We start from the raw sequence: 121,896 nt of genomic DNA on the forward strand, positions 1-121,896 counted from the left end.
TTTCTTCACTGATTGAAATTTATTACAAATACAGATATTCACTGCTTACGTGCCGACGGCATAGTTGAAACAAAAACACAGAACCAAAAGTGCTTTTATTAGTTATTAGAACGAAAGAGCAACACGTAACACATCACATAATCTTACCGCAAATCATTTATCCTAAACCAGGTATAAAACTCCTTGCATATTTGAAGATACTTTTTCACAAGAATTACACAATACTAAGGATTAGATGTCAGTACCAAGGTGCTTCAAACCAAAAGTACAAGTGCTTTCAGACTGATCTGAACTGAAACTAGATATCTGAATTTGTTCTCACTATCATTACTCCAAGCGTTATTTGCCAGAGCACTTTGGTTTTATTTTATTGTTGTTGTTATTGTTGTTTGTTTTGTGGTGCTTTTTTTTTTTTTTTTGAACACCAAAATCCCCCAAATGCTTTTAAATAAAGCATTAAAGCTGTTAGGCACTAAGTTCAAGATACAAACGAATGCCTCTGCCAAAAAGAAATGTAAGGACTGACAAATTTACCTCTAGTCCCACAGCTCTTGAGATTTCTTCCCAGGGATATACCAAAACTAGTTCATGTAGTCACATGGATCCTCATTTGTGAAATACAGCCTTTCGAAAAAGAACAAGTATGACTGAAGAACTTGTGTTCAGGCAGCCTGGGAGAAGGCATATGGGTCTCAATTGCAACTTCTATCTGAACTTATGCTCAGAGTCATTCAGAATGAAGTAGTTTTCAAAACGCTACCACAAGTTTGTGGCTACACAGAAGAGGCAACGTAACCATAAAAAATAAAAATAAAATTAAAAGGGAGACCACCAATCTGTATACACAAATGTTTACAGTGATTCACCATCCAGAAAAACAGGTCTCCATCATCTCTTCCAAACCTCACTCCCTGACTTGTAGCAGCATAACCAGCTTCTACACCTGTGCTTGGTTGCCACAATGACTATCACAGGTCTGAAAAAGGATATTTTGCTGGGTATCTGTGTATTTCATCATCGATCATCACTGCAGTTGTACTTCAAGCAGCATTTTTTTCCAAAAGGTTAATTGTCAAGGTAGGGGAACATGCTTTCTGTCTTCCCTACTTAGCTCCTTCTCCCCCACCCCCTTATTTTTTTCAGTTACTGGTTTTGCAGAGTCTCAAGCGTGACCAGCTACAGCTGAAGTATGACCCAGTTATGGCAAACACAGGCTTTAACTTAGATCAATACAGATTACACATCAAGACAATGAGAGTTAGAAGAATTGCAATTAATGTTGCAAATTCGCATGCACTGCATGGAAATTTAGGACAGTGTATCAGTAGGAGACAAACATGCCTCCTCCTCTTCTAGCAGTACAACCTTCCGCCTGGAGAGAGACATCACAGACTTTATGAGAGTTAAGGAAATTCTAACAAAAATGCGCAAGGCAAGAAAAGCAAATGGGATTACAATCTGCATAAGATGGAAAATTTCTGTGCTAAATTCACTTAACAAGCACGTTAGAAAGAAGGCCCCTAGGCTTACGCAAGGGTAGAGAGCCAGCTTGGCAAACATGAAGGCATGCTCCTTGCCACCATACCTAGCAAAAGGATGCAACGTTTCCCTTTCATGCAGGAGGGCTGTAGTCCATATTGCAAACTGAAATATGCTGGCAAAGAAAGTAATAACACAGCTGACCTGAATGGCTTCTATTTCATTGTGAGACTTCTCTGCAAATTCACTGGTCAGCTGGTAAGCCAGTGGAAGCCCGCCAATGAATGCCAATGAAAGTATATTAAGCAGTCCCATTAATCGGGTAGCTTTTGTTACATATAGGAAAAGTGAGTGATGGACAAACCACAGGAGACCAATTGTTACAAATGAGCCAAAGTAGGCAAGGTAGTTTGGCCCATATTCACTTAAAGCTTCAAGAAGGCTGCCATGAAACTTCTCTCTCACTTCTCTTGGATCGGGGACATTGTCTTCACTGTGGAGAGAAAACTCACTTTACTTTGCATGTTAGTTTTATAAAAACACTCCTGGGGCAACAGTTAAGTATTTTGTTTTAATCTGGGTGTGTAGGAAAGAACAGGCATCCACTCTGTAGTTCTCTAGTTTGTACCTCAAAAGAAGCATTTCAAATAAAAGTTCAGGAATTAAATTAAATCTGAAAGGAAACACAAAAGAAAATTGGCTTTCCTTCAGGTTAATTTAATAAAGCTGCCACAGGGACCAAACAGCTTTTGTTGGTAAAAGGCTTTTATCTGAAAACACATCTAAACATAAAGGAAACTTTGTCCTTCAAGACTCTCCAACCCAATATACGTTAAACAGACTAATGATTAGTACTTCTGAAATGTGCTAAAAATATCTTCCATTTGTGCTCTGTAACTTTCCAAAATATCACACTTGAGATAACCACTACAGGCTTTAGAAGTAAAAAGCAATGTTTGGTTAGCTTTATTTCCTCAGATATTACATATAGACATGAATTGGCATTATAGTTAACACTAATTGTCAGAGGCAACACAAAATCTTACCATATGTCCAAAATGAGCAAGGTTGCTACAATGGCATAGACTCCATCGCTGAATGCTTCTACCCGTTCCTTACTCAGAGGCTCACTAAGGTAAAAACTAAAGGTTTCTAAGCTATGGTATTCCTCTTCTTCATTTCTCTGACCTGGAAAACAAACCTGGATGTATACTAATGAAAGACAAAAATCAGACAGTACAAAGCAAGGTACTTAAAGCATTAAAAAACAAAAACAACAACAACAACAAAAAACCTACTGTGATCTCCCTTTTTCTTTCTCTCCACCCCTCAAAATCTTTCCGTAGAAAGAAGGGTGCTATCCACCCACACATGTCACTCATTCCACTTTTTTTCCTGCAGCCGTGGCTCCCCCTGAAGTTCATGTTGCTTCCCTACAGGACAAGGACAACAGAGACAAAAAATCCCTGTCCTTTAAACCGTGTAGCAGACCATCTCCACCAAATGAACACGGGCCCAAAGCTCTAATTGAACAAAATATTTGAGCTAAACAAATCAGATGCTGTGCCAGGAGGGCACAGGACGGCTTCCCCAGGAAGCCTTAATAACTGTGGGTCCCCAAAGACACTATGGAGAACTTATACTGCACAGGAAGAAAAACCTCACTGCAGAACCGGGGCTGCATTGGCACATGAAATCACCTGCTTTAAAATAAATCCAGCCTTTCGCCGGAAGATGGGGCTCTGGAGCTTTTAAGGAAAACATCAAACTCATCCCTAAAGACTGAGCTTTGAATTGCCCAGCTAGCCAAGCTGCACCACCTCAGGAGTATAGATTTGATGAAGAAAAAGCCTGCAGTTTCCAGAATTAAAGAGAGAAACTCAATTAAAAAGCAAGTGTAAACACATCTCAATCAATATAACAGTAAATTACGTTAGCCATCTGACAGGGTTAGACAAATACAGCCTTGACCTGGCTGTGAACAGCAGTGTGCCCAGTGCAGCAGGCACAGCGAAATATCTCTGCCCATTTTTTCTCTGGATCTGAGACTCTGGCTTCAGCTGTTTCAAAGCATTTCTACCTGTCTAATCCTGCTTCTGCATGGCAGAATCAAATAGGTTCCTATTCGTAGCAAACAAAGATAGACTTGTCCTGGGCTAAAATGGAGCAGCAGAGGCACAAAGGTGTTACTCTGCTGACTCACCTATGCAGTGCTTATTCCAAAGACATACATCTGTTTGGTATTTTTCTGCTCAGTTAATATTACTCTCAAAGGGGGGCAGTGCCTCTTTTGGCTAAATAGCTTGCATGGTAACATCTCCTCTTTTATTTTGGCACCGGCAACATCTCTCCTCAGTAGAGTCTCAGCAGAGCTGAATAGCAGAAGTGGCTGTTGGCACGGTTATGCAATGGTCAGTGTTGACAGAAAGGGGGCGGAAGGAACCTCAGCAAGGAGCATGAGGGAAGGCAGCATGGATTTAGGCTGCCTTTAGCCATCTGTGAATTTAAACCACAGCAGTTAGGTACGTAAGGCATAATGCACTGAACAGTTACTTACACTAGATGTGCTTCAATTACATATCTGCTTGTTACAGACTCTCAAACATGCTGCTGATTGCTGGTTTGAGAATGTGGGACCATAGAGTACTGCTGGGAAATGATACAGGTACAGAGCTTGCTTTCTATATTTTTCTGTCCTCATTCTCCTTTTTTAGAAGGGAAGAAGGATTGCCTGCAGCCATCACTCAGCAAAAAACAGAGAGGTTTTGCTTTCAGAAACAACTTAGTAATGCATACCTTACATATACATGTATCTATTAGTAAATTAAAGGGAAAGCAGGGGGCTACGGAGAAACTGGAAGCAAAGCAATTAAACACCAAATCACTGTACACCAAGAGTGAAATTGGAAGTAGAGTTGAAATTACTTCATTCCGTGCTATCTGGATAACATGTTGACAACCTAATAACATATCTGAACATACTCCCTAGAAATGCTCTTACTCACCCAAAATCTTGGTTTTACACCACGTAATGAATCGAGACAGATGTGGAAAAATGATTACAAGCCCGAGAAGTACGTAAGACTATGGAGAAAAAAATAAACAGAGGTTAAATTTAGTTATCAAAATGTAAATTTCTTTCTAAGTTTAACATTAAACTGTTATTCTCAACCTTTAGGTATAATCACATTGAGAAAAAAAATCTTGATTTTATGACATGGAAATGACTCACCTGAAATCAACATGCACCTCTTGAATATTACATGTGCATCTTAATGCTTTTTGATAGCTAGTTTAGTTTTGATAGCTAGTTTAGTGCCAGCTATGAATACTTAATTAAAACAGGAAGAGAAATAATCCTGCTAACAAATGCAGTAACGATTTCTCGGGAGTTTGGAGAACCGTTGCATATTTCTAATACTATCTGTCACTTGCCACTCAACCTGAAATGTCAAGTTTGCCAGCTAAAACTCCTAAGCACCCCTGCATTGTGCTGGCAAGTTATTTGGATAACAATGTAATAACGTGATCAGGAAAGGCTGTAGACAACAAAACCAGAAAACAAACAAGAAAAGCACAAAATACTTTCTTTGGTTGAATCACAATTTTAATTCCAGCAGGCTGCACAAAAAATGTATTGAAATAAGGTGATGGAGGGTGGTGGCAAGGAAGAAGATATAAAGGTTTCTTAAGCTAAAGCAAAGAAACAGCCGTGAGGGATACTCTCAAGGACAGAGCTCTTCGCAGATTTTGACCAGCATTCTGTAAGAACTTCATAAAATTCTTTGAATCTCTGCTGGTTCCTTTATGTCTCTGATGAAGGCAGAAGCTCTGCTAAGCATCTCTGTGAAGAGTCATTATTACAAAAACACCCCATCTCTCTCAAATTTGAATACATTTATTTCAACAAGTTCCCTAAAAAAAGACCATGATTTAAGTGTCTGTGTCCTGAACTTTACATGCTTTTTGAAGTGTGTAACTGTCTCTGTCCCATTGTGCCAGCTGTACTTAGGGGGGAATTTGCATATGCTGCATGTCTCTGTGTACTACTTCTGTCCAAAATACAGCTCAGTGGGTCACAACTGGTTCACAGACTGCCCAAGTCTAAACACAAGTGCAACCTGTAGATTAATTTGACTGATGCTAATTAAAAAAAAATAAAAATACTAGTGAACTAGAGAGAGAAGGAAGTAACAGGGAAGACTGAGATGAGGAGAATATTTTGTTAAAATTGGATATTTTCATGCTTGGACTCATAATTGGCCCTTTTATCAATAGTAACCAAAATTTTGTGGTAAAAACATTGATTATTTTCCATGGTTATTAATATGTAGATGCAACCTTACCACTTAATAAAGGTGGCCGAGGCTGCCATAAGTGCAGGCTTTAGTGAAAAACATTTGTTTTGAGATGCAGGTTGGCTAACTGGTCTATTTATTCAATTCCTTCTTGCACCTTGCGAGTACAACAATTATATTCACCTATCTTCAGTTGTGCAGTGTGATGTTTATTTCATGTAACCTTTCACATTATCTCACTGACTTACGGTAAGCAAAATGCTAAGTTACTGTTTAGATCTGCTTCTGAAGATCAATTAAGGGAATCATTACAAAAACCAAGGCTAAGCAAGTAAAGCAAATACTGTAGCAGAATATTCTTTGAAAACCCATGCAAAATTCATAGATTAAACAAAATTGGCCTGTATGAATTGAAAACATCCAATGCAAAATAGCAACCATGATTACATCACCATAAAACCAGCAACTGAGAAAGTCTGCATATTTAACGTGGACACCATTATTTTAACACAGGCACAAACACAGATAATACATACTGCTGTACCCAAGTACTCTGTTAACTGGGAGAACTTACCAAAGGAATAAAGAAAAAGGAAAAGACGGCTGCTAAAAAACATAAAATCGGTCCTCTTAGGATAATCTTCAAGATATGACGCTTATAGAAATTCTGATTTTCAGACACTTGTATCTGTTGATTCAGTAAGTGTGGGTGATAGAATCCATACAGTACTATCACAGCCTGCAAGGAGAAGAGCGTTACTGAAGGTAATACACACAAGTAAACACAGCATTTCAGCACTATAACTGCAAAATTATAAATAAACAAATATACTTACAAATTCCAGAACACATTCAACCTTATTTTTCACTCCCACATGGAGGACCTGTCTTAGAAACTCTGCGATTTCACACTTTTCTGTGTATCAGGATTTTAGTTTCCTCTGCAGAGCATGACATGACCATGGATCTTACATGAAGAAGGCAGGCCTCCACAGCAAGGAACAGAAAGTGACAAGGCACTGTTCCAGGCAAAAAACAGTGCCGTGCTATGTACTTAACACTGAGTCAGAAAGCCTCTCTCTGTTCACTCAGCCACTGCTGTGTGGCTCAGTGGGAACTTAGGCAGGCAAGGTCAACTACTATTTCATCAATATTTAAATTTAAAGAATTTAAAAAAAAAATTAAAGAGAGGGAAGAAATTCTGTTGGTCAGCTGATTTAGCTGCATATATCGGTTTCACAGGACAGTGTCAATCATCTCATTGGCACGTGTTTTCTCACAGCAACAGGCGCAGCTTTGAAAAATACTGCTATACAAAAGAAAAAGACACTTAGCAATTTATATCCACAGTTAATAAACCTAATTTTAGTTCTGCCCAATAGAATCTAGGCTCTAAAAGTGAAAATGTAAGGGGATAGCTCTAATACCTGTATAAGGCCAATGACAACAGCGCAGACACTGAACAGGAATATTCCAAAAGGTACTCCTGGAAAGGAGGCCATTAAGGAAAACTAGAAAAAATGCAACCAGATCAAACATTTAGTTTGGAAGCAACGTAGGAACAACAACAGAGAAAAAGGAGTATTCTTCATTCGATACTGAAACTTTAAAGCATAAACACTTGGCTTTCTGATATAATTCCACTAAATGCAGTTTCTAGCCACAAGCAAATGCAAGCATCCCAACAGAGGGTATCTGGATAGACGGCTTTGCTCATATGCTGATACTGCTAAAATTCACCCCCTCTAATGCTATGTCTTCTTAATAACTACAGGCTGATTTGCAGCTGAGCATGAAGTTTAACATTTTCAGTAGATGAGATGTTCATAACTGAATATTCTTGATATTAAGATACCTTCTTGAACATTTTAATTTCTCTACCTCCATGGCTGCTTGTTGTATCAACTTCTGCAGCTTCATTAGGTGAGACAAAAAAAAAAAAAGAAAAAAAAAGAAGCGGGCAGTAAAAGTGTGTATTAGGGAAACACAGCTAACTTTACAAAAATTATTTCAGCTTGGAGGCAAAGGAAGAAGTAGGTGCTCTTGCTGACAAAGGCCCTTTTGCTGACCACAGCTTTATTCTTTGCAGATTAATACATAACACAGATATATCCATGGAGAAACAAATTACTAGATCATCAAATCTGCATATTTAAAAAGTAGATACTTTTTGCTAGAACCACCACTGCTGAATAAGCCACAAATGATACCAAAAACTCTCTCCAGGTTACAAGAGTAAAATACTCTGCTATCTAAAGAGGAGTTTGAAATACAGATATAGTTCCCTTAGAAAATTCAAAATTCTCATCAGTGAACTTTGACATTCAATTCATCTGCTTCTTTTAAATAAAACCTGGGATACTATGGCTTTCCATGGTTATAATTTATCTTACACATTACCCATTTTCTGCCAGGCCTACATATGACATGCAGGAGATGAAGAATTTTCAGAAAATTCTTCCATATTTTTTTTTGATGAATTTTAAGAAATTAAGGATTAATGCACTAATTGTAAAATTAACTGCTAGAATGGATTCAGGGTTTACACTATAATAATAGTCTCCTGGCTTTCGGAATACTTTGGTATAACCTCTCCAAATAAGGAAAAAACCGTAACATAAATATATGTCAACATTTAGAAAAGTACTTACAGTGTATGGCAAGAAAGTTATGATCATCATACAAGCCTAAAGAAAAGAAAAAAAGTGTACTGAAACACTAGGTGAACTACAAGCAAGCAATAGCATCATTTAAGATGTAGCCAGAGAATGTAACACAAACAACTCAAATGCAAGTGTTGCATCTTGAGAAGAAAACATTTCTGAAGTGGCTGAGCTATGACTGAAAGATACAGCCAGTTCTGTACACACCTTCAAGGTTTGCTATGCAAACTGTACACACTTGTTTTAGAAAATTCTACAGTTTTCTTTACAGTGCCACAGATAAAAGTCTTCCTTATGGCTCCTAACAGACTTCTCACTGGACTAGCAATGCCAAAAATAGAAGCGCCTCCTTAGGATGTGTGATTTCCCTTGACAAAGCCATTAATTTCTGATCATAAATTTTTCAAATATTAGCTAAGGAAGGACAAACAAACAAACCTAAAACAGGCAGAAAAGATGATCAGACAGGGGGAGCACCTCTCCTGTGAAGAAAGGCTGAGGGAGCTGGGGCTGTCCAGGCTGAAGAAGAGAAGGCTCCAGGGAGACCTCCTTGTGGCCTTTCAAAACTTAAAGGGGTCTTATAAAAAGGATGGAGAGGGACTCCACTCAAATAGATAATAACAGGACAAGGGGGAATGGTCTTAAAACTAAGAGGACAGATTTAGATTAGACATTAGGAAGAAATTCTTCACTGTAAGGGGCCATGAGTCTGGCACAGGCTGCCCAGAGAAGCTGTGGATGCCCCACCCCTGGAGGTGCTCAAGGCCAGGCTGGATGGGGCCTTGGCCAGCCTGATCTAGTGGGTGGCATCACTGCCTATGGCAGGGTGCTGAAGTTGGATGATCTTTAAGGTCTCCTCCAATCCAAGCCATTCGATGTTTCTATGAAATGCATAGTTTTGAAAGCTAAATTACAGAAGAATTATATGCCTTAAACAACTCTTCTTACATGAATTCTTGTAGTTTTCTCACAGAATTTAAACTCAGTATTTTTTAGTCACAAAAGTTAAACAAACTGTGTAATTGTACATTGTCGAGAGAACCGAATTTTAAGCAATATAGTAAAAATACAAAGCTTTATCTGAAAGCAAAAATACACTTTCCATTGCAGCATCCCATTACAACTAACTGTAACCAAGATATTACAAGGTAGCTCATTAAAAAATACACACCCAAATAAAGGAAGAATTTTTAACAGATAAGGTTTACGAAAGAGTGAATCTCAAAACACTGCACCAGAGACTGGTCTCTCAGACGTAGTTTTTTTTAAGATTGTGTTTCAAATAAGCTTCACAATGAATTTCTGGGTAACTCAAACACAGAAATGGCTGAAACCTTAACTCAAACTCAAACCCATAGCTATCATTTTTGCCACAAAAGACATAAAATGTCATTTTCTCAAGTCTGGAGGAAAAAAGTCACATAGACCAGGAAAGTCAAAAGCTTTGTGCTTAGGTACCTCTTGAGTTCCCTAAGATGAACTTCCACCTAACCTCGTGCAGATCTTCTTTTGGTGTACAATGCAAGTTAAAAGCAAGTTAGTTATCAAACATGTGCTTTGGCGAAGAGGAATTAAAGCTCTCTGTACCTTATGGGCTTTGAAATTTGGTGGAATTGATTTAAATTAGAAACATTCTGTTGTATGTATACAGTCTAAAGAAAAAGTGACCTACAGTTGGTAGCTAATCACAGGTATGTTGGGTAAGACTCACCAGATTTAGAAGCGCAAGGACGTCATCTATAAGTTCTATCACCTGAAACAACCTGTCAAGGCAAGTTAAGATACCATGAATAAGCCAGCTCCCGAAATATGTTACAACACTGCATACAAATTATGCATTTATTGTATTATAGGGGAACCTGATTTCCCTTGCTCCAGAATTTAGGCAAGCAGTCCAAGTGCTACCAAAACATAAACTCAAACATGGAAGTCACTTGTTAGAAAAAAAAAATGAAAAGCTAGATATGAACAGTCAAGTCCAATCAATGGAAAAGTTGTTAAGAACCCCATTTCTATTTGAAGGACAAGTGGCATAAGACGTATCAAACTGACCTCTTATTTTTATTTTTTATTTTTTTGGCTCTATCCTTCCTCTGCACTTGTAATTGTATCTTTACTGTGAGGTAAATTTAACTGTTGTTAAGAGCCAATTCATGTGTGAAAAAGGAATCAAGATGGCCATTCTGACACATCAAGTAAGGCGCCAAAATCCTAACAATGCAGAGAGCTACAAATGGGTATCACACCTTGGAAAATGGAACACAGGAGGTAATCACAGGTTGCGCCTCTGACAGAATAGGATCAATCCACTTACTTAGAGGAAAAACAGTGGTAATATTTGCTAACGTGATAAATTAAAAAAGCACTGCCATGATTGCTTACAGTGTCCCATCGTTGGAAGTATTCAAGGCCAGGCTGGATGGGGCTTTGAGCAACCTGGTCCAGTGGGAGGTGGCCCTTCCCAATAGGATGGTGGGGGAATTCGATGATCTGTAAGGTCCCTTCCAACCCAAACCATTCTATGGCCCTGTGATTCCAATACTGTAGAGAGTAAAGTTTAGAGCTGCCTTGATTTTTAGCTTGACTGAGAGGATTTTAATAATACCATAGAGATAACATTTATTCAGGCCATGTTTCCTTTAAAACTATCCTATCTATTTATTCACAGCTTTCTAATATACGCTGACTTAGAAATTAATAACACTCAATTACATTTCATGTTTTCCTTAATTTTTAAGAGGCTGTTGCTTTACCCAGAAAGAAGTACACCAAAGACCGACTGTCATATTTCAGCTCACCTGTTAACACTGCAAGGTGTTCACTAGAGGTAAGCATATCAAGTTTGAAAAACAAAATGTTGCTTTGGACTATAGCTGTTTGCTATCTAATTATTGTAAATACTTGGATGTATTACCAAGAATCCAGGCTATTAGGGAAAAAAAAAGACAAATTAGAATTGCCTCCATACAACTGATCTCTAAAGAAAGCAAAGTTACTTTATTTTTTAGTGACTTCATTAGAACACAATCCAAACTGTCTTTAAATGAATGGATTTGGAAAGAGGACCAGCTTACCTTGTTCTTAAGAATAAAAACCCTCAAAATACTATGGCAGAAGAAAAAAAAAATGCTTGCTGCCCTACCCCCACAAAACACCTGCATATTAATTTCCTTTTGACTACTAAGGTACGTGTAAGCAGCAAAGTGGCAATGTCCACAGCTGTGGAAAATGCAGCATCTGCAACATCACAACTAGTTTTGCAAGAAGCACTGCTGAGGACTGAAAAAGACAAGTTTTAGGCCAGCAGTCCTATCTGGATTCCTCTATTTGTGCATCACACAACTTAAAATGTCATGCTTTTTCAGCATACTTTTACGTTTAATTCCATCAAGAATATTAAGTGAAATGAAGAGTAACTCTGAATTTAAGGACATATAATACTTCTTTTTCTTTGTATCACAGTTTCTATAGTGTAGAAACACATTAAGTCACTGATTAGGATAGCACTTCTTACAGTGTATTTTCATAATTACTATCCAACAACAAAAAGTCCAGAAACATATCAGCAACATAGGAACGTATCAGACAGAAGGTGATCTTCTGCCCTTTTAAACAACAGCTTTCCTTTGACTCTGTAGTGGAGTTAAACATTTTTGCTTGTTCCTACCTTACATGAGCTGCCCATGCCACTGTGACTATTAAGAATGTCATCAAGTAGACTGCAATTTTTGTTAGAAGAAGTTGCTGAACGCTTTCACCTAGTTTCTGAAACAAAATAAAAAGTGTCACCCAGACAGAAAGAAAAAATAGTTATTTTCTGAAAGTACTAGCATTACTTACAAGTGGGAATGACATGCAGTCATACAGAGTATTTTTTTGAAAACGCTTGCCAGTAATGCAGTTTTCCTCCAATAGTCTTTTTTTTTTTTTTTTACCATCATGCAGACAAACTGTATTAGACACTGATAAGTATACTGAAATGTGTAGTTAATGGACTATGATATTCCAACACAACTCTTCAACCTGTAAAATTTGGGCTTTCCAGACCTCAGTTCACCCTTTGATTCATTCATGCACTCTCACATTGCTGTTACTGTGATAATGCATTTTAGGAGAAGGGCTGGCTACAAAACATCCCTATTATTTCCTTAACAGTGACTTCTGAAGTAAAAGCATCCTACGGATTTTCATATGATGATTATTCACAATGAGGCAGGGAAGAGCTCAACCACATCAGTTCTGCACATACCACCACAACATCAGAATAGATTACACAGACTGATGCAGTGTATTTGCTGGATCATACCCGAGTTTCCTAAACTGAGGCAAAACGTTCAACATTGAGTCTAGCTCTGTTTTTAAGAGCGGATAAACAAACTGTGATTAAAAAAGTTGTGAATCTCCTCAAGAGACTACACTGCATTGCCCAACACTCCTGCTTCATTCTGATTTAATTTTCTGTAGTCCCTTTTTATTATTATTATTATTATTATTATGATTACAGTTGTGATTAAACTGGTCTTAAAGCCAGCACTACATTAAGTGGCTTCTCTAACAGATGATATATTACAAATAAGAGCTGATTTTTATTTATTTATTTTTTTTTTTTTCTGGAAGATGCTTTGGTTTGACAGGTAATTTATCTTCATACAAAAGTATGAAATCTATGTATAATAAAAGTATAAAATGTATGTATAATAAAAGTATAAAATCTATGATGTGTATACATATACATTTCATTCAGGTTTTATGTCATTACTCCTGTAGATTACACGGATCTTCAGTATTTAAAATTTTTCACCTTGAGTTCAACAGCTCCTCCTCCTAGAGGAAATTTCTTGTTAGATATAACGTTATTTAGCTTTCTTTGTGAAGTTTGGAGCTTGAACTGAAGTGGGATGTTAAATCAGGACGTCACATGCATGTCCAAAGATACCAGAAACAACAACAACAGAACAAGAACAGGAGAGATACCTGATCGGGGTGTATTTTTGTGTGGGCCACAGGCAGAATCTGAAAGAAGAAAGCCCAATTAGTACACACGCAGCTCATTTCCTCGCTCGGAGCCTGAATGAAGCCCTACACAACTCCAGACGGCTGCAGATAGATACTCGCGCAGTCCCGGCTCCCTGCTCCCCGCACCCCCCCGGTCCCTACAAACCCGGGCAGCCCGGGGCTCACCATCACGGTGGCGATGATGGAGAGCAGCGCGTCGCTGTAGGCCAGCAGCCGGTGCGAGGTCTGCGTGCTGCTGCCCAGCTCCAGCTCCAGCGCCCGGCCGTGCAAAGCCTCCCCCGGCACGGCTCCGGGGACGGGGCCCGGCGTGGCGGCCCGCGGAGCCGACATGGCCCCGCCGGCAGCCGGCGCCTCCCGCGGGGCGGTGGCGGGGCCCGGCCGGGAAGCGGGCCCGAGAGACGCCGGCCCCGCCGGGCAGGAGAGCAGCGGAGCGGCCCCGGGGCACGCGGCGGGAGGCGGCTTCCGACCGTGGCCCTGCCCCGCCGCTCGCCGCCGCACCGGCACCGCCACCGCTGCGGGAGCTGCGTGTGCCCAGCCCCGGGCGGAGCGGGATGAGGGGAGGCCTCATGGCGGCCTGCAGCTCCCTCACGAGGGGAGTGGAGGGGCAGGCGCTGAGCTCTGCTCTCTGGGGACAGCGACAGGACCTGAGCGAACGGCATGGAGCTGGGACAGGGGAGGGTCAGGCTGGGGGTTAGGGAAAGGGTCTGCACCCAGAGGGGGGTCGGGCACTGGGACAGGCTGCCCAGGGCAGTGGGCAGAGCACCGAGCCTGCTGGAACTCCAGAAGCATTTGGACAATGCTCTCAGACACATGGTCTGATTTTTTGGAAATACGAATTAAGAATGATTTTGCTTAGGTCTGGGAGTGTCAGTGAGAGTATCTTGAAGTTGGTGCCTGGTACAGGTGACTTGAGTTGGCTCTTTACATCTAATGTGTATACACCAAAAATGACACTTCACAGAGGCTGCGATGTTCAGAATTTCTCAGTTTTGTTAATACATCATATTTTAAAATCTGTATGTGAATTCCAAAGTAGCTTTTTTCTTTTTTTTCTTTTTTTCTTAATTACTATTTTTGTTTTATTACTGGCCCAACCAGCCTTGCCACTTCAAATCATTTGCTTTATGTACTTTGTTCTCTCCTTTGCAGCTGCAACTAGAGGCTTTTGGTTTACGTTCATGTTTTTATCTTGTTGGCATTTAGTTCATACCACAATGACAGTCCATCTGGAATATATATAATTTATAAGCCTACATATAGGCGTATGGTTTCAGTGAAGTTGTGCTCCAGCTGATGTGATTCAAACACTGTTGCAAAGTGTTTTTACTACACAGAACTACTTTCATTGTTAGTCTTTTCTTGTAACTGAACGGGAATATTCCCGAATTTGTGAAAGATTTTAGTCTGGCAGTATCTTAGTCATCATCATCATATTATTATTTTCCCCAGTTCCTAGAAGAGGTATTCTCTACATAGTGGGTTTCATGTAAGACCTCTTAGAGAAGAAGCCAAGAACTCAAATTGCTTGCCCACACTGCTGGGGTGAAAATGTTCTAGGTTTGGAGAAATTCAAATCTGAGAATACACTGAGAGCGTGGTTTAATTCTTAAACATCTGACTGTGCTTACGGACTGGAATTAGATATCCAAGATGGTCTAGACTGAAAAAAAAAAAAATCAAAATATAAGATTTTGCACTCTAGCAGTAGAAGGTGCTGCTTGCAGTAATCAGTAATTGATTTGCCTCAGTTCCTCTATCAGCTGAAGCAAAAAGTACAGAGGCTAGATCAGAAATAAGTTGCTGAGCATATACCACATTGGAATGAATTTGTAATAGACTTCTTGAAAGGAATATTTCAGCAGGTATGCCAGAAATGCTGTGGAAATCTCTGAAGTTCATAAATAGGAGTTGGAAATTAGAGAGTAAGATCCAGGCAATAGTTGCAAGAACTTGTGGAAGTCAGTCAGTTGTGCCTCAGACTCTGCTGGGGTGTTTCTACACCTGGTGGAAGTTTGCTTTTAAATGAATTGGGGTCTGCAGTGAGGGGGGTAGATGTTATAGACCTATCTGGGTTCCACCACTGGTCAGCCTGAGACAGCAAAACATAGTCTTCCAGGAGAGAAGAATGTGAAAAGAAATGAGAATCTTGTCTGCACGCAGAAGCAAGAAACAGCAGAGGAGAGAGCTGCAAAGTTGCAAGGTGTCACCCGGAAAAGGGTAGGAGCTACGCAGCTTTGTAACGTGTATGGGGAGACTTGTGAGGAACTGAAACAGGCTAGCAATGGAGCTTAGCAGAGAGAGGCCTGGGAAATCACCTCAGAAATTTTTGTGGAGTGCCAGCAACAATCCAGAGAGCAGATCCTGAGTAAATTTGCCAGTTAGGACAGCATTTGTTCTGCAGAAATTTCCTGAGGCAGGTATGTAAACTGCGATTGATACCCCCCTGTCCCCAACCCCCTGTAATATGGTTAGCAGAACCAACAGTAAGGTGAAGAGCCGTAACACATCAGTCAGCTGGTCATGTATTGCCCCCCACTGCCCTTCTCTGTCCCCCGTTCCTGGCACCAGGGTGTGTTGACAGCCACTAGCAGGCAAGCCTCCTGCTGGCGGTGTGATTAAGCCCTTCAGCGTTATCAAAGCCTGGGTGCTGGGCCACCAACACGTGGTGACACCCATCATGGAACAGGGACGCCTAACAGCACGTGAGATATTGCCTATAAAATCAAGCAGCAGTAAGCCCTCACTGGGGCTTAGACTGGAACTGCTGCTGGACAGCAAAACCTTTGATCCCCATGAGGCCAGGGACACCCCCACCATCATCTTCTTCCTCTGAGGACTGAGTGAGTGACTCATGTTCTTTTAGGTGAAGTCTGAATGTGGAGTATGATTGCTGTATTATATGCTGATTATTAAGAATTTGACATATGATCTGCAGAGGATCCAGGTGGCTGAAAAGTCCACATAACTAAGAATTTTATATAATAAGATATCTGTATTAATTATTAAGCATTCTACATTAACTGTAAGCTAAATGCTAGAAATTTTACATAGGAATGAGATATGCTGACTGCTAAAGTTTTTATGTAATAATAAAGCTATAATTCTAACCAGAACCCTATGGCTATTCTTCATTCTGCCAAGGATACCCAGAAGAACCTTCCTGTCCCCTGTAGCCTCAGGTGACGTTCATTTCAGGCTGACCTGAATGGTCTAAGCTGCAGTATGTGTTGTTAAAACTGAACAAAGTGACCAAGATGTAAGAACTACGTGAGCTGTGAGATCTCTGAAAGCTGCGTTTTTTTTTATAAGCCAGTTGAACTGAAGTGTTGTATTGACAATGAAAGGAAATAGCAGAACTGTGGCAAAAATAAGCTTGTAAAACAACAAGGGGGAAGCCTTTGGCTGAAATACCAAAATGGTGTGCCAAATACAAGCAGGATATGTGTGGACTTCAGTTGGGATTGGTACAGTTTTATGGCTCAAATAGCGATTTATTTTTGAGATCATGGGCTACAGAGCAATAGTGGAAGTGATTACATCTTTGGAAGGTCTTCCGGGTCATCTCTCCATTTTCCATAACAGCTGTTTGCATCTAGTGACACCAACAGTGTTTTTTACACTTGGTCAAGAAGCAAGTGAGGCAAGTGAGGCAAAGGAAAACATGACTGTTAGAGAAGCAGTTCACATTGTTATAGAAAATTCACCAGTGATAGATGAATATAAGCCTGTTCCAGCATTTTGTAACCCTCACTGTAAAGCAGTTCTTACGCATGTTTGTGTGGAATTTCCTGTGTTCCCGTTTTTGGCCATTGCCCCTTGTCCTATTGCTGCACAGCACTGCAAAGAGCCTGGCCCCCTCTATTTGCCTCCCACACTTCAGATATTTATAAACATGGATCAGTTCACCCCTCAGTCTTCTCCAGGCTGAACAGACCCGGGTCTCTCAGCCTTTCTTCATGGGGAAGATGCTCCAGGCCCCGTATCATCTTCGTGGCTCTCCTCTGGACTCTCTCCAGGAGATCCCTGTCTTTTTTGTACCGGGGAGCCCAGAACTGGACACAGTACTCTAGGTGAGGCCTGACCGGGGCAGAGTAGAGGGGCAGGATCACCTCCCTTGACCTGCTGGCCATGCTCTTTTTAATGTACCCCAGGATCCCATTGGACTTCTTGGCCACAAAGGCTCACTGCTGGCTCAAGGCCAACCCGTCGTCCACCATCCCCAGGTCCTTCTCTGCAGAGCTCCTCTGCAGCAGGTCAGCTGCAGGAGGAGACTGAAATTGTTCATGTGAACATTTTTAGGTGCTTTGTACAACGTGTTTTGCAGAACTTGAGCTCAGGGTATTGCACAGAAGTGATATCCTTCCAAGAACACATATCTCTGTGACTAGTTTATTTTTGAGAGGTATTATAACGAACTTTTTGAAACTAAAGAGTCAACAAAATAAAACAAGTGAGTTAATGGACTTCAAAGGGCATTTCTGATAATCATTAACTGCGGTGTAAAGTCTTTATTGTTCTCCTTCACACACATGAGCAATCGTCTGAGAACAGGTGCTCTTTAGTGTTACATGCTGAAAACTCTTGCCCCTAGGATTAATAATGAAAAAAAAAAAAAAGGCAAAACTGAAATGGGTGCACGTGGTCTTTTGCCTCCTCCTCTTCATGTGGTTTTCATTACATTGTCAGTAAATAACTGCAGTTATTTCTGGAAAACTAGTACACACTTTCACGATGTAAATGTATTGCAACAAGAAATACAAGCTTACAGTGAGGTAAAGTATGTGGGGAAAAAAAAAACCCACATGCTGTTGGCTTTGGCTCATTTGTCTAAGTGTTTTATGTTCATTACTGCTTTTATTACCACATATATCACATAAATGGGAAGATGTGTCCTGAAATGAGACACGCTCTTATCAGTGAAGCCTTTGCAGAATGAACAGACACCCCTCACAAGACATTTATTGGTGGCCTAGTGAGTGATGTCTTCTGTTCATGATGGCCAATAAGGTGTTCGGTTGTAGCTCTCCACCTGTGTCTCAGTACCCCTCTTGTTGCTGTATAACATGCTTAGGTCATGGAGCAAGACTTTTGGAAACGGCTGCTGATTTAGTGAAGCTGAGCTGAACATGGTATATTGCAGCAGTGGAGAACTGCAGTGGGAACAGGGGGTTTTTAAGACCAGACACACCTGCTGTTTCCTAAGTAGCTTTGTGACACTGTGTTGTACTTCACTATTCCAATGTGCAATTGCAATGTATTCCAAAAAATGCTAAAATAAAACAAGCTTCCAAAGGGGCGGAGCTTGCTTGCTTTTTTTAGATATCTTGAATCCAGCTGTTCCCTAGTGTATCTCTTCATCAAGGCAAACAGTAGGAGAAAAGGATTCTGTAAAATGAACTGAGAAAGCCTGACAATACACAAGTTTACTATTTTTTGAGCAAGGGCATAGCCTTTAGTCTCAGAATTCAAGGTAATTTATAACGAACCCACTGCCTTTACTACTGGCTCTACAGACCATGCTGTTGGTTGTTATATATAAGTAGCTCTTCACTGAGCCACTGAAAAAAAAAAGCAGTATTTGAGAAGAAGACCACAGCTTATCACCTGGAGCTGTTGTAAACATATCTTCTTGTATAAAAAAGAGATAAATTTCTGCACAGTTCATCACTGAAGCTAAGTACAGTGTATGGGTATTATGCCTAAGATAAAACTTCATTTGCCCTTACAAATTCAGATAAAATCTCCGTGTTTTTTACTATCTTGAAATGCTTTTTACTTAGCACTTAGAAGCAAGTAAGAATGGAGGCTTGGGGAAGTGTGCAAAAGTATTAAACTCTGGCTTAACTTACATTTAACTCACATTTAACTTAATGATAACACTTCTACAGACTTTAACAGGACCAAGGTTAATCAAACACAAAAGTCTTATGAAAGATTTTTCTGTAGCAATGCTTTTTAAGATCCACAAAGATCAGCCTTAATCTTTTGAGGAACAAACATGCGGAAGCAATTACGTCGGCTGTTTGCATAGATACATTAACCTTTCCACCTCACGTTCTGTCTGTGCTTGTTCTGTAGCTGCTTTGGGTCTTTCTTATTTGCAGGCTCGCTAAAAATACTAAGACATGTCAAGTCATACCTCAAAAAAAGAAAAGCGATTTCTTTTTACCTCAGAATCTGTTGCTGAAGGACATTCTGGTAAGTCAAAATACTGACTGAAACTTTGCTTTTATTAATACTTGCACTGAAGAATGCTATTTGATGGGAGTTTAATCATATCTTCCCTCATGGAGAAAAAAAAAAAAGAAAAAAAAAAGAACCAATTAATTACTTTGATTAGACTTCAGATTAATGTTTTTGTTTGCTTGGCAAGAATTTGTTTTATTTGTTTAGTATGCAACATAGTCTGGCATGAAGGGCTTTAAACTTTTGCTTGAGAGGAAGAAGTTTGGAGACATCTTCTACAACTAGACTTAGAGCTATCACATATACAGTGCATTGATTGCTTTTATAATTCTGCAATGAAAAAAAAATATGTTTTTTTACATAGGTGATCATTTGTCTCAATTTCTGAAACTTTTGGAATACTGAGCTTTGATTTTCTTGAGAGCTGCATTCCAGATACTAAATATAGCTGTTTTGCCACGTTGCTCTCCCTAATGCAAGTTTACATATGCTATAGGTGGTACAAAACTAGTTTATTTTCCAGGGTCTGGGACTGAAAGACAATGCTTCAGCTCTAATTGCTGTTCATTAAAATCAGTTATTTTCCACACAACATTGTTTAGACAGATGCGCATCTAGAAGATATGTTAGCTTGTGGAGTAGAGGAAGTTTGGACCTTCAACATAAATACTAGTGATTTAAATTTGCAGTAAAGGTAGCAACAGTTCCTTTTATTTTAACCTTCAGATGGATCATTTTAATTCTAAGGCTAAAATTAACATTACTTCTTTCCATATTAAAATAAAAGACAAAAAGCCTAATAGTAAGAAAATAAGGCTGATGTCAAACACTAAACTTTTTGCAGCTGAGTTTTTGTTGTGTATCTGTGTTCTCAGGACTGCAGTTTGCTATGTGGGAATGGCGTAGTGTGAGACCAGTTATAGTGTCACATCTGTCTGCCCAGCCCCTAGTGAATAGCCCAAGAGCTGCAAAACCACTGCAGCATGTAGTGTGTCACATCTAGAACCGCTGCAAAACACTTATTTGCTTTTAAACACTATGCTGTATGTTGTAATGGGGCAAATAGCTGAAGGCAATAAAACTTATCAGTTGTTCCAGGTTATGCCATTTCTGCTTGAGCATCAGATTCTGTGGCATAAACCTATTTTGCAACTTTCAGGGCTCAGTTTGACTCAGGGCAGTTGGCATGTTTGCCATCTAATAAACTTTGAGCTTGGCATTACTGAATTTACACTGGATTTTAAATACAATTTCTGGGTCTGAAATTATGACCACATGATGTTTCTGTCTTTCATCTTATGTCCTTGTGTCATCAAACTGTGGTCAGTTTTTAATCAGTGGTGGTACAATATAACTTATATAACCAACCATGTTTGTGATCCTGTAAGTAAATGCTCTAGCAAGAAATTTCAGTAAGGTAAGAGGACAAAGATCACACCCATCTGCAAAAGGGGCCCCACAGAGGATCTAGGAAACTACAGGGCCATTAGTCTTACTTCAAACCCTGAGAAGGTAATGGAACAAGTCCACTTAGAAATGATTATAAGCCAAATGAAATAGGTGACTGGGAGGATCCAACACAACATCATTACTTGGAGTATCATCCTTGACAAACTGGCAAGATATAGATGGGACATGTGATCTGAGAGATGGAAATTGGCTAGCAGACCACACTCAGAGGGTGGTGATTGATGCCTTTTATGCAGCCTGGCAGCCCTTCACAAGTAGGGTCTGCCAGGGGTCGATGATGGGCCTCATGCTGTTCAATACCTTCACAAATGATCTGGACAATGACATTGAAAGCCCCCTCATAAGTTTGCTGCTGACACTAATCTGGGTGGTGAGGTGGACATGTTGCAAGGGAGAGCCATTTTACATGGATATGGACAGGATGGAAGAGTTGCCAAGCGAGAACTGGATGTAGTTTAATAAGGACAAGCACAAGGTCCTGTGTCTGGGAGGACATGACCGAAGAGCCCAGTACAGGCTAGGAACTGTGCTTTGCTTTTAGCCTCGTTCTAATTTGTGTTTGAGGTAATATTGATGGCACAAAGATCCACCTGTTCAAAGTTACAGGCTAGCATGGTTCACATTTCCTTTCTCTTAAAGTATGTTGGAAGTTGTACCATTCTGTTAGGAGAATCGAAATAGCACTTTTTGCATATCTGTGGGAAAGCTGAACACACTGCAAGTCTCTTTTCAGAGAAAATTTGAAAAGTACATATTTGTTATTTGGCAGATTGACAGGTATTAAACTTGTCTCTGAAGTAATTTAAATGACCTAAATTGTAAGTTTAAAATCGATGGGCCACTAGGCCTAGCTGTTAGCGCTGTCATGGAAATTGAATGTGCAGCCTGCTCTGTCAACAAACACAAACCTGTGAGGAGTACAGGAAACCTCTGGGATGTGGGAGGCCAGAGGAGGTGTCACCACCAGAGCTGCTGCTGGACAGGGGATTGTGCACATGGGGGCAGGAGCAGGGCTGAAACATCCTGGGTGCAAGTCAGCCTACAGTGCCATGGCGGTGTGGCCTTCAGGGCCTGCAGCTGGTGGGAGGCGCCTTCACGTGGGCTGCTTGGCCATTTGGCCAGTTTTTGTCACTTTGGCCAAATTTTTGGCCAAACTCTGGCTCAATGGGTGTTACCAGCTCTGGCCTGTGAAATCCCAATTTAAATTCCTGAATGAAAAGTAATTGTCCTAATGTGCATAAGCTACAGTGATTAACTGAGTTAATAGTTTCCTTTAACAGGTGTTGTGTTCACCTCACTTTAAAGGTGAAATGTCAGGTTTCTGAATGGTTCAAATGTGGTTTCTCACTCATGAATGTCCTATGAGGACACTTGGGCTGTCCAGTCTGGAGAAGAGGAAGACAAGGGGCGATCTGGTGGCTCTCTGCAGCTCCCTGAGGAGGAGGAGCGCAGAGGGAGGTGCAGGTCTCTGCTTCCTGGTCACCCATGTCAGGACAGGAGGGAACGGCATGGAGCTGTGCCAGGGAAGTTCAGACTGGGCATTAGGAAGAAATTCTGTACCATGAGGGTGGGCAAACACTGGAACAAGCTTCCTAGGGAGGTGGTTGGAGCCCCCATGCCTGTTGGTGTTCAAGAATAAAATATCCTTAATTATATCCATTAACTTTTGGTTAGCTCTGAAGTGACCTTGAAAGGTCCCTTCTGAATGAACCCTTCATCATTCCTGGTGATGGTCCCTTCCATCACTCTATACTACTCTGCAGTTCTCATATTAACTTCACTTTAAGCCTTAAACTTTGCATTGAATTACAGATATTTGGGGGCATAGAATAACTGTTATTTTATAATTTCATTCTTATATGCTTTCTTTCAAAGAAGATTAAAAGTAAATAAGTTGTTTAAGGTGAACATTCAGTTACACTCCTCCTTCATTAACTTCATCTTTGGGCTCTCTAGTTTACCTGCATATGTAATGATATTCCCACAGGAGAGCAACAATAACATAGATAATTACATAGATAATTATGTAAACTTGCAAACAATAAAGACACCTGGTTTATGGATTCAGACAGTGCTGTAGATCTAGCTGCGTAGTTGTATGGCTGAATGTATTTACGATTTTTTTTGTTGTAATGATGGTGGGTACACTCTTTGCTGGGTTAAAAGCTGGCAGGATGGCAGGACCCAGAGAGTAGTGGTGAGGAGAGTGAAGTCCAGCTGGTGACTGGTTATGAGTGGTGTTCCCCAGGGGTCGGTGCTAGAGCCCATCCTCTTTAACACCTTTATTGATTATTTGGATGAGGGAATTGAGTGCACCCTCACTAAGTTTGCAGACGACACCAAGTTGGGGGGGAAGTATTGATATGCTGGAGGGCAGGAAGGCCCTGCAGGGGGACCTGGACAGGATGGGTGGATGGGCAGAGGCCAGTGGGATGAGGTTCAACATGGCTAAGAGCTGGGTCCTGCACTTTGGCCACAACAACCCCATGCAGCGCCCCAGGCTTGGGGCAGAGTGGCTGGAAAGCTGTGCAGAGAAAAAGGATCTGGGGGAGCTGGTTGATGCTTGCCTGAACATCAGCCAGCAGCGTGCCCAGGTGGCCAAGAAGACCACTGGCATCCTGGCTTGTGGCAGGAACAGTGCAGCCAGCAGGAGCAGGGAGGTGATCATCCCCCTGTGCTCTGCTCTGGTGAGGCCGCACCTCAAGTACTGTGTTCAGTTTTGGGCCCCTCACTACAAGAAGGACATCGAGGCCCTGGAGCGTGTCCAGAGCAGGGCTGCAAAGCTGGTGAGGGGCCTGGAGCGCAAGTCCTGTGAGGAGCAGCTGAGGGAGCTGGGGGTGTTTAGTCTGGAGAAGAGGAGGCTCAGGGCAGACCTGCGCAATAAAATGCAGAAAGAGCAATAAAGAGGGTAGGAATGCAAACCCCTCACAGAAAGAGCTTGTCTTAAATACATGCTCAGAACATGCTTCTTACAACTCTTCTCCTAAAAATAGTATTTCTGGATGCATTTGCAGGTCTTTCTCTTTGTCCCTGACCCACTAGGCTGCTCGTCCTTGCAGACCATAGTAATATGTTTGTTAGATTTGACTTGAGGAGCGTTGTGAACACAGGTTAAGACATGTTCAGAATTTAAGTTATTAAAATAGCCTCTTGGCAGATGTTCTATAAACAGAAGTCTCTTGGCCACTGGAAATAAAATTTTACTACGATTTTCACTTTTCAGTTTTTATCACAAAAATAAATGTTATGTGTTTCTTTTTTTTTTTTTTCTTTTAGACAAGATGTGTGATCAGATAAGTGATGCTGTTCTAGATGCTCATCTCAGTATTGATCCAGATGCCAAGGTTGCCTGTGGTAAGTTCAAAGCAGATAGAAAAACAGATTAATGAAGCACAACAAGTAATCTCCGTTGATAAAACATCCTGTGCTCCAAAATTCTTGCAGTAGTTGGCTGGCAGTCAACACTTCAATAGTCAGTCAAGAGGCCAGTTCTTGTGTGCTGACTCGGAGGAGAAGGGAAGACAGGAAAAAGACTGTAGAACATGAACAGAAAAAAAAAAAAAAAAAGAAAAAAAAAAAAAAGGAAACACACAGTGTTTCAGTACAAATTAAAGATGGTGAAATGCAGAAAACAGGTCAGGAGAATACTATTGGTATGGAGAATTCTCCATTGGTGTAGGTCTCAAAAGTGTAGTTGTCAGGGCTAATGATAATGAGCAATCTAGGAAAAAAAAAAAAAAGAGAGAGAGAACAGAGGAAACGTATATGTCAGGACACATTTTCTGGTATAGTGAGTAAAATGTATTAATAAAACTAAAATCCTTGAGTGCTAAATATATATTTGCTGTGCCTTTACAGAACCAGTTCATTTGTATGTGATTCTGATCAAAATGGAGGCTAAGAACTTACTGTTCTTAGGATTGGGATGAACACAGAATGGGAATGTTTCTAAGGGCCTTTGAGAGCAAAGCCATTTCTTTCATAGAATAAGTGATACAGGCCATAGTTGGAGCAACAGCATCTTGGGAGTACCATGATCTAATGTGTCAGTTGGTCTAAGAAATCTCTTTTGATCCTTGAGGCACAGATGTAAGCAATGAGAAGAGGTAGGGGGAGGGTTTACTGTTTACATTAGACTTGGTGAAGCATGTATTTCAGTATTGCAGGCAGTTATGCTTCTAAAAGCTGGAGCTGGTAACAGAAACACTGTAAAAATGACAAGGACTAAAAATGGGTCACAAGAGATGTGAGAAACAAGATCAGCTGGTCTTATCAAAAAGAAGACTGAAGTGTGACATGATTACATAGGTAAATCCCTGATGCCTGTGATCTGTTGGGGGGGGGGGTAAGAGAAAAAAATTAGAAAAATATTAAAACTGCTGGCTAGAGTCAGAAAACTGGAGTATAGCATTAATGTATAAGTCTGGAAAAGATAATTGGTTGACCAGATGCAGTTTGCTTTTTAAAAAAATAAAAAGTAAAAAATAGTTGCTTAGAGAAGAGAAAGCAGTTTCTGGGTAAAACTTAGAATTTCTATTTAATCGGTCAGGCCTACCCTCAAAGTTTCTGAAAGAAAAATAAAAGCATTATGCAAGTACTAAGTCACTGTAACACCACATTTTTATGTAACTATGAAATGTAATTTATGGAGATGTTGAAACTAGGTTCTATCTACCAATATAAAAAACTATATGAAGTTCTCTGAATTTTATTTGCTGCTTGGGCTTGTATGATCAGTGAGTTTTGCATATGAAGTTCTTAATTATTACACTGGCAAGTGCCACTTGGTGGTCTGTCTATGTGCTGCTGACATAAGATATAGCAGTAAAGTCAAGCAGGAGAATACTGTGTGCAAGTAACATAAAGCCGAAGGCAAAATCAGTATTCTACTTCCTCTCTGGTTAAGTGCAAGCCAAATGCTTTCTTGGGAATAAGAGATCCTTCCCAGTGTGTTCAGCAAATCAAAGTCAAGAGAAAAAATTAGCTAACCATAAACCATGACAGTATAAAAATGAACTGGAAATTTCTACCTTGTAGTGGAGTATTCTTCTGGGAAGTGGTGTATTCTTTTGGGAAGGCTTAAACGTTTAAGAAATTAATCCCCCCATGAAAAGCCCCAAACCTTGTAAGTTAACTTTCTCTCGAGTAGAACAAATGGGGGTGTTGTTAGGTCTCAGTTATGTGTTGCAGCTGTAGTGCAGCTCCTGAGCCATGCTTTCTTTTGGTTGCATTAAATTTCAATCAGGATGGGAAGTGGTCATAGGTAGCGAGATGAATCATTCTTCTCCTCATACTAAAAGAAGTGTCTTTGTGCCATGAAGTCTTGCGTCACTGTCAAAGCTTTGTGTGGTTGTTACTGGCCTGGGAATGTTTCTAGGGACTGTTGATAATGACTGGAGCCTTATTTTGCTGTTTCTCCAAGCCCTGGTTCTGTAACTTTGCGTTCTTCTGGAAAGACTTTCCCTGCTGGTAGGGACCACACAGGAAATGCTGCAAGTCATTCTGCTCCTCTTTGTGCCTGGAATATAAGGTCTCTTCTGCCAGTACAGGAATCACAGTATGATACCTGCCTCACACACTTAGGTGGTCTGCTACAGTCAGGCAGGCAGGAAGAAGATCACAGGTCAGTAGGGCAGGAGCACAGGGCTGAGTGTGAAACTAATGTTATCAGGATACCTTGTGCTGTAGCGGTATCGCTGCTTGGGTTTGATGTGCTCTGTACGTTTAGGGCTACTGTGCTATTATGGACTCTCACTGAAGACCACCATGCTGTGTTCACAGCATAATTCAGAGATACAATGTGAGTTGGTATATAGCCCAGTAGTTCAGTATAGACTAATTCCTCTTGCAAACAGAAAAAAAGGTTGCCCTGCACTGTTTTTAACAGATTATCTAAGCTAAACTAGCAAGTGAAGCAAGCTTAATTATCTTTATGTGATACTGCAGTCCATACCTCTACAATCTTATAGCATATTCCTGCCTGTAATACTTAACCTTGAAAACAAAATTATTCAGATTAGATGATGAAGAGATGGTAAAAGTGATGGATGAAATTCAGCCTAGGTCTATGTAAGGGGAAAGAGAGCACACTTAACCCCAAATATTAAAGGCTAGGTTCATTGCAAGCACACAGAAGTTGTACAATTACACGGGGGTTGTCACAGACACACATTTCTGTGGAAAGAGTCAGTTCTCAGTAGCTGTAAAAGCCCATGCTGAGGGTTAGGGATTGCACTGAAGCTAATGGACAGTGGAACCGAGAACATTGTTAAGCCAGTATGTAAATTCGGGGTTGCCTGTTGTGAATGCTGTGTGCAGTCTGTTCCTCTTATCCATCCCAGAAAGGCAATAGCAAGATTGTAAAAAGCCCTGGAAATAGTAACAGCATTGTCATGTGATGTCTTTAAATGAATAGCCTAGACCTCTTCAGTTCAGAACACAGGGGATTGAATGGGATATGAAATAGAGCTATATAGTTGTAGGTTGTATTGATGCAGTGATTTTTTTGTGGTTGAATGCAGTATGGTTTAACACAAAATGTAGAAGGCATGACATGAGATTTGAAGACCACATTGATGCTTGAAACAATATGAAATGATTCTGCACAGAATTTGTAATGTAGTTGTGGAGCTTCCCACTCCAGGATGCTGTAGATGCTAAAAGTTTTCATGGTTGCTAAGAGCAACTGTGTGAATTAATGTAACAAAAATCTGTCAGACTGGTAATGCCATCTGTTAATAAATGATGTCCCTCTAGCTTCAGCAAGTCCCTGAGCTGAAATTGGTGTAGACCAGGAAAGCATTTGGAGCACAGTGCTGTAGACTTGACATGCTCTTATAAATGTTTGGTGCTGGCTACTATCAAGATAGGATAATTGCATTAGATGGAACCCTCATGTACTGATTTTAATGTTAGTATCAGCTAAAGAGAAGAGTAACTGCACATGGACCTATGCTTATGCTAAGGCATTTCTGAGTTTCCTCTATAAGTAATCATTTGTTTATAGAACCTTCTTCAGAATCTTCTTGTGTAGTTGTAGTGATAGTAGCAGTGTATATTTATATTTTTAATTAATTTATTTTTTTTCCCTGCAGAGTGTGTAGCAAAAACTGGAATGATTTTGCTTTGTGGAGAGATCACATCCCGGGCTATAGTAGATTACCAACAAATTGTAAGAGAGACCCTTAAGAGGATAGGGTATGATGACTCTTCTAAAGGTGAGTGAGATCCTTCTTGCATTCATTGGTGGATCTATTCTGCATGTGGCCAAAGTCTTGTTTTTTTACGGTCTTCTTGAAAATAAAATGAAACGTGTATCCAGACCTACAAGAAAACTGCACAGTGGTTGATACAATTTTAGTGCCACAACTGGTACTGGGGAAGCTATTTGAAGTTGGCATGTTCAAAAAGACTTGTTCTTGAAAGGGCCATCTACCTCTTGCTCCTTGATGCAGAACTGGTGTTTGCTCAAATGTCAGAAGATGGTTACATCTGCAGGTTTGTACAGCAAAAGCTTTGACACTGGTGCTCCTTGTGCTTGGGGTGAATAAGCCTACAAAAGGATTATAAGCAACATCACAAGCTTTTGTGGGGCAGCTTGTACAGCTACACTTCATACACCAGTTTAAAGAGCTAATTTTTCAACTAATACCTTGTACTTGCCCAGATCTTGAGACTGTTGAATGTGTTGATACTGTCTGCTTCTGTTAGCAATACAAAGCCATGACAGTTTAGGAAAGTTACATGCTTAGAGTTATTAAAGTCTTAGCCAAAATAACTAGATATTCCAAAAATGTTTCTCTAGCAGTTCCTGAACTTTGAAGAATATATGACCTAACTTTCCAAAACTCCCTTCATTAGGATTGGACTATAAGACTTGCACAGTTTTAGTGGCCTTAGAACAACAGTGTAAAGAGATCAAGCATGCTGTCTCCCATGGCAAGAGTGATGATGACCTTGGAGCAGGGGATCAGGTAATGGGACTTCATTCCAGGCACTTACTCAGATTTAGTATATGCACAAAGAGTTAGATTTGTGTTGGAGCAGAGCCTTAAAAGCAACTGTACTGTAAGAATGAATGGCTAAATACTGTGCACTCTCTTAGCCTCTGGAAATGAAAAAAAAAATAAAAGAATAAATAAATTAAATAAATAAATAAAATAAATAAAAATAAAAAGAGAAAGAGAAAGAGAAAAAGTAACATAGCCATCTTATAGGTCCCTTCCAACTCGGGCTATTCTATGATTCTATGATCAGTAGCTTCACTGAAAGTGGCTTTTCTTGTTTCCAGCGGCCTTACTGACTAGAGCTACAATTAACCTTTTTATCAGTAGGTGGCAGTGCTGGTCTTTCGAGTCCTTTTGAGTAGCCCGTTTCTGCCTCTCAGGCATCAGATGTAGCATTATTTTAATTGCCATGAATGGGAGAGGACTGAGCAGTCTTTATGAGGTTTATGTCTATTAATCCTTTGGATTCTTATGGATGTTGAAGTCACTCTTGGGAACCCAATCCTGGTGTATCTCTGATTCTTGTGCATGAAGATGTATAAATGTTATTTCAGACTGGCTGTGTTCACTTTGCACATTACTGCTGTATATTTCTAGGCTTGGGTGGTTTTAAAGTACTGTGTGGCAAAGACAGGTGCAGAAATGCAAAGAGAACATGGAAATATGTGGCCTTTTTTCCCTGTTTTTCAATACAGTTCTCTGTTTTTCAATGCAGGGTTTGATGTTTGGTTATGCCACTGATGAAACCGAGGAATGCATGCCCTTAACAATCCTCCTGGCACACAAGCTTACTGCAAGGATAAAGGCTCTGGAACGGAATGGAACATGGCCCTGGGTTAGACCAGATGGGAAAACACAGGTTTGTAAAGTAGAAGCATAAAAAGGAGCTTACAAACTTTAAGGGTGAGTAACAAGAGAAATCATTTACCCTGTCTGCTGCTAAGCCAGGATTCATATTGTTCTTGTTTGTTTGTTTTCCCAAAAATGGTGGTGTCTATTTTATATTCCAAGGTGGGGTGAATTTCACAAGGTACATGTGTGTAGCACACATGGGATGTTTAATCTGTTCTGTCAGTGCCTTTGCAGTTTTCTTCAAAATAACACTTGCATTTTGTTTCTTTTCCCCTGGAGTCTAAGATTAACAAATTACTGTCATCAAGCAGTTTTTGTTGTTGTTGTTTGTATGTTTGTTTTCTGAACAAATACCAGTATTCCAGAATCCTGGACTGAGATACTTCTATGGTTTCTCAGCTAAAGCAGGCCTGCTTTTGTGTCAAACCCTATATATGCTGTATTTGATCGTTGGTCAGAGCCACTAACAGCCGTGTTGCAGAGCTGAGTGGATGAGTCACTGTGCCACACTGTAAGAGTGATGTACTTTGGCAGTCTCAAAGGCAGTAAGTCATCTGTCTTTCAGGCTGTGAAATCTTCAGCAGAGGAAAGGAAATCTATGCATGTGGCATTTCCAAGGCAGTGCAGTGTTTTATTCTTAATTGTTGTTGCTTTAGTGGGAATGAACTGCATTGAGTTGTACTGCTGCAGCTGTTACAGTGCAACACGAGTTGTGTCCGTTCCTTTTGGCAGCAGTGCATAGAATACATGAATATGCATGCCACAGTGTAGCTATCCAAACATTTTTGAAGAGTAGGAAAGTAGATGTCTTCTGAGTCTGCAAGAAAACCTGTATTAAGGATGAAGCAATGCCATATATTTGCATGTATGTAAAAGGCATGCAGCGTGTAGCAAAAGATACAGCCCACCATATCATAAACTACAGTTACATATTTCAGCAGGGTTCTCCAAAAATTAATTTGGCTTTACTACTTGAAGTTACGTTAACATGCCAAACTGAATGAGTTTAGCATCTGTCAGTAGAAATCTTAGGCTTCTGTATCATACCAGCTGATTTTTTCTATCTCTGTGGAAACACATGTAATATCCTTTACTTAACTCTTTTGGTGATGGTACTTTAACACTTTCTGTATCTTTTCCCATGGTGATACTAAACATGAGCAACAACCCATTAATTTTCATCCATTTTATTTTATTTTATTTTATTTTATTTTATTTTATTTTATTTTATTTTATTTTATTTTATTTTATTTTATTTTATTTTATTTTATTTTATTTTATTTTTGCTGTAGAAAAGAATTGTGAAGTGTTTTTTTGTTTGTTTGTTTTTAATTTTCCAACTAGTTTTCCATCTGAAGAAGAGTGCCGTAGAGGTGCTGCTGACCTTGAGTGATTTGTTTCCAGGTCACTATGGAATACAAGGACAGCAATGGAACAGTGGAACCCATCCGAGTACACACAGTTGTGATTTCAGTACATCATGCCCCAGATGTACCTCTACAACACATACAGAAGGAGCTAATGGAGAAAGTTGTTAAAGAAGTCATTCCAGAGAAGTATCTTGATGAGCAAACAATTTATCATCTGCTTCCAAGTGAAAAGTTTGTAGAAGGTGGTCCTAAGGTATGGTGCTCTGAAAGAAGAAAGGCTAAACAGGCTTGGATTCAGAAAGCCTGAACAGATGTTGCCACATTTCTAAATGCTGTCTTGCACTGCTATGCCTTTAAATAAAAAAGTATATATATTTTTAAGGAAGCTTCAGTCACTTCTACTGGAGTTTTAGTACTGAACAGCTTGCATCTAAACTGAGCTGTACCTGCTTGGATAGCCAATTATAAAGATTCTTGGATCTTTGTCTTGCTCTCAGAAGGTATTTTAAATGACTGAATGTTTTCCTGTAGGTCACATGCTAAAATGCCTGACAGGAAGAATCTATTTGCTTTCACACTAAAAACAAAATATAATAATAATAATAATAATAATAAATAATAATAATAAAAAAAAAAAAACAGAAATAACTACATCTTCTATAATTGAGTTTCTACATATAAATAAGCAAGCATCTACATTTATATCATTCAGAAAGCTTCACAAAAGTTAATGGAACCCTTAATGTACTAAACCCCTTGCTACTTGTTAGAATTTGACTTCTGTTCCAGTTTCAACATACTAGTACCAATAAGCAGGTCATTGTTATGAATTTGTAAAAAGTTTCATTGTACAAAACTTTTTAGTTTTGTGTAAGGAATTAAATTACTAAACTTACAAGGTGTGCTCATGATCATACTGGGATGGTGTAGGGAAACTGTTTTCACTGAGGAATAAATATCAGCTTTACTCCTATATTACTTATTTGGAGATTTAATGTTAGTGTATTAACTAAATTAATACAATTAAACAGTTAATGCTGTTCTAGGATGGAGTTTCTTGACATTCTAGTGTTTGTTTAACAGCTTGCAGTTAACAGCTTTGCTAATCTCACAGAAAGACAATAATTCTCTGCTGGTTGAACAAGTTAAATCATCTCATCAAGTTGTGGGAAGCAGGCTAAAGTCCATGCAAAAGGGTGGTTTTCCATCACTGGGGATGCAGGCAGGTGGGAAGAAGCAAGGAGAAGTATCAAGCAGTCCTTGTACCACCAGTGAACCGTTGGATGAACTCAGATAAAATATTTCAGTGCCCTTGTGCGAGACAGCACTGAGATGCAGCTCTGTGAAGCTACTGCTTCCACTTTAGTATGTGTATGTAAGCGAAGCTTGTTAACCTTTTAGGTCTTACGTGATCTGTTGTTCAGCAAGGCCTTTTGTCTCTCAAAATTCTTCACCTCTGTCAAGTGTTATTGAATGAAGTCATTGGTCAGCAATCCAGAGAAAGTATTTCAACATTGCTGATTTGAAGGCAGCACACTTTTTGTGACACGTTCAGTTATGCCACTTTCTTATTAGTTTTCTAACGTTATTGCAGCAGGGATGGTTTAGTACATGCCTGAAAAAATAATTCCAGTTATGTACATACCATTCATTAAACAGTTGTATGTGAAAGTAGGTACTGTGAACAATGAGTTGTATCTGTGGCAAATGCAAAATAAAGCTGTACCTAGTAACCTAGCATGGGATTGGATAAACTGTTGTGTCTCATGAATATTCAATTGTTTGTCCTGCAGAGTGATGCTGGACTGACTGGCAGGAAGATCATTGTGGATACCTATGGAGGCTGGGGGGCCCATGGCGGAGGTGCTTTCTCTGGAAAAGACCCTTCCAAAGTCGATCGTTCTGCAGCGTATGCAGCTCGCTGGGTTGCAAAATCACTGGTAAAAGCTGGTCTCTGCAAAAGAGTATTAATCCAGGTAAGGGCAACTGTGGAAGTAATACACCATAACAGAAATTCTGTCTCTTCAGTTTTTCCCTCAGAATACATGCCAAAATCACAGTCCCACTCCAGGTTAAGAAGATCATGTCCCATATTAAAATGGGTCTCCAGGATGTTCCTCTTGGGAAAGTGTTAAGGAGGCCTGTGAGGGAAGCCAAAGACACAGGCCAGGAAGTACCTGAAACAAGGAGTGTTCTTAGTAGTACTCTTCCTCCAGCTCTATTGCTACCCCTGCTTCTGGGCACTATACCATTGCTGCTTTTATTTCAGGGAACTCAAGTGATCTTCCCCACACATGTGCACTTCCAGCACTTCAACTTGTGTTGCACTGCACATTACAGACAGCTATGTTAGCAGTATCTAGATGCAGCTGCACAACCTTCTCTTCTAAATGTTCATATTGCTTGTAGTTTAAACCACTTCAAGCTGTATTTGAAATTACCCAAAAGCTACTGCAAATTCTCTGTTGTGGGTTCCTGTTATACTATTATTGTGTGAGCTAAGACTAAAAGCAAAATTCAGTTATATAAGACTTTTTAAATAGTTTAATACAAGAACAACTTTCATCAATCTTATATATTCAGAAGAAATGCACTTCCTTTCTCAGGCATGAATTTTGGGGACTATTAAGTCTAAGAAATTGAAGGAGATTTTTTATTGACACTTACACAGTTACACCATTAAGTACAAATACAAAGTAAATGCAAAACAATTGAGGTTTGTCCAGGCAGTTGGTAATACATCAGATCAAGCTGTGATCTGATTGATGCTTTGTTGGAGAAGTATGTTTAGAGTTCTTTACCTTCACCATTGAGCAGAGAGGAGGTCCACTGAATCTGTTTAAAATCAAGGATTTGATACCCAGACATACTGATTAGGAACAAGACCCATTACTTTATATGTGCATGTGTTTGATATCTGATTAAACTTAAAGTCTTGAGTAAAACAAGAAAAGGGGAGATTGGGAACACAGCAAGCACAGATAGCAATGTTTACCAAATTACTCATACTTTTTATTTTATTTTATTTTATTTTATTTTATTTTATTTTATTTTATTTTATTTTATTTTATTTTATTTTATTTTATTTTATTTTATTTTATTTTATTTTATTTTATTTTATTTTATTTTATTATTTTCCTGAGGGAATACAAATTTCTGACTTGGTATGCGTATTTGTAGTGGCATTTTTGAACACATATATCACTGCCTTAATTCATTAGTTAGGTGGGAATGTTGTTATTTCATAACTCTTAGAGACCCTCCTTAAGTTCCTGAGTCTGACTGTAGTAGACAAGGCAAGATTAATTTCGTAAACAGCAAAATACGGAGATGTCAGATATTAGCAATATTGGGAAGAAAGGAAGAGAGAAGAGGATGAGAGCAGAAAAGCAAAGCTCCTTGTAAGTTGTAGAAGGCTGGTTTAAAGATTAACATGGAAAAATCTATCAAGTGGAAATATTAATGTGTTTTCATCCCAGCAGTGGCTGTATTGTAAGACCCTGCCAGCCTCCAGCGAGGCTTATGATTGAGCTGGCTTTGCTATGGATATTGTTTCCACACTAACCAGCTTTTAATACTAAAAAGGCAAAATGCAGTTCCAGATGGGAACTGCAGGCTGATTAGCTGTATATTATCACACATACCATGTAGTTTTTACTTAGCATTATATAGAATTATCAGCCTATTTTTTTAATGAAAAACAGGCTTACCATTACAGTGACTTATACTTAGTCTGACTGATGGTTAAACAACTCAAAATTATCTAAGGGGAAGATTTGCATTATTGGGGTAGTTTCTATCAAAAATCAATTCTGGGTTACTAAAAAGTACCAAGATAGAACTGAGCCACTGGACTTACTGCTTCCTGAAGTCTGCAGAAACCAGACACAGTGAGGAAGACCTGTGAACTTCAGTGAAATGGTTTGTGTTGCTTAGTTACATTCAAGCAAAACACATTTTCATATAAATGCATCCTGATTAAAAAAAAAAAAATGAAGCATGTGTTAGCCTATGCTACAGGAGGACTATGTTTCTGAAAGGGACTGAATGACAAAAGCAAATAGATTTCAAGAGAACTTGACAGTACTGTGCTATGGTGAAAAGAAACTAATGCGATTCTTGGACATCAGAAAGATGCTATAGAGCTGAATATAATGAAATTGCAGGCAGTACTCCCTGCATTACTTTGTGTCTTTCTGATAATTGTGTTTTTAAAAGTACATGAAAGTATTGGATGAAGACAGCGCATGCAAAAAGTTGTTCTGGGAAAAAAAGTGCTTTAAGAAGTAAAGCTTTTCTTCTTTTTTTAAGACCCATCCTACATACTTTTTTCTTTTTTTTATTTGCCTCTGGGAAAAAAAAAATATATATATATATATATTTGTAGATCTCAGAACCTGGAGTCTCAGGGGCTTGAAGTCCTTGAGTCTAACCAATGGTGAAGGATGCAAAATGACAGTATCTGAACACGTAGAAGGTACCTCTTTTGCTTTTAAGGCTTGTCACCCAGGTCTAATATTTGATCAAGACGAACATTTTATGAAGAAAATAGGCGATTTCCTAACATAAAAGAAAACCAGCAAAAACATATTTCCTAGCTTTCTATATACAGAAAAAGTACATATGAACTTCCCTTGTTAAATAAGATAGATCTTTCTCTTAAACAAAATGTAGGAAGGACTCTTTAACTGCATCTGAGTTATGTGTGTGTCTTCCACAGCTATCATATGCTATTGGTCTGAGTCATCCTCTTGCGATCTCAGTGTTTCATTATGGAACCTCAGACAGATCCGAAGAAGAGCTGCTCGAGATTGTACAGAAAAACTTTGATCTACGCCTTGGAGCTATCATAAGGTTTGTGTGCTATTAGTATTTGCTGAAAGGAATCGTGTTCTTAATGCTTTTCTAAAGCAGTTTAATATTAATATTTCTGGCTCCTAACCTCACAGAAGTCACCTTCATCATATGTCTATTGCTGCTGTCACTTCTGCTGTTGCCTGACCCACACACTCAGTACAGCATACAAAGCCTGGTTCATAAATCCTATCACAAGATGTTCTGAATAAGTAAGGTCTGGCCGAACTGTATAATGCCACATCTCCCAGTAACCCTGGTAGTGTGCTATGGAGCAGTTCATTAGTCAGGTGGTAGCAAGCTTGGTTAAGTAGAATTAGAATTTAACATTAGATATAGAGTGTAAGCCTCCCTGTCCCAGGTTTATCTGGAGAGCATCAGAAATATTGCCTCTTACTGAAAGAAGTACTCGGTTAAATATGGTCTCCCCGCATTCGATCTTTAGGTGGCAACAAATTGTAAGTCAGCTGCCATGAGACGGCAAGATTCTGGTGCCTTCACTTTACAAGCAGTCCCTTTGAAATGAGTGGGTAGTTAGTGCCGTAATTTGCTCTTACTGTTGCTTTTCTGGGGATGTTGACCATTAGCCCCAAAGAGAAAGCAGCACTTGTAAGGTACTAGCTTCTCCAAAAGAGCAAAATGTAACCTGTGTTCTGCATCAGGAAATCTGAAGTCAGCTAAACTTAATTTAAATGAAATGCAGGTATCTTAAATGCTCTCTTAAGCCTCGTTAAGAGGTTGAAGTATCTTGTGTTTAAAACAATGGGGGGGGAGGGGGGGGGGGGGGGGATAAATAAATAAATAAATAATCCTGCCACGAGATGTCCTGAAGTGAAAAGTCAGTTATGATCAGAAACGTATGAGTCATTGAGGCTACCACGCAGTCACTGAGGACAAGAAAATCCAAAACTACTAAGGCTGCTTCCTGCAGCCAACCCAGGTATATACCTTTCTGAAATATTTGTGGACCTGAGCAAGGAGGTGTTTTAGACAGACATAGTCGTTATATTTAAAGAAGCATGGGAATTGTGATCTTCTCTCAGAGCACAAAAGGCTGGAAGAGAGAAGCAGAGTCAGCTCCTGTGCTTATCAGCAGTGACCCGCCTACACACCATGCAGCAGTAATTTGACCCTAATATTTTTCCTTCTTTTTGTCCTTTTTGTGAACAACTCAGGATGTGAACTTTTAGGAGGTAGATGTCATTACAAGTTTGTAGTCCATCATCCTGAGACCTAATTATAGAGTCTCACTCTCTCAGTCGTGAAGAAGTTTTGAATCTCCTGGCCGATTTTCACCAAACTTTGCAGTCTTGACTTCATTTTGTGAAATATACAACTAATGGAGAGAGACACTCTCTCTTTTTTCTATTAAAGGAGCTGCCACACAAACTTTACTTCTTATTAAAATCTGTAGAATTTGACATGGGAGCTCAAGTCTGAGACAGATAGCAGCAAGAGTCTTCATGAATTGAGTCTGTCACTTTGAGCAATACTGGTTTTAAAACATCAGTTCTGAAATGCTAACATGTGTGTTTGATGTCTCATTATTTGAGGAAACCACTTGTAATGATTCACTTCTTTTTTTGCTCTGGAGCTATTAATATCATTCTGGTCTATGTATTCCGGAGAAATCTTTATTGTATTTGACTATGAGGGGGAAAATGCCAACATCTGAATGAATATGAGGGCTCTTTTTTCCTTAGGAGGGAGCTGTTTCTCAATACCAATCCACTATGAGACGGTATCAATATTTTTCCAGTGAGGCCAACCTTTTACAATTCTTTTCAGAATGTTTTCTGAACATATACACTGAGCGTAGAGTTGAAGTTTTTGTTTTTGTTTGTTGTTTTTTAATATATATATTCTGAGTTATTATGGCAACTTAAGTTGCTAGGCAATGTTTTCTACATGTCATCAGTTTTACAAATTGAATTGAAACTCTAATTTTCCTTTGTAATTATGGCAGTTCATTGCCATCAATAGTTTGTGTGGAGGTTCCCAGACACATTCCTTGATTTGGTACAGAAAAAAATACTGCATTTTTAAAGTACATTTTCTTAGTCCCAGAACTTGCGAAGACAGAAGGAAGAAAACAGGCAAAACCAAGATAATTGTTTAGTGAATATTTCCTTGGTAAATTTACCTCATGACCGTTAAAGTCCTTTAAATGGTGCTAGCTACCAATTCTAACCAACTAAGCACCGAAGTATTTTATGATGTCTTACTTTTCATCTAGTTGGAACTTACATTTTGATGTTTTTTGCTATTACAATCAAGTACGGATGACTGTAGTGGCTCTTGAAGCATGTGATCGTATTACATAAAATGTTATTTGAGGCAAGACTTAGCTGCTGTTCATCATAAGATCCACAAATGACCCCTTAAGTGTTAGAATATGTAATATCTTCACCATCTAAAAAGAATTAACAATCCTGCTAGTATTTGTGTTGCTTTTCTTACTTTGCTATTCCTCAGCTGGTTTTCTTTCTGGCAGCTTAAGATATGAATCATCTATTTTAAACGTGCTTTTAAAGATAATTAAACATAATAATAACGAATGAAGAAAGCACAAATAGAGGAAAATGTCAGGCCTTGCCTGAAATAAAGAAAAACATGGGTGTAGATACCTTTGACTAACCATTTAGCATAGCTGCAATCTGCTACATGATGCAGACTAAAACCCAAGAATCATGACTTGCATCTTCATTATTTATCTAGCCACAGTCATTGTTATGCCCTATTCTGGTGAGTCTGTGCAGTAGACATAAGCAGTTTTAAACCTCCACAATTACTCAGTCCACTAGATGATGATCGTCTTTGGCTGCTTTTTTTGAGATCAACATTGTCTATCTAGAAGAGTAGCACTCGAAAATATTCTGCATTAGACTCACAATAACACAAAATGCATTCTTGCTTGCACAGGTATACCTGAACTTCATTCCAATTGCAATGCTTCTGCATTAGAGTGCTTGCTTATAAAGCTTAACTGTATTACCTTATCTTTGTTAAATTTGAAGAAAGCTGACTGTAGTTACTTTAAATTGAAGCTATCAGCTCACTACCTTTCCTGATGTAATGCTTAGTGACTGGGCAAGGAAACAATGCCTAATATTTTAAATCTTTATTCTAGGGGTAATACTGATTGTCCCTCCGACATGTCTAAATCACAAAACACACTGGAGTAAAGTGTTGTGTTTTTTCTTTTCATTCAGGGAGCTGGATTTGAAGAGGCCAATCTATCAAAAAACAGCTTGCTATGGGCACTTTGGGAGAGAAGAATTTACATGGGAAATACCCAAAAAGCTTGTGTATTAAGCTTTTCAGAATGCTTCATTTAATTGAAAGGTGGTTTAACAATCAGATACAATTCCAAGCTGTTCATGAAAAGACTGTATCTACTCTTTTTTTTTTTTTTTTTTTAAATGACGTTGTGTAGCTAACAGATGTAGTAAAAAATAATTGTATTTAATTTCTAGCTTTCACCATGACCTCACTCTTTAAATGTATGCAGCTCAATTAACATGCTTTTCAGCTCTGTCTTTGGTAATGTGTGAACAACTTAGGCCTTTGGCTTCCATCAGATGTAAATTGTACAGATGCTTGTCAAAGTCCCTACTGTCCTGCCAGAGAAGCCTGCTACTGCTTACCCAGTTAACTTTGTCCTGAAGTGGGCAAGGTAACTTCCAACAGCTGCCTGTGACAGGAGAAAGAAATAGTGCAAATTGCCTAAATTCTCTGGGCAGTGACCTCCACAACTACAGTTTTAGTTATGGTATTTCTGGTCAGAGCAAATGATTAAAAACACCCATTTCAGAACGTAGTTTGTTGTAACTCTAAATGTACTTAGGTCTGAGGTAGTGTTATCTGTTTGCTTTTAACATTGTAGTGTTGTAGGTTTACCTCTGTGAAAGCTGATGGACTCCTTTGTTGTAATGCTTTTACTTATTTATAGTTACTCCTTTTCAAACTGAAAATATCCATGTCTGCATGAGTTGGAAAAGGTTGTGTAATGTTTCAGTTAAGTTTCATTTAGTCACTTCTGAAATGTAAAATCTTTTTGCAAAAAAACACTTGGAGGACATTATTTTCCTTAGACTTCTGGTTAAGAGCACAAAATGGAGAGGGAGAATTCAAAATCATTCAGCTTTTTTTTTTTTTTTTTTTTTTTCAAGGACTGGAAAAGATGAAAAGGCTTGCATACAGGAGGTAGCACTATCCATCCAATCTCCAGAGCTTCTGCCTACACATTTTTAGCAAATCTTCCAATAAGTATTGCATTAATGTTATTTTCATAGGGTAGCTATTTTGCTCAATGTGAAATTTTCCTCAAAAACAGTAGAGGACATGTGCCTTGTTTAAAACAAGCAAACAGAAAAAGGCTACCTCTGCTAAATTTGTAGTGCTTAGTACAAATTCAGAGACAAAACAATTGCTCCACAAAATCAATTAACATCTTTTCAAAATGCTTTCCTACTGCAAGTCTATAAATGAATCACTTAAGCTGTAGCCTCAAAACTGAAAAATGATGTCCAGAGCAGACATAATCATCAAGACTGAAGTTATTGCTGAAAATTTAGGTAAATTATAATGTAGCCTACATACAGCAGTCAATCAAAATATTTTTATTTCCAAGTGTTGCAACTGATATTTTAATAAATGTGTTAATCTCAAACGAACAGGCTTTTCTTTGAAATATGTGTCTACAATACGTTGTACAAATCCATCAAAACATAGTGGTTCATCACCTGTGTGAGAAATTGTAACTGCATATCAGATTAAAAGCCCCAAATAGTTCATTCATTGTACTTTGAGACTTCAGCCAGAGTAGCAGTCTGCACAGATATTCAGCTAATAAAGTTACAAGTATGAAAAATATGTGTTATAGTAAAATAATTTGTAACATCATAACGATGTACACTGTAACATATAGAGCCATTAGTGGCTGTTCTAGGAAACGTGGTGTTTTTGTTTTTTTTTTTTTTTCAAATAGTGAACTTAGATGTGCACTTCCAAAAGTTAATGATCCTCATGAAGTCCTTTGAGGTAGAACTAAACCTAAATCTTTCAAAAGGACATAGTTTCGCTCAAACCTAGAGAAGCCAATTAGAGAAGAAAATGAATGAAATGGAAGTGCCAGCTTGGCTATGAAAGTCCCTTTCTTTCTGATCTCAGAAGAGATGAAGAGTTTCTGCTGGCAAAACGAAGACATTAAAATTAAGAAAGGTCAAAACCCGTTCTATTTGCTTTGTGTCAGAATTAGCTTTGACTCATGCTTTCAGAGTACATCACAAGATCAGCTGCACCAAAAAATACAAACCTTGGAGATGTAATTAATCTTCCTGCTAAGATGGGACACTCTCCTTCTTCTGAAATAGATTTTCAGCTGTGCTGAACCTAGCAAACCTTATCTAGAGCCATGCAGACATTATTATGTATCCCATTTTGTTAACTGTATTTCTCTTAAACGCTACAGAGAAACGCAAAGTGGAATGTTAATTCATCACTTTTCAATTCATTTAATTCCTAATGAGCTGAAAGCAATTACTGGAATGGAAATTAAAGTGCACATCTTCACTACATGCTAATAAACACAATGAACTTGTCATTTAACAATACCTCAGTTTATAGCTCTCCACTGCCTTGACCTTGTGGTACGAAAGGACATGCCTTCTTTACTATCTTCACCACCTAAGATTTTTGGTCTAAGTGCTCTTTGCTCCTTTTGGTGCAGGCTGTAGAAGGTCTGGATGAGAGTTAAAATGAGAAGACCTCAGCATTTTCATCAGGAGCTCAACCATCCTGCAGCAGTCCAGCGTGTTTGTCAGAACTGGGATGCAAATTTTTAACAGATGGCAAAATCTTGTTTTCCTCTGCTTTTGATGATGCCAGCATAAAAACTGATAGGCCTTAATGCCTTTAGCAACTTTAAAAAACTATGATGCATAAATAACAAAGAACATGATACTCCTTTTGGCTGCACACCGTTAAAACTGGAGCAGTTTAACACAGGTTTTTTTTTTTTTTTTTTTTTGTTTTTTTTTTTTTTTTTACTCAGCAATAAATAAAAAAGCTCAGCCCCACTACTGGAGAGGCTTTCAAGCAGCTGCACACATTTCAGACCCTACCATACTTAGTCGTCTGCTTGACCTCTCGAGGATGGCCCTAAATATTAAAAAAAAAAAAAAAAAAAACAAAAACACAGTAAAATACCCTGATATATATTACCCTATATTACCCTGGTCAGTACAATACCCTGGTATTCTTTCTGATATTTGGGCCAGGAAAACAACATTTATGTCAAACGTCTTCTACTAATAACTATAGTAATTGGAGTTCTAGATCTATCCTGATTTTTTCCAAATGCAGCATTCCTGCTTCTTACCCTACATTTTTTCCTAGGTTCCCTTCACGTGTAACATGCACTCTCCTGCAGTCTTCCTTGGGATGGACTCCCACTGGTATCTGTTACTGTGCCATCTGAGCAATTTGAAGGAACCAGGGGAATTGTACAAATTGGGGGATTTTCGTATCAGATCTCACATTTGGTGCCTGCCTGCATGCAATATTTTGACTGAAATTCTGGATTATTCACTCCTTGTGCCAAGATCCTTTCGCAACAGTCAAATCAAATCTCTCTCCTCGCACAGTTTTATAATTTTAAATGAAGTCAGTTTTCACTGGTGGAGTTTCATTTGCTCGCTTTTGTTCTTTAAAAATATATGTACACTCTGCTAGAGAACTAAGATTTTTAGGCAACATCTAAGGGCATTTCAAGCAGGCACAAGCCCTGCAGGGCTGCTGAAGGAAATAGTTCTGCTGTCCTGTCACCCTCAACGTTTTTTTCCAGCCTTTGGAGCACCTCCTTGGTGCTGAGGTAAATGTGAGGCTTGGCAGTGAAACTGTCAGGAGAGGAGGAGGTTCAGGGGAGACCTCATTGCTCTCTGCAGCTGCTGAAAGGAAGGTGTGGGGAGCTGGGGGTTGGTGTCTTGTCACAGGTAAATGGTGATAGGACCAGAGGGAATGGCCCCAAGTTGTGCCAGGGGAGGTTCAGGTTGGCAGTGAGGAGCCATTTCTGCTCAGAAAGAGCAGTCAGGCACTGGGACGGGTTGCCCAGGGAGGTGGTGGGGTCACCGTCCCTGGGGGTGTTCGAGGAGAGGCTGGACGTGGTGCTTGGGGACAGGGTTTGGAACCCAACGGGGCGCTGGGGTCCGCCCAGCCTCCACCTCACGCCCTGAGGCACCGCCTCAAGGGGACGCGGGGAGGGAGGGGCCGCCATAACGGCCCGCCCAACGGCCGCCCAACGGCTGGGCGGGCAGCCGCGCCCCGCCCCTCGTGGGCGTGGCCTCGCCGCACGGCGGGGCGGCTCCGTGATGTCACGAGTGACGCAGCGCTCCCGGAAGCAGGCCGGAGCGGAGGCTACGGTGGCTGAAGAGGCGTCCCCCGCCCTCCCCCCCCTCCCTCCGTTCCCCGCCGCTCTCGGTGTCTCGGCGGCGGCGCCCCCCGCCCGCCCGCACGCGCGTTCTGCCCCCCCCCCCCCGGCCCCTTTCTGACCCTCGGCGGCCGCCGTGCCCGGGGCGGCGGTGTGGCGCAGCCATGTCGCTGCTGCAGTCCGCCCTGGACTTCCTGGCGGGGCCCGGCTCGCTGGGGGCTGCCAGCCGCGACCAGAACGACTTCGTGGGGCAGACGGTGGAGATGGGCGACATGAGGCTGCGAGTCCGCAGGGTCATCGCTGAGGGTACGGCCGGGGGGGCCGGGGGGGGGTCGGGGTGGCAGTGGGGAGCCATTTCTGCTCAGAAAGAGCAGTCAGGCGCTGGGACGGGTTGCCCAGGGAGGTGGTGGAGTCACCGTCCCTGGGGATGTGCAAGGACAGGTTGGACGTGGTGCTTGGGGACAGGGTTCAGTGGTGACACTGGTGGTAGGGGGTGGTTGGGCCAGGTGGTCCTGGAGGGCTCTTCCAAGCGTGTCTGTGTCCGCGTTACGGCTGTGCATCTTGCGTTCCCTTTGATTGAAATAGGCGCCCACAGCTTGCTGGTGGCACGGAGTGAGGCTAGGCAACGCCACTGACCCAAAGCAACCCGTAGGTATAATCGCTATTCGCCCGGGTGCAGTTTGCTACAGTGAGCCTGTGCTGACACCTGAACATCTTGGTACACCGCTCCTAGAAGAGGCGCTTGAAGACACCTGCTCAATTAGTCACTATCTTAAAAAAGAAATAAAAAGGGGGGGTGAGAGGAACCCACCCCACCCCACAAAAAAAGCCACAAGGTTTTCATTATAAACCATAGTTCATTCAGTTAAGCTTGGAGCTACAGGGTGTCTGAAAAGTTCCTGCCACTTCTGCCGTCTTCGGACTTGAAAGAGGAGTGGCTCTGCCTTAAACTCACCACTTTGATTTGTTGCCGATACCGTTTTTCCTACAGCTCTGAACCTGTGCTCGACGCTTTCTTGCAAGTGCTTGCGTAAGTGTTCTGAAGAGCAGCCTTCTCCATGCTCAACAAACCGAAAATCTGTTCGTTTTCAAGTGAGTTCTTTCATGTCAGGTTCCCTGCTAGAATTCAAGGGCTGCTTTCTTAATTTAGATTTCAAGTCTGTGGTGAGATGTGCGTGTACTGCCAAGACAGAGAAGTGGCCTTTTCTATAAGATTGTATGGTCTCCTTTGATTTTAACTGATGTGAGCAGCGTCTGTGGGTTGCAAAGTATTGTGGCAGGCAGGGTAAGTTCGGTGGTTACTGCGCCCCGCAGCTCTGTCCAGATCAGCGTTGTGCTGCCTGCCCATGTTGGTGCCGATACCTGTGTGCCCATGTTTCGAGCTGGGACGCTAGCTACACAGTTTGTGCAGGTCTGTTTCCCTGACCCATTTTGCAGAGATACCACCCTAAGAGCAGGACGGGGCTGACTGAAAATGTGGTGTGCTGCGGCAGGACTGTGAGAACAATGTGGGGAGGACAGGCAGGCGAAGATCCCTTGCACTGATACGACCTCCACACAGAGGATGAGCAGATGCTTGAACAGATTAAGTGTTTCAGGGGATGGACTGAGTGCTTCTGGAGTAGTCTGCTGTGTCTTCGGCTTTGACTTTTCAATTGCTCGCTGCAGCTAAGAAATTTTAGAGGTAATGGTTCAGTGCCTTGACATTTAATCCCTGCTTGCCTTTCATGTGATGCTGGCTTCAGCAGCTGTCATGGTTCTTTGGGGTCTTCCAGTTAGGTGCTCATGCTGCTGCAAAGTTCTCCTTCCACTAGGTTACTTGCCTAGTTAGTAAAGGTGAGTGAAGGCAACTTCTTGCTCTTTTGTATGCGTGCAAGTCACTTGCCAGGCAAGTATTTTGTACCCTTACTGTGTGGGCATCTCCTTGTACCAGGGAGCCTGCACACATGGAGTCTAGCTACACGAGACAGAGAACTCTGTAGATGGTGTTAGGTGATGGTGGCTTCGACTGCAATCTGTCAGATCCCTTGCTGTTCACATGAACAGCATGCACAATTTTTTATGCTTTTGCTTCTTTTATGACTTTTCGCTTCTTCGTTTGGTCTTCTGGAGTGTCCTCCCCCTATGTTCAGGATCCTTGTGTCAGCCTGTGCTGGATAGCTGAGTGTGGTGGTTTTACTGTGCTGGGCAGCTAAACCCCACAACCGCTCTCTCGCCAGACCCAGTACACTGAGGGATGGAGACTGCTGAGCTGATGATCTGACTATCGATACGCTGGCACATTATACCTTGTAAGGGTGGGAGGGAGCAGGGGACCGGAGCAGGCTGAGCGGTAGTCCTTAGAAAGTTCTTAATTCGTGCTCCTGAGAGATGGCAGTCTTTAAATATTATGTTCTTCCATGAATGTTTCTAGTGAGCCTGTTTTGTAAAAAGCAGTTAGCGGTGGCACTTTAATTGGTGTGAACAGAGCCTGTTGATTAGCATTACAAAGTATCATAGGGTAGCAGAAACAGAGTCATTCATAAATTTATGTATCTCGTTGACAAAGTGAAAATACAGTAGGTATAGAGAGCTTGAGGGTGTCCCGTAACAGTAAGCAAAAGCTTGAGTTGATCTGTGAAACCTCTATGATACCTTTCAATCTCTTGTAAGGTTGAAAAAAATAAGCTTATTCTGCAAGTATTATGTTAAGTGTTTGATTAAATCAGGTAACATTTTTAAAGGTTTTCATAGCGTGTTAAAAATCAGTTGGCAGGGAGTTTGCTAGTAGTTCCTACTGCCACTCAGCAGATAATGTAATTTTCCTACAAGTACTTTATGGCTAGTGAGATGTTAATTTGCTTCTTGAGAACAGCTCTCGAGTCTTACAGGTTAAATAGGGCACTGTTGTTGATAATTTCGTATTTGCGATTTCAGCTTTGTTAAATTTTCTGGAACAGAGATCACAGTAATGGAGAATTAATCTTTAAGAAGTTTTGAGGATTCTTCTGGTAAGATAAGTGAGATAAACCAGACAGAAAATAGGTCTCTATTAGTGCTTTCAATTACTTATTTTGAAATGCTTTGTGTTTGAGTTTTTTTTTTTTTTTGAAATCCGTGCTAGAGATGATTGCATCAAGAAAAACTTTTTATGACATAATTACTGTTTAAATATAGTTTTTGTCTTTGTCAACAGGTAATTCAGCTGCGGATTGATTAACCCTTATGGTTTCCTCTTTACTCTTGAGAGTGTAATTGCTGTTCTGTGAAGTATAGATGAAGTTGTTGATTTCTGTATGAACTGGGGCGGTGGTATCCTGGTTCAAACTTAAAGATTTTACACAAAGCAACTCAAGGCCTTGTCACTGGGAGGAGCTGATGGCATGGAATTAGCAGCGCTTGTTCCTCAAAGTCTATTGAGAAATATGCAGCCTGCTTGTGTAGGTTTATTGTAATGTGTTTGAAAATTTGTGTTAGCTGGGTGCTCCTTGGTCTGACAGATGAGGAGCAAAACCTAGGCATAAATGATGGAATTGGGGTTTCAGTGCCCATAAAGTTCTCTTGCGTAACAATCAGGGATTTTTATATCCACTAATGAACTGTCAGTGAAGAAGGAGAGTTCACTGTTCCCTTTAACAGCCTAATGAGCAGGTTGGGGGTGCCTGGCTCCTCTTCATGTCTCATGAAATGCAGACTCTGTAGTACTGATCCATGCATGGGACAGCTGAGAGAAGCTGCAGAAAACTGCTTTTCACGCTGTACAGAGGTATTAGGCAAAGCAGCAGAACTTCTCCAACACTTTATCTAAATTACAATTTTATAACACGCTAAGACTAAGTGTCTATTTAGCCTTATTTTTCTTCCAGATGCTGTGATGAGAAGGCAAAGACATGAAGTTTTAGTAAAACTTGTCCCTCAGATTAGAAAGAAACACTTTGAGAGATGTGCAATTTTTTTTTCCTCCAGTGGAGGTCAGGAATGTGACTTCTGGCACGCTCAAGTCTTTAAGGCTTTTCGATATAGGTTAGTATCAATACTAGTCCTTATTCTTTTTAACACAGAATTTTCCTCTCAACACCGTGGCATTTTGTAAATAAGACTTCCCCTTGATATGCTTGTCCAACTGGGCTGCTGCTGGAGTGAAGTTTCACATTGTGGTGGTAGATTTCCCATTTGCTGGAAAAAGCTAAGGAAAATCATAATTGATGAGTTGTATGGAAGGAAATTCCCTGAAATATCTCATTTGTGTTTTTTAAAATTTATCTGGATTTAAGGGAAAAAATACTTCTGTTTCCTTGTTGTACATTTAATAACTTTAAAGTGTTTTTGCTGGTTGTTTTACATATGAGACAACAACTGAGAATAAATGAAGTGTGCAGCTTTGTGAGGAGCAGGGAACAAGCAAGTTCTGTAGCATTTATGTCTACTGATCTATTAAGGTTTCTTTAAGTAACAAGCATGGGCAGAAGAATAAGACCGTGGAACAGAACCATGGTGACACAAGTTCTGCATCACTGAAGCTTTGAGCTGAGTTTAGAAAAATCACTATGGAGAAAGAACCATTCCTTAATGAAAAAAGTAGCAGTACAGGCTACAGGCCTAAATTCCTTCTGAGTTCAACGAGCTGTCAGGAGCTGAAGTCATGTATGTGACTTGCTCAAAGCAGTACTAGGGCAAAATAAAACTTGTATCTATTGTTAAAGCATTGTGAGAAAAATCTACTTCGATCTTTTGAGTTTATGCAATTAATATTTTGCAAATAAACAGGCAGAATTACAGTTCACCAAGTTTAGAGGTATGGTTTTATGGTTTCTGCAGCTCCTGGATTCACAGTATGGTGAATCATAGAACAGCTCAGTTTGGAAGGGGCATTAAAGATCCCACAGCTCCAACCCCCGCCACCCACTATGCTCAGGGCCCCATCCATCCTGGCCTTGAGCACCTCCAGGGAGCATCCACAGCTCCTCTGGGCAGCCTGTGCCAGGGCCTCACCGCCCTCTGAGGGAAGAGAGGGTGGCGATGTAATTAAATGCTGGATAGATATAATGCATAAACTTTGGCCAGCAGAGTCACAATGAACTGTTTTGGGGGGTATAGTTAGTTTGATTTGCTGGCAGGTAGATGGATTTGCTATGAAGGGAGGAGAGCTCGCATCGTGTCAAAGGGAAGTTGCAACAGCCGTGAAGTAAAGGATGAACTGGCAGCTCTGCAAACCGTGTGAGGCAGACTGCTCAGAAGCAGGAAACAAAGTCAGACTCGCTAAGGAAGAGCCCAAGCACCCTGACGTAGTAGCTTTCTGGTTCATGCTCCCTTTACTGCAGGTATAGAGAGGATTTTTCAGCATGAAGCACGGCAATACTGTGTGTTGTTCAAAGCTTGTTTCTTAGGTTCATGCTTGCAGGGGAGCAGTGAATGTTTCAGTGCTCTGCTTCTCCAGTTCTCGAGGCTCTGGGGAAAAACTCCCGATCTTTCAGCATACTTCACCTCTGGGGTTGCTTCTTCCTGTCATTAGGACTTTGCAGTTAACACAAATTTATGACTGGACTTGAAGTGCTTATCAGTGCTTGGCAACAATAACACAGTATCTCTCCCTTTTTGATCAAGGGTGTTGCTTCTACTCCTTTAGAAAAGCATCTGCCTGCTTTAAGGTAGGGTGCAATGTAGCTTGTAGTCCACGCTACAATTAGTGTGTTTCAACTGAGCTATAATCAAAATGTGAGCAATGCGGGATAGAAGTAGAAAGAAATTTGGTCAGTGTTTGGGAGTGGAGCGGACAAGTCACACCAAGTACTTAAAAACAGGAAGTTATTCACGTCATCTCTTTCTCATGACTAGCTAAGCGTGTAGAGAAACAAGGCGTTACAGCAGCACGCAGTTTTATGCTGTGGTTGATATCCCTTCAGATTTCATGCCGCCCTAGCCACCAAGAAGCGGAGCAGTCATTTCGCTGAAATGGTTTCTGTGAAGATCAGTGAGGGCAGGAAAAACAGAAACCTAATCAAAAAGAAAAGAAGTTTTACATCCCTGTAGGCTTGTAGCGCAGTGAACTTATTTGATACTATGAGGTGCCAAGGTTTACCTTGGAGGAGAAGGCAGATCTCTCTGTTGGAAATGAAAGGGTCTTCTCAGCTCTGTAAGAGGATGATGGAAAAACTGGCAGCAGCATTGCATTCGGGTTGTGGTGGTGTAAGGACAGGTACAGAGTGCTAATTACTAACACCAGAGAGGTAAGGCTAGTTCCCAATGCAAAGCAAGTCAGAAGGCAGTGGCAATGTGGACCGGGAGGTGAGGCTGGTAAGCTCTGTGCTCTGGTCGTGGTGCGTGGGGCAGGCTGGTTCCAGGACCGGCTGTCGTACTTGGCTACTCTGTTTTCATGCGTGGGCATAGTGCTTTGTGTAGCGTGCCTCCTACAGCTGAGTTTGTGCCTACAGAAGATGAAGAAAACCAGTTTTGTTCTGTGGTGGTTTCTGTGACAAAACGGTCTGAGGACTTTTTGGAAGCTCTGTCTGCATTCTAGAAATGGGACTGAAATGCCTCAAGACTGTAAATTTTGTTCCTTGGGGCACGAGCTTGGATGTGTGTGTGTGTGTGTGTGTATACATACACACAGGTAACCTGTATGGAGAAATCCTAAAATTATTTTGCTGATATGAAAAACCTCAGAAAACTGGCTTAAAAAAAATATCTACGTATGTTTGCAGGAGTGGAAGTGATGAGTGAAACCACCCAAAACAAAACTCCTTTCTGCACCCCTAGGAAAGAAACTGAAGTAGTCCTTCTGTCCTTAACTTTCATTTCCTCGTTTGCATCGGTTGGTCTGCAGTGGAGGTGTTTGCTTATTCAGGTATGTTGGTGCAGGGACGTGGTCCTTGGCTGACACGACTGACAGGGAAATCCCTGGTGTGGATATAGTTGGGTAGGTTGTGTTGTTTGCCCCATGAAGATCAGTGGTGAGTGTTCTCCCTGTCCTTGTCTCAACCCCTGGGCCCTTCCCCTCCTATTTTCTCCCCCTTTTTCTTTGAGGAGGGGCAGTGGGGGAGCGGCTGTGGTGGATTTCAGCTGCTCAGCAGGGTACAGCCACCACAGTCCTTGCTGGTGCCGAAAAAGGCTCCAAATGTGGGGCTCCGGAAGGTTGAGATAAGGATGATAATTGAGAGAAGTAACAGTCAAAACAGGGGCTGGATGTTGTTTATTAATGTAATAGTTGAGAAGAACTTCAGTAATAATTGTGAGGAATGTGTTTCAGTACTGTGGTGAAAGGACGAGGGGTGGAGCGTGTGTAAATTGTCCACTTTGCTGGTGTTGTGGTGATCTTACATTTATTTTGGTGTGGGGAATTCTTTCTGATGTATGTGAACTTCATGAAGATTGATTGTGAAGTAAGAGTGTGTTGTGATCACTCTTAAATATGCTTTTCATTGAGGCAAGGGGTGGAATGAATTTATTTATTTATTTATTTTGTGGCAAGGGTTTGGTAGCAGGGGGCTGCAGGGGTGCAGCAGCTGCCCCGTGTCAGAGCAGAGCCAGCTCCAGATGGCTCCAAAAGGGACCTGCTGCTGGCCAGAGCTGAGCCAGGGAGTGATGCTGGGTGGGCCTCTGGGAGAGAAGATATAACAAAAGGGAAAAAAGCCCAGAGAGCAGGTGGATGTGGCCTGGAGGAGGCTGCGGCCCATGGAGAGCCCCCGCAGGAGCAGGCCCCGGGCCGGAGCTGCAGCCCGTGGAGAGGAGCCCACGTGGAGCAGGGGGTCTGGGGGGAGCTGCCCCCACCCGTGGGGGACCCGTGCTGGAGCAGTTTGCTCCTGGGGACCTTGTGGGATGGAGCCATATCTGGAGCAGTGCTTGAGGAGCTGCTGCCTGTGGGCAGCCCCTGCAGGCTCAGAGACGAAGCACTACAGCCCCCGTTCCCAAGGGAGGAGGTGGAGGAGGGTGGATGGAGCGAAGATGTTTTTTGGTTTGCTTTTAGTTCTCACTGTTCTAATCTGCTAGTGATAGGCAAGAAATTGTGATAACCTCCCTCATGCTGAGTCTGTTTTACCCGTGACAGTAGTTGTTGAGTGATCTCCCCATCCTTATCTTACCCCCTGAGCCCTTTGCCATTGTATTTTCTCACCCGTTCCCTTTGTGGAGGGAGAAAGAAGTTGTGGGAAAGTTCAGCTACCCAGCAGAGCAGGGTGAAAGCGCTACACAGGTGAAACTGCTTTTTTTTTTTATTTTTGCAAATCGTATTACTTACTGTCTTGGTCGTGGCAAAGAAGTTTAGCCAGTGAAGTTGTTTCTATTCAGGGTATGTTTAAACTGCTTGAACAGGCTAGCTCTGCAAGGAAGCTAGTACCAAATTCTAAATAAAACTGCTTCTAGTAGTGAAGCAGTAGGACACATTTTGTCTTTTTTATTTTTGAAAATAATTGCTTTTATCGAAAATAGGTGGCTGGACCAAGTAAATAAGTAGCTTCACAACTTCTCACCAGACTTTTTGTTTCCCAGAAAATCTATAGACATAAAATTAGTATCAGCTGTACTACTGCAGTAAGAGTGGATAGATAATATTGTATGGAACCAAACTGTGTTCAGGTGAAACAGAACGAAATAACTGAATGAGAAACTTAAAATTGGTGTTTGACAGGCATGTAGCTGTAAAGGATCAGATTAAGCCCTGCAGCAGTGAAAGGTACTTTATTTATTAAATGGGCATGTGTACTGGGTCTGGCTGGGATGTTACCTTTCCCTGCAGCAGCCCATTCAGTGCCGTACTCTGCACTTGTAGCTGGAACAGCAGTGTTACCACACCAGTGTTGTGTCTACTGCTGAGCAGCAGTGGCACAGCATTGGGCCTTTCTCTAACCCTCCTAGGGGGTGGGCAAAAAGTGAGGAGAGAAACATCACTAGGGCAGCTGACCTAAACCAACCAAAGGGATATTCCATACCATGTGGTGTCACACTCAGCAATAAAAGGTGGAAACAGGAAGAGGGGAGGGGTGGGCTCTCGTTGAGAAGACGTCAGTCCTCCTCCCAAACACCAGCTACGTGCGTTGAGGCCCTGCTTCAAGGACGTGGTCAATCATCGCTCATTTGTGGGAAGCAGAGAGTAATTTCTTTCCTCTGCACTTCCATATAGCCTTCATTTATTTTGTTTGTTTGTTTTCCTCCCTTTTCCCCTTTCCCTTTTTATTTCCCCTTAGTTAAATTGTTTAGTTCATGGTAGTCTTTATTTAATTGTTATAATTATTTCCCTTTAATTAAATTATCCTTATCTCAACCCGTGAGTTGTTCTTTGCTTTACTTCTCCCCCTCCTCATCTAAAGGAAGGGGAGTGAGAGAGCGGTTGTGGGGTTTAGCTGCCCAGCACGGTAAAACCACCACAGCATGATAAAGAGAATTTAACCAAGCATAATACCAGCTGGCTGGCTTTTGTTTGGGGTTCTGAAAAGTGCAGTGTACTTAATGTATTTAGCATTGCTGCACTTGATTTCTGGTATAATTACTGAAATAAGTGTTTCCTTTAAACTATTTGTATACCCTCAAGCTATCAATATTTTAATCAAGTTGCTTCTTTCGATTTACTGTTTGATGTGAGTTAGTTCTGACGTATTGATTCTGTCACCTGTGCAAATCCAAAGGCATCATTTGATGCTTTTGGGTGAAGCATAAGCTGTATTTTGGAGTGCGTCTGTGTAGATGCGTGGACATTGGTGTTTGTGGCGGTGTTAAGAGAGGTGTGTGCTTGAAATACATTTGGACTGACCCCATTTCAGCACTCAGAGAACACTTGCCAGTGTACCCGGTGCAGCTGAGCATGCAAAGTAACACTTCAGTCACCTGGGGTGCCACTGTCACCATTTGGCACTTGAGTCCCGTCCAGAAAACTGCGTGGTAACTTTCTGTAGTAGAAAACGGTGCCATTAGAAGACCCCAGCTTTGTAAACTAAAGCATGCGTTTTTTCAATGTGCCGTTTGCAGGGCTGTTAGAATAAGGCCAGGAGATATTTATCAAGACGCATGTAAAGACTTTCTTCTGCAGGTCCAGCAGTACTTTCCCTGTGAGGTCTGTGTAGAAGAGAGGTGTGGAGACAGTACCACTGCAGCATGGTGCCTGGTGTATGTGGCCTACTGACTGCAAGGGTGGGCTCTGAACCCTGGGTCATGCCTCGTGCTGTGAGCAGGGAACTGGTAGGGGAAACTGAGTATGGGCTGTGGCTTCCCAGCACCTAGCTTCAGTCCAGGGATGGCCCGTGGATTACCTTGCTTGTTTCACTAGTGCTATGAAATCTGTAAGCAGCAGTCGTAGCTGATCGGCTGTGGTTTTATTGCCTATGTTCTCGTTCAGAAAGGAGCCAAAACCTCGTCAGGTCGTACACGAGGATGGTGGCATGCACTTCATTCTGTCTTCAGCCCCTGCCCCCATCAGCATCCCAAATTCAGGTGATCGCAGTTGCCAACCAGAACACTTGTACTGAGGGCATGTGGAAAGCAGCAAACCTGCTTTTAGGAAAAGGATCAAAATAAATGGATAAACACAAAGCAGGCCTGTAAGGGAGGACTGAAGTACTCTGGCAGGGGGTACCGTCTGTCCTCTTTGATACCATTGATACTTCCACTCTTCTTTAGTGCTGTAGTTGCTCTTTATCTTGTTCTCCTTGCTACTGGGGTTTTGGTTTTGTGGTTTCTGCATAAAATTGTACTGTAAAAGAACTGAGTATCAGGGAGCCTGTGCTTCATTCAGATTTTGCTGTTGCTGCTTATGGCACAGTAACAGGATATGTTGGTGGTAACATTTGGGAGTTGTGGAGTTTAAAAAGTGAGTACGTGATGGCTGATTGCCATGTGACACTTTTGAGGGTACTTCTTGAAAAGCCTTCAATCTCATTGAATTGCATGAGGCACATAAGTGTTTGCTTCAGCCTCATGTTAATGTTCCTTGTCCATAGAGAAAAGGTACTGGGCGCTAGTATAACCAGTTATTTGGATCATGCATCTTTTAAAAAGTGCCTTGTCAGCTTATTTCTTGCTTGACATTTTTATTCCTTACCCTGTTCTCTTAGACCTTTTGACCAGTGAAATTTTCTAGGTCACTGACATCTGGGCTTATTTTCCAAATTACTTCTGGAGAGGATGTCCCTAGGTATTTGAATGAGAATAGAATTTATACTAATGGTGTAGAAAGGCAACTCAGCTCAAGTTTGTCACTTGCTGTGGTTGGCTGTGAGTCCACCAGGTGTTTGCTGCAATAGGTGGAGAGCGAGTGTGCAACCATACTGTTAATGTAACCCCGAGGAAGATATTCATAGGAAAAATAGAAATGGTATAAGGAATGATTAAATTTCAGATAAGTGACAACATCATACTTTATGTGGTAGAGGAAGTGTGTGCTTCAGTGCTTGAAAATGCTTTGGGCTTTTAATATGAACACTGAATGGTAGTTATCCTAAACATACAAAGAGATTTGTATTTAAAATTTTAAACTACCTTGTATTTTTTTTTTTCTTTTTATGGCAAGACTAATAATAAAAACAAATAAGCAAACAATAATAGTTTTAATTAAAATCATTCAGTATATAGGCTGTAGCAAATGTTGGTTTTATCTGTGCTTGCATTTGGAAAAAAATAAAATAAAATAAATCCACATGTGCATACTAACAAAACGCAGAACAGTTACAAAGCTGGTGGGGCAAAAGACACCTGCAAAAGAAAGCAAGTACTGTCAAGAATATATCAGCTCTTGTATGTAGCTTATGTATACTATTGGCACCAGAAAACACGTATACTTACATTCAGTAAAGCTTCTTTATTCTAACCAAGCTGATGTGTGAATTTAAAAATTGGTTTATCTGAATGCTGAAAATTAAAACTGACTTAACGTGTCTTTGTCTTGCAGGTGGTTTTGCTTTTGTCTACGAAGCTCAGGATCTTGGAAGTGGCAAAGAATATGCTTTAAAGGTAAAATGAATTTATTTAACTACAGGTTTGCAACGTCCATCTTTCCCTAATACTTTAGGATGATAGTTATTTCTTGATATATTCCACTGAACAAGGCGTTTGGAAAAATCCAGAATGATACAGTGGTGTTCGTACTGCACTATACCCATATTTAGAACTGTCATTAATCTTAGGACCCTGCATTTTATACTTACATAACAAAAACAGGAGTTACTGTATTAAGTAATAGTGCTGTGTGCCTTATTTTATTTGGGCCTTATGTAGAAGTTCATGACTCTGCCCTGGGGTTTTGTTGCGTGGATATAAAGAACCTGGAACATTTTCGTATTAAAATAAAAATATTTAAAATGTTCCATACTTTCACCCATTCAGCAGTGCACTTTTCAGAGATGCTCCTCTGGATTCTCATGTTCTGAAGGCTTAAAATAATCATTTGACAGCTAACAAACAAGTGTTGTGGGGAGGACAATAAAATGAAATCATTTACTCTGTCATACGTTGCTGGAAAAAATCACACTTGTCACTTGTTTCCTACAAAATGACTTCAGTCTTGGAGTAGGGATGTTCTGTGCCTATATCAGAAAGGAGATCTCTGTCTTGGGGAGGAAGGGAAAAGGGTAGTAGTGCAAGAGTTGGGAGCAGTAAGGTGGCATTACACAACTGAAAATGACTTGCTCTGTTGTTTTTTTTCCCTACCACATCTTACATAACAAAGCTTGTGACCATAAAGCATGCTTTAGTTGCATGCTTTGTTACCGTAGTATGTGGTCATGACATTCAAAATGTCATGTAGGTTAAAAAAAAGTGAACCATTACTGTACTTCTGTAGTTTTGTTGAACTAGAAGTAGCAAATGCTCAGGTTAGTCCTATTCAAATGTTGACTCCAGGTCCAAACAGTACTCAAAATAGTAGTGCTTGTTTTTGTTGCTCATTACTCAGGTACCTAGAAGAAGTTGAGCTACCTCTTTGGACAAAAAACTTGACTAATTAAGGTGTAGTAAACGTTAATCGTATTTTCTTGAGACATAAGATGAATCTTTACTTGTCAGTATGCAGTGCTGGAATCAGGAGACTGCAGTGCTGTATACAGCAGAAGACTGTCAGAGCAGTACGTTTACAAGTGTCAGAGGTTACCACTGCTTATTTGTACCTAAACATGATCAGTACAAGTAGTTGGAAAATTTACCATTAAGTTTGTCGCAGTATGTCCAAATGTGCAAAAACCCTGCTCTGCTTACTGCCCCATTGCAGTTCCTTAAGGTTTTGACTCTAGCTTATCCTTTGTGTTCTGAAAAATAAAATACATAAAAACAGTATGCATTGTTTTTCCAGTATCTTCTCAAATATATGTTATTTTTGTTTGTTTCTGACAGAGGTTGTTGTCTAATGAGGAAGAAAAGAATAAAGCCATCATTCAGGAAGTTTGTTTCATGGTATCCTTTTCTGAATGTATTTAAATGTTTTGATTTAATTGCTTGGTGTGAAACGTTTCTGAGAAATAGACTGGTCTACAGATTTGTCTCTGTTCATGCCTTATGCTGGTTAAGAGGACTGACATTTGAGGAAGATCTGAATTCCTGGCTTGATGTGATTCTGGCACTGACATTCCAATAAGCTCAGTTCCTCAAGTTGCAGGAATTTAATGTGCACAGATAATTTTAGTAGGTGGTGTAGACTTTGCCATGTACTCTGTCTACCAAGTAATGAAATTCTTATTTGAGCATTCTTGTGGTCCTCTGGCCACCATGAAGAGAGCTTTTGACCTTTATGATGATATTTAAATCTTAATGATACTTCCTCACATGCACTGGATTTACTGCCTTTTTGACTACTCAAAATCTTGCTTTTACTGTCAGTATATCTTAATTTCTGCATCAGGTGCACCTTACTTTAAAAAGTAATAGTGAATTTTGAGGAAGGAATTTCAGTAGAATCCATGGAGCAGAAACAAGGGGCAGAACCATCAGTGTGTTCACCCTTTTCACCTCCCCTCCAATGATGTCAGGTGTTAGGTATAGTACAATCTGTCATGTTTTATTTCTCAGTCCAGGTAATGTTCTCAGTCCTCAGCTTTAGAAGACTTGATACTTGTATCCCAGCATCTCTAATACCCTTACTTTGTTTCAAGAGTCAGTGAGTAGAGGTGGCATGCGGCTGGATTTTGGCTACTATATTCAGTTGCATTTTGAGTTACCATGCAAAATCACTGATCTTAAGTTAAGCTACTAAGATGTTTCTTTGTATGCCTGCTGAAATGTTTGTCAAAAATGTCAAGTGGACACAGTCTGCTGAAAAAAATACACTTGCAAAGAGCTGAATACCAGAACACTGTACAATTTTTAGCTACTCTGACTGCGTCTTGCCAGGAGTAAGTGATTATTCTTTGTGTGTATTTTCACAGCTCACTCATTGAAGTATACTTACAATGGGAAAGAGGCTTAACTGTGCTAACTTTCTGAGATAATATAACTATGTAATGAAACTACTTCTCACAGTAGTTAGCAAAAGGCTCTGAAGAGATGCATATGATAAAAGAAAAAGCACTTCTGATTCATACTAACTTGATGGATTTAACTTGCACTTTTTGTTTTTATACCTCTGTTAGGTTGTCTTTCTTTTTTTTTTTTAATTTTTAGACTTGGTGAATGCAGCTTGCAAATCATTTGTTTGTCTCACAGACATGATTCTCAGTGTTTGGCTAGGGTGATGCACATCAGGAACAACACAAGTAGGCATAGTGCAATGTAAATCTCCACTAGAAGGAGCTGAGATCACTTTTGTGGTTCTCCTTTTCACATAGTTCAAAAATGATATCTTGGATATTTGAACTGTAAGTGAAAAATGGCAAGAGTTTTAGTATGAGTTATTACTCATAAGAAGGTAAGTTTCCCAGTCGTTTAGAACTTTTATTTACTTTGAACTTTATTGTACTGACTTAATTTTAAGCATTGTGGACTTAATACTTGTCTTGTAGAGGCAGATGTTAATACAACAGCCCTTTCTTGATAAGCTGGCTAGAGAAGCATCTAATTATTAAAATGTATCCCTGACACTTCTGTTAATGCTTTGCAGTCATTATAAAAAGAGAAGGAGTATCTAAGGCTGTTACAAAGTCCAGTGTCCTTGAAGCCTTAATAGCAAGGATGTTTTTATTTTTGCTATGTTACTTTCAGTGGCTTGCCTTGAAGTCTGTTTTTGCAGCTGAGACATGGATTTACTTGTTTGGCTGAGTATCTTAAGTGCAGCAGTAATACCTTCTGTGATTTTGAGCTAACATTCAAAAGAGGTGTCTGTGAACTGCTAGATACAGTAATATCAATATATTTGACAGTATTCTTCCTTAAACACATTACCTCCAGAAAAAACTTTCAGGCCATCCCAACATTGTCCAGTTCTGCTCTGCTGCATCTATAGGAAAAGAAGAATCAGACACGGGACAGGGAGAGTTTCTTCTGCTTACAGAGTTGTGTAAAGGTAAACGTTTTCTCTCTAAGCACTGGACATCACTTCTGACAGCTGTTTTGCCCAGGTTGCTTCACGGCTTAGTTCTAAAAACATCCTAAATATAGCATAGCTCATTAGAGCTAGAATTCAGCTCCCTCTTTCATAAGAGTTGTGTTATGTTCTTTGAGATGGTTTAACATCTTCTTAAATATGGGGTAATCACGAAGTTCTTTGTATTTGAGACCAGTCCAGGAAGGAACAGCAGGAATGTTTCCCAGGAGTGCTATTTCCCTTGGCACTGCAGTCTGTGTGGATTTGCCATTTTTTGGAATTTCTATCTCAAGATTGTAGACCTTTCTTGATGAGTGTCTATTCATGACAGGCTTTCAGACTTTATGTTGTTCTGTGTGTGCTTATGTGAATTTATGTGATTTTCTACAGGACAGCTTGTGGAATTCTTAAAGAAGGTAGAACCCAAAGGACCCATCTCCTGTGATACAGTTTTGAAGATCTTTTATCAAACCTGCAGAGCTGTGCAGCATATGCATAAACAGAAGCCTCCTATAATCCACAGAGACTTAAAGGTCTGTTACAGTGCAAAGGCTGATTTACTCTTAAGGCTGTTGCTCAATTACAGTGGACAGTCACGAGCGTAGAGCTTATGTGTATTGCCTTGCCAAGAATACTGGTTGTTGATGAAGGTCATCACTGAAATACTTGCAGCTTTGCAAGTACCATTTTTTCCTTATATTTGTGGCATTATTTTTTTTCTATTATCTAGTTCAGGTAGGTTACAAAAAATCATATAACATCTTTTGCTGGTTAAGTTAGTGTAAAAGTTTTTTGTTTTTAATAAAATAACCAGAGTTATGACTTACAAATTGCAGTTTTGGCAAGGAGGTTTTCTCAGTACTGACAAACAGGCTCCTAGGTCATACCAAATAAGAGACTTTAATCAAGCTGGGATGCATCTTTTTTGGTGATACTTTCTAGAATAAGATCTTGCAATCTTGGCAGAAATCTCTATGCACTGGCCACTAGAAAAGCTTGTTAAAAAAAAAAAAAAAGAAGACTCCCCTCTCAAAAAGGGATGGAAAGCTATTTACAGATACACAGTGTCTTACATAGCCAGTTCCATACAAGGTCTTCAGTGTGTTACAGCTGAGCCAATGCTGTAATTAGGTCTGCTTTTTTTCTTGTCAAGGGAAATTCCTGTCAGAGATCAAATAAGGAAAGAGGCAGAAATTTGGTATCATTTTAGAGGCTGTAAAACAAGATGAAATGACAGTTGTGCTGCAATAGGCAGGGACCTTACTATAATCAAGTGTCAAATGGGGATCACTTAACTGTGCTACACTTTCAGGAAAGCAGGCCTGCACTGCGGCATAAAAAACAAACAAACAAAAAACCCTAAGTTAAAAGTTTTGAGCCTACCTTCAAATGAGATCTGAGATGGTAGTGTGTTTTTGGGGAGAGGTGTAATAGGCTGCAGTCCAAAAAGACTGTCTAAACTCTTCTGACTGAAAATAGTAGGATTCATAGAGTTTCTGCAGTATAGCTTAAAGATCAGCTTCATATAGTGGTGTCTGTTTCTGTCTTCCTGTGGCTTCCTTCTCTTGCTTTTCAGTGTAACACATTCTGAATCCCTTTGGACAAAGTTTGCACTTAAAATGCATGTATACAGCACTGGAAGAACCCAGCTAGTTACTGAATTGTGAAAGTTCAAGCTAGTTAAAGAGTGATTGGTAAACAGTCAGTTCTTGTCTGATATTTTAATCGTCTAAATTTGATCTTTACAGGATTTGGCTCCCATAACACAGGTCATGGGGTCTATTAGAGACTATCTGAATAATCAGCTGAAACTTTTTTAGTTATTAGCAACCTTCAGCAGAGTATGCAGCACAACATGTTCACAAAATCTTGATTTTTGTCCAGTGTTACTGGACCCATTTTTAGTGTTCAAACTTGATTCGATATTGAATCATAGAATGTTTTTTGTTTGAAGGGACCTTGAAGATCACCCTGCTCTGGGGTATCTTCATTTCTAACCGTAGTCAGGGATGCCACCATCCTTAGATCAGGTTGCCCAGGGCCCCAACCAACCTGGCCTTGAATACCCCCAGGGATGAGGCATCCACAGCTTCTTTGGGCAACCTGTTCCACTACTTTACCACCCTCACAGTAAAGATTTCTTCTTAATATGTAGTCTAAATCTACCTTCTTTAAGTTTAAAGCGGTTACTCCTTGTCATTGCCTCCCATTTTCATTGTATATAGAGGTGAGCAAAAGTTATCCAACAAAGGAATTCAATTTGCTTATTGAGTTTGATACTTAAACAGCTGACTGTCATCTTTACAGGGTAGTCAAAATTCATTTTATGGTGGAAGAAGGACATGTCTAAGGGAGGTCAGTGGGATGTTATGAAAACTGAAGTTTTGGAGAATGACATCCAGAGATACAGCAGTGTCAAAAGGAAAGGGAAGATAGATCTGTCTATCTGGAATGTGGTAGCATAATGTTGGAAAAGTTAAAATGCACATTGGTCCCTTTTTATGACTTGTATCTTAGCAGTTTTGTGGACATGACCATGTGATACTTCTGCCCAGTATTTACTCTCCATTTTAAGTTTCCCCTCAGTTTCATTGAGCAGTCCAGAAGGGTTGGATTTTCAGGCACTAAGAAAGGGAAGGGTTGAAGATGAAATGTTCAGGCAGCACATGTTCCTCTAACAGTTGGATTCTGTCTGCTCATGAGGTCATGGCTGCAAAATTCTGGCTGTCCACCAACAGCCTGCTTCTCTGCTGGTAACTTCTGTATTTTGTATCTACAGCAGTCCTAACCTCCACTCCACTGCAGTTGAGCTAACAATGTTCAGTTCTGTGAATGAAAGCATTTGTATTTCAAGATACTGCTTATGCAAGTGATGATATAAAAAACAAGCCTATCCTTGGGCACTAATAAAATGACGTTTTTCTCCCCAGGGTTTAGTTCTTGTTCTCTTGGATGTGTAATGCTTATACCATTTTTGATGCTTCCTCTTAAAAATTGTCTGTATTGCAGTGTAGTGCTGTTTGAAACCTTTGTTTTCCTGTAAACAGCTACGTTCCGGGCTAGACTGAAATATTTTCCATACATGTGTTTTTTTATATTTGTTATGTACAAATAAGTTGATATTTAAAGTATGTGTTTTGGTGTTTAAAAGTGGGATGTCTTCAATTTATTATTCTACCTCTTTTTGAAGGTGGAAAACCTGCTCATTAGTAACCAAGGGACAATTAAACTCTGTGACTTTGGTAGTGCTACAACTGTAGCTTACTACCCTGACTATAGCTGGTCTGCACAAAAGAGAGCACTGGTTGAAGAAGAGGTGAGACTATTTTAAAGTAATTAATGTTGACAGTTGATTCAGTTATCTGCTATTAATCTGCTGTTAATTCATGGAACTTCTAAGACAAATGAAGATTCTTACAGTTGTGTTCATAAGTTCTGTTTTTATATTCATGTTGCTAGAGTTTAAAGACTGCCTGCAGTTAAAATCATAGCTTGTTTTCTGTAGCTGTGTCTGTAAGCACAGATTCATTTTGAACAGTGTCCTCTCTGCGGTCTGGTGTGGAAATAGAAGTGATTGATTAATAGAGCCTCTTCTAATTGCACTATCAACAGGAAGTTGAAAATTGGTTATGCTGAAGAGATTCTCACCTTCTGAATTTTCTGTTAAAAGATTTATGAAGAAATAACAGGTCTTCTGAGCAGGACTTAAGTAGGCAGTATTACTGTGCTCCGAGGACTACGGTGACAGCATTAAATATGCTGTTGATTTTTTCCAAAGTGCATTTGCTCTTTATTTTGAGGTGAGAATAATGTTCCTAATGTGGAAGAGTGATTTAGCTTCACATACTTGAGTTTTGGAAATATTCTTGAAGATTACAATGTTATCAAAGTCCTTGTGACTATTACATGATTCAGTTGATGGCTTCTGCATGGACAAGTGTTTCTGAAATTAATTTTCAAAGATAGCTGCCCATGCAGACTGGATAGCATTCTATCTCTGTGGTTGATTGTCACTAAAGCTTATTCTAGTTTCTGCTTCAAGAAATTTTATCTTCCATAGATCACCAGGAATACAACACCAATGTACAGGACACCAGAGATGATAGACTTGTATTCAAATTTTCCAATCAGTGAAAAGCAGGACATTTGGGTAAGAAATTTTCTTTTGCTTTATCATAGCTTCTTACGTCATAGTGAGACTGATTATGCAGTCTGCATCTTAATTTTTTGACTAAAATGAGTGAAAATAAATGTGGATTAGACTCTGTCAAAATCAGTTTAACTACTGTGAACTGTGTATCTAAGTAGTGAGATGTAGACTTAATGTTTTTTCCCCCCAGTTCTAGCTTGACTTCCATTGTGAAAGGAAATGCTGAGCTTTATTTGACAATCAATTGATCTGTTGCTTAGGTGGAGCTTACCACAATACAGACATAATACTTACGTGTATAGTCCTTAAATTCAAAATTCAAATTCTTTCCTTTCATGTTCTGTCATGCATGTCATCCTGTGACAACTTGCTGCTAAGTTGAGTTAAAGCCGAGTACATCTAGGTACATCTTACAAGCTGCTTCATGTATTCCCACTATCTAATACTTCTGGAAATGCAAATGAGGGGCTCCTTGCTGAGGAGTAAAATTTCAAATTTGGGTTCTCCTTAACCAGTACTTGGTAAGAAATTCTTCAGTTTTTGTAAGATCCAGATTTTACTTCTGTATGAGTTGAGTATCTGTAGATTTCATGTCCCTTATTTTTTTTTTCAGAAATTATTTTGGAGTGTTGTCTGTGTATGCATGGAACAATACTATAAAACTTTTGATTATTTTTTCTTACTACCTGAAACCTGAGCTGGGTGCGGGAATAACAGTATTTCGATTTGTTTCAAAATCTTCTCTTCCTTTCCTCAAAAGACACTACGTTCCTCCCCTCCCCCCCAAAAAAACAACAAACAAACAAACAAACAACAATGACGACAAAAAAAACACAACAACAAAACAACAAAAACAAGAAATAATAACCCTAAACACTTCCACTATGCTAAGGAGTGAGATGAGACAAAATGGTAAAGGAAAATTAAGATTTGTTTGTGGCAGTGCTTTGTGTTGAGTCAGCATTAGTTGACGACAATATCCCCAGGTTCAGTGAGTTTTCTTCCATTCAGGCAAGTCTGCATACCTTTGTCATGAGATTTAACACCTGTTGTGACAAAGTAATTAAAGGTTTTTTTGTCACTTAGTTTTTTCATTTTCTTCTGCCCAGACTACTTAGAACTTCTTAGCAAAAAAGAGGAAAGTTTAATAGTATAGTTGTTAAATTCAGGAACTTCCAGTAAGCTGATCTTTGGTATTAATCCTGCTTTATTTCAATGTACTCTGACATCTCAGAACGCATTTGATATGCTGATTCCAAATATAGAATATGGACTGTAGTCAAAATTCAGAATGGATGGCTGGTTATAACCCTTCTCACTTGATTTTTTTTTTAATTATGTGCTCAATCTGTCAAACATTGACTCCTTTCTAGCATTACCATTGCAAGAAAAAGCCTGTCTTGAAGGATTTTTTTTTTGAAATTAAAACTACGGTAGACATCTACCCTCCACCCTCTGGAATGGCGAGGGTGGGAAATGCAAAACAGTAATATCTTTCCAGATTTCCAGGAATAATTTGGACTATAGCTCCTGGTGGTTAAAACTAGATTTTGTACTTTCTCAGGAAGCTGAGGGATCGTGTGAATTGTGCTGAATGCTTATTTTCAGTGCTAGGCAAAATAATTGAAAGATAAAAGGGACCAAACATTAATAACATTAATATTTTAGTGTTAAGTAACTGAGATTGGTTATTAGTTGTCTTTTGACTTCTGAATATATTAGAAATGAATTTGTTCTGATAAACATGTTCTGTTTTTTGATATACTTCTGTTGTCAGTCTGGTTCCCTTTGGGAATCTAATTAAACATTAGACAACCTGCTCTATGATTACAATATTACATTTGGGAAAATTGGCTAAATACAAAAATTCAGAAGTTGTGTTATAATGGGAATAAAAGTGATTATACTGAGTGTTGTAGCGAAGGCTCGATGAAATGGGTCAGTATTAGCAAAATGATGTGAAAATAACGTACTGTGAATTTTAAATGCATCTGGAGCTTAATCTACTTCAGGTACCTGATTAAGAATGACAGGCAGATCTTTAAACTGGAGCTCTTCAGAAAGACTATCTAATTATGTATGCTGATGGCTTCGGAATTACTGACTTCTGAGGAGATTTTATAGATATCACTGAAGGGTACCTTATGAAGATTTACCACTCAGTGCATGAATTCAAGGAGATGGATAGGCTCACTTTTGGCATTGCATTCTGAAACACCACCAGTGTGTGCTGCAGTGGTTTTAACACCTTTATGCTGGGGGCTAGCTGAAATGCTGCTTAAGGCTGGTAGCAAACCAGCCTTCTGGAGGAAGCACTGCTTCTGTAGAGGATGGAAATGTAATCAGAATGAGTAGACTAGATTCTGAACAAGCTACTTGCCTAACGAATAACTTTTTTCCCACTCTTTAATACTGTCTTGCTTTGTATGATAATGTTGTATGATCCTAACTGCTGAGATTCAGGAGTGCTATGCCCAACCCTGGAATGTCAGTGAATTATTCATAGTTATTTTTTAACTTTGACATGCTGCATTTTTTTTCTGTTGGTACATAAGTTCACAAATTGACCCAGGCAGGTTCTTTAATGGTTCTTTCCAAAGTTCTGGGGCAACATCTTGGGGAAATGGGCTCTTCTGTTAAGTACATCTGCACAGCCTCAGCACCGATAATACTGGCTTTGGGGAATGCCTTAATGCAACTGGAATTGACTGTAGCCAAATTGAATCACAATTGGAGTTTAAAGTGTTAAAAAATAGTAGTTACGATTCTAAGATACAGATGAAGGAGGAGGAATAAATAATAGTCCATATCAATTAAAGCAAAGATTGAATCCAAGTGGTCTCTTTGTGTTCACCCAATTGTCTCTGTGCTGTTCTCCCTCGTGTGACTATGGATGCTGTCTCCTAATGTGCTTGATGTATTGAACTGCATAGGAAATAGTTTCATTCCTCCAACCAAATTATGATCTGTCTTACGTCTTTCAAAGCAGATATTCCTGTGGCAGAGTAGTTACTGTTCCAGTATTCTCCTGCTGGATTAATTAATGTAGACTACATGGTGGTTCAATGTATACATTATATGGAGTTCTTTATTTTATATCGTCAGACACAAATGTACTTGCTATATGATAACGTACAGAATTAGTATACACAGCTTGCTTCTGGCCCAGGATTTAGTGAATTAACAAGTCGTTTCGGAATGACTATATGTCAAGCCTTAGATTTTAATAACATTCAACTCTTTGAAATTGTTCTTGGGATAAACGGACAAGCAAAGACAGTTTGAGACAGTGTGCAAGGAGGACTGAAAGCAGTAAACAGATTTCTCAGCTAGTATCTTTGCTGGCTTGTTTTCTGGAGGGAAGGATATTAGAACCCATATGCTTTAGTAAGTAAGCTGGGTACAGAAGAGAGTAAGGAAGAATTTACCAGTACATTGTGCAAACATTTTCTTAGAGGTATTGGGTGCTTTACTATAAAGCTTTTGTAAGCCAGAGGGAAGCATGGTTCTCCTATGCCAGGATCACTCTGCAAATAGGTTTCATATATTCTTATGAGTTCATATTTACATATATATACACACACACACACAGTGTATATATACGTAAATATATATATACACACACACATATACATATATATATATACACACACACATATATACAAAACTTAAATTTACTTAACTAACACGCGAAATTGTTCTAACTAATCCATAGCACCTAGAGTATTCAGAAATTAGAACTCGTTATGTCCTGCTGGCTCTGATAGTTGTTCCCTTGTCAGGTTACACAGGTCAGTTAAGTTTGGACACTTCAAGGAACTTTGAAGTTCCTAGAATGTGGTAGTCACAACTCTGTGATTTTTTTCTCTGAGGCTTGAAAAATCCATCTGGGATTGATTGTCAACTTTACTTGCTAGAAAGAATTGAATAACCTTCTGATTAAAGTTGTTACGTGGCTATTAGGAAATAAAGGGACAATTGTTTCAGGCTGTTTTTCTTCAAATCTTTATCAAAACAACTGTTTCAGAGACAACTTTGTGTTCCTGTAGCATGGCATTTAAACAGACTGGTTTATACTTAAATGCTTACCTTGCTGGTGCATTGTATAGTAAAGTATTTGGGTTAGAAATAAGAAAGTCCAAACTCCTACTCAAGAAACAGAATTAGTCTCCTTGAAGCCTAAGATGAAGTTTAGAAATAAAAGGTCTAATAATTCTGTAAGAAAAACTGTTCCTGAACATGCTCAGTGTTGCAAGTGCTCATTTTTTTTGCATACCGCAAAATGCAAAAAATAGATGTATTATTATGATTTTTAAAAAGACGTGAATAGGAGAATCACTGAAACTGAAAGCTTCAGGGAGGGGAGGGAAGAACAAACCACATACCTATTTAAAAGCAGTTTCACTTCTAGGAGTGCTCTAAAATGACAAGTGAATGTTTTACTAAGTGTTTCTGTCCTCAGAGAAACATCAAGGCTAATTATTTCAGGAGTGTGAAACTGATACCTAAAGCATTATTTTATATATATATATATATATATATATATATATATATATATATATATATATATATATATACACATATACATATGTATGTATGTACATAAAATTAAGATTGCGTGAGTCAGCAGTTGATGATTGAAATCTGATCTGCAAGCTCCATTAAGGAACTTAATCAATTGCATAGTCTAAAATTCCACTTCAGTTATCAGTTCCTGAATTAAATATTTCTGCCTTATCTCTCTGTAGGCTCTGGGCTGTATCCTGTATTTACTCTGCTTTAGGCAACATCCTTTTGAAGATGGAGCTAAACTTCGCATAGTCAATGGAAAATACACTATTCCACAAAATGACACCCGCTATTCTGTGTTTCATGATCTCATCAGTAAGTTTATAATGTTACTAGCTTGGTGGTCTCAATGGATGTGTCTTAGTATTTCTGTTATATTCCGGGAATTAAGTGTTGTCAATCTCTGCATAATCATGTGATGATGGAAAAGTTAACTGTAACAACTTTTCATTGTATTCAAAATTTTAATCCAAATTCAGAAAACTTAAACTTTAAATGAAACGTATTTTTTAGCCATGTCACCTATCTTGTTTAGTGTTTGAATCATTCCATAGGAGTGATTAGTGTTTTGATGAATTCTTTGAATTTTCTTTCGAAATACTTATTTCTTTCAATTCATATAGATTGCCAAAAGCTTTGGTTACAGTACCAGAACTTTGGCTACAAATCCAACATTATTAAATTGCTGTCAAAAAATAAATCCAACATTGCTTCTGAGGTTGGTCATTAATAGACTCCTAAAGTATATGCTATGAAATATTCTTGACCATAAATGGTGTTAGTTGTATCACTTAACAACAGTGATACTTGAATATGCATTAGTGGCTGCTCCACACTGTTTCACATGTTTGAGTGCTCACATTGCTTTAGAGTGCACTGAAGAAAGTACTGATGTTTGCTGAAAGAAGAGCTCTAAAGGGTATCTGTTTTATTGCCTGAATCATCTTTTTTTAGGCTCTTCCTTGAAAGTGAACCCAGAGGAGAGATTATCAATCACTGAACTAGTGAATCAACTGCAGGAGATTGCAGCAGCTAGGAATGTGAACCCTAAATCCCCCATCACAGAGGTAAAGGAATCTCAAAGGAGTATTATTGATTAGGTCTCCTTCCTTTCTCTCCTTTTTTATCTAATGTGAGTTTAGTAACAAATGTCAGAGCAGGTCCCATGTTCCTTAGTCTTTTGAAAACTTCACAATTTTGTAATTCATTTGAATTGATCTACATTACCTGTATAGTCTTTGAAAATATGCTTTTATAATTCAGAGCTTATGTGACATTAGAGTAAACTAATTATAGTTCTTACTGCTTAATGAAAAAATGTCACGATCTTGGGTCATTCCTTTGTAAGTAAGTGCTCTATTTTACATGCTACATTTAATAATCATTAACTTGCACAGGAAAATCTAATACATGAGGACTCTGCCTACGTTGACTGGAAACCCACTTATTTGTCTCCAGTTTGATTAATATACACAATATTGAAACTGAATGAATTGCTATACTTGACCTTCCTGGCTTTCTCACAGATTGCATGCTTGTTCTCACCAAGTTATACTGTGTAAATTACTTTTACAAGTTGGCTAAATGAGCAAGAAAATCATCACAGTATTGATCTCCACAGCTCCTGGAACAAAATGGAGGCTATGGGAACAATGCTCAGCCTCGGGTGTCTGTAACATCAGTTTCACAGAGCTCCAAGCCTGCAGGACAGCTCAATAACATGTACAATGCAGGTATGTGCAGAAAGAAATATCTTGTTTTTGGAAAAAAAAATAAGTCACTTTAGGGTTTTAGACATTTATGTGGCTACTTTGAATTTACATTGCTGTTTCTAACCTTTTTCCTTTTTCTCAGGGTTTGGTTGTATGTTGATAATGCAAATGTGAATTTCTCAAATTTGTTGCTAAAGATAAAATTTACTTTCTTGTGTAGAACAATTGAAACTAAAATGCATTATTGACTTGTAGATGGGTAAGAAGTTCTGATAATGAATTAATTGATGAGAGTAACTGACAGAATAAAAAATAGTATTTCTAAGAATAAGAGCTACAGTGAAAGTAAACAAAAATATTTTACTTTAAACCTCAAACTTTCCAGTTCAGTGAGGCATATGATATTTTGAAATGTTCAGTGTAAAGTGAGAATTTGTAAAGTTAAATTTAACTGCTGAAAATCTTCTCAGAAGTGCTGGATTATAACAAAAACCTTGATATGTTGTGGCACAAGTTAGCAAAATTGGTTCATGTCTTGAGGTCTTGCACAACATTGGATCTCTAATGTAGGAAGATGACACTTGTCTCTTTTCCAAGCAGAACTACTTAGCATTATATATGATATGACCAAAAGCAGCCATTCTGTGTCTTTTTGCATAACTTAATGCTAAAACAGGCTTGTTAATCTAGATGTTGAGGTAGTCCAACCAAAATCAATCCCAAAATAAATTTTTTTGACAATCTCAAGAAGGTAAAAAGCAGAAGCCTAAGCTCATTTATGGGTAGTTGTCCTGGTTTCAGTTAGAACAGAATTAATTTTCTTCCTAGTAGCTGGTGGAATGCTGTGTTTTGGCTTAGGATGAGAAGAGTGCTGATAACACCCCGATGTCGTGGTCAGGGTCGTGGGTTCGAGCCCCACGTTGGGCGCCAAAAAGACTGTCGTGGTTTAACCCGGCTGGCAGCTAAACACCACGCAGCCGTTCGCTCACCCTCCCCACTCCCTCTCTGGGACGGGGGAGAGAAATGGAAAGTGAAGCCCGTGAGTTGAGATAAAGACAGTTTAATAAGACAGGAAAATAATAATAATAATAATAATAATAATAATAATACAATGATGATAATAATACTACTACTAATAATACGTACAAACAAGTGATGCACAATGCAATTGCTCACCACCCGCTGACCGATGCCCAGCCTAACCCCGAGCAGTCCGGCCCCCTCCCCCCGGCTAGCCACCCCTATATATTGTTTAGCATGACCCCATACGGTATGGAATACCCCTTTGGCTAGTTTGGGTCACCTGTCCTGGGTCTGTCCCCTCCCAGCTCTTACTGCACCCCCAGCCTGCCTGTTGGCAGGACCGAGCGAAAGGCTGAGATGTCCTTGGCTTGGTATAAGCACTGCTCTGCAACAATTAAAGCATCGGGGTGTTATCAGCACTCTTCTGATCCTAAGCCAAAACACAGCATTCCACCAGCTACTAGGAAGAAAATTAATTCTGTTCTAACTGAAACCAGGACAGTAGTCAAGTCATTGCATTCAGAAGCACCATAGCTGATGCTGCCTTGAGTCCAGCTAATTAAGGGATGATTATGCAGAGTTGTGCCAGAGGAACTTTACTGATGAGAAGTTGTGTTAGCATCTGAAGAAAAGCAGTAGTTAGGCTAACAGTACTTAATTGAATCAACCAAAGCATGTCTTCAAAATGACACAATTAAAAGCTCATGTACCCATTCTATAAAAGTAGGTATTCCAGGGTTCACTCAATTGGAAATATTTGTACTTCATATAGCAAAGAAAATAAAAAGCTAATGGGCTTACTTGCATCTAATTTCTTAATGAAAGGCAGTTTCTGCAACTATCTTACATCAAGTATGAGTATGTTGCTTAACATTACAATTAATGTAGAAGAAATCAAGGGAGTATTTCATACTGTATTCAGTTTTCCTTCCAGTTTGGTGGTACTTGCTTTATATTATGTATGCTGAATTGCCAGTAAGAGGGTATTAAAGCTCAAGAGGAAATTTAAAAAATTGGGTAATATTTATTTGCAGTAATTTTGTCTGTATATGAATTGCTGAATAGGAATCTAGCTTCCAAATAGGAGTATAATCAAAAGGCTGTCTGGCCATCTGTTTTGTGCGGGATTGAGTACTCTTTGTATACTATCATGCTAACAAATAGATGTTTCTAGCTGAGATTTTGGGCTTAAAATGTAACTTAATTATGCCTGCACAGGCTATGTGAAATGCCTTACTTTTATGAATCTTTTACTGTTTTCTCTTAAATGTGAGTAGTCAACTAAGCAATCTGTTATGTAGTTTACCAATAGCTCTTGATCATGCAGAGGTCATTCTTTTCATAGGCCATCATTAAGGAAAGCTTTTGAACTGTGAGCCTTACAACAAAGTTTAGCCTGTATATACTTCCATCTTTGCAGGCAACTTGCTTTAAAATGGAGCCTATTCCAGGATATGACTTAAAGTACAATTACTTCTGTTTGACTACTCTAGGCCTGACTGTTGCAGAGTGTGACCAGACTTACGGAGGGTTCTTTGATATTCTGAGAGGAGGAACAGAACGGTTTTTCACAAATATTAAGGATACGTCTTCTAAAGTTATCCAGTCTGTGGCCAAGTGAGTAAAAATAAACTGTGCTGGTAAGAGCTCTAAATGAAGGCTCAAGAGCTTATTGTAAAAATAGTCAAATTCAGCATTGTTTTCTAAATATGAACTCTAATAGCTAATAGTTAGCACTGAGACTTTATGAATTATTATTTCTACCATAGCTTTTGTATTAATGTGTTTTAGAAATATAGACAGGCTTTCCCCCCAGCATAAGTGCTGCATTTCCTGCTGTTGTCTGCTGTTTTACACATGCTGAAAACCTGGGAGAGATGAGTGGGGAGGGGCTGGAGCAGGGAGGAGTGGTATAGAAATAAGGTTATCATGGGTCAAAAAAAAAACAAACAAAAAAACAAAACTATACGATGTGTCGATGAATAAAGAAGGAATAATGAAAGATAGAGTAGTGTTAGTTAAAGGGAATGGAGGGGAGAGAAACTGCAGGGAAATGGTACATTGGCTCTTCTGTCCAGTTTAGTTTGCAGTTGTCATCCAGTGTCCTCTTTCACTCTGTCAAATATGGGTGATTGAATGGAGAGACTTTAGGCAAAATGAGTGGTTCTGCACTTTGTCTCCTTTGCCCTGAATTACATAGAAGAATACTTTCCTCCCTGGATGTGTATGTTCTCAGAGTATTAGTGTAGTGTTGTTTCTAATGATTCTTTTCACTCCCACTAAAAATGGTTTTCACTGCCTCTATATGATTGGTCATCAAAGTATGGATTCATACATTTTTGAACTTATAATCAAGTTTGATGCAGTGTGAAAACTTTTTCTTAATTCTAGGAAGAGAGGAAGGTAAGTCAATAGGATAATAGAAGTACAACAACTGTACTTTGTCCTTTACTGTAGGGTTTGTAGCCCTTTAATTGGAAATACCATACTTGAAGTCTTTTTCTTGTAACTGCTTTTCTGTCAGGTGTAGTCTGTTTATTGTACTGCTCTAAACTGTTTGTAATGATCAGAGAACTCGGGTCTGTGGAACTTGCACCTCTGTAGCTACTTTGAGTGCGTTTTTCTTTGTTTGTTCTTATGTTTAGTCTGTTTAAACTTCTCATGTATGGCTTAAAAAGGCTAGGTCCTCTGTTTTTAAAGGTCAGAAAAGCTATGTAGCTTTGATCTGTCCTTACAAGCCTTCCACAGATAAAAGCGATTGGCACAACATCAAATTTTTTTTTGGAGAACTACACTGACTCGAGAGAAGAGTGGGAGGTGTACAAGGGGAGTGAACTGTCGCATGATGAAAAACAGTGAGTTCTCAGCAGCATAGCAGAACTGCAGGAATTCTGTGTATGAAGTATTATGATGAGCTGCTTTTAACTTTTCAGCAACCGTTCCCCATTTTAGTTCTTTGGCACATGCTGTCTTACAGACCTCTGTTCTTTATCTCCTTGCACCTGCTACCTTTTGTGGAACTGATCTTCCTCTGACCGTCTGTTCAGCCTTGCTTTTGTTGCTTTTATGGTGTCTTTTTGAAGAAAATTTCTGTGTGATAATGGTTATATTCTGCCAATTCCTTGCCTTTAGCAGCTCTACTACTTAAAAACGTGAAGGTACTAAATTCCTTGTCTTAAATTCTGCTATTTTGCATTAATTTTGAAGTTTAACAGAGAAATGACTTTTCCTTAGTGATAGTCCTTATTCGTTTTTTCCTTTGACAAAGTTAAAAAATTATAAAGCTTTAAGCTGTCATTCTTGTGCCTTTGTTTTTACTCTTTCACTCTAGTATTTTGATTGTACACTGCATGCTTCTGCACTATTCTTGCACTCCACTTCTTGTGCTGTTGTCTCCACGTGACTTTCTGTATTGTGCCTCCAGTTACATCCGAAGAAGTTTCTCTTCCTGTGCTTGCAAGCAGTTTATTCCTTAATGGCCACTGGATGTTTGATTACTTTCTGAATTTCATCTTGTGCTGCTCTCCACTTTTCCCAGGGGTGAGGGATAAGAGCTCTCTACAGGTGACCTTTCAGGATGGAATGCCTCATGCTGACTTCTCACCTTATTTTTATTTCTTACCTGACTGGTTTGTGGGGCTTTCTGCTTCGTGTGTTTTCATTTGGTTCCATAATAAAAGTAGCATGCAAGCAGTAAAACAGTAACTGTATATTCAAACTCATCTGGCAGCTTCTGATGTATAGAACAGTGAGTACTTAATGGTCAAAGATGCTGGTCAGTTCACATGCTCTTCTCTCTCTAAAATTATTTGTTAGAGAATTGTGATTGCCCAAATAAGTTTTGCATCTTAGTTACAGTGTTCATTTTGAATTGCTAGTTACTGTACTGTTGCTGAACTATATCCTTGGCACTTTAGTTAGAATCAAGTCTTTAACTTTTTTTTATTTTTATTTTATTTTTTACAATTTTGGAAGAGTATGATTGAGATGGAAGCTCTTGTGCCCTGCCCAAAACCAGGGTCACTCAGGCCTGAAATCACAATGAGACACAAACTGCTGAAGTTCTCTAAACTGCTTCAAACTTAATCCAGCATGATTTACTTTGTGATAGTGTCTGAGCCGCTGTCAGGGATCTGAGTGCTGTTGGAGATATTTCTGTGCATGTCTTGTGGAACTCAATAAATATTCTTAGTCAGGAAAAAGCTCTTCACTTTTCCATCTCATTTGCATTACTCACAGAAGGTCATATGTGGTTATTCACTAGAATTGAGTAACTTGAGAGCACAGTTTGGGGTGGGTTTTTACGCTTAACAGTTGTAAGTGCTAAGATATTCAAATTAGATCATAGACTCATAGAATGGTTTGAGTTCAAAGGGACCTCATGGATCATCCAGTTCCAGCCCCCCTGCCATAGACAGTGATGCCACCCACTAGATCAGCATGCTCAGGGCCTCATCTAACCTGGCAGATAACCAACCATTGGTCTGTTCTAGCTAAAGGGGGATAAAATGCTTCCATGTCCTGTGAGGAATTGAGAGAGGATCATCAGAGTATCATCAGACAGTGTCTGTAAATGTGCCACGACTTAATGGCAAGCTGTCACTTTTGTTTTAAATTGTCTAAACATTAAATACCAAGTGTAATCATGAGGAGATGGGTTCCTCTCCAGTGTTTTGGACTGTGCTGATTAAATACAGATTGATGTCTAAGGTGACTCATGCACCTTAAAGGGAATGTGAGGTTGTCAAATATATTAAAGCTCTGCACTAGTAAAAACAAATATTGCTCTTATGGAGAACTGTCTTGATACAACTGCATTTTTTTTTCCTGTTTTCCATGTGAATTTGTTCATTGGTTTTGGGAATGAAAGAAAAGGAGGGAATGCACCGAGTACATGAATGTGCTAGTGAGAATCAGTTACTTCAATACTTGTTTTCCATATGATGTTTAATCAATACTCAAAGAAAACCTTTTCCACTTGGAATTCATCAGCGCTCTTAAGTGCCCCTTAATGCTGCAAGTTTCATTCTCTGAGTCTGTATTCCATTTCACTGGAATGGCAGCACATGAATTAGTGTGAGCAATATTTAATGTTTTACAAGACCTATGTGGTCTGAAGTTCTTTAGCATTTACACACTCACCGTGCTTCTGAGAGTCTTACCACTAGGCTTGTGCATTCTTAAACTTCTTGTACTTTAACTGTGCTAAAATGCTAATCCATTCTTTGTGTCTGCTGTAGGACATAGCTGTTTTCTGTCAGGGTCATTCTCTGCCCTCACAAACTTGTGTTGTGGCTACAGCTTACAGAACAAAGGATTAAATAATGCCTTTTCTACTACTGATTGCATCCTTGACTACCTTTATAAAACTCTTCAATAAACATGAGAAGCAGGCATTCTGGATAAACTAAAATGTCTCTTCCTTGAAATGCATTTTCCAACTCCTTGTGTTGGGGTCTGTCATCTAGTTAGAATCAGAGAGAGACTTGGGATGGAAGGTACCTGATATTGAAACCTGGTATGGAATTTGCATTCTGCACAACTTTTTTTGTTTTGTTTTGTTTTGTTTTAATTTTTTATTTTTAACTTTGTCAAACTTGTCTCTTCTGTTGAAGAGATTATGATCTAAAAATGCAAGAACAATTAGCTGTCTTTTATTGTTAGCTTCCTTTGCTTCTAAGGTAATTTTGTTTCTTGATGCTGCATTAATGTTTTATTTGATAAATCTTAACATTGCATTGGGTAGCTGAATGATTAATTCAGTTTTACAAAGCAAAACTAAGTAAGTGGAAGCAGATTGTTGTGAGTTTCAGTGCTCCATTTCTTCTTGGCCTGTAAGAAAATAAGCATCAGCAGTGGTGGTACTTAGCTAATGAATAGGTGTTTTATTGTGAGTGTAGAAATGTGTGGAGAAAGATTGTTTAGTGTTAGAGCATTATTTGACTAAAGAGTGCTTTGCGTTCTTACTTTTTAGCTATACCAATTCATCTGTTTTTTTTTTTTATTCTTTCTTTCCCATCTTCAGGTGATAGCAACACACGGTAACTGCTCATCCAAAATTTTGTGCTGTATGCTAACTAGCTTTATTTTAAAATTGCATATTTTTTTAACTTAATTTGCTGGAATGATGTTTTGTTTAAAATTAAGTATCACTATTAAATGCAACTGTTTTGACAGAACTAGTATTGCCAACCCTTTCCACAATGAGAAGTCTCTAACATTTAATTACAACTTCTGAATTTTTTCAGATAGTTGTACTGCAAAATTAGAATTTATATTTTATTTGCTATATTTTGCTTTAGGTATCTCACTATAAAAGCTTTGCCTGCTGTTATCGGAAAAGGATAGCATAATTTTTCCATTTACCTTTAATTGAAGCCTTTAAAAAGCCTAAAAAATATGGATTTTTTTCAAACCAGAAACCCTACATGCAATGTCGGGTTGTCATGCAAAAACGTTGTTGCACTCATCACCTGCTGGCAACATTGCTATGTAAATGAAATGTCCTGATGTTAGTAGCACAAAAGGAAAAACCTCAGTCCTGGTATTTTATTACAGGGTTGTGTCTTGTAACAGGGTTATGTCTTGAAATGTATAGGAAATGCATATCACCGTGTGTGTGAAAAGTGGACTGAAAAATTGTGTGTCTATTTTGTCTTCCTGAAAATTAAAGGAATCTTATTTGCCAGTCTGAAGTGAAACACTCCAGTAAAAAGAGTATCTTGTGTTCCATTGTTAATACTGAATTAGATCTCAAGTCCTCAGAATAAAGCTTAAGGAACATGGAACGTGGAATAGGAATTTGAGGAAAGTCACACATTTTAAGAGACTTTTGTTGATTCTGCAGTTTGCATAGCAGTTACATTTTAATTAAGACAGCAGAACCATTCTGAAGCTTTTTTCAGTTGCAACAGGCATACAGATTTTTTCCTGCAAAATAGCAAGCTTTTCTTGGCTGTGATGTTATTGTCATACCAAATAACACTTTTTCAGTAAGTGCTTTAGCTTTAATGTGCATGGGGCTTTTCTGCAAGTGCGTGTAGTGAGAGCCATGCTCATAGTAATGTTGCATTTTAATTTAGACAAATGTAAAAATCAAAGATATATAGAATAGTGTTTTTAGTAAACAGGTTAGTATCTGAAAATATTCCCTAATGAATGTAAAGACATTTTTTTGTTTTTCTTTTTATAGATCTGTGCATTCATTTCACACTGTTGTTTAACCTGTAGTAATGTTGAAGACATAATAGATCTTTGTTCTCAGGCTATCATATTAGGTGGTTCTTTGTCTTGATACTAAAAAAAGTCGAAGTCGTTAGAATGATCTGCATGTTTTCTTGCTTAAAGCTGGTGGGTGTAAGTGACAGAATTTGACACTTCTCAATCATAAATGACTGTGTTCATCACTAGTAAGAATTTATAATTGGCTCTGAGTATAATTTTCTCCCTTAATCAGTTTGGCTGAGGAAGTTAAATATTTCCAAAATTGCAAAGAAGTTTGAAATAGACAAAATGGCCAAACACTGTTTAGACTGAGTTTTCAGTGCTTTGTCTAGTAAGGCTCTCAAAATTCCTTGTAGTGACTTCAATTTATCTTGAGACCTTGGATCATTTTTCATTGTTAGGACAAGGACTATGCCAGTCCATATAAACATTCTTTCATGTAATTGCCTTCAAAGGAATTGTTCTTACCTCACCTAAAATCGTCCTCCCAGTCCTTGTAAATTCAATCTTTCAATCAATCCCTCCAGGCTCTTTTGTATTTAATAGCAAGCCGTAAGGAATCAAAGAAATAATGTTTTCTCTTAATGTTTTGAAAATGAGTGCAGTATTCTAAGTCTTCTCTTTCAGCGTCTTGAAATTTTGTAGTAATTCTAGAACACCTGGTTTTGATAATGCATTTACATTGTTTAAATATGCATCATACTGTGGTGAACTTTTGATATTCTGGAGTTATGCTACTAATTTCAGTTAGGTATCTAACCCAAATTCTGTAGGTGATATTTGTTCTTGCTTTGCCAGTCAGGAGTGCAGGCCTGTTGGATCTGACCCAAGGGTGTTGCGTTTATGCAGTAGTCTTTCAGTCTTTCTGAGGCTTTTTCATCCTGCTACATAGCAACTACCCTGGAAAGAAAAAATATCAGTCATTTTAAAATACTAAGTTGTTGGCATAATGTAGGTGATTAAGCAGAGATGGAAGGAATTGAACTAAACAAAAAAACCCTTCACAATTATATAGAAATGAATAGTAATTGCTCACTTTGAAAATTCACTTCCAAAATGCCCAGAGGAATGATTTCAATTTATAAATTCAATGAATATACAGTAAATTTGAGCTGAAATCTATGAAGACAGGCAGAGGGAGTTGGGGTTGTTCAGCCTGGAGAAGAAGTCTCTGTGCAGACCTTACAGCAGCCTTCCAGAACCTAAAAGGGGTCTACAGGAAAGGTGGGGAGGGACGCTTTGTCAGGGGATTTATATAACATCTATAATGTTATATATAACATTATTAATTTATATAACATCTATATATTTATATAACATGTTTTAAATAACATCTTTGTAGTGATAGGGCAAGGGGTTATGGCTTTAACCTAAAAGAGGGAAAGTTTAGCTACTGGAGAGAAATTCTTCCTATAAAAAAGATGGAGAGCGACTTTTTACATGGGCAGATAGTTCTAGGACCTGGGCAAACTGTTTTAACCTAAAAGAGGGTAGATTTAGATTAGATATAAGGAAGAAATTCTTTACTCAGAGGGTGGTGAGGCACTGGAACAGGTTGCTCAGAGAAGCTGTGGATGGCTCATCCCTGGAGGTGTTCAAGGCCAGGCTGAATGGGTCCTTCAGATGGAAGAAATAAAAGGTTATTCTTTGTAGTGAGTGGAGGCTAAGACCTGAATTTTTGAATCTATGTCTCAAATGCTTCTGCTTCCCAGTACTAACTCCAATGTGTTCTGTTTCAGTTATGCAAAAGGAGACTTGGATATATCATACATCACTTCCAGAATTGCAGGTATGATTACTACGTCTCTCGATCATTTGATTGTTCTTAGAAGATCTCAAGGTGAAGTATTCACTTCTTTCTGTTTTCAGTGATGTCCTTTCCGGCTGAAGGTGTAGAGTCTGCCATCAAAAATAACATAGAAGATGTGAGGTTATGTCTGGACTCTAAACATCCTGGGCACTATGCTGTGTATAACCTTTCTCCAAGAACATACAGGCCTTCAAGATTCCACAATAGGGTATGTATAATTTTTGTGTATTTTTATAAAAGGTCTTTCAACAAAGTATCTTAGTGTATATCTTCAGCTTCCTGTTGTGGGATGTGTTAAAGTAGGCTGCTTAATCAAAAATATCACAAAATAAGAGTATAAGCATAAGGTTAGAGTAGCCTGTGTTCTGCTTGTTTTTGGTTCCTGTTCAAAGTTATAAATTAAGGCTAATCTGTAATCTTACTGACTCAAGCACATTTCTTAGGCTAGTGATATGTTAGAAGAAATGTATTCGTACCCTTTTTTATTTCAGATTTAAGTGAAGAACAGCAGTCTTACTAAAACCTCAGTCTCTTCTCATTCAGATCTTTTTTTTTTTTTCTTTCAAAAGTAGTACTGCTTTGGAGACTGATTTTAAATAACACTGATTGGACTTTCTCCTTGTCCCACTGCATACTGTTTGACTCCAGTGTGGCCCAGCCCTGGAGTGTTGCGTTTTTCAGAGATGACTACCTGACTGCTTGTTGCTACTGCATGAGATACTGGTATAATTTAGCTGAGCCTTCAGTAGCCTTCCTGGCTATTTCTCTGATGCTAAAACGAAGACACATCCCCAATTCAATAACACAGTAATGAGGGCAACTTGTTGGGTGTTGAAACTTTGGACTTCTGTCAGTGCTACTAAATATGCTTCAACTGTCCTGTAACTAGCTCAACAGTCTAAGTTACTGCTGTGTTTTGAGTTGTCTAGCACTGGCTATGTGCTAGACAACTATAGTACACCCTGTCTACATTGTGTGTAGTGATCGTGCCCCTTCCCCACAATACTGACTGCCCAGTGGGGAGTCTAAAAGCATTATGTGCTACATGAAATATGAAGTCCTTGTAGACATTATTCTGCAGAGCCACCCTTTAGCATTTCTTCGGTTATCTGAGTTTGCTTAAACGTCATCAGGCTGGGAAATATTTAATGTATGTTATCCAGTGTTTGTCACTTCCCTATTTGTATCCTTACTTTGTACTGTCTACAAGTTTAAATGTCACACCTGAAAAGCAGTTATGACCTCTTTGAGTGGAGGATTCTATTCAGGATCAAGATTTTTTGAATTTGGCTCAGTATGAGGTTTAGTTAAAGACTGTTAAACAGTCTTTGAGCAGGTGCTTCAAACAAAAACTTCAGGAATGCATTTTAGCACTAAGATCCTTGAGAAGTCCACCGAGGCTGATGTATTTAAGTGAACTCATTTATTCCTTGTTCTGCTAAATCTATCAGTCTTACCTAGACACTGATATTCCTGATGTATTAATGCTGTGAGTGGCAGTATGTATGCAGTTAAATCTTCCAGTGGCCTGAAGATTTTCTGGTATACATCTGTCTTAGTGACATCGATTTTGTTGTATGATCTTTGTTTTGCTGTATCTGGAAAGAAATAATATCTTGTATCTTGTCATAACACTATGTGTTCCTGCCCACTTCATTGGCTAGGAGTGTTAAAGTTCTATAAAAAGAAGCAAACAAAAAAGCAAAAAATTGTATTCTGTAAAAACAGATATTTTACTTGAGAAAAACCTTGTATGAAGAAAAACTCATCATGGGAAAATTTTCCCTGTCCATCCTTGAAATCCAGATATACAATGAGTAATGCTTCCTGACTTTTTTAACTTCGTTAGTCAGTGCTGGGCTAGAGCAGTCAAGTAAGAAGCTAAAGAAGCTTAAGCTTCTCTAGTGCCACAAACGATGATTCTGGCAAGCCTTAAACCCTTAAACTTGATCAAAATAGAACAGCATCTAAAACATTTATGAAATGATACTTTCATGGTTTCCTGTGTACTATGTCTAAATCCTTTAAAAAAAAAAAAAAAAAAAGCCTTGATTAAAGTTAATGGTAGCTTTGAAATCCTCTCTGCTAACTTTGAGTTGTGTTTGGAACAGGTTGCTTCGAGAGGTTGTACACTCAGTCTCTGGAGATTTCTAAGACCTGCCAGTATAAAGCTCTCAGCAAGTCAGTCTGACCTTACCACTGACTCTGCTTTGAGCTGTTGGAGCCTCAGGAGATCTCTATTTCACTGCAATCTGAATTTTTCTTTGATTCCATCTTATAAAAGGAGGTTGTGGGTCTTCAAAGGTGTCAGCAACACAACATGTTGGCAATTTCAATTTTGATAATGACCGGAACATATTGAGCTTCAAACACAGCCAAATGGAAAGTGGGCAATGTTGTGTGGTTTCCATTTCATGGCAAAACTAGAGTCTGAGCAGAAAGTAAACTTTAAGTCAAAAAAAGTAATTTCTCTAACTTTTAGAATATGTATTTTCCACTTTATTTTCTGGTTTATAGCTGTAATGCTGCTGTATGATTCTTTCAGTGATAGTGTAATATTTGAGATGTACTGACGCCCATGTTGAAATCTGTGGTGAGCAAGAATATAAAGGGCTGCTTGCTTTAGCTTTATTTGGTCTGTGGTGACTTTGCAAAACTTTTCACCAACAAAAGAATGTTAAATCTCTAGCAAAGCGAGGTTTTCTGAAACAGCCAACTTTTTAGCTTTTCACTGTACTCTAGTATTTTAATTTATAGAAGACATCATATGTCAGATTATCTCTTGTAGCCTTTTTTCCTGAGCTTGGCATCTCATTGAGAACTTCTTGTGATAGTTCAGGTAATTAATCTGAGTAACCTTTGAGCTCTTCTGTTTGAGAAGACGCGTGGCTGATAGTAAACTTGGTCTTTCACCTTCATTTTCAGTCCTGTCTAAAAAGGAAAAGGTTGCTTTGTAAGTTGTTCACTTGGTCCTGATAGAGCCTTTGCTCTCTGAGTTGCAGGTTCTCACGGATCAGGCTTCTCATGTACTGCGTTCTTCTGTGGTTGGACTCGATGATCTTGAGGTCTCTTCCAACCTACAAATTCAATGATTCTGTAATACAGAGGCTGAGCAGTGAAGCAATTATTTGGCAGTCTTTTGTAAAACTAATTGCAGAAGGAGTATGACTGAACTGCTGAGGCTCTTTGAGTAAAGGACAGAAGTAAAAACATACTGAATCTAACATTTTCCTTAAAAATGTGCACTACTCAGGTTGAAAGCTTTTACAATCTGAAATTTTCTCAGAGGAAAAAAATCTTATGTTGTTGATACTTCAGCCCTCTGGTCTGTTCCAGTCTGCTGTCTTTGATCCTATAACATGATGCTTGTAGTGTGCAATACTGTTTCTGGGAGGGGCACTTTGCTTAATTTCTGCACAGAGATGGCATTCAAGTGCAAAATTTCATTTTATACACATAGTTTATGCTGTGCAAATATGTGACTGTCATGTTGTTTGTCACTTTGGCTGGATCTCTCATTTCAGGTTTCTGAATGTGGCTGGCCAGCAAGGCGAGCACCAAATCTTCAGAATCTCTACAGTATATGCAAGAACATGCATTTATGGCTGAAACAAGATCAGAAAAACGTTTGCATTGTGCACTGTCTTGTAAGTAATCGGTTTGTCTCAAGTGTTTTGCTCAATCCAACTTTAGGTATTAAGTATTAAGTAGGTATTAGGTATTAAGGATGCTAGTATCACACAGTTCATGAATATTCCTGATTTTCCACACTGTAGGGCCTGGAGTGAATTCCATCCTGCTATGTATTAATAAATTTATGGAAATAATTTTCTTTTTAGGCAGTTAGTGGGATGATGTAGCTCTTCCTTGCTGTTCTGGTTGCAGTTGGGATAGAGTTAATTTCCTTCCTAGTAGCAGTTATGGTGCTGTGTTTTGGATTTAGGATGAGAATAAAGTTGATAACGCACCAATGTTTTAATTGTTGCAGAGCAGTGCTTACACTAAGCCAAGGACGTTTCAGCTTCTTGCTCTGTCTTGCCAGCGGGCAGGCTGGGGGTGCAGCTGGGAGGGGACAGACCCAGGACAGCTGACTCCAACTGGCCAAAGGGATGTGCCATGCCACCTGATGTCATGCTGGACAATATATAGGGGTGGCTGGCTGGTGTGGGGGGTACTGGCTGCTGGGGGATTGACTGAACAATGGCCTACAGGTGGTGAGCAATTGCAATTGCGCATCGCTTTTGCACAAATTATTATTAGTAGTACTATTATCATTATTTTCCTTTCTTTTCTGTCCTAAGAAACTTTTTCTATCTCAGCCCACCGGCTTCTTTTTCTTCTGTTTCTCTTCCATATCCCAGAAGGGGAGGAGGGAGGGGGAGCGAACGGCTGTGGGGTGCTTATCTGCCGGCCGGGTTAAACCGCAACACTTGCATGTAATATAGAAGGCATTATATAGGAGGGATTAAGACAAAGTAGCCTTTGGGAGCAAAAAATGTTTTCTGCTGCCTTAGTGTTTGCTTTATTTTCTCACTCTACTATTTTGATGGAGCACTCTTACTTTGTAAGTAGCGGCTGGGTGTATTCTGCTTTTCGCACTACTGTCTACTTGGAAATGTAATTATCTGAAGGATTGCAGAAACCGACTGTGGGACTTCGGTGGATCCTGCTTTTGCGGGCAGCCTATTGCCTTGTAAATTCCAGTGTTATTTAATGTGTCGCTAACTTTGATATAGCCCTCAAAAAAGCAAGTGAACTGATAAAAAGCAACCTCTCGTGTCAAATGTGGGAGATGACTGTTAAAGCAATTCGAAGGAGGAACACTTCCTTTTTCCCCATTTCTACACATACATGCCGAATGACTATGGAAAAATCTATGCTTGCTGATAAAACAAACAACAGGACCTCAGGCTTTTATTGCTTTTTTTTTTTTTTTTTTCTGTCAGCTGTTACCTTCTAACTTCTGAATATTCAGTATTCTGTTTTGTAGGGAGGAATATAGGCTGTGTGTAGCAGTAGCTCCTGCAGATGGATTCATTTTTTTTTCTTTCCCTTCTCTTAGTTCAATGACAAGTATTAATCTCAGTTTTAGTCGAACAGCTATAGAACGTAGTATGGCTCAGTTCTTAGAACTGCTTCTATAGCAGAAGCCCATGGTTATTGACCTAAAACAGCACCGAACTTGGTTAAGACCAGGAAACAGACATTAAAATAGATGTTAGTGATAGTAAGGTAATAAATATCAAACTGAATTTTAAACAGCAGTAAGCTAAAGCAGTAATTTATTCATGTTTGAGCAAGCAGATAGTCTATAGAATTGTTTGTATTATGTGAAAAATCAAATGATCACACCAGAACTAGGGCTTTTTAATGCAGAACACACAGGTAGTATGTTCTTCGGTAACTTCTGTAATGCTTTTTCCTTTAGGTTTAATAACAAATTTACAATTTTCTTGTAGGATGGAAGAGCCGCATCTGCCGTTGTAGTTTGTTCTTTCCTGTGTTTTTGTCGTCTCTTCACGACTGCTGAAGCTGCAGTTTATATGTTCAGTATGAAAAGATGTCCTCCTGGTATTTGGCCTTCTCATAAAAGGTATGCTATTGGTCTGTTTGTAGGGTACTATTGAAGCAAGTATTTGTGCAATTGTGAATATGCAACTATTTTTACAGGGTCCTTTTTACGATAAATTATTTCAACAGTGTCTGTGTTAAAACAACAAAATACTTGGAAAAACAAATGTATTGTAAGTAGATAAAGTAGTTCTGTGAGTAGTTTGAGACCTTAATTACTAACGGTGTTATCACAACTGAATCAAATATGATATGTATGTAGTGAAGCAGTGTTAGGAGTGAAAACAAGGGTATGCAGTGCTTTCGAATGCTGTCTTTAGCATAAAATCCTCTTCCACATGTAGATGACGTTATATTCCACATGCACCAGCTTACTACATGGTAAGTTTTAGTGTGTCAGACCACAGCAAGTTCTGTTGGAAAGAGTAATAATTTCTTTTTCAGATAAAAATGCCTTCTGTTTTTTAAAGGAGTGCATGCAGAGGACTTTGGAATATTTGTCAGAATGTATGAAACTAGGTATTTGAATTAATTTGATAGATCTTTATGGTGGTTTTACCATGCTGGGCAGCTAAACCCCACAACCGCTCTCTCACTCCCCCTCTTTTAGATGAGGAGGGGGAGAAGTAAAGCAAAGAACAACTCACGGGTTGAGATAAGGATAATTTAATTGAAGGGAAATAATAATAATAATTAAATAAAGATTATTATGAACTAAACAATTTAACTAAAGGGAAATAAAAAGGGAAAGGGGAAAAGGGAGGGGGAAAGGGAAAAATAAAAAGAAGGGAGGAAAACAAACAAACAAAATAAATGAAGGCTATATGGAAGTGCAGAGGAAAGAAATTACTCTCTGCTTCCCACGAATGAGCGATGATTGACCACGTCCTTGAAGCAAGGCCTCAACACACGTAGCCGGTGTTCGAGAGGAGGACCGACGTTTTCAACACAAGAACCCACCCCTCCCCTCTTCTTCCTGTTTCCACCTTTTATTGCTGAGTGTGAGCCCATACAGCAGCACTGTATGGGCTGCTGCTGGGAAAGTTAACATTCCAGCCAGACCCAGTACAATCTTGTAACAATAAAGTCTCCAGAGCAAGTGACTGTGGTATTAAATGTTTTTCCTACAAAAAAAAAAAAAAAAAAAAGATTAAATTTAGAAAGGTGAGAAGTAAAGATTAGTGAAGAGTAACTGACAAATTATGAAGTTGTACAAATATATTCTAGGTATATTTAATGGGTCCTGTACAGGGTAGGTCATCAAAGAGGATAAACATAAAGGTAGCCTGATGTGTAAAGTGCTGTTAGGCAGCTTTGAGTTACAGCAGTACTGAATCTAGTTACTTTATTCCATTTTGTGTAAAATATCAGTGGACAGTTCTCTTAGTGGGGTGTTGTAGCTGAGGCCTTTGGGAAGAGCGGCTAGCTTGTTTTACAAGTGAGTAAAAGTAAAGCTATAGACCTGAGGCAGAGGCTAGCATTGTCTGTAAGGTGAAACAAAGGCACAGGTGATTTCATATGTGGTGCTGTATTGAATTGTCTGAACAGCATATTTTTCTGCTGTGGTGGAGCTATTAGATTTTCCTGCAGAAATTGTGTTGCTGTCCTTAGAAAGACCAGTTAAGTATCATAAGTATTTCCTCACATTTCTATTTTGTTCTCCTTTTGTCAAATTCTATCAAATTGAAAAATCTGTTTTCAGGAAGTGCTTTTACATGTTTCCAGTTCTATTACCACGTGTTATTGCTGGGTGGCTGGGTATTAACAAAAGTAACTTGTGTGCCCCTGTTCTTATGATTTCATTCTCTGATCTAACCTTTTGTTTTTAACAGATATATTGAATACATGTGTGACATGATGGCTGAAGAACCAATTATTCCTCACAGCAAGCCAATCCTTATTAGATCAATCATCATGACTCCAGTTCCTCTTTTCAGTAAGCAGCGTAACGGCTGCAGGCCTTTTTGTGAAGTATATGTTGGGGATGAAAGAGTAGCTACTACCTCCCAGGAATATGACAAAATGAAGTAAGTATAGGTTATGAAAACTGCACATTAAGTTTTCCTTTAACTTAAATAAGAAGTCTTTACTATGAGGAGAAAATATGATTTTGGGGCTGGTTGAGCAGAGAGCAGCTTAAATACGTGGAAAAGCTCCTCTATCCTATTTTAGTTGATCCTGAAAGGGAAATCATGGGGAAGAGACAAAGTGGTTAAAAAAGAGTTTGAAGGTGTCCGCACAGAAAGCGTGGATCACAGTGGAGTGGCATATTACACTGTGGGCTTTGGGAAACAAAGTTGAACAAGACCTTCTCTATACCACATGGAATAGCATGAAACTAGGAAGACTGATCTCTGCTGCACATGTAGTTGGGGTGGTGTACCAACACCACTAAGACTGAACTTTGTGATGCAGTTGTGCAGTAAGCATCCACCAGCTGCCATAGCTGTAAGGAAAGCGCTTAATTCTGGTATATCCAGGGTAACTCTGGTGCCTGCTGATGTAATGCAATGTTGCAGCTATAAATCATACTAGCAATGCTATCTGGCAGTCAGTCACAAATGGAGGTAAGGTAAGAATGCCCAAGTCCTTCCAGCTTTCTTAAAAACCCAAGCCCAGTAAAAATTTGTTATGAACTTGGAGAGGGAGCAACAGAAACAGCTATGGAGTGTTAAAATATCTTCCTTTTTTTTTTTTGGACTACTGTATCTCAGTGGGGATCCTAACTTATTGGTTACCAGTATTGTGTAACAGTGTAGCTACAGTTTCTTTTCACCTTTCTTTGGAATAGCTTTCATAATTCCCAGTCTGTTGGCCACTGTTCTAATTGTGCTCTTGCATTTTTACAGCAGTTCCTAAGAAGCATATTTCTCATATATTTGATTTGAGAGTTATGAGTCTAAATGTATCTGTAGCTCTGTTTTGGGCAACTCCTGCTTGTCAACTACTTGCTTTTGACAAAGCAAGTGACAAGAGCAATTTTTAAGTTTTAATCACTTAGAGTGCATTCCTTCATTCGTAGTTAAGAATTTACGGTGGTATTTCATGGGTTGATATTGAAGGGCTTGGGGAAAGAAAACTAAGCATAAGGAAATAATCCAGCTTCAGAAAAATATAGTGCAAATGTGGATATGCTTTTTCTTCAGGGAATTCAAAATTGAAGATGGGAAAGCTGTAATTCCACTAGGTATAACAGTACAAGGAGATGTTCTCATTGTGATCTATCATGCCCGCTCAACACTAGGAGGCCGACTGCAAGCTAAGGTAATAATAAATTTAACAACCTGCATGAATGGCTTCCTTCTAGGTATAGTTTCTATTGTAATTGTATTTGGAATCTCATTAAGTACGTGAGTTTATTTAGTGTTCTGTGTTCAAATAAATGTTTGTGTTCATGCACTTGGGAATCCAGTTCCTTCAGGCCTGGTAAGTGTCCATTTTCTTCATGCTCTACATGGAGATGCTTTGGTAAGCATTTCTGGAAGTTACTCCTATAGTGATAGTAACTAGCTAAAGGCTCTCCGCACAAATATAACTTTTCAGTTTATTTGGTCTCATCTATTAAGTTGCACAATAGGCCAAAACTTCTTAGTTCAGTATAAGTAAACCAAAATGAACAGAAAAATGCCACTTAGTGCAAAAGTGGTATTCCAGGGACTGACTGCACTAAACAGTCTCAAATAAAATAATAAAAAAAATGCATGTGGTGTTGTACCTTGTTTCTAAGCAAGTTTGAGTGTTGTAGCTAATTTTATGACTGGTCTTTTTTTTTTTCTCCCAGAGATAGTGCACATTTCATTTTTAATTCAAAAAAAAAAAAAAAAGAAAAAGCAAACAGTCATGTACTAGAATCACAAGTTTGCCAAGTCTGTCTCCAAATTCCTATAAATGAATTTTGGGTCCCCCTCTTGTGGTGTGACCAAATTAAACCCAGAGGTCTATGTAAATAAACCTGGAGGTCTATGTAAAAGATGGGATGACACAGCAAAGTTTAGATAACTTACAGTATTGTGAAAATTGATCCAGAGGTTCTTCAGACAGTACTGCAGATTCCAGACACTTGCAGCAAAAATACATACTCATACATTTCTGCTATTACTGAAATAGATGTTCTCCCTACATTTTTTACTTTGCATAGAAAGTTGAGTATGAAATTGTATGTTGCAGAGATCCAAGACTGAGAAATATTTGGCCAAAGGTAATGTGTTCTCCTTGTGCAATCTCAGTGTCAGTTTCACTGATTGTAAGGTTAATGCCTGGTTTCTCTGGTATTTAACCATTAACCGAGAGAGATTAGAATTTTCTCGTCTGTCTGCTGTAACACATGGTATATCAACAGTGTATGTAATGATACTGGTTTTGTGCTTTAATGGAACAATATTCATTGTCTTCGTAGTTCTACATGCTGTAAAATGCTCCCTGAAGCTCTCTGCAGAACTCTACTAAGATCAGCCATTGCATTTCAATTTTGCTGTTGAGTGCTTAGAGCTGTGTGTTGTGAATGTCTTCCATTTGTTTACAGTTGATTTGAGAGAGGATTTAGTCTAGGAAATGTCTTGCATAACGAGGGATTAAAACTTATCTGATAGTGTTTCAGGTTTTCATACGTAGTTCAGGATAGGGCTGGATGGATGAGAGAAACTGCCTCTTAATTCTTTTCCTGGTGTGTGTCACTAAGCTGCCTTGACCAAAAGTTCCTAACAATCAGTGGTGGGCAGAACTTTTGAAGTGAAATTTAACATGGGGAGTGAGATATCTGCTCAGGTAAGTGTCAAGTGGTCCACCTACTGGGAAGAACTTTTGCATCATTGTGTCGTCATGGTTCTCATCTGTCAGGATTTGTAACTTCATGTCTGTGACACTAGCAAAGTGTAAATAAAGTTTTGGCTGTAAGAGGTGTTAGTAGGGGAATCTTGAAATCAGATGCACATAACAATGGGAAAATGTGGAAGATGCTGGAAAACATGGATACCGAGTGTGAGTATAAAAAGGGAATTTCAGGCAAAGCTGATTTTTATATCTTTTTGTAATCCACAATGTGTTTAGCAGAAGGAAGTTTACAAGATAACTCAAGCACATCAGAGCTGTACATGTATTAAGATGTATTTAAAGAGGTTGTGCACTAGAACTGGGTTATACAAAGCTTACAGACTTCGTAATGCAGCATTCGGACACATTGGCCAGAAAAGAAAGACCAAGGAGGGCTTACTCTGATGGATGAGAAGGGAGAGCTGGTAACCACGGACATGGAGAAGGCTGAGGTACTTGGGAAGTTTTCCCTCAGTCTTCACTGACAGTAAGCCTTCCCATGTCTCTTGATTCCCTGAACCTTGTAGATAGAGGCTGGGGGAGCAAAGTCCCTCCCTCTGTAAGCGAAGAGCAGGTTGGAGACCCCCCTGATGAAACTGGACAGGTACAGCAGGTCTGTGGGGCCCGATGCCATGCACCCCAGGGTCCCAAAGGAACTGCCTGATGGAGCTGCTAAGCCTCTCTCCATTGTATTTGGGAAGTCCTGGCAGTCAGGTGAAGTCCTGGGTGACTGGAAAAAGGGAAACGCCACTCCCATTTTTAACAAGAGCAGAAAGGAGCACCTGGGGGAACTACAGACCTGTGAGCCTGGCAAGACAGTGACTTCTGTGCCTGGTAAGATCATGGAACAGATCCTCCTGGAAGCAATGTCAAGGCATGTGCAGGACAAGGAGGTGATCTAAGACAGCCAGCATGGCTTCACCAAGGAAATATCATGCCTTTGAGAAAAACTCACTGAGAGCAGACCTGTGGAGAAGGACTTGAGGGTTCTGGTGGGTGAAAAGCTCACCGTGAGCCAGCAGTGTGCACTTGCAGCCCAGAAGGCCAGCTGCATCCTCGGCTGCATCATCGGAGGAATGGACAGGAGGCTGACAAGGGAGGTGATTGTACTCCTCTGCTCTGCCCTCATGAGGCCCCACCTGGAGTGCTGCATCCAGGTCTGGGACCTCCAGCACAAAAAGGACATGGACCTGCTAGAGTGGGTCTGGAGGAGGGCCACAAGGATGATCAGAGGGCTGAAGCACCTCTCCTTTGAAGATGGGCTGAGGGAGTTAGGGCTGTTCAGGCTGGAGAAGAAAAGGCTCTGGGACACCTCCTTGTGGCCTTTCAGTACTTAAAGGGGTTTTACAAAAAAGAGGGAGAGCAACTTTTTACTTGGGCAGATAGTCACAGGACCAGGCAGAACTAAACTAAAGGAGGGTATATTTAGATTAAGTCTTAGGAAAGTAATTCTTTATTCTGAGAGTGGTGAGGCCCTGGCACAGGCTGCCCAGAGACGCTGTGGATGCCCCATCCCTGGAGGTGTCCAAGGTCAGGTTGGATGACCTGATGACCTGATGTTGGATGACCTGGGCAGCCTGATCCAGTTGGTGGCAACCCCACCCACAGCATAGGGGTTGCAACAACATGATCTCTAATGTCCCTTCCAACCTGAGCCGTTCTGTGATTATAGGAAAAGCTGTCAGAGTTGTCTTATTAGACTGTGTTTGTATCACTTGCATTATAAGGACAGGCATGAATATTCTACATGTGCTGTAATTAAAGCCAGGGAGCAAATATAGTGTGGGTTTATCAGTTTGCTGTATTTTGGATTTGTCTAAGATGAGGAGCTATATGGATCTCTTATGGTAGCGTTTTCTTGATTCTTGTTTGCTGACCAAGCAGGGGGGAAGTATCTTTTGTGTAAGTGGAAGAAACAGTGGGGGTAAGTTGAATGGTTGTAATATGTTTGGAAAAACAGCCTTCAATATGTTACTTTTACAGCTGTACTGAATGGACTCCTATGATGGGTTCCTATTTCTAGATTAGTGCATTGCATGATGAGTTTTTTTCTGAATATATTATGCTGAAAAGTGTTACAAAGGTCATGACATTTAAGCCTTTACAACAGGGTCTGGAAATATTTGACAGACTTCAATAATCTGAGGCTAGTACTGAGAGTAGTATCTGGTCCAAGGGCTTTTTCTTTCTTTCTGTTAATGAATGCTATATCTGTCTACATTCTGTCACAGTCTGCATTTAAAACATTCTAGGTGAAGTATGCAAGGTGGAAAAATGAATGCTTCAATACTGAAAATACTTTGCTTTATATTAAAGGCAGAAGACGGCACACACTTCTTATGCATATTTATGCAGTTTCCCTGTGTTTCTTGTTTCCAACAGATGGCTTCTATGAAGATGTTTCAGATTCAGTTCCACACAGGTTTTGTGCCCCGAAATGCCACCACAGTGAAATTTGCTAAGTATGTTGACACCTTTTTGTAAGGAATATGAAGGAATTTTCTTTCAAAGTGTTTAACTTGCCAAACTAACAGCTGAGGAAAGGCTTTCTTCAATAATTTTTCAATAAATTGAATAAATGCAATAAATATTTTCCTTACCTAAGTACTACCTGTTGAAGATCTATGAAAAATGTAAACAAGTACAGCATACTTTAAGCCTTTTACATACTTTAGTGCCTTGAAGTCCTGGCATGAGCTACTATAATTTAATCCTGTTAGCACATAGTCTTAAGAATTTACTTGCATACACTTTTGCAGGTATGATCTGGATGCCTGCGACATTCAAGAGAAGTATCCTGATTTATTTCAAGTCAATCTGGAAGTGGAGGTGGAGCCCAGAGACAGACCTAGCTGTGAGCAGCCACCATGGGATAACATGAATATAAAGGGACTGAATCCCAAGATTCTTTTCTCTACCCGAGAGGAACAACAAGAGATTTTGTCAAAATTCGGTAATGAACCTCTTGAACTAGAGAACCTGATGAAGTTTCTAATAACCTAGCAGTTGAGGATGTATACTGATTAGTTTCTGATACTCCTTTTAGTGAAGAAAAAATTTAAAGGTTTTTTTTATAAATATAATTTCAAAAAATTTGTGTTGTATGAAGGAGTATAAATTATCCTCCAATTATATAAGGATTATAATTATCCTTATCTGACATCCACTGCTGTTACAATTGCTTGTTTTAAAGTTATGAATATGCTATTTGCAGGGACTTTAGCAAATGGAATGTTGACAGTCAGGATTTGTAGACAAAATGTCTTGAAAGAACTATCTTTGACTAAATTGGCATCATTATAATGTAATTATTTCAGCTTTTCTTGTAAATAGTCCTACCTAAAAATGTTATCAATGTTTTCATCGTATATATAACCAATTAATTTAGTAACTGATGTTCAATTTGTCAGTAGTTCCTCATGTCATCCATCAGATATTTAACTCTTTAAATATTGCATGTGTGCTTCATCTGTAAATGTCTGTATTAATTCCATTTAATGTTGTTCAGTATCTTCTTCTGGAATCAGTAATTACAGTTTTGACACTTTCATTAAGGCTTTCAAGCCTTGACCACGCTTCCCCTATAAAAAGCTTGTGATTTTGGTACACCATACATGAGATCTTACTCTCTACTTTTAATACTGTATGTTCTAATTCCATGTCTCTTGATAGATATTAGTTGCTGCTGTCCTATATTGCTGCAGAATATGTTCTGCTCATACCACGATTTAGGTCATTTTTTGTTTAACTTAAGACTTTTACTATCAATATAAACTATGGTTAAACACTGCTCTCAGCTCACTCAAGTTAAGATGTTTTGTTAATGAGAATGAGAATTACATTTGACCTTTCAATTTATAAAGTTGCATTTCAAGTCACTTTCTTTTTCTTATTCATAGAAGGGAAGAGTGTTTGCTTTCTTCTGTATTATGAACTTTCTTTATAAAGCTTGCCCTATTAAGATTGAATTTACAATATTGCATTAAGCATGGTGTTTCGTGTATGTTTTCTGAAACATACAGAAACTATTTTTTCAACATCTGTTACAACTGAGTTTGTGGGAGGAAGGGAGAAAGTGCTCTACCAGACTTGATGTTTGGATTTAGACAAATAACTTTCTCCCAAGCATTCATCCCATACTTTTCAAGCACTGGATGAACACTCATTGACATAGGAAATTCTTGGCTTGTCTTGAGGAAATCCTTTTTTTTTTTTTTTTTTTTTTTGGGGGGGGGGAGATGGTATTACTGTAGGTAATTCAGTCCAAATCAGTTTTTTAATACAAGAGTCATTTAAAGTCTGATCTCAGTCAAATAAGCATTATAAGGAGAAGTTGATAGCAACACAGTGCATTACTTAACATCTTTGAGATGCTTGTTAACAATTCCATATTACTCTCTAGCATTATACTCTTTTTTTCTATATCTGCACTTGCTCTTTTTTGATATCCTGTTCCTTATATAAGCTATTGCAGATGCTGTTCATAGCTCCTGCCTGTTTTAGGGGATAGGTGGTACAAGTGAGCTGTTGAGCACAAGTATTTTTAAAAAATGTAAATAGGATACTTGAGTGTTTTGCTGTGAGTCTGATACATTAATGATGCAGTTTAAAATAGGGTCTTACGAGCCTTTGCAGTTGAAGCAGGCTTAGTAATGACAGCTTCAAACCTGGGAGATTTTGCCTTTGTGGAATAATACTTCAGGACAGGTGTCTTACTATAGCAGTCAAGTACCAGCTGCTGTGACCAGGATTGAGACTTAGAAGCTTCTCTCTAAGGGTTCTGGCTTATAAATCTATCTTCTTTTAGGGAAACCAGAGCTGCCTAGACAGCCAGGTTCAACGGCACAATATGAAGCGGAAGCATCCCAACTGGAGCAGTCTTCAGAAAGCGCCCCAACTGAGACAGAATCCTCACATAGTAGTGGTACTGATGCAAATAATTTCTTTCATTCTCTGGATTGGAAAGGTATTTTTTCTCTGAAGTAACTATTTCTGTTTTCTTGTGTACTTTTCAATGAGCACTATAGTTGTTTCTTATACCCCCCTTATTCAGTGAAATTCACCGTGTTGCCAGGCCATGAGCAAAAGCTATTTAAAGGGTGAACTCTGCATGTTAACATGTTAGAAAGTGTTAATTCAACTTCATTTGGTTAAATACTAACGTTTGTTTTTTTTTTTATTGCTCATAACTTACAATGAAAAGTGTAGTTCAGCATTTAACAATTTTAAACTTAAACATCTTCAAGGGAGTAGTTATATTCTGACAACCCCGCTTAGGCCTGGCTGAGGAACAGAAGAAACATAGACCAGTCAGTGGGGTCCAGACCAACATGTACAGACTGAGAAAATGTAACTTTATAGTGCATGTGTAAGTCCTATTTCTGAGCTCCGCTCTGTTGGCAAACATAGCAGTAACTGATTATGCTGCCATTGAATGTTGTTGTAGAGTGGAGCAACAGTTACTGAATAATTTTCTAAGACATAAGTGGTATGATGTCCTGAGTTGAGATTGTCTAAGTCAGTGCCATTTTGAAAGCATGTGTAGTACCTTCTCTTTTAGAGTAGCAAGTATTGCAGAGTTGTTTGTCATTTTTATGAGCACGCATTATAGTTTTCTTGTTCTAATGCTTTGTAGCTGGAGAACTCCTCTGTTAATTGTCTAATTTGAACTAGTAGAATGTGAGATGCCCCTTTGCTGCCCTGTTCAAGGAGGTGGTACCCAACAGTTTGTTAGGGATTGCAGAAACCACATGAAATCAATAAGCCTGACATTTTTGGCAGAATTCTGTTAATCTTTTGCTGTTATCTCTTGTTTCTTTTTAAGAAGGAAAATGTCCAGAAAGTGGACCAGACGATAATTCATCCAAAAATGATAATGTTCAACTATCTGATGAGAGAGAAGAGAGTGATCCTTCAGATGAGGAATTCCCCACATTTCTAAGTGAAGAAAAGGTGGTAATTGTTGATGAGAGAGATTCTGGTACTCAGGAGGGAGAGTTGCCTTTTGAAGCCAATTTTGAAGCTCCATCTGCCTCATCACAAAAACCTCTCACTGAAGAGAGTGTAGATTTACTGGGATTGAACTCTGATATTTCACAAGAACAGCAACAACCTATCTCAGAACCAAGCTCTTCAACAAGTAATGCAGATTTGTTGAACGATCTGTTTGTGGGTAGCGCATCACAGGTCACAGAAGAGTCCACTGGAGATCTTCTTGGACAAGGAACATTTTTCTTTTACAGCAAGCAGTCTCAGTGTTCAGATGCTTCTCAGGAGATGACTTCAGCATCAGGTATGTAAAGTTAATCTCAGTACTCTTCAGCTGGCACCAGGTAAAAACTGTTGCCTTTGTTGTGGTTGGAACATAGCTAACATGTTTGATATGTACACTGAAGACATGTTGGTCTATGGCAAGAATCTGAATAGAAAGGTATTTTTAATGCATGAAACAGACAAATTGATGCACACTACCCGTGCCTTTTATGTTATCAATATCCTATTAGCTCTAAACCATGTAAACAGAAAAGTGTCAGGTTTTGAGTTGAAAGCAAATTCACCATTTTTAAAGAATCCATAACTTTCCAATGCAGGTGTTATGGATCTAGAAAAGGATCTAGATCATGTATGTAAATAGTTGCTCTTGCTCAGGCTGAGAATTGTAGTAAGTGCGTACATTCACTTCATGTAGAGCAATTACACTAGATGTAGTGTATAGCTGTGCTGTGTATGTCAAAAGGCCGTGGTTATTTTTTGAGTGCTAATCAGATAAGACTGATAGGCAACTGGAAATCCTGTAGATTACTGTTGAAAACAGTGTGATAATGCTGCTGCTAAAAGCTGTTGCTGCTTTTACTGATGATGATGGCAAGTTTTATGTCTGGAAGGAGCATGTTAACTCTATCTGGTTTGCATTTAAAACAATGTTTTAATGTAGAGATCTTTCCAGTGCATTGTTATCACTTCAACATGTGACTAAATTTTGATAATAGTAATGCTTTGTCTGAATGTGCAGTAAGAGTTTTAGGAATATTAGTCAATCAGGGTAACTATTACAAGCTTTAGTTTATTTGTGCAAAGGTAAAATGTGTTTTTAGGGCTTTTAGGTGACTTCAAAAATTTCTTCTGAAGTAATTCACTCTTGAACTGTGTTACTATGGTCAATAACAAATCACTTAATTTACCAGTTTAAACATAGGCAGAAGTCTACGAAAGAAGCTTTTTTATATCATCTTCAAAAATGTGAGCAGTGGTAATTTATATATATCATTCTACGTTTGAATAGTATTACAGAAGTGAGCAGATGAAGCCACTTGAGTTTCCCCCTGCACATCAAACTTGTAGCTGAGGTTTTGTGCATGTGCTGTGCTGCAATAAGATAGTTTGTACATGTGAACTCAACATTTGCTTTTTGAACTGTTGTTGAGACATGAGAAATGTGATCGGCACCTCAGGATGCATTAGGGCACCATGGGAAGATTATTTCTTTTCAGCTTCTGAGTGAATCTGGCAGGAGTCCCTGGGCTCCAAAGGATTTTGACCCTAGAGGGCAGCAGTAACAGGAAGATCTCAAGCCATGATTCACGCAACTGTCACGTGTTATCCCATGCTGTATATAAATACTCTTCCAATTAGTTTTTGCCTCACTGTGATCACTAAGGACCTGTTGAAAGTCTTGCTTCCTTTTGGCTTTTATTCTTGAGTTGACGCACTTTCTACCCTGGAGTCAACAATGCCTTCAAGTCAAAGCAGTAGTATGAATGCTTTTCTTGATTTTTTCAGTAGTTTAATAGTCTAGTTTGTTTAAATTCTTTAGAGGCCTGGCATTATAGATCACTTTTTAACAAATATGATTTTTTTGGTTTATATGCAACTGATCACTCAAAATTAAGGTATGTCTTGCATGGAGGAAAGTAACAATATGATTGAATATATGCAGCTTTGCTAAGGATTTGTGTTTGAGGACATAGCTGTTTTAAGTGTATGGCTGAGAAACTTTCTATACCAACATGAAAGTACCAGTGTCTAGAGGCAAAGACAGAATGGTGACTGTTTGCTACAAAAATTCAGAGCTGCTTAATTTGCCAACATAAACTCTGCTTTTGTCCTTGTCCCTGGAGTAGTAAAGTTTTGTACTTTTTTCTAAAACTTGTCATAATTTTATTTTCTGCTTCTTTTTTAGCTGATCCTTTTGGCCTGTTCACAACGTCATTAAGTTTTGAGAATCGTTCCCTACCTAGTGCAGACCTCTTCAGAGCCATGCTTAATTCAAATTCAACATCTACTCCTAATACGTTTCTTTCTACATGTAATGCATTTCCGAATTCTTCCAGTTCAGATTTCTTGACTTTCGGTAAGTGCACTTCTGGTGTTGTTTCTCAACAGTTTCTGCTGCTTTGTGTATTTTTTCTTTTGCCTTAGCCGGGGTGGATTAGTGTCTTAATAGGTCCACTTGTTGTGACTGTTTTAATTAACTCCCTGTTCTGGGGACACAGATACGCATGTACCAAGTTGCAAGGATTTCCTATATAATGTGATTCTAATATTTATTTCCAGCATTGCTAACCTTTCAAGAGCTGAATTTTCCTCCAAGAGCTCTTAAAAATGATGGTACACAAACACTTGCAAACATTCTGACTAGATGACAACACTATTTTGAGTGTATTCACTTATTAGTTTTTCTGAAAACCTGTGAAAAGGAGTAAGTGGTTCAAGGAAATTAAAGTACAGCAAGATCTTAAAATGCAATCAGAGGCTAGCTTGGACCTTCTTGACCTGATAATATACTTACGGAATACATTATGTAATACTCTAATCCTATTTGCTTCATTTGATTTCTGAGTGTTCTTGGTGAACCTATTCCTCGTGTGTTTATTCTAAAATCTATTTACCATTAAACAAAGTTTTGTAATATGTTGGGTCTTCCCTTGTCTCCATCTTCAGCATGTTACATCTTAAGTGTTACTAAATGGATCTTCTAAGCATGCTCATTCTTTAAAGAAACACACTTTTACAAAACCAAAGTGGCAGAGCCAAATGTGTTGCTTTTTAAATTTGATTTTCAGAGAAAAGGGGCGTATACATGGTCTTGCTGTTTGTGGTGTTAGCCAATAGTTAAATTCACAAAAGTCGAATTTGTAGAGCTAACTTTTTATCCATCACTATTAAAAGCAAGAGCGTGGGAACATCATGCAAACCAAAAGATTACAGACCTGGACAGGTATTCTTGGAAGGATGGCAGCATTTGCGAAGGGGGTGTACATGGTTAGAATTTGATATTGAAACTCAGTATTTCAAATAACAGAAAACTTGACCCCTGTATGTCTACCAATGGCTGTACTTTGAAAACATCTTACTGTCCGTTCTCAGAGGGCAGTGACTTCTAAAATTTCTTCACTGTCTAGGATTTATTTCCCTTCATTTACAAGAAAGTGCCCTGAGACTGTGAGTCAACCTTGGCTGATTACCAGATACCCAGAATGGTGCTTTTGCTCCCTCTTCTCAGGGGGACAGTAGGAGAAAAGATGAAAAATCTCATGGGTTGAAGTATAAAGACAAAGGTCATGTAGCAATTACTGTCATAGGCAAAACAGTAACTTGGGAATGATTAATTTAATGTATTGTTAATTAAAAAAAAAAAAAGTAGGATAGTGAGAAACTATTGAAAGAAACGTTCCCACCACCCCACTTCCCTTGATGTCATTCCTTCATTCCCAACTCTTGAGCATCCTTCTCCCCACTCTGGCACATGGGGATGGGGAATAGGGACTGTGGTCTGTTCCCTCCATAGCTCCTTCTTCCTCAGGCTGTTCACCCACATGGGGTCCTTCCTATGGGATACAGGCCTTCATGAACTGCTCCAACATAGGTCCTTCTCTTGCACTGCAGTTCTTTACAAGTTTCTCAATTTGTGCCCACTGCCTCCTGTCCTTCCAGTGGACAGTGCTGAGAAGAGCCTGGGTCTGTCATCATTATTTCATCCCTTAAGTATATACACTTACACACTTCAAGAAGATCCTTCATCCCTAATCCTTTTCTCCTAGTTAAGCAATGCCAGCACACTCATCCTTTTCCTCATGTGACAGATGCTCCAATCCCTACATGACAGAACCCTTTTTTGTACAATATTGAAGTTGAAAAAAAATACACAAATGAAAATTTCAGCTCTTTAAATGTTTACTTGCAACCTCAAGGAGACCATCAGTATGTTCAGCTATCTGTAACATTTAAGCAAGTGTGGAAGAAAAAGGTATTTTCATATAGAATCATAGAATCATAGAATCATAGAATATCCTGAGTTGGAAGGGACCCCCAAGGATCATCAAGTCCAACTCTTGACACCGCACAGGTCTACCCAAAAGTTCAGACCATGTGACTAAGTGCACAGTCCAATCTCTTCTTAAATTCAGCCAGGCTCGGTGCAGTGACCACTTCCCTGGGGAGCCTGTTCCAGTGTGCAACCACCCTCTCTGTGAAGAACCCCCTCCTGACGTCCAGCCTAAATTTCCCCTGCCTCAGCTTAACCCCGTTCCCGCGGGTCCTGTCACTAGTGTTAATGGAGAAAAGGTCTCCTGCCTCTCGACACCCCCTTACGAGGAAGTTGTAGACTGTGATGAGGTCTCCCCTCAGCCTCCTCTTCTCCAGGCTGAACAGGCCCAGTGACCTCAGCCGTTCCTCGTACGTCTTCCCCTCCAGGCCTTTCACCATCTTCGTAGCCCTCCTCTGGACACTTTCCAACAGTTTCATGTCCTTTTTATACTGTGGTGCCCAGAACTGCACACAGTACTCGAGGTGAGGCCGCATCAGCGCAGAGTAGAGCGGGACAATCACCTCCCTTGACCTACTAGCGATGCCATGCTTGATGCACCCCAGGACACGGTTGGCCCTCCTGGCTGCCAGGGCACACTGCTGGCTCATATTCAACTTGCTGTCTACCACGACCCCCAGATCCTTCTCTTCCAGGCTGCTCTCCAGCGTCTCATCGCCCAGTCTGTACATGCAGCCAGGGTTTCCCCGTCCCAGGTGCAGGACCCGGCACTTGCTCTTATTGAACTTCATGCGGTTGGTGATCGCCCAGCTCTCCAACCTGTCCAGATCCCTCTGTAAGGCCTTTACGCCCTCATTTGAGTCCACAACTCCTCCAAGTTTGGTGTCATCAGCAAACTTGCTCAAAATACCCTCTATTCCTACATCCAGATCATTTATAAAAATATTGAAAAGTACCGGCCCTAAAATGGAGCCTTGAGGGACCCCACTGGTGACCGCCCGCCAGCCTGACACAGCCCCATTTACCATAACCCTTTGGGCCCTGCCCGTTAGCCAATTGCTCACCCATCGTATGATGTTTTTATTTAGCTGTATGGTGGACATTTTGTCCAGTAGGATCCTATGGGAAACCGTGTCAAAAGCCTTGCTGAAGTCCAAAAAAATCACATCAGCTGGTTTCCCTTGGTCCACCATACGGGTGATCTTATCATAAAAGGAAATCAGGTTAGTTAGGCAGGACCTACCCTTCACAAACCCATGCTGGCTGGGACCAATGACTGCTTTGTCCCCCAGGTGCGCCTCAATAAGTTCGAGAACCAACTTCTCCATGATTTTACCAGGCACTGACATGAGACTGACAGGCCTGTAATTGCTAGGGTCTTCTTTCTGACCCTTCTTGAAAATCGGCACAACATTTGCCAGCTTCCAGTCTACCGGGACCTCTCCAAATTCCCAGGATCGTTGAAAAATAATTGAAAGAGGTTCCGCGATGACGTCCGCCAGCTCTTTCAGCACTTGGGGATGAATCCCATCCGGACCCATGGACTTGTAGGGATCCAGGTGGAGTAGCAAATCCCGCACACGTTCAGGGTCAGTTGGGAGTTTGTCATCCCCACTGTCCCGGCCCTCCAGCTCAGGGCACCCTGGGTCCCGAAGCCCATCATCGGCATTGAAGACAGAGGCAAAGAAGGCGTTAAGCGTCTCTGCTTTGCCTATGTCATCGTCTGTGAGGAGACCTTCCCTATCAAGGAGCGGCCCTATGTATTCTTTAGTTCTCCTTTTTCCATTTACATATCTAAAAAAAAACTTTTTATTTTCTCTCACAGACACAGCCAGCTTCAACTCTAGCTGTGCTTTGGCCACACGAACTTTCTCCCTACAAACACGAACAGCATCCCTGTATTCTTTCCATGACACCTGGCCCTCCTTCCAGTAGCGAAACACTCTCTGTTTCCGCCTAATTTCCATTAGAACGTTCCTGGTCAGCCACGCCGGCCTCCTTCCCCGCCTGCCTGACTTGCGATATTTTGGAATTGCCTGATCTTGTGCTTCTAGGAGGCATCGCTTAAAGAGTGACCAGCACTGGTGGACATCGAGGCCTTCAAGAGCAGTTTCCCAGGGGACCTTGCTGACTAGTTCCCTGAGCAGCCTGAAGTCCGCTTTCCCCATATCTAGGGATGAGGTTTTGGTGGCACTTTTCCTTCTGTCACCATAAATATTGAACTCAACCACTTCATGGTCGCTATGGCCGAGGCGGCCACCAATCACCACATATCTGACTTCTGTGCATAGTGTTTGTGCTTTGTCTTTTGACTATGGTGACAATGTACCCTGGTAAATGCAGTAGCTTGTCTACTATTTTGATGTATTTTCTAGAGGTTTCTGTCAATATATGCTAAATATACTTCAAATGTACCCATTTTCTCTTCAGACTACAGTTATGCATTTCCCAATATTTATCAGTTTCTGAAACTGTTGCTATGCAAGATATAAAAACTGTGGAAGTGGAGAAACTGGGTTAACACTTCATGTTTCTTTAAGTTTACCTTTTAAATGACAGCTCTTCTGTGTGTTTAGCTGAAATAAATTACGTATTTGAGGCTTTAGCATTCCATCCAGTCACAAGTATCAATTTTAACAAGAAGATGAGGAATATTAGTAGTTCTAATGCTTTTAATATGAAGGAGTGCATATGACTGGGAAGACATGCTAACTAGCAATTGGAGGATTGCAGGGGAGAGCATGCTCAAAAATGACAGATTTGGAAAAATTGTGTGGAGAGCGCAGAAGAAAGTGCAAACATCAGGTCATTAAAGTGAGGAACAATTTAAAACTCATTAAAAATAAATTGGTAATGTCAGTGCTCATTTAAAACAAGCTGCAGTGACAAGATACGGTGAATCTATTTTTGGAGAAGTAGCGAGTGTCAAATCAAATTCTGAAGCAATGGATAGGCTTTCCTTTGGTAGTAAACAATTACTAACCTCTATAGACATAAGGAGGAATGCTCTTCAGTGAACACTAATTCAAGAACTAAAATTTTAGACTTATTTCTCAAGGGTGCTTGAAATTTACTGGAGTTTTAAAATATAAACTTAATTTATAGAAAATATACTTTTTAAACAATGTGTGGTCTGTTAAGGCATTCTGGCCCATAATATAAAAATATATATACAGTTCTACTAAATATATAAATATATAAATAATATAAATATATTTATATATTTATATAAATAATATAAAATATATACAGTTCTACTAAAACTGTTTTGGGAGGAAATCTAATTTTCTGTGAAAACTTTCAGTTGCTTGAGAGAGAAGCTAGGACATGGGATTAGCATTTACTTAAGAACAGATCACCTGCTCTTAAGTCTTAAGTGGCCACACTTACAAAATTTTCTGCAGATGAAAGAGTGTGTATTCTTCCTCACTAAATAAATGTTTAGTGAGCGTTTCTGCGAACAGAATTGGTTTGTTTAGGTGTGGAAGCAGGTCATCTTTGATGGAAGTCTGGGCAGGAATGTATTTCCCCATGTGAGGATGTACTGATCTGATCAAAAAATAGCAGGAGGCATGAAATGTGATCAAAAGAAAATTGAGTGACCAGTGTAGTCGTCTTCTGAGGAGGAGCTGTTTTCTGTGGTGATTGTGCTCTCAGTTGGTCTCGAAATGAGCTTGGAAAACTTGCATCATAATAAACCAGCCTTTTGGTTCACAAGAAATTTCGTTGTTCTTTGTGATTAAAGGATTTCTTCTACAGATGAGAAGTTACATAAAGAAAGCTTAATGTGTAGTTATTTCTTTCATTGTGGTTTTATCACAGGAAAATTTAATTCAATAAGTGGTTGTAAACTGTCTCATCTCCATGTGGAAAACATATAACTGCAGAGATCATAAGCCAATTTTTTTTCTAACTTAAATATTAATACTAATTATTAATTTCAGGCCCAATTAACATTTTGGGAATGGCATATAGTATGTAAAATTTCTGAACTGATGAATAGGCACTTAGGTACTTCTGTAACCAGTAGCATTGCTATATAGCAGATAGTTGGGGTTCTGAGCACCGAGAGGCAAATACACTACTGCTTTCTGGTTACCTGCTGCATCAGCAGGAACAGGAGCATGCTCTGAAGCCATCCATTAGATATTTCTTCAGCCTATGAGACCTAAGCTGTTAAAGTCATAGCGTTACCTTTGGACTAAATTCTCTGAAATATGTGGGATGTTTGAAATACAAATGAAAGAATTTGGTGTGAAAACCCTTCTGATTCCCATTTAAGAGCACGTTACTACTATGGAGATACCTAAGCAACCCATGTAGTAGGCCAGCTGACAATGTGGTAAAGCTGTAGCAGTACTGGCAAAAGACTTGTTATTGTGGTAGTTTTCTTAACAGAATAATCATGGATTTTTTTTCTTTTGTAGGGAAATTGGAATTAGAGACAAGTAAAATGTCATCTTCTACAAGCTACCCAGATCTTTTAGGTGGATGGGATTTTGGGGTAGATTGTTCCAGACCTGTCTATGCACCATCAGCACAAACGAAGTCTGCTGTTGAAGGTATGATGAAAAAAGTCTCCCATTAGAGGAGATAAGGAATACTCCGGACCTGGTCGGTTCAGTCACCTGAAACTGCTGAACATGTCTGCCTGCCTTTTGCTTTGTTGCTTAAAGGACTCTATGCTCTTGTGCTTAAAGGGCCTCTTTAAGGCACTTGAGTAGTTTTTCAGAATAAGTTCAATGTATAGGAACTAAATAGTGTCAGTTGCCTATAGTAATGGTGATTCTTGTTCTGGTAAAAGATGTCATCTAGCAGAATACTAGGGAGGCTTACCTGGAAATTACATTTCTATTAATTTTCTCAGTTTCTAAATAAGCCAAGTACATGATGTGTTTTCATATTAAACAAGTCCAGTTCTTACCACAGGAAGTCAGCCCAGTGCGTCTTCAGGTCCAGCCTTAAACCAGGCTAAGTCTCAGAATGTGGACCCTTTTGCTGATCTTGCCAATCTTGGATCTGGTCTTCCAGGTAAGGCCTTGTCTGAACTTAATGCTTCTCTGGTTTCTGATTTGCTTATTGTTTCAATAAGTGTGAATGATAGCTTATGTAAAGTTTTCTTTTAAATGGTAACAGCCAGCTTCAGGCAGTTGCTGTGAGCAGATGTGTAACAAGAAACAATCGTACCTTTATAGAGATTGTGTGAAATATGCACAATTATGTTTAAGAAGGTAACTTCAGCTGTGATTTAGAAATGTTTTACACGCTTAATTCTTGAGACTTCTAGTTGAGAAGTTAAGAGAAAGTATTTGTCTCTGCTCCAGTAACTGGTCATAGGGTTTCTAATATATTTTTGCTTGATACGGTAGTGTGAAAGATATAAAATAGGAAGCCAAATTAAATTCTTGATTAGGCCCAAAATAAAGGATAAAAAAGAACTGTCAGTTCAGTACTTTTCTTAGAAATAAGTAGGTTTGTATAGTTCTGCTACTCAAGTTTGTCACGTCTGGGTCTGATTTGTGCTTGCTGTAAATACTCCTACACCAATTCCATCAGTATTATAAAGATTTGCCAACTTGCAGTTGTGTGAACAAGATGGCTATGTAAGATGGGACACATCCCAGAGTAACAGTTGTCCCAAGATGTTACATTCACCCAAACTCAGGTGTTTTCACAAACAGCAGAAAAAATAAGAGCAGGGAAAAGAGCTTTCTTTTCAGTACCACGCTGCCACAGCTTATGGCCAATTGGCTGCTGTTAAATGTGACTAGCTGCCAAGAGTCTAAGAAGAGCAATTTGGAACTGCCTATAGCTACTGAGTTGCAGAAAAATATGCTTTTACCTTAGCTTGAAGCTGACAGAAGCTTCTGTTGCCTTGGCAGTTAGTGTTATATATTGAATTTAATAACCTCTTGGTGAAATTACCTTATTTAAATGCAAGGTAATATACAATGCTGGCTTCTCTGCTGCCTTGCAAAATACTAGTATTGAAGTGGTGCCAATAAAGCTGCTGTGCAGGAAACAATTTACAGAATTATTCTAGTTCAATAGTTCAGGTAAATATGGACTTTTTAACACTATAGGCAGGGTGAGTAAACTCATTTCATGTTAGACTTGGAGACGCAGGTATGATTGTACACTGAATGAGTAGAGGGAATTGTAGTGATTTTAGGATTCAGATCAACTCCTTTTAGGGCGATGAATCTGGTGAAGGGTCTAGACAACAAGTCTGGGGAGCAGTTGAGGGAATTGGGACTGTTTGGCCTTGAGAAAGAATGCTTGGGGAAGACCTCATCATTCTTTGACTACCTCAAAGAAGGTTGTAGTTGGGGGAAGGGGGAGGCCACTCTCTTCTCCCAAGCAGCAAGTGACAGGATAAGACAAAATGGCCTCAAGTTGTGCCAGAGGTTTGCACTGGATATTAAGAAAAAATTTCTTCACTCAAAGGGTTGTGAAGCATTCGAACAACCTGCCCAGGAAGGCAGTTGAATCACCATCCCTGGAGGTATTTAAGAGATGTGTAGATGTGGTGCTTAGGGACACGGTTTAGTGGTAGACCTGACAGTGCTAGGTGGACTATATGATCTTAAAGGTGCTTTCCAACTTAACTGGAAGTCTAATCATAAAATCATTTAATTTTCATTAGAAAAAAAAAAGGACTGCATAAGGAGGTGGCCAGGTGTAACTGGGCTAGTTAGCCTCAGGCTTGAAATAAATCTTCAGGGAAGTGTAAGAACTGCAGTTTAGACTTAGTACTGTCTTTCTGTAGGAGTTTTTGGGCTTAACACTTCTGGAATAATGACTTGTATGTTATGAGAGTGAACACTCCTTAATTGGGAATATTATATCACAGTAAGGAAACAATAGCTAAAGCTAGTAATAGCATGAAGATAATAGTAAGATACCAACAGTGAGCTGCGATAGTTGGTTTGGTCACACTTTCTCGTTTCTAGTAATAATCTTCTACAAGAGAGTAGGAATGTGCTGTTGAAAAGTTGGTGCTGATAGTGAGGCATTGGCTTGCCCTATAAGGAAAAATTGGTAGGCCATAACTGAAGCAATATAGAATTATGTGAAAGAGAGTAGTACAATAAGATTATTTCTTACTCTACAAGGTAATTAATGTACCTAGGTAGCAGGGATTTTTCTGTAAATTTCACAAGTTAAAGATTGGGACTACTCAAAGCAGTTCTGTAATGGAGCACTTCTTGCAGAGGGAGTTCCCTCAGGTGATGTGTTGCAATACTAGGTTTTACCAGGTGAGGTATTGAGAGGTATAGCAAGCTATCTTGCACATGGCCTTAGGGATCCATTCTTTGTGTAAGCTGTTAGTATGCACAGCAGCTACTAAAATGTTACCAGAAGAACAGAAATGTAGGGAACTAGTTTTGAAAGAGAAAACTGAGTTTATATTGCTGAGCCTAGCCAGACAAGCTTTTTTTTTTTTTTTCTCCTGAGTTTTTAGGACAAATAAAGGAATAGAAAGATAGAAACAAGATCAGGTAAGTCTAAACTGGCCTGAAATGTTTGAACTGAAAGTTAATTTCTAATGATCAGCAGCTGGGTAAGAAAATAAGTGGAGTTATAAATATTAATTCACCTTTCTTCAACTAATGAGACAGAATTATAAGTTTGTCATTCAAAACCAAGTAATAAAAGAAGTCTTTCCATATTTGAAGTGTCAGTATTTCATTCATATTAAACTTCAAAGTTCCTGTCTGACTTCAGTTGTGTAACCATCCATATAGTGACACTAGTGTTGAATTTTTGTCATTTTTAGGGAATTGTTCCAAGATGAAGAGGTCTTATTCTGCTTTAGGTTGCCATAAGTGTGGTGTGAATCGTTTCCCTTACAAAAAATCTAGATGCATCTAAATTCAGCCATCATGCTATTTTTTCTTCTTATTGATATATGCCAAGACATCTTATGCTCTAACTTCTCAGGGGAACTGAGTTCTAGAAATGTCTCCAAGGTCAGACAAGGGCAGTCTAATGGTGGGTTGGCTTAGAATAAAATTCAAGTTTATTCTCATTAGTGAGACAAAAAGCTGAATAATGAATTTAAAAGGTTGGAGCTTTATTGTGCTTAATTTGTTTGTAGTGAGTATTGTAGAATGGAAAAAAAGTCCTGGATGTTCTTCCCAAGGATTGTAGCTGGTGAGGCTGCTAAGCAGCTGTATCTATACCAGCTAAGTGAAGGGAAATGGGATCTAAATAATCAAGACAATGTTGTACTGTTAAAACAAGCCTATGGATTGTGCTATGAAGTTTTCAGGAGATATTGTAATGACCAGTATTTTTTTCCTGTGCTGCATAACATATGCTGATTACTATAGCGTTATCTTCTGAGTTTTCTTAAATAATAGTCCATGAAATCACTAAAGAGGAAACTTAGAAAGCATTCATTTGAAAGTATTCTCAATATATCACATTTTCTTGATCATAATTAGCTTTTAATGTCCTCTGATACCCATTAATAGATGTTGAAATGTAGTAAATTGGTAGGCATAACTGCTGTCACTGAACTATTTTTTGGCAAATACATTTGCCTGTCTGATCAGATGAGTGAATGCTTCTGCTAAAAATTGACAGCTGAGAACTTGAGGTAAGGCTGGAAGAATTTTTGTCATGGCCGTGGCTACTGCTATGCAAGTTGCTAACGAGACCAGCGTTTTTTTATGCTTTCTCTTGTATAGTGATATCACTGTAAACTGTGTAGTTAAATGTTAAGGTCAAAGTTTCTTACTTGCAAGTGAGATACTGAGCTGAACAACTAATATGTTATTTATTGTTAGGCTCCTCCACGAGTGGATTCTCTGGTAGCGGGTTTGGTCAGAAGGCTGCTCCATCTCAGAAGTCAGGAAATCAGTGGCAGAAATCTACAAAACCACAAAGTACTTCGTGGCACTCCCAGACTAAACCCAGCACTACAGCTAAACCCAATTATAGCGGGAACTTTGGTGTTATTGGCGGACGAGAAGAAAGAGGAGTCAGAACCCCCAGCTTTGGTAAGTTTTCTGAGGGCATTACTTATAATGGCCTGTGTGAAGTTAGGTGTGCTGTTAGCCTCAAACTCTTTTACCTTTGTCTTTTTATTTGTTTACATTTAGGTCATATCTAGTATAAAGTAGAAGAGAGTTTGGCAAATCTAGTGTCCTGCTGTTGTAACGCTACACTAGAATATCACAGACAACCTGACCATGGCCCATTTGCATGTTTGGGTATAAAGTCACAGGGCTATAGTCTCTCATCCAAATGGGTACTGGCTTTCTATCATTGAATTCAAAAGGTAAATTTGCATGAATGCAGGGAAGAGAGGTAGGTTAATAACATTACTCAACAGGCAAAAGGATGCAGCCCTTTCCCTAGCTAAAGAGTAGCAGCTAGTCTTAAGGAAAACTGATGAACTTAAAAGTACTGCAAATCACTGTTTCAAAGAGCAGAGCTGGGGTAAGGAGCAGACAGATTCATTCTTGGAAACAGTCCCTTATGATGGATGTGTCATCTGTTTGTGTTAGCCTTTTGGAAGAGGGGAAGGGGAAGGAAAATCCTGATTTATAGGTATCAGGATAATGCCTCCCTTTCAATGGTAGTGAACAAGGACTTCATTTAATCTGAAATGGCGTGGATTGGACTAGATGACATCCAGTGGTCTCATCCAACTTCAGTTGTTCTGCAGTTCTCCAAAATTCGTGGGTTTCATAACAGTTCTGTAACTGTTCTTGTTGATATTTTTTTCCTTTGTTATTCTGCATAAATTTCAACATACTTAAATGTACAGAACATTTCTGACTAGACCATTAAATATTCAGTCATCTGAAAAGTTGTTGTACAGCAGTTAGAATTACTCTATAGTGGAAAAATGAAACAATTTCCAAAATCATGAATAGCTAGATGTGTACTTCCTCATATCTACTCCTCTTTAGAAAAAAAAGAGGACATTTAGTCATGAGTATGTGTGAGGTTCTATTCTTCTAGACTGAAAACTTGCCAATGACCCATTTCGTTTGTCCTTTTGTTAGTCTTGTGGAGTCTATCTAGCTGCTGAAGAGTAAAGTCATGCAGGTGTAGCTAAGTGCATGCAGTACATTTCTCCAGTTAATGTGTTCTCCCATATAACTTTAATGTTTGTTTCCTTTCATAGGTCAGAAGCCAAAAGTTTCAGCAAATGACTTTGAGGATCTCTTATCTAATCAAGGGTTTTCGGCTAAATCTGATAAAAAGGGACCAAAAACTATTGCTGAGATGAGAAAGCAAGAAATGTCTAAAGATATGGACCCCTTGAAACTGAAGGTTGGTTTGACAGATTTTGATTCAAATGCAAATCTGAGCGTATGCTCTGAACTACCAATAACAAAGCAAAATCGTACAATAAAAAACTGATAAAGCAGATAAATGAAGTTTTATTTGTATTTAAATTAAAATGACTATCATAATACCATGAAGTTAATTAGCACGAACAAGAGTTAGCTAGTGATGAAGCAGCAGGGACAAGAACACAAAGTGTGTGGAAGGAATGCAAGTTCCTATTTCTATTAGCTGAGCACGGAAAATTTAAGAACGTACCTTGCTAAAATAGACTTTCTGAAGCCAAAATTGTTCTTAATTTGTAGAGTTCCAAAATGTCTCCTTAGTAAAAGGATAGGAATAGAAGGTATTTTGAGCAAGTTTGCTGATGACACCAAACTTGGAGGAGTTGTGGACTCAAATGAGGGTGTAAAGGCCTTGCAGAGGGATCTGGATGGGTTGGAGAGCTGGGCGATCACCAACCGCATGAAGTTCAATAAGAGCAAGTGCCGGGTCCCGCACCTGGGACGGGGAAACCCTGGCTGCACGTACAGACTGGGCAATGAGACGCTGGAGAGCAGCCTAGAAGAGAGGGATCTGGGGGTCATGGTAGACAGCAAGTTGAATATGAGCCAGCAGTGTGCCCTGGCAGCCAGGAGGGCCAACCGTGTCCTGGGGTGCATCAAGCACGGCATCGCTAGTAGGTCAAGGGAGGTGATTGTCCCGCTCTACTCTGCGCTGGTGCGGCCTCACCTCGAGTACTGTGTGCAGTTCTGGGCACCACAGTATAAAAAGGACATGAAACTGTTGGAGAGTGTCCAGAGGAGGGCTACGAAGATGGTGAAAGGCCTGGAGGGGAAGACGTACGAGGAACGGCTGAGGTCACTGGGCCTGTTCAGCCTGGAGAAGAGGAGGCTGAGGGGAGACCTCATCACAGTCTACAACTTCCTCGTAAGGGGGTGTCGAGAGGCAGGAGACCTTTTCTCCATTAACACCAGTGACAGGACCCGCGGGAACAGGATTAAGCTGAGGCAGGGGAAATTTAGGCTTGACATCAGGAGGGGGTTCTTCACAGAGAGGGTGGTTGCACACTGGAACAGGCTCCCCAGGGAAGTGGTCACTGCACCGAGCCTGTCTGAATTTAAGAAGAGATTGGACTGTGCACTTAGTCACATGGTCTGAACTTTTGGGTAGACCTGTGTGGTGTCAAGAGTTGGACTTGATCCTTAAGGGTCCCTTCCAACTCAGGATATTCTATGATTCTATGATTCTAAAGATGTATTAAGCTGATAGTGCAACTATCCTTAAAGAACAGTCAAGTGAGAATAGATAGGGTGACCACTTGCATTTACATGTTAGCTGGTTCTGTTGCTGTCCTAAGAAATTATGAAAAGAAGTAGTTCTAGAGACGGGCTGTATAACTAGGAGTCTTATCTGATCAGCTGTTCAGATTTTCTTGGTGTATTGATGATAACAAAATATTACTACATTTATATATTTGAATATTACTGTTACAAAGTCAATGAAATGGACAGCTATTCTAAGTAAGTTTCATGGAGATATCTGAAAGAATGCTTTGTTTTTTTTTGCAAATTGCTTAAGCAAACTATTAGCATACGAGATCTGAAACTTCTGTATATAACTCAGGTGAGAATCTTAGTGAAGAAATTAATGTTGTACCCTGAGAAGGAGTTAATGTAATTGTAACAGATGTTTTTAAGTACTATTTTCTATTCTCTTGTCATGAATTGTACAGGGTTTTGTAATACGTAACTAACTCATCAATGTCTTTTCCAATGACAGAATTTCTGTAGTAAATCAGTAACAATGAGCTATTGTCTAGGGACAGATGCAAAATACAGCTTTTGATTGATAATGGTATTGGATGCAAGAAAGAAGAATGTAGTGTAAGACAACTGGACCTGGGAGATCAATACAGCAAGACAATTGTACTTGGGTCCCAATCTTGTACAGAAAGAGTGAGAGTTCAGACTTTGTACAGAGAATGCTTGCACTGTTGCATTCAGTTTTTATGCGTTCTGTTTTTCCCAGATTCTTGAATGGATTGAAGGAAAGGAGAGAAATATCAGAGCATTAATATCAACTCTTCATACAGTGCTTTGGGAAGGGGAAAATAAGTGGAAACCTGTTAGCATAGCAGATCTAGTAACACCTGAACAAGTGAAGAAGTACTACAGGAAAGCAGTGCTGGTAGTTCATCCAGATAAGGTGAGTGTATTCCTCTAATGTTCTCTCCTTCAGGCAGAAGTAATAGAAACTGGTTTTACTGTACTGGGCATGTCTCTGACAGATGATACAGTGTTGGCTCTTGATCAGGATCCTAGGTGCTCTTTACTTCTCTTCCATTGTCTTCTGAATTTGATGCCTTACTACATCCAGGTACTGCAGGATTTTTCTTGTCACTCTGACATAGCACAGGACTCAGCAAATCAACGTTATCAAATAAGATCCCCTGAATGTCACTAATGACTACATTTTTGGTTATGCTGTGTTCTGATTGCATTGTGGCATACTCAGTGCCAACTTTGTTTCTACCAGCTGAGTCTTTAGGACTTTCAGGGCTATTCACCAGTATATGACAACTAAGACTGCCACAGCAAAACTGGCGAGGAAGAACCTGTTGAACCTCCTTTACAAGAGATTACTCAGCTGTTGAAAAAAATGCAATGAACACAGCATTCCACTGCTTTTTAAATATCCTATGCGTTCTCTTGCTGTTTCTGTTAGTCTCCAAGTATATGAAGGTAGCATCTTTTTCCGAGTCGGTGCTCTAGGCTGTGTTTTAGGTATAAAGATAAGTGTTGAATATACCTAGTTTAAATTTTCAAGCTTATTTTTGCTGGTAGTTCAGTGAGCAGTTGTTCAAGTCCTTTGTTTTGTTGCAGCCATAACAGAGAAATAAGACATCAATTTTTTTCTCCCCCCTGTTCTTTCCTGTTCTTGGCAGTGTGGTTTACTTCAACTTTGTGTTAGTTTCTTGGTGTTTTCTGTGAGCCACTTAACTGCTCAATGTCAGAATACAAGCTTTTTTGAATCATTTTCCTCTTCAGCTTTAATTTCTCTTCTATGACCCTGAGTTAAAGCAGTACACAAATCCTTGAAGTGCTACAGCTGGCAAAAGCCAAGCAGTAGAAAGGGAGTGGCATTGGCAGGTGCCTTTGAAGCTTCCCTTTCCTTTTAGAAAGAGCCTGTTACAATGGCCATCCCATAATGTGGGACTGGGTCCTTACTAACCATGGGAGTTGGACTGACCCAGAGGTAGGGCTGCTGTGACAAGGCAAGGAATCTTCTTTGGTCATCTCCCTTCCTTTGAGCGTGGAGGTAAATGCACGGTCAGGAATGTGTAGTTAATGTTGAAACTTAAAATCACTTGCAGTCAGCATTATTTTATATTCCTATGAGGACTGTTGTGAAGCAACTGCAGAAATGACTGGATTTAGTTTTTAGAGCTATTAGCTGAAAGGTTTTCCAAGCTCTTCTTTTCAAAAATAGTTTCTAAGTTTCAGTAACTTACAAATTGCACTGAAGTTTGAAGTAACATAAAGAAACCAAGGCTTTGGCTTTGTTTAAAATATTTATGGCAAAATCTGTTGGAGGCAGCAATGCTGTGTGCCTGCAAAATGATGCTCACAGTAGTCTAATGTTGTTCACTATGTTAACAAGCAAAAAAGTTGAAGATGTTTCCCAAGGCACACAATTCCAAGTGCTTTTATGTTTTTAACATTTTGTTTGTTTTCAGGCCACAGGACAACCTTACGAGCAATATGCCAAAATGATCTTCATGGAATTAAGTGATGCATGGTCAGAGTTCGAAAACCAGGGGTCCAAGTCCCTTTTCTAAAAGTTCGTCTTTTGTTGAACTACTTCCAAGAACTGGAGTTGCATTGTTGTGATTTCACCTTTTCACCTATGATTTATGAAGTGCTTTTCCATGATTTCAGCACAGTTTGCAATCATGCACTTAAATGTGGTGATGTATTTTGTAAGATGTGGAGTACAAAGCATTACATAGATGCATTAAGAAAACAGCTGCTCAGTACTTGAAGAAATCATGGTCTGGGGATAAAGATTTTTCAGTTTTATATATGGTGAAATGGAATTTTAATGAAGTTCCATGATCTCTGGTACACTAGTATCAATTCTAAATCATTCCACTTCTGCTGATCTCTGCTTTATCCTCTTCATTCCCCTATTTGTTATTTTCAGTAGTTTTGTGATTCAGTTTTGATGTTTCGTGCCTGTCACCTTATTCAAAGTGCTTTAGTTATCAGTAGTGAGTCTGTTTGGATTATTTCAAATCTGAAGGTGTATATTTTCATCTGTATTTTATGTAATCAATCTGATAATCATTCTGTAAATAATATTTTCTGACAATACCTATGTTCCTTACGATAAATTAACAGTTGTTTAGCCAAAAAGACCTCAGTTGTAGGGAAAGTCATCCAGGGTTGTTCTTGATTTTTCTTTAGCTTTACTTTCCACATATGAATCTAGAAACAAATCTTGGCTTAAAAGTCTGCATGTTCCTGCTCTGTTATTTATTATGAACCTTTGGAAGGCAGTACTTATTTTACCAATTCTTTAAATGGTATCTTTTCTATCTGATTTCAGTGGAATATGCTTTCCATTGGACTTCAGACACTGACAAAAGTGTTATTCTGAAACTTGACGTGTAAGCACAAAAGAGAAAACATTTTACTCTGCTTTGATTTGTTGTCAGTGAATGCTACATGATTTATTATCATTTAGAGAGCATTTAGAGTTTTAACACATCTTTTGCAGCATGTCTGAACTTCTGTATTTTGAGATATGCATGACATTTGGTGTATGTGCAAACACGGGATGTATTGGTAGTGTTGTATTTCTGGTCATCCCCCTTCCATGCACCAAGTACGAGATGAGCAGAGACCCAGCATAAGAACAAAACTTGCCGTGTTCTCTCATCCCTGTTCAGGTGGCAGTTTTCACTAGGGCAGAAATAAATGAATGCAGATGACCAATGACTGTTACATTCTGTACAGTAATGAAGTGCAGTTCTCAAATCAGATTTGAGAATGTCAAAAATCAGTGTCAAAAATCAGCAACATCTGAAAAGAAAAAAAAAATGGGATTTCAGTGCCACCTGAACAGGGTTTTAGACGCAGTTTTCCACTGCTGAGCCGGCCCAAGAGCCTGGGGGTTAGAGACTTGTGAACACAAGTTGCAAATCGGTCCATGTTCTAACACTGTCAGCTACTTTGCTGATGAAAGATTGTGTATGCATATTCACATATATTCAGTTACTGTATTTTTTTTTAAGCCAGAAGCCAGGATCAGTTATGGATCAGGAAGGCTATGTATTATTTGTAGTTGCAGTTGTATTTCAGTTGCAACTTTGGAGCAGTCTTAAGTCCCATTAGATTTATTCTTTATGAAAGCAGGTAATTCACTTTCTGACTTTTCCTTTGGGACACCTCAGGTTTTTTTTTTTTACATACGTGGTCTGCATCCTTAGAAATCAAAGGCTTGTGGTATGTTTTGTGTGTTTGAAACCTGGTTGGCTTTTTACAGTTCTAAGGCAAATGATACAATATAGGCTGAAGTACAGACATTTAATGACTGACTGCACTCCTATATACAGTTGAGAGAGAAAACATTTCCAAGGGAGCAAAAAAAAAAAAAAAAAAAAAAGAAAATGACTTGGAAAAAAAACGTGTTCCTTTCAGCACATTCAAGAAACTTAATTTTGAGGGACACATTTTTATTGCTCTCTTCTCGAATTTAAATTTCAGAAGAATTTTCCTCTGCATTGAATGCTTGGTAGCATTTTCTGGATGACAACTATGTTTCTCTGGTTTTATTTGTCCACTCCTATTTACAAAAAACTATTGACAAAAATTTGCTTGAACAGCAGCCTTAGATACAATTTTAAGTGAGCAGGGAAACATGAGCACAATTGTTTTAATTGGAACCTAATATCTCTTGAAATTGACTGCCCATTTTTTAAAATTACAGAGACAGACATTTGGCTGTGGATTCTTCCAAGATACTTAAACTTTATTCAGGTTGACAGGAACCCTCTACTTATTTTACAGGTTAATCACCTTTGGTCCTCAGTGAGGAACTGTCTGATTCATTACTCTGCTCCTTTCTACTTGCTTGAATTTTAGCGTGAGGAATCTAGGAGGGGTTCAGACTTCAGTGAACTTTCATATTGTTATATTTTGCTTACAGGGCATTACTGAAATACAATTATTATAAAATCCAACTTCTTATACATTCCTGTGTTCAGCACAGCTAACTGACACAGTTAAACAAAAATTCTAAACCAAAATTATTTCATCATCAAGATTTAAGCGATGAACACGGTAAATTGAAGTTTTGTGTTTCGTAGTGCAGAATGAGGGCCAGTAAAGGTGCTTCATCGTCTAAGGGTAATACATAACATTTTTTAGTTATTGGGAAGAGGGAAGTTAAGGTACATTGTATATAGGGTTATGCTGAGTCATAATGTTGCTTTTAAATGAGACGGCCATTTGGAAGAAGAAAAAGTCTAGTAGTTCTGTCTGAATTCCTCTTAGAAATAAAAATGGTTAAAGCAAAAAAAAAAACAAAAAACAAACAAACAAAAAAAAAAACAAAGAAACAAAAAAACACCACCTGGGAATGAGGACTTTACCCTTTCTCTTGCTCTGTACTTCATCGTCAATTGGTTGAGTGCTGCTGTATGGGAGAAGACTGCACCCAAACCATTACTCATACATTTCATTACAGCTGTTCTTACTGTTCACAGGCTGGAAAGCTTTTCAGAATAGGCTACAGGAAAATTGATTACACAGATTTGATTTTAACTGATACAGTGAATCTTTTCTGGGTGTAAAATGCATATTTTCCATTAATGCTTATTCATTGCACGCATTTTGAAATGTTGAAATGAGGTGGTCTTGAGAGCTATGGTTTGTATCTGCTTCTGATTGCAAAAGCTGAGGTTCAAGTGATTCAGAACTGGTGTTGCTACATTGAAGTTGTGTCTGCCAAATTTCAAATGTGGCTCTTGCGTTTTGGAGCATCTCCTTGACTCTTGCAGCAGATTGCTATGCTCTCTGCCCCATGTTTCTCACTTCTCTGTAATGACAAAGAACTGATACCATCTCTTTGCAGCCTTCCAGCCTCTGTTCTTAAACATGTCAAGCTACTCAATTTTATTGCAAGAGCAATGAGAAAAACAACAGATTAAGTGAAGAGTAGAAAAGAATATCTAGACTCTAACCTACATCCCAAATGGTGTTTTTTTGTTTGTTTTTTTTTTTTTTGTTTTGTTTTTTGTTGTTTTTTTTTTTTTTTTCAATTCTCCCTTTACTTTTCTGTAATTCTCCCTTTACTGGCCTGTTTCTAACTATCCCTGCTAAATATAGGTCTGTAGTCTGCTTTTCCAGCCCTTTTAGAAGTGCTACTGACTGGTTATAGACCAGTGGCAGTAACCAAGTGCTTGGCTTTCTTTCTTTGCAGAAGTTGCTATAAAGCAGGGCCTTTGAAATGGTAGGGCAGACTTCTGCTAGCTAGTTCTGAATTAGGTTGGTTATGTTACATGGTTGTTAGTGTTGTTAGAGCTGGAGAGTCTGGCAACTTCTTTTAGAATAGAAATCTGTGAAGAAGACAACAGATGTTAAGGGTGTATTTGGCTAGGACCTGCCTTATGGAGAAGAGTAAGGTGTCTTGGCCCTGTTGTAGAAATAAGTTAGTGTTTTAGCCTTTGGCATGGTTGTTTGGTGTTTCTTAGTGCTGTCAGATTTCCTTGAACTTAATAGCAGGGAAGAGAAATGAAAGTGAGCGGTTAAACATTTGCATTCCTATTAAATCATAGTTAAGCTCAATATTGTGAGTCAATACTGATTCCTAGGCACCAAGTCTGGGAGGTAGAGTTCCTCTGTTGTTGTCACTTGGGTAAAGTTTAGATAGTTTGCTAATTAATGGTAGCTTCCTGCAGAACATACAGAATGGGAAGCCGACAGCAGTGCTGAGTAAGTACATTTCCATGGAACTGTGGCAAAGTCTTTGGCTTTACACCTCTGAGGGTAACTACTGTTCATGGAAAAATACCTTGTTTACCTCAATTTTCTTGTTAATTCTAAAAAGTCCCTCTAAAATTGTTTTGCCAAGCACAAAGTAGCAGCTCCTTCCTGAATGCAGACAGTCTCTAAGCTGCATGCAGAGGATTAATATTTTGCACGAACCAAAGCAGAGTTTGAGGATAACTGAAATCTCAGCTACCCTTTGGGATTGCTGGGTTACTTTTTTTTTTTTTTTTTTTTTTGCTGCTTGCAGGAATATTTCAGGGGATACATAAATGTGGAAACTTTGTTGCTTCTTAGCTCTGTCCTTAATTGTCTTAACAATTGCAGTGTAACGAATGCTTGTAAATAGGTTCAAAATAGCTCTGTAGAGTTGCCTGTGCTTTTTTGTCTGTTGACCTTTTCTGTCAAGACTTTGCAGGTGGTTGACCTGCAAAAGCTGTAGAAAGAACTTCTTGCTTCCCACTGCTTGAGTCTGTCCCTGGTGCAGAGTACCTCCAGCTACCATGCACGGGGACGAGGGGCAAAGCTGAAACGTAGTTCCAATCTTGATCAACCTTGGAGTGCTTGCTTGCTCTGTTTGGGTGAGCTTATTGTAGACTGCAGTTTAGACTGCATCAAACTTCAAATATATGCTCAGAAATATAAATCCAGTCATTTTTATGAAGGATACATTTTGTCATAGAAGCTTTTATTACCAAAAGGGGATTAAGAGGCATTGTGAGAACTCCTGAAACTCTTTAGTGGAATGTACTGTATTTTTGCAATGTAGACTTCTAGAAGCAATTGTCATCTCCATGATAAGGACTTAGCTTGCTCTGAGGTCCTTACTGTAACTACATGTAGTTGTGATTGTACTTTCTATACCTGTGATTTTTTCTGGTTTGGGGTGTGTGGAAGAACAGAATAGATACTTAAGTCCTATTTTTGCCATCTGCCAGGAAATGCAATGTACTGAGTAATTTTGCTACTAGTGAAATGAGAATCTATACCTGTATGTATATAAGGTAATATAATCAAAGTTAAACCTGGTTTAAAAATAGATTTAATGTTTGGCACAATGTCCTTGAACAGAATATTTTGCTTTGAAATGTATTATTGACATAATCAGTGATCAATTAAAAATAAATAAAAATAATTTGCCTGTTTCTTTCTTTATCAAGGGAAAAATGAACTGAATATGCAAAGCACTTCCACTACCTTTTTCAGAAAGATATGCAAGAATTTAGAGAAATGGTGCTCATTAGTATGTTAAGGTTGACTGAACCTGTTAGGAAACCGAGTGCCTCTTCGAAAGGTCTGCTCTCCTGGTAGAGAGGAGCCCCTGCAGCCTCCCCTGTGGTTTTGGCTGATGAATTTCTTAGACTGCTGTCCGTGTTTTGTGGTGGTTTCACCTAGCTGGGCAGCTGAGCTCCACCACAACTGCCCTCTCACTCCCCCTCCTCAAAGGGAAAGGGGAGAAAATACGATGAAAAGGGCTCAGAGGTTGAGATAAGGACAGGGAGATTGCTGAACAAGTATCATCACAGGCACAGGGCAAAGGAGTCGCAAGCAATAAATGATTAATCTCCACATGTTATAACTAACAGATTAGAGCAGTGAGAAACTCAAAGCAAACAAAAAACTCTTTACCCCAATCCACCCCCATCCACTCTCATCTGCATCCTCTCTCCAAGTGGTGCAGGGTAATGGGACATGGGTGCTGTGGTCAGTCCCTGATGCTTTGTTTCCACCACCCCTTCTTGGTCCCTCCCTGCCCCTGCGGGGGCTGCCCACAGGCAGCAGCTCCTCAAGCACTGCTCCCACATGGCTCCATCCCATGAGGTCCATCCATTGCCCAGGAGCAAACTGCTCCAGCACGGGTCCCCCACGGGTGGGGGCAGCTCCCCCCAGACCCCCTGCTCCTGCGTGGGCTCCTTTCCACGGGCTGCAGCTCCGGCCCGGGGCCTGCTCCTGCGGGGGCTCTCCATGGGCCGCAGCCTCCTCCAGGCCACATCCGCCTGCTCTCTGGGCTTTTTTTCCCTTCTTTCAATCTGCTGTCCCAGAGGCCCACCCAAACTGCTCTTTAGCCAAAACTGCATCACACCGATCATTTTGTGTATGTTTGTGCATTTTGTATGGAAATGCTGTGTGTGGATGTTTCAAGCTGGGGTGCTGCTGCCTGCTGTCCTCCTCCAGGAGCTCACGGGGTGCCCTGTGGCAATGGGTGACCAACTGCTCGAAACAGGAGCAAAGCACCTCCCTAAATGCCATCTTACCTGAGCTGGAAGGAGTATGTTTGTTCTCTTTGCTCTTGTGCAAAAAGGTGTAAAATTCAGGCAAAGTGGCAGCAATTCACTAGGAGTTGATATCAATGAGACCTTAAAAGCTAGGTTTGGCATTTACCTGGAGGAATGGTTGGGAACTGCATCATTAATATGATCAAAAATCTTGTGTACAGTAAACAAAAGCAGATGAGCTTCAGCTTCCAGTCCTGTTGCAGTCAAGTGTAATGTAGCTGCTTCAGCTGAGAAAGGATAAATGCTGTTCTTTAATTCCAGTGCTATCCAAATAGTATTAGAAGATTACTCCTGACGCTGGAAGATCAGCATCTGCTGGGAGATGAGCATTGGCTGGAAAAAAATCCGTTGCTGTGATCCGCAATGGCGTTTAATGCTTTTTACTCTTTACTAGAGAGATACTGAAATGCAAATGTATATCCCAAAGGGTTTTTTCTTTTTTCTTTTTTTTTTTTTTCCTAGCACAAGTACTTGTTATTTGTTCAGAAGCATACAGGGGCAGGGGTTCACCTGCAGGCCAGGAACCTGGATGGAGCCTGGCTTCAGCTGGCTCCTCAGCTGGCTTCTCCAGCATGGGAGAAGGAAGGAAGGAAAGGAGATAAAGCTTCAAAGTAAAACGCGTACCTTGCTTGACTTCCAGCACCAGACGCCTCACCAGCATGTTGCCTTAGCCCTTCCTGTGCATTGCACTTTGGTGTCCCATGTCACTTGGCAAGAAAAACACAGTGTTGATAGTCAGTGATTTCTTCCTTCTCATTCTCAGGTACGTTACCTTTGTATGTTTCAACCCCATGCTTGCTAATAGGTTATGCTTTGTCCTCTCCTGCAGGTCCACAGGGTTAGTTACGTCATGATTCTTTAGGGTTCCTATTTCTTTGCATATGACATGATTTATTAGGAAAGGAGAACCACACAGCTGCACAAGCTAAACAAAGCTTTAAGCGAAAGAAATTAGGGAATAGTGCAACAACAAGAAGCAGAGGACAAACAGCAGGCACCTGGGCATTAGGCAGTGCTGCTGGTACAGGTAGGGCAAGTGAGGCACAGGCGTCGTAGGTGCAGGTGATGTATCTTAACTCATTTTTCAGATACGG

At 39.5% G+C, this 121,896-nt stretch overlaps 2 protein-coding genes across 3 annotated transcripts in view; one reads left to right on the top strand and one right to left on the bottom strand.

Annotated features, from left to right (window-relative positions):
• The window catches only part of TMEM175 (transmembrane protein 175), a 14,195-nt gene extending 280 nt beyond the window's left edge, over nucleotides 1-13,915 (bottom strand). The window contains exons 1-10 of the mRNA XM_084305691.1: nucleotides 13,622-13,915; nucleotides 13,415-13,453; nucleotides 12,108-12,205; nucleotides 10,152-10,203; nucleotides 8,429-8,464; nucleotides 7,205-7,288; nucleotides 6,352-6,516; nucleotides 4,485-4,563; nucleotides 2,526-2,667; nucleotides 1-1,972 (exon numbers count right to left, since the gene is read on the bottom strand). The exon at nucleotides 1-1,972 is cut by the window's left edge and continues 280 nt beyond it. Coding sequence (XP_084161817.1) covers nucleotides 1,309-1,972; nucleotides 2,526-2,667; nucleotides 4,485-4,563; nucleotides 6,352-6,516; nucleotides 7,205-7,288; nucleotides 8,429-8,464; nucleotides 10,152-10,203; nucleotides 12,108-12,205; nucleotides 13,415-13,453; nucleotides 13,622-13,786 — 1,524 coding nt within the window. The 5' untranslated portion in view covers nucleotides 13,787-13,915 and the 3' untranslated portion in view covers nucleotides 1-1,308. The remainder of the gene's footprint in view (nucleotides 1,973-2,525; nucleotides 2,668-4,484; nucleotides 4,564-6,351; nucleotides 6,517-7,204; nucleotides 7,289-8,428; nucleotides 8,465-10,151; nucleotides 10,204-12,107; nucleotides 12,206-13,414; nucleotides 13,454-13,621) is intronic.
• A 41,567-nt stretch (nucleotides 13,916-55,482) lies between these two features.
• On the top strand, nucleotides 55,483-119,589 carry GAK (cyclin G associated kinase). 2 transcript variants are annotated; one of them, XM_084305335.1, is made up of 28 exons: nucleotides 55,483-55,536; nucleotides 56,911-56,970; nucleotides 58,897-59,011; nucleotides 59,423-59,565; nucleotides 62,223-62,348; nucleotides 63,093-63,182; nucleotides 67,931-68,066; nucleotides 68,706-68,818; nucleotides 69,373-69,484; nucleotides 71,980-72,103; nucleotides 79,450-79,499; nucleotides 79,580-79,728; nucleotides 83,045-83,167; nucleotides 84,980-85,113; nucleotides 86,924-87,118; nucleotides 88,238-88,355; nucleotides 92,283-92,362; nucleotides 92,660-92,853; nucleotides 94,708-94,866; nucleotides 95,725-96,192; nucleotides 98,080-98,250; nucleotides 104,592-104,726; nucleotides 105,094-105,195; nucleotides 108,960-109,172; nucleotides 110,309-110,457; nucleotides 112,504-112,680; nucleotides 112,763-112,851; nucleotides 114,212-114,340. In XM_084305335.1, exons 2-27 carry the CDS (start codon nucleotides 56,968-56,970, stop codon nucleotides 112,826-112,828), a joined length of 3,645 nt encoding a protein of 1,214 aa, XP_084161461.1. In that variant the 5' UTR covers nucleotides 55,483-55,536; nucleotides 56,911-56,967; the 3' UTR covers nucleotides 112,829-112,851; nucleotides 114,212-114,340. The 2 variants fall into 2 exon arrangements, with proteins under 2 accessions (XP_084161461.1, XP_084161460.1); XM_084305334.1 differs by lacking the exon at nucleotides 112,763-112,851 and having other exon boundaries at nucleotides 114,212-119,589.
• Nucleotides 119,590-121,896: the final 2,307 nt, after the last annotated feature.

This window comes from Netta rufina (genome assembly GCF_964035555.1).
Source record: "Netta rufina genome assembly, chromosome: Z".
Taxonomy (NCBI): domain Eukaryota; kingdom Metazoa; phylum Chordata; class Aves; order Anseriformes; family Anatidae; genus Netta; species Netta rufina.

Coding starts and splice junctions, on each gene's coding strand:
- GAK (XM_084305334.1), top strand. Junction 68,819..69,372: donor CTAAATCCCCCATCACAGAG/GTAAAGGAATCT, acceptor TGATCTCCACAG/CTCCTGGAACAAAATGGAGG. Junction 69,485..71,979: donor CAATAACATGTACAATGCAG/GTATGTGCAGAA, acceptor TGACTACTCTAG/GCCTGACTGTTGCAGAGTGT.